The sequence below is a fragment of the Durio zibethinus genome, chromosome 5, assembly GCF_047325235.1.
Source record: "Durio zibethinus cultivar Kanyao isolate XHJ-2024 chromosome 5, ASM4732523v1, whole genome shotgun sequence".
Lineage (NCBI taxonomy): Eukaryota > Viridiplantae > Streptophyta > Magnoliopsida > Malvales > Malvaceae > Durio > Durio zibethinus.
Genome location: NC_143166.1, coordinates 26287892 through 26432070, shown reverse-complemented (window position 1 = coordinate 26432070; position 144179 = coordinate 26287892). Strand labels below are relative to the sequence as shown.

Sequence of the window (144179 nt, the reverse complement as noted above, 5' to 3'; positions counted from 1 at the left end):
CTTTCATAACTTTACATTCCCATTCTTAAATTTTAGATGATGAATATTTAGACAATGATAACAATAATTCTGGGATTTAATTTTGAGAACTCATCCATATTAATATGAGAAGATGATTTGGGCAAAAATAGGCTGTTACCGGAGGTGAAATAGATATACCTTGAAGATGTGTAATCTTTTATACAGATTCATAAGCTTTGTTCAATAGATGATGTTCAAGAAAGGTATTCACAATTAAGATGAAAAATGGCCATCTTTCTTTTACCATTTGAAAAACCATTTATTGCTACCCTTTTGAGCCTGTTATGATTTTTTTTTCTGAAGAACCCTAACCAAGGATCACCCTCTACACTGGGGGGTAATTTTTGAAAAAAAAAAATTTCACAAAAGGTCTCAAAAATGGAAAAAAGAAAAGAAAAAGAAAAATAAATGTCACACATGATTTGGGGTAAAGTAATGAGAATCCTTTGTGTGAGGAAAGAAAAATGATGTGGGGGCAAAATGCCAAGCTGCATCAAATGATCCTTCGATCTTGAACCTTTTTAATATATGTTTTGAGCCTATTATATCCATTTCTTTTATGACCCCTCACCTTGACCTACATTACAACCTTGAAAAGTCCATTTGGATCAAGTGTGAATACTCAACTTGAATGATCATATGTTGAGCGAAGGTATGCTCATGATGAAGTAATGGAAACATGCTACATTACTCTAAAGTTTGATGTATGAAGGATATCAACAATAGATGAAAAAAAAAAGAAAGAAAGAAAGAAAAAAAAAAGAAAGAAAGAAGAAAAAATGAAAAAAGAGATTCAAATTGAAAACCTGAAAGGTTGATTTTGATATCCAGGTCAAATGGCTCACATGAATGAAAGATCAAAGACATCTGAAGATCCCTCAAAGACTGGGGCAAAATTCGCCAAGCTCAAGATGACTTCAACAGTAAAAAGAATGAGTTTTTGAAAAAGAATCCTAGATTAATGTTGAGAATTGTCTGAATATTCATCGTTTGGACATACCATCTATCCCAATTACATATATCCAATTTATTTCCTTTCCCATTTGTTTTATACCAAAATAGATCTTCATTGATAATTCACCTTGTGTTCTCTTATTATTTCACCCCTAAAATGAATTGAGAAAATGCTTGATTGCATTGTATTTGTCAAGAATTGAAATGATAATGAATGAATGAATATGTGCTTAAAAGAGTCTTACATCCATTTAAAAAGAAATATAAAATGATGGTGGAGACAAAATGAAGAAATGGTAGAGACTTAAAAGAGATGATTTGGAAGGATATATGATGTGACCAAATAGAGAATATGATGGGGCAAATTTTGAAAAGTGATATAACCAAGTGATGAGTATAAGGATGAATTGGTCAGTTATTATCTAGATAACGTCTAACAGCTATCATAACGTCTAGATCCGGGGATCTATCGCTAGACATTGACTTTTAGGGAGTCGCCACCAATCTTTTTTATCTAGGTGCGATTGGCCACCTAAAGAATCTATCCTTTCAGGGAACACCTAAGTTTAAAGGTCCCTAAAAGAATAGGTTCAGGTTTGCTAACCAGAACTGGGTTCGGGAGTTCGGTTACGTGTGAGGAAGGTTATAGCACCTTCACAACGCCCATCAAAAGATGGTACCAGCTTAAATTTGTGTTATCCAATGAGCCTTAAAATTTTACCGAGTAATTAATTATTGGAAAATTTTCTCAATTGACTCTAATACTTTTAGCAAAAAATTGAGAAAATTTCCTCACCTCAAGAGTATGCAAGAAAAACTACTATTTCACTTGCAGAGGCTCCGTCGTCGGATTAATTAAAAAAAAACCAAAATCAAAATCAAAATAGAAAGGAAGGAAAGAATGATTGTTCTTGTGTAGGAAAAATTGATACTTTCAACTTTTCCCCAAAAATATTTTTTGGAAGTTTTGATTTTTAAGAAAAATTGATACTTTCAACTTTTCCTCAAAAATCCTTTTTTTGAAAATTTATTTCTAAGGAAAATTGATACTTTCAACTTTTCCCCAAAAATATTTTTTGGAAATTTATTTCTAAGGAAAATTGATACTTTCAACTTTTCCTCAAAAATTCTTTTTTTGAAAATTTATTTTTAAGGAAAATTGATACTTTCAACTTTTCCCTAAAAATATTTTTTTTGGAAATTTTGATTTTCAAGGAAAATTGATACTTTCAACTTTTCCCCAAAAATATTTTTTTGGAAATTTGTTTCTAAGGAAAATTGATACTTTCAACTTTTCCTCAAAAATCCCTTTTTTGAAAATTTATTTTTAAGGAAAATTGATACTTTCAACTTTTCCCCAAAAATATTTTTTTGGAAATTTATTTCTAAGGAAAATTGATACTATCAACTTTTCCTCAAAAATATTTTTTTTGATTTAAAGAATACAAAACAAAATAAAAGTAAAAGTAAATAAAGGAGAAAAAAAATAAAGAAAAGTAAAACAAAAATAAAAATAAGATAAAGATAAAAAATATTAAATAAATCTAATCTAATAAATAAAAAAATAGAAAAAACAAATAAACAAATAAATGAAAAAAAAAACCTAGAGCGGCTCGGATCGCGGCTCGACTCGGCTCGGCTCAAGAAAGAGAAAACGGCTCGAGGGGCGGCTTGGGAAGCTCGGCTCGACTCGGCTTGGCTTGTAGGGGGGCAGGCACGCGCGGGTCAGAAGCGGGTCGACGCTCGGGTCGGGTTGGGTTTTTTTTAAAACGTACGGATCCTCTGATTAACTTAAAGCCAAAACGACGTCATTTTGGGAGGGTATAAAAGGCAGTCCCCTTCGTTTTTCGACAGAACACCCCTCCCCTCTCTCTCTTCTCTCTAGGGGCTGAAGAACTCCGGTGGAGATTTCGTCGGATTTTGGAAATTGTCGCTGAAATCTAGAAAATTTCACCGAAAGTTTGTCGGAAGTTGCCGAAAGATCACCAGTTTCTGGGATGCTTCACCGAAAACTGGGCAGGTCGCCGAAAACTTCAAATTTGGCCGGAATTCTTGCCAAAAAATTTAACCCTTGCCAAAAAATTCGTCGGAATCTGGAAATTTCCCAGAAATTTCCAAAAAATTTTTTCACCAAAAACTTCTAAAAATTTTTTCTCACTCCCAGAACACTCATAAACTTTTCTTAGCTTCCTATACGCCTCCTTTTCTCTCGAATTAGTAGCTTTGCTTACTATTTTCCCTGTGTTCTTCATCTGTTCCAAAGGGTCCCTTTTATAGGGATTGATCAGGAGTTCCTGATCAATCCCAATTCCTCCTTGGACGAAAATTCAATCTTTGAATCCAACTGGACTCTTCTGATTAAATTCCCATTCCCAGTGGGATTCTTCAACTTCAATCTCAGCCATCCAAAAATCAAAATAAAAAAAACTAGATAATTAGAAAAGATAAATAAAAAATTATTATAAGATAAATAAAAAAGAAATAACAGATATATAATTAGATAAATAAAAATACAAAAATAAATAAAATATAAAAATAATAATAATAATATAATAATAAATATATAACTATATAAATATATACATATAAATCTATTCTAAATAATAAAAAATAAATAAATACAGATATACATATATTAATACATAATAATAATAATAAATACATAAAATACAAAAGACTCCTGACAAGATATATGTCAAAAAACATAAGTCAGGATTTCGTAAAAGTCTGGCTCAACTCATGGGGATAGACAAGAAAGTTGTGGATTCTCATACAAAGAAAAAACAGGAACAGGTTTGCCTACCTTGGAAGTTCTTTCATAAGTTTCTGATGCAACATGCCAATGAAGAACGGGGGTTAGATATATTTGCCTTGGCTATATACGGACTGGTGATCTTCCCAAAAGTTTTGGGACATATTGAGATAGCGGTGGTTGATTTCTTTGAAAGTGTGATCAATGGCTGTAATCTTTCAACGGTAATATTAGCAGAGACTATCAGATCTTTGAGTTATTGTCGTCGAAATGGAGGGCGCTTCATAGGATGCTTACAACTATTGTACGTGTGGATGAAAAGCCATTTTGAACAAAGAAATGAGGCTTTCTCGAAGATTTATATCCGTAATTGCTTTTCGATAAAAGAGTTTTGCGAAAGTGGGTGGTCAAAGCAGAAGTCTAAACAAGAATGGATAACTTTCTTGCAAAAGTTGGAAGGTGCCAGGGTGAGATGGTTAGCCCCATGGATGAATCGAGAGCCTATGTTATACCAATGTGGAGATAGTACAGTGGTTCCACTTCTGGGTTTATGGGGAGTGACGAATTATGCACCGCTCTTAGTGAGGAGACAATTGGGGGGAGAACAGTTTATTCCTATGACTTATGGGCTTCATCAGTTAGATTTCTCTTACAGTGAGCTTAAAGCATTTCAGAGGATGAATGGGATGATCAAGGCATGGAAAAATCCCCAAAGAGTGAGTCCTGGACCATTCACTGAAAAAGTCACTCCAGGCTACTTGGTTTGGAGAACAAAGAGAAGACAAGAAATGATATTCACTTATGAAGTCTCTCAACCACCGACAGAAGAAAAGCTTGAAGAGATACCATCAGAGTTAGAGCTGGTAACCAAAGAATTTGAATTTGAAAAGATCAAGTTAAAGAAAGAGATTCAAGAACTTCAAGAAGAAAAAGCCCAGTGGAAGGGTAGAGCTGAAAATTATGAAGTTAAAGTTCATAAGATTGCTAGAGAACGAGATACAGCTACTGAAGATCTAGCAAGGTTACACCAGGAGCATAAGAGGCTATGTGTGAGAGAAATGGCCAAAGAGATAACCATTGTCGAGCTGACTGAGGAAAACACAAGACTGAAGCAAGAGTATGCCGAATTGGAAGAAGAAAGTACTGAAGCACAGGCAGAAATTAACATGCTAAACAATTATTTGAGTGGGCTAAGTCAAAGGTTGGATGAACAAGGAGACCACATTGCTGCATTGGTTAGAGAACATAGAGAATTATCATACCAAGTTTGGTGTGGTAAAAGAGAGAACCTAGAGAGGCAGAAATACATTGAGCACTTAACAACCCAAATTCATAAAGGGGTGCGTAAGGCAAGAGAGATGGTGGAAGAGGCAGAGGCATTAAGACAAGTGGTGGCCCCAGTAGGAGAACATGGATAGCGTCTCTTGAACTTCATAGAAGAAGCCAAGGCCTAGTATGAACAGATCAAACAATTTTATGGCTATAATGCTAGGATGATAAACTCAATGTAGACCAAAGTTTTTTGGAATAAATGAAATTTTTTAGTTGAATACCGTTTTGAGGCAAATGTTCTTTGCATACATGCATTTTTCATTCATTACATTCTCATTCATTGCATTCTCATTCATTACACTTACAAAATAACCATGTGATGATCATGCCAATTTACTGATTCTAAGATATGGTACTCAAGGTTCCAGGATAGCTCCGTCTAGCGAAAACCCTGCCCATCGATTCAACACAAGATTCAGAGTAAGGCAAATGGAGCAGAAAAATTTCCAAAGATTTGAAAAGATAGAGAAAGCCCAGGAGAAGATTGAGGGTGAGCTAAGCAAGATTCTGAAAGCTCTTAATAACATGAATAAAGGAAAAGCAGTTGAAGGAAGTACAAGCCAGCAAATTCCCCCATTACAAGAAATAGCTGACCCCTTGTACCCTCTAGGTTTTGGCCCACCTCAAGCTCAGTCTGCCCAAGAAGTCCCACCACAACACTTCGTATATCCAACATATCCTGGAATGCCATCAGTGTTCAACCCAGGGTAGTATAACAGCTATATAAATCCTGTCTTCACTGAAAAGGTAGTAGAACTAATTCCTGATCTAGATGATTTAAAAGAAAAGGAAAAGGAAAAGATAAGGGTGGAAGCTGAGAAAAGTTCAAAGATTAGCATGCTAGAGCAAAGGTTAAGGGCTGTGGAAGGATTTAGCTTCTATGGGTCAATTGATGCTGCTGGACTCTGCCTAGTTCCTGATGTGGTTATCCCCCATAAGTTCAAAGTACCAAAATTTAAAAAATATGATGGTACAAAGTGCCCCAAAACCCACATCACCATGTATTGCAGGAAAATGGCAGCTCATGCACAGGATGAGAAACTCTTGATGCATGTTTTCCAAGACAGTCTTACTGGCTCTGTGGCCAGATGGTATGTTCAGCTGGACAGGACTCGCATTCGCTCTTGGAGCGATATGGCACATGACTTTATCAGTCAATACCGACATATCATCGATTTGGCCCCAGATCGTTTGTCTTTGCAAAATCTGGAAAAAAAGGCAAACGAATCTTTTAAAGAGTATGCCCAGAGGTAGAGAGATATTGCTTCTCAGGTACAGCCTCCTCTGATCGAGAAAGAAACTACAGTGCTATTTGTTAGCACTTTAAAACCTCCCTATTATGAAAAGATAATAGGGAATGCAACAAAGAATTTTACCGATATGGTAATTTTAGGAGAAATCATTGAGAGCGCCATCAAGAATGGCAAGCTAGAAGGGAATGAAGCATCTAGCAAAAGAATCCCGAAGAAAAAAGAAACTGAAGCTCAGGCTATGAGCTTTGATAGACAGCAACTTAGGGGTTATTCGCCCTACCCCCCACCAGAATATCTGCCCTATCACCCCACTGTAAATAACACTTCTTTTCACCCATACCAACCATCATACCTCCAAACCTATCAAACCTCTCATAGACCCCAAAACACCATGTACAGTTCTAACATTCAACCTACCCCAAGACCACAAATTCACCCAACTAACCCTGCTGGTGGCTCGCGGGAGCAACGAACCACTCGTGAAAGACTTGTTTTTGACCCTATTCTCATGACCTATACGAAATTATATAAGGAGCTCTACAACAGTCACTTGATTGCTCTAAGTAAATTGAAACCCCTCAAGCCACCTTACCCCAAGTGGTATGATCCCACCGCCCACTGTGACTACCATTATGGGATTGCTGGTCACTCCACCGAAAATTGCACTACCCTGAAATACAAAGTGCAACGGTTGATCAAGGATGGGATGATCTGCTTTGACACTGAAGGGATGACTGCACCAAATGTTAGTGGCAATCCTTTGCCAAATCATAATGTGAATGCTATAGGTGAAGAACAGGAGCGCTATGTGAAGAAGGAAATAGTAGATATTAAGACACCTCTCGATCAATTGTTTGATGTCTTATGAAAAGCAGACATGATACAACTGGTAAGTCCACACAGCTATCATGAAGCATATATAGCTGGTACTAGTTGTAAGTATCATAGTGGGGCAAGAGGCCACTCCATTGAGACCTGTAAGCAGTTTCACCGAGAGGTGCAAAAACTCCTGGATTCACATCAGATGGAGGTCTACGAAGAAAAAGAAGGCTTGAAGAATGCTGAGGTGTATATGACTGATAGGCTTGAAAAGTTGTTTCCCAAACCAGTGACAATTCGGTGTGGAAACAAACCGAAATCAGTCATAGACAAGCTCTTCCCTAGGCCGATAACTTTTAAAGTCCCGACCCCTTTTCCATACAAAGATGATAAAGTTGTGCCCTAGAGATATGGATGTGACACTGTAGTGCAGGGGTAAAAAGAAGAGGTCTCCAAAGCCGATGCTTCTAATATTACTGGTGTAGGAGGCATTACTCGAAGTGGGAGATGTTACACCCCAAAAATGCTAGAGAAGGTTAGAAGAAAAAAGGCTAAAGAAGGAGAAAGATGAAATAATCCAGAGATAGAGCCTGAAGAAGATCAGCCAAAGCTAGTATCAGAAAAGGAGGTTTGTGAATTCCTGAAGCTGGTAAAACATAACGAATATTCAGTTGTGGAACAGTTGAATAAAATGCCAGCTCGAATCTCATTGTTATCACTGTTGCTGAACTTAGAGCCACATCGAAATGCCTTGCTAAAAGTGTTGAATCAGGCATACGTGGCACATAACATGTCTGTCGAATATGTGAATCACCTGTCTGGAAACTTAGTCATGCCAAATCATATTTCATTTAGTGATGATGAGATTTCTTTAGAGGGAAAGAGAAATGCTAAGGCTCTGCATATCACAGTCAAGTGCAAGAGCCATATCATAGCTAAAGTCCTTATCGATAATGGTTCTGCCATCAATGTCATGCATATGTCAACTTTGGCAAGGCTACCCATCGATTATTCTCATATGCGGGATAGTCAAATGATTGTAAGAGCCTTTGACGGGACCAGAAAAGAAGTCCTGGGAGATATTGAGATGCCCTTACAAATTAGGCCATGCACCTTCAATGTAAAATTTCAAGTGATGGACATCTCTCCGTCCTACAGCTGTTTATTAGAAAGACCATGGATTCACATGGCAGGAGCTGTGCCCTCTGCTTTACATTAAAAGATCAAGTTCAATGTAGAAAGTCAATTAGTAGTAGTAGTTGGAAAAGAAGACATGCTGGTGACTCAACCATTGAACACTCCATATGTAGAGGCTGCTGAAGAAGTATTGGAATGCTCCTATCGGTCTTTTGAATTGGTCAATACTGTAGGAGAAAGATTTCAAAGTCAACCTTTTTCAAAGATAGTGGTGAGCCAAATCATCAAAAAAGACTGGTATCCAGGACTTGGGCTAGGCAAAAATTTACAAGGAATTAAAGAACCTCCGACAATAATAGACAATAGCGACAGGGTGGGCCTAGGCTATGAGATGGCAGAGTGGGAAGTCAAAAGGAGGCCATCAAGAAAGACACCAAGATTGATGTTTATCCCACATTTATATGAAACCTTCAGACCTGAAGGATTCATGAACCTAGAGGCAAGGAAAAGTGTGAAAGATGATTTTGCCCAGTTAGCCATTAATGCTGTTGAAGATGAAGTGAGGGTTAATCAAGAGGAGTGGGTTCGCCTTTGTCCACCAGATTATGAGCTGAACAATTAGAGTGCCATCAAAATGCCTTTGACTTTTGATTTTGACACAATGTAATTGTAACATCTCAATAGCTTTTGCCCAAGGCTATGGGGTGATCTTTTTTTGTTTGGGCCATTCATCATTTATTATTTTTAATAAAAATAGAAAGGATGCATTTTCATTCATTTATTCTTATGCCTTCATTATTTCCATCTTTCCAAGCACATCTTGCCAACCTATCCCATTTCATTCAATTTCAGGTCTTTAAATGAATATGGAGATAATCATGATAACAATCAAGAGGTTAGCTTTGAGAATTCGATTAATACTGATGAACTTGACAATGAAGAGAATTCTGAAGAATATGTTATGCCTCCAGACCTAATGAGGATGATTAAGCAAGAAAATAAGCCAATTGAGCCTCATCAAGAGGTAGTGGACTTAGTGAATCTAAGAGATGAAGAAAATAAGAAAGAGGTCAGAATAGGTACTTCACTTTCGTCGAGAGATAGGCGACGATTGGCAGACCTACTTCGAGAATTTGTAGATATATTCGCTTGATCTTACCAGGATATGCCAGGGTTGAGTACAGAGATAGTGGAGCACTTTGAAAATTTATTTTTAAGAAAAATTGATACTTTCAACTTTTCCCCAAAAATATTTTTTTGGAAATTTATTTCTAAGGAAAATTGATACTTTCAACTTTTCCTCAAAAAAGTTGAAAGTATCAATTTTCCTTGAAAATCAAAATTTCCAAAAAAAAGATTTTTGAGGAAAAGTTGAAAGTATCAATTTTCCTTAAAAATCAAAATTTCCAAAAAATATTTTTGGGAAAAAGTTGAAAGTATCAATTTTCCCTAAACAAGAACAATCATTCTTTCCTTCCTTTCTATTTTGATTTTGATTTTGGTTTTTCTTTAATTAATCCGACGACGGAGCCTCTGCAAGTGAAACAGTAGTTTTTCTTGCATACTCTTGAGGTGAGGGAATTTTCTCAATTTTTTGCTAAAAGTATTAGAGTCAATTGAGAATAATTTTCAATAATTAATTACTTAATAAAATTTTAAGGCTTTTGGATAACACAAATTTAAGCTAGTACCATCTTTTGATGGGCGTTGTGAGGGTGCTATAACCTTCCTCACACGTAACCGAACTTCCGAACTCTGTTCTGGTTAGCAGACCTGAACCTATTCTTTTAGAGACCCTTAAACTTAGGTGTCCCTTGAAAGGACAGATTCTTTAGGTGGCCATTCGCACCTAGATAAAAAAGATTGGTGGCGACTCCCTAAAAGTCAATGTCTAGCGATAGATCCCTGGATCTAGATGTTATGACAACTTGGCGACTCCACTGGGGACCTTGAGAGTCAGGCCAGCAAATAATTTATGTTATCCAAAAGCCTAATAAAATTGAACCCTTCTGTATATATGTGTTATTATTCATTCATGTTTATTTGCTTTGTTAATTATGTCATTCATGTGCATGTGCATAACATGAGCTCTACACCCGAGCTCCGTCCCTTTATGGGGGAGTAAAGTACTTATTGCTTTTGTGAGGTCTAATGCCTCCGCAGTGGCTAGCGAAATACTCCCACTCAAATTGAATCTTTTCTGCCTGTAGCCTGTAATGGGTGAGGATTAGGGTGCCTTACTAGTCTGTGATGGACAGGGATGTAAGGAGCAATTTGAGGACCTTTAGACTCTGACCTTAAAACTGCATGTAGTGAACTTTAAGAGTGCCTACACCTAGGATAGAGCTCTTTCTACCCAATGATAGATATACCCTAAAATTAGGACACAAAAATGGTGTTTATCTAATCATTTTGATTGCTTAACTTTGTGTATTATTTTTATCATATGTAACATTATGCATCAGCATCACTTACGTTTCATCCATGAAACTAACTATGTTGTTTGTCTGATTGTATGCATCTGTATTATTTTCATGATCATGTTTTAACACAATCATTTGTATTCATTTCATACTGGATTTCATTCAGAAAAATGTACATTTCATTTGTGTATCAAAGCATCATACATAAGGCACAACATAACATTTCTAATCATAAGTACGGTACTCAAGGTCCCAAGATAGCTCCATCTAGCGAAAACCCTGCCCATCGATTCCACACCAGATTCAGAGCAAGGCAAATGGAGCAAGAAAATTCCCAAAGATTTGAAAAGATAGAAAAAGCCCAGGAGAAGATTGAAAGTGAGCTAAGCAAGATTCTGGAAGCTCTTAATAACATGAATAAAGGAAAAAGAGTTGAAGAAAGTACAAGCCAGCAAGAAGTGGCTGACCTTTTGTACCCTCCAGGTTTTGGCCCACCTCAAGCCCAGTTTGCCCAAGAAGTCCCGTCACAACACTTCGCATATCCAACATATCCTGAAATGTCATCAGCTTTCAACCCAGGGCAGTATAATAGCTATATAAATCTTATCTTCACTGAAAAGGCAGCAGAACCAATTCCTGATCTAGATGATTTAAAAGAGAAGGAGAAAGAAAAGATAAGGGTGGAAGCTAAGGAAAGCTCCAAAATTAGCATGCTAGAGCAGAAGCTACAAGCTGTGGAAGGATTTAGCTTTTATGGGCCAGTTGATGCTGTTGGGCTCTGTCTAGTTCCTGATGTGGTTATCCCTTATAAGTTTAAAGTACTGAAATTTGAAAAATATGATGGTACAAAGTGCCCCAAAACCCACATCACCATGTATTGCAGAAAGATGGTAGCCCATGCACTTGATGAAAAACTCTTGATGCATGTCTTTCAGGATAGCCTTACTGGTTCTGCTGTCAGGTGGTATGTTCAATTGGATAGGACCCACATTCGCTCTTAGAGCGATATGGCTCATGACTTCATCAGTCAATATCGACACATTATCGATTTGACTCCTGATCATTTATCTTTACAGAATCTAGAGAAAAAGGCAAATGAGTCTTTTAAAGAATACGCCCAGAGATAGAGAGATATAGCTTCATAGGTACAACCTTCACTGACAGAAAAAGAGACAACAGTGCTGTTTGTCAGTACTTTGAAACCTCCCTATTATGAAAAAATGATAGGGAATGCAACAAAGAATTTTACTGATATGGTGATTTCTGGAGAAATTATTGAAAGTGCTATAAAAAATGGTAAGTTGAAAGGAGGAGAAACCAAGAAGGCATCAGAAAAGAAGGAAGCTCAAGCTCAAGCTGTGAGCTTTGATAGACAACAATTCAGGGGTTATCAACCCTATCCATCCCAAGGTTACTCTCTATACTATCCTGCTGTGAATAATGCCTCATCCTACCCATACCAGTTAGCTCCACAATCCCCTTATTTTAGCCCTCAAGATCTTACATATAGCCTTAACATTCAAGCTCCTGCAAGAACCCAAATTCGTCCTACTAACCCAACAAGTGGCTCACGAGAACAACGGACTACTCGAGAAAAACCTGTATTTGATCCAATTCCTATGACTTATACAGAGTTATATCGAGAACTCTATAATAGCCATTTGATTGCCCCTAGCCATGTGGAGCCGCTTAAATCACCCTACCCAAAGTGGTATGATCCTACAGCCCACTGCGACTATCACTATGGAATTACTGGCCATTCTACTGAAAATTGCACTGCTTTAAAGTATAAGGTGCAACGGTTGATCAATGATGGAATGGTAAGTTTTGATCAAGGAAAAGTAACAACATCTAATGTTAGCGCTCTGAGTGAAAGTCAAGAACAGAAAGAGGCTGGAGGGTCACAATGAATGGAGGGGTAAGATGTCAATAGAGATTCTTCACCTGATCGTATAGGGGGACAATTTTAAAAAAATAGAGATAAGGCTGGTTAAAGGTTTCTTCTGTCATTTTAGGATTTTTTTTCAAATAATGTTAGATTTCTTTTTGCAATATGACTTCACTTGTTATCATTTTAATAAAGGTAAGTCAATGCATTTCATTACATTTTTCTCTTTCACTTGACCATTATCCCATGCTCCGTTACCTTTCATAACTTTACATTCCCATTTTTAAATTTTAGATGATGAATATTTAGACAATGATAACAATAATTCTGGGATTTAATTTTGAAAACTCATCCATATTAATATGAGAAGATGATTTGAGCAAAAATAGGCTGTTACCGAAGGTGAAATAGATATACCTTGAAGATGTGTAATCTTTTATACAGATTCATAAGCTTTGTTCAATAGATGATGTTCAAGAAAGGTATTCACAATTAAGATGAAAAATGGCCATCTTTCTTTTACCATTTGAAAAACCATTTATTGCTACCCTTTTGAGCCTGTTATGATTTCTTTCTCTGAAGAACCCTAACCAAGGATCACCCTCTACACTGGGGGGCAATTTTTGAAAAAAAAAAATTTCACAAAAGGTCTCAAAAATGGAAAAAAGAAAAGAAAAAGAAAAATAAATGCCACACATGATTTGGGGCAAAGTAATGAGAATCCTTTGTGTGAGGAAAGAAAAATGATGTGGGGGCAAAATGCCAAGCTGCATCAAATGATCCTTCGGTCTTGAACCTTTTTAATATATGTTTTGAGCCTATTATATCCATTTCTTTTATGACCCCTCACCTTGACCTACATTACAACCTTGAAAAGTCTATTTGGATCAAGTGTGAATACTCAACTTGAATGATCATATGTTGAGCGAAGGTATGCTCATGATGAAGCAATGGAAACATGCTACATTACTCTAAAGTTTGATGTATGAAGGATGTCAACAATAGATGAAAAAAAAAACAAAGAAAAAAAAAAGAAAAAAAAGAAAGAAAGAAGAAAAAATGAAAAAATGAAAAAAGAGATTCAAATTGAAAACCTGAAAGGTTGATTTTGATATCCAGGTCAAATGGCTCACATGAATGAAAGATCAAAGACATCTAAAGATCCCTCAAAGACTGGGGCAAAATTCGCCAAGCTCAAGATGACTTCAACAGTAAAAAGAATGAGTTTTTGAAAAAGAATCCTAGATTAATGTTGAGAATTGTCTGAATATTCATCGTTTGGACATACCATCTATCCCAATGACATATATCCAATTTATTTCCTTTTCCATTTGTTTTATACCAAAGTAGATCTTCATTGATTATTCACCTTGTGTTCTCTTATTATTTCACCCCTAAAATGAATTGAGAAAATGCTTGATTGCATTGTATTTGTCAAGAATTGAAATGATAATGAATGAATGAATATGTGCTTAAAAGAGTCTTACATCCATTTAAAAAGAAATATAAGATGATGGTGGAGACAAAATGAAGAAATGGTAGAGACTTAAAAGAGATGATTTGGAAGGATATATGATGTGACCAAATAGAGAATATGATGGGGCAAATTTTGAAAAGTGATATAACCAAGTGATGAGTACAAGGATGAATTGGTCAGTTATGATTGAATGGTGAGGACAATCAGTGGATAAAGTTTGTTTTGGAATGGTTAATGTTGAGACAATGACCCAGTGATGATGGATGAAACTTGTTTTAAAATTTGTTAGTGCTGAGAAATTCATTGAATGATGGTCAAGTGATGATCGATTGATGAAGCTTATTCCAAGGTATTATGAAACTGAACAAGGAAGAATGTTAGTGGAAGAGACAATTGAGAGCTACACTAGTTCGATCTTAGAAGAGTAGTGTAATTGGATCTCTGAAGAATCAAAGGGCTTGATGCCTAAGAAAAGAGCTTGAGAAACTTGAGTACCATACATTGAACAGGAATTAATTGGCCAACATTTGCATAGCATGCATTGAAATTCATATGCATTTGCATAGCATACACTACTTTCAGGAAAGTATAGTGTATAAATTCAAAAAGCAAGGGTGTTCCAACATCCCACATGAAGAAGATAGATATGAAGATATTTTGCATAATTGAGAAAGAAAAAGCTTGTCAGGTAAGTTCCTAATCTTTGAAATAGGATGTCTTCTGGTATCAGGGTTGATTTATAAGACCTTTGGGCATAATCCCCTGAAATTCCTTCAAACACAACTTTCAACTCCTTTGGACATGATTGTCAAGGAGCAATTTACTTTTCCAAAGTCGTGGTGCCTCTGTTTAGAGGAGTAATTTACATTTTCAAAGTCGTGGTGCCTCTGTTTAAAGGAGCAATTTACTTTTCCAAAAGTCGTGGTACCTCTGTTTAGAGGAGCAATTTATTTTTCAAAGTCGTCGTGCCTCTGTTTAGAGGAGCAATTTACTTTTCCAAAGTCGTGGTACCTCTGTTTAGAGGACCAATTTACTTTCAAAGTCGTGGTGCCTCTGTTTAGAGGAGCAATTTACTTTTCAAAGTCGTGGTGCCTCTGTTTAGAGGAGCAATTTATGTTTCTCAAAGTTGTTGAGCCTCTGTTTAGAGGAGCTTTGGTTAAGAAAAAACAAAAAAACAAAAAAAATCAAAAAATAAAAAAAATAAAAAAAAAACAAAAAAAATGATGTTGAGTTGAGTCTGGATTGGGTGTCTACGTCTTTGCGCAATTTCTATTTCATAGAAAATGTGCAAAGAGGGGTAGTTGTAGACACCCAATTGGGTCCAGGCCCAAATCAATTGGGCTTGGCCCAAATGGGTAAGGCCCAATTCAATCCTGTATTATTTTTTTTTCTTTTCTTTTATATTTTATGTATTTATTATTATTATTATGTATTAATATATGTATATCTATATTTATTTATTTATTTTTTATTATTTAGAATAGATTTATATGTATATTATTTATATAGTTATATATTTATTATTATTATATTATTATTTTTATATTTTATTTATTTTTGTATTTTTATTTATCTAATTATATATCTGTTATTTCTTTTTTATTTATCTTATAATAATTTTTTATTTATCTTTTCTAATTATCTAGTTTTTTTATTTTGATTTTTGAAGGGCTGAGATTGAAGTTGAAGAATCCCATCGGGAATGGGAATTCAATCAGAAGAGTCCAGTTGGATTCAAAGATTGAATTCCTGTCCAAGGAAGAATTGGGATTGATCAGGAACTCCTGATCAATCCCTATAAAAGGGACCTTTTCGAACAGATGAAGAACACAGGGAAAACAGTAAGCAAAGCTACTGATTCGAGAGAAAATGAGGCGTATAGGAAGCTAAGAAAAGTTTAGGAGTGTTCTGGGAGTGAGAAAAAATTTTTAGAAGTTTTTGGCGAAAAAAATTTTTTGGAAATTTCTGGGAAATTTCCAGATTCCGGTGAATTTTCCGGCCAGGGTTAAATTTTCTGGCAAGAATTTTGACCAAATTTGAAGTTTCCGACGACCTGCCCAATTTTCGGTGAAGAATCCGAGAAATCGGTCATCTTTCGACAACTTTCGATGAACTTCTGACGAAATTTTCCAGATTTCGACGACAATTTCTAGAATCCGACGGAATCTCCACCGGAGTTCTTCAGCCCCTAGAGAGAAGGGAGAGAAAAAGAGAAGAAGAGAGAGAGAGGGGAGGGGTGTTCTACCGAAAAACGAAGGGGACTGCCTTTTATACCATCCCAAAACGACGTCGTTTTGGCTTTAAGTTAATCAGAGGATCCGCTCGTTTTGCCAAAAATCCAACCCGACCCGAGCGGTGACCCGCTTCTGACCCGCACGTGCCTGCCCCCCTCCGAGCCAAGCCGAGCCGAGCCGAGCTTCCTAAGCCACCCTTCGAGTCGTTTTCTCTTCCTTGAGCCGAGCCGCGATCCGAGCCACTCCAGGTTTTTTTTTTTTCATTTATTTGTTTATTTGTTTTTTTTATTTTTTTATTTATTAGATTATATTTATTTAATATTTTTTATCTTTATCCTATTTTTATTTTTGTTTTACTTTTTTTTATTTTTTTTTCTTCTTTATTTACTTTTACTTTTATTTTGTTTTGTATTTTTTAAATCAAAAAAAATATTTTTGAGGAAAAGTTGAAAGTATCAATTTTCCTTAGAAATAAATTTCCAAAAAAATATTTTTGGGGAAAAGTTGAAAGTATCAATTTTCCTTAAAAATAAATTTTCAAAAAAGGGATTTTTGAGGAAAAGTTGAAAGTATCAATTTTCCTTAGAAATAAATTTTCAAAAAAATATTTTTGGGGAAAAATTGAAAGTATCAATTTTCTTTGAAAATCAAAATTTTCAAAAAAAATATTTTTAGGGAAAAGTTGAAAGTATCAATTTTCCTTAAAAATAAATTTTCAAAAAAAAGATTTTTGAAGAAAAGTTGAAAGTATCAATTTTCCTTAAAAATCGAAATTTCCAAAAAATATTTTTGGGGAAAAGTTGAAAGTATCAATTTTCCCTACACAAGAACAATCATTCTTTCCTTCCTTTCTATTTTAATTTTGATTTTGGTTTTTCTTTAATTAATCCGACGACGGAGCCTCTGCAAGTGAAATAGTAGTTTTTCTTGCATACTCTTGAGGTGAGGAAATTTTCTCAATTTTTTGCTAAAAGTATTAGAGTAAATTGTGAAAAATTTCCAATAATTAATTACTCGGTAAAATTTTAAGGCTCATTGGATAACACAAATTTAAGCTGGTACCATCTTTTGATGGGCGTTGTGAGGGTGCTATAACCTTCTTCACACGTAACCGAACTCCCGAACCCCGTTCTGGTTAGCAAACCTGAACCTATTCTTTTAAGGACCCTTAAACTTAGGTGTTTCCTGAAAGGATAGATTCCTTAGGTGGCCAATCGCACCTAGATAAAAATAATTGGTGGCGACTCCCTAAAAGTCAATGTCTAGCGATAGATCCCCGGATCTAGATAACGTCTAACAGCTGTCATAACGTCTAGATCCGAGGATCTATCGCTAGACATTGACTTTTAGGGAGTCGCCACCAATCTTTTTTATCTAGGTGCGATTGGCCACCTAAGGAATCTGTCCTTTCAGGGAACACCTAAGTTTAAGGGTCCCTAAAAGAATAGGTTCAGGTCTGTTAACCAGAACGGGGTTCGGGAGTTCGGTTACGTGTGAAGAAGGTTATAACACCCTCACAACGCCCATCAAAAGATGGTACCAACTTAAATTTGTGTTATCCAATGAGCCTTAAAATTTTACCGAGTAATTAATTATTGAAAATTTTTCTCAATTGACTCTAATATTTTTAGCAGAAAATTGAGAAAATTTCCTCACCTCAAGAGTATGCAAGAAAAACTACTATTTCACTTGCAGAGGCTCCGTCGTCGGATTAATTAAAGAAAAACCAAAATCAAAATTAAAATAGAAAGGAAGGAAAGAATGATTGTTCTTGTGTAGGAAAAATTGATACTTTCAACTTTTCCTCAAAAATCCTTTCTTTGAAAATTTATTTCTAAGGAAAATTGATACTTTCAACTTTTCCTCAAAAATCTTTTTTTTGAAAATTTATTTTTAAGGAAAATTGATACTTTCAACTTTTCCCTAAAAATATTTTTTTTGGAAATTTTGATTTTCAAGGAAAATTGATACTTTCAACTTTTCCCCAAAAATATTTTTTTGAAAATTTATTTCTAAGGAAAATTGATACTTTCAACTTTTCCTCAAAAATCCCTTTTTTGAAAATTTATTTTTAAAGAAAATTGATACTTTCAACTTTTCCCCAAAAATATTTTTTTGGAAATTTATTTCTAAGGAAAATTGATACTTTCAACTTTTCCTCAAAAATATTTTTTTTGATTTAAAGAATACAAAACAAAATAAAAGTAAAAGTAAATAAAGAGGAAAAAAAATAAAGAAAAGTAAAACAAAAATAAAAATAAGATAAAGATAAAAAATATTAAATAAATATAATATAATAATAAAAAAATAAAAAAACAAATAAATGAAAAAAAAAAACATGGAGTGGCTCGGATCGCGGCTCGGCTCGGCTCGGCTTGGCTCGGAGGGGGGCAAGCACGAGCGGGTCAGAAGCGGGTCGACGCTCGGGTTGGGTTGGGTTTTCGGCAAAACGCGCGGATCCTCTGATTAACTTAAAGCCAAAACGACGTCGTTTTGAGAGGGTATAAAAGGCATCCCTTCGTTTTTCGGTAGAACACCCCTCCCCTCTCTCTCTCTTCTTATCTTTTTCTCTCCCTTCTCTCTAGGGGCTGAAGAACTCCGGTGGAGATTCCGTCGGATTTTGAAAATTGTCACCGGAATCTGGAAAATTTTGCCGGAAGTTCATCGGAAGTTATCGAAAGATCACCGGTTTCTGGGATTCTTCACCGAAAACTGGGCAGGTCACCGGAAACTTCAAATTTGGTCAGAATTCTTGTCGAGAAATTCGTCGAAATCTGGAAATTTCTTAAAAATTTCCAGAAAATTTTTTTCGCCAAAAACTTCTAAAAATTTTTTCTCACTCCCAGAACACTCCTAAACTTTTCTTAGCTTCCTATACGCCTCCTTTTCTCTCGAATCAGTAGCTTTGCTTACTGTTTTCCCTGTGTTCTTCATCTGTTCCAAAGGGTCCCTTTTATAGGGATTGATCAGGAGTTCCTGATCAATCCCAATTCCTCATTGGACGGGAATTCAATCTTTGAATCCAACTGGACTCTTCTGATTGAATTCCCATTCCCAGTGGGATTCTTCAACTTCAATCTCAGCCCTCCAAAAATCAAAATAAAAAAACTAGATAATTAGAAAAGATAAATAAAAAATTATTATAAGATAAATAAAAAAGAAATAACAGATATATAATTAGATAAATAAAAATACAAAAATAAATAAAATATAAAAATAATAATAATAATATAATAATAAATATATAACTATATAAATAATATACATATAAATCTATTCTAAATAATAAAAAATAAATAAATACAGATATACATATATTAATACATAATAATAATAATAAATACATAAAATACAAAAGAAAAGAAAAAAAGAAAAAAAATAATACAGGATTGAATTGGGCCTTACCCATTGACTTTAAAGGAGTCGCCAAGCTGTCATAACGTCTAGATTCGGGGATCTATCGCTAGACATTGACTTTAAGGGAGTCGCCACCAATCTTTTTTATCTAGGTGCGATTGGTCACCAATGAAATTTGTCCTTTTATGGAACACTTAAGTTTAAGGGTCCCTAGAAGAATAGGTTCAGGTCTACAAACCAGAACAAGGTTCGGGAGTTCGGTTACGTGTGAGGAAGGTTATAGCACCCTCACAACGCCCATCAAAAGATGGTACCAGCTTAAATTTGTGTTATCCAAAAGCCTTAAAATTTTACCAAGTAATTAATTATTGAAAATTATTCTCAATTAACTCTAATACTTTTAGCAAAAAATTGAAAAAATTCCCTCACCTCAGGAGTATGCAGGAAAACTACTGTTTCACTTGCAGAGGCTCCGTCGTCGGATTAATTAAAGAAAAATCAAAATCAAAATCAAAATAGAAAGGAAGGAAACGATGATTGTTCTTGTGTAGGGAAAATTGATACTTTCAACTTTTCCTCAAAAATCTTTTTTTTTGAAAATTTATTTTTAAGGAAAATTGATACTTTCAACTTTTTTCCAAAAATATTTTTTGGAAATTTATTTCTAAGGAAAATTGATACTTTCAACTTTTCCCCAAAAATATTTTTTGAAAATTTATTTTTAAGGAAAATTGATATTTTCAACTTTTCCCTAAAAATATTTTTTTTTGGAATTTTTTATTTTTATTTAAAGAAAATAGAATAATAAAAAAAAGTGAAAAAAAAAAACCTGGAGCGGCTCGGCTATCGGCTCGGCTCGGCTCAAGGAAGAAAAACGGCTCGGGAGAGCGGCTTGGCAGCTCGGCCCGGCTCGGCTCGGCTTGGAGGAGGGTAGACACGCGCGGGTCAGAATCGGGTCGACGCTCGGGTCGGGTCAGATTTCGACAAAACACGCGGATCCTCTGATTAACTTTAAGCCACGACGTCGTTTTGGGAGGGTATAAAAGGTAGTTCCCTTCGTTTTTTGACAAACCGCTCCTCCTCTCTCTCTCTCTTCTTCTTTTTTTCTCTGCCTTCTCTCTAAAAGCTGAAGAACACCGATGCCGGATTCTGGAAAATGTCACCGAAATCAGTAAATTTCGTCGGATGTTCACCAGAAATTGGTCGAAAAGTTGGTCAGTTTCTGGATTCCTTGCCGAAAACTGGGTATCTCGCCGAAAACTTCAAATTTGCCAAAAATTTGGCCTGAAAATTCAACTCTCACCAGAATTTTCGCCGGAATCTGGAAATTTCCCCAGAAATTTCCCGAAAAATTTTTCGCCAAAAATTTTAAAAAAATTTTTCTCACTCCCAGAACATTCCTAAACTTTTCTTAGCTTCCTATACGCCTCATTTTCTCTCAAATCAGTAGCTTTGCTTACTATTTTCTGTGTGTGTTTGCATATGTTCCAGGAGGTGCCTTTTATAGGGGTTGATCAGGAGTTCCTGATCAATCCCAATTCCTCCTTGGACGGGGATTCAATCTTTGAATCCAATTGGACTCTTCTGATTGAGTTCCCCTCCACAGTGAGATTCTTCATCTTTTAATCCCAGCCATCCAAAATTAAAATCAAAATAAAAAAAATACTAGATAATTAGAAAAGATAAATCAAAAGATATTATAGTATAAAAAAAATTAAAAAATAATATCTAAAAATCGAGAAAAAATCAGAACAGATAATTAAAAAAATAATAACAAATAAAATAAGATAAACCCAAAAATATATTACAAAACAAAAACAAAAACAAAAAATAAAAAATAAAAAATAATAATAATAATATAATAATAATAAATATATAACTATATACATATAAATCTAATCTAATAATAAAAATAAATAAATATATATTAATAAATAATAATAATAAATAATAAAATACATAAAATACATAAAATACAAAAGAAACAGAAAAAAAATATATAAGATAAAAATTGAATTGGGTCTTACCCATTTGGGCCAGGCCCAATTGATCTGGGCCTGGACCCAATTGGGTGTCTACAGCTGCCCCTCTTTGCACATTTTCTGTGAAACAAAAATTGCGCAAAGACGTAGACACCCAATCAAGACTCAACTCAACGTTGTCACTTTTTTTTTTTTTTTTTATTTTTTTTGTTTTTTATTTTTTTGACCAAAGCTCCTCTAAACAGAGGCTCAACGACTTTGAAAAATAAATTGCTCCTCTAAACAGAGGCACCACGACTTTGGGAAGTAAATTGCTCCTCTAAACAGAGGCACCACGACTTTTGAAAAGTAAATTGCTCCTCTAAACAGAGGCAACGAAACTTTGAAAGTAAATTGCTCCTCTAAACAGAGGCACCACGACTTTGGAAAAGTAAATTGCTCCTCTAAACAGAGGCAACGGAACTTTGAAAGTAAATTGCTCCTCTAAACAGAGGCACCACCACTTTGGAAAGTAAATTGCTCCTCTAAACAGAGGCACCACGACTTTTGAAAATAAATTGCTCCTTGACAATCATGTCCAAAGGAGTTGAGAATTGTGTTTGAAGGAATTTCAGGAGATTATGCCTAAAGGTCTTATAAATCAACCCTGATACCAAAAGACATCCTATTTCAAGGATTAAGAACTTACCTGACAAGCTTTTTCTTTTTCAATTCTGTAAAATATCTTCATATCTGTCTTCTCTATGTGGGATGTTGGAACACCCTTACTTCTTGGATTTATACACTATACTTTTATGAAAGTAGTGTATGCTATGCAATGTGCATGAATTTCAATGCATGCTATGCAAATGTTGGGCAGTTAATTCCTATTCACTATATGGTACTCAAGTTTCTCAAGCTCTTTTTCCTTTCTTGGGTGTCAAGCCCTTTGATTCCTCAAGGATCCAATGGCACTGTTCTTCTAAGATCGAACCAGTGTAGCTCTTAATTATTTCTTCCATTCATATCCTTCATGTAACAAAAATCTCTTCCCAAATTCAATGTCCTAATCAGGAGCTGAACATCTCGATTCTGCCTTTATCACTCTTGATTTATTCAATGTAATGTAAAAATCTTTTTATGTTGTTATTCATTCATCAATCATTATTTCAAACTCAAAAAAGTGAGAATGCATTTGCACATTCCTTCCATGATGGGGTATTAAGAAGAAAAGGATATGAATGGTAGGGAAATAGTCATCAAAAAAAGGAGCAAAGAATGAAATAAAATGTTTCTTTATTAGCAAATGTCGGCAAACTTTGGCCAAGAAAGAATTACAAGGATAGGTATGGGGACAAAGCCCAAAATGAACAATAAGATAATCATGATAACACATCTCAAAGTTTTTTTTTGAAAACTCAACCCTCTGATGTATTTAACAACTTGGAACTCTTCTAAATTTGCTAACCTCCATATCAGCAGACTTTCAGATTCGATGCTGTATTCTCCTTATCTAAGCCGCCTTTTTAGGTTTTCAACTTAGACAAACCCCCTATGACTCAAACCGCCTTTTTGGGGTTTTCGCCTTGAGTCCTCCTTTTTCACTTTTTCTTTTTTTTCATCATTTTTCATTTTTTCATTTTTTCATTTTTCATTTTTTCATTTTTTCATTTTTTATTTTTTTAAGCATAGTATTTCTTCACAGCATCAGAGTTTACAGGATGGGGTAAATCATTTCCATCCATCTCAGTCAATATCAACGCTCCACCCGAAAAGGCCCGTTTCACCACATACGGCCCTTTCTAATTCGGAGTCCATTTTCTTCTACTATCGTGTTGGATTGGGAGAATTCTTTTCAAGACCAACTCTCCTTCCCGAAAATAATGGGGTCGACTCTTCTTATCATGAGCCCTCATCATTCTCCTTTGATATAGCTGACCATGGCACAGTGCAGTCAATCTCTTCTCTTCTATGAAATTTAACTGCTCATAACGTTCTCGAATCCATTCAGCTTCTTCCAACTCGACTTCTTTTAAGACTCTCAAAGAGGGGATTTCTACTTCCACTGGTAGTACAGCCTTCATCCCATAAACCAACGAAAATGGGGTTACCTCAGTAGAGGTGCGAACTGACGTTCGATATGCATGCAATGCGAATGGCAACTTCTCATGCCAATCTTTGTAAGTCTCTGTCATTTTTTCCAAAATCCTCTTAATGTTCTTATTGGCTGCCTCAACTGCCCCATTCATTTTCGGACGGTATGATGCCGAGTTATAATGCTTGATCTTATATTTAGCACATATTTCTTGCATCATCTTGCTATTTAGATTCTTGGCATTGTCTGAAATGATTTTCTCTGGAAGTTCATATCTACAAATGATCTCTTTTTTTATGAATTTGTAAACCACGGAGTGTGTCACATTTGCATATGAAGCTGCTTCTACCCATTTTATGAAGTAATCTATCATCACAAAAATGAATCTGTGCCTGTTAGAAGCCTTTGGGGTGATTGGACCAATGACATCTATGCCCCACATTGAAAATGGCCATGGTGGTGCCATAACATGTAAAGCAGATGATGGAGCATGAATCTTATCAGCATATATCTGGCATTTATGGCATTTATGGCATTTACGAGCATAATCAATGCAATCATTCTCCATCGTCAACCAGTAATATCCCGCTCTCATGATCTGTCTTGCCATCATATGTCACTAGTATGTGCCCCACATATTCCATCATGCACCTCTTTAATGATTTATTTCGCTTCAGTCTCATTTACACACCTCAATAGTACTTGATCCTTGCTTCTTTTGTAAAGGATATCTCCATCCAGGAAAAAGTTCATAGCCAATCTTCGGATGACTCTTTTATCATTTTCTGTTGCATGAACTGGATACTGCTGATCTTTGACATACTGTAAGATGTCATAATACCAAGGTTTTCCATCTTCTTCCCCTTCTACATTAGAACAATATGCTGGTATATCCTTAACATCTAACTTGATGGGCTGAATGTCGGTGTCATCATTAATTCGAATCATTGCAGCCAGAGTAGCCAATGCATCAGCAATCATATTTTTTTCTCGAGATAAGTGATCGAACTAGACATCTTCAAATTGTTTCATCAACTCTAGAATATACTTATGATATGGAATAAGTTTTGAGTCTCTCGTCTCTCATTCTCCTTTCAATTGATATATGACTAAAGCTGAATCTCCAAATACTTTTAATACTTTCACTCTTCTATCTATAGCAGCTTGCAGGCCCATGACACATGCCTCATACTCAGCGATGTTATTTGTGTAATTAAAATTTAACCTCGCTGTTACAGGGTAGTATTGTTCTTCTGGAGAAATCAAAATTGTCCCAATTCCATGCCCCAAGGCATTGGCAGCTCCATCAAAGTACATTCTCCAACATTTTTCTCCATGCTCCCTTTCTTCCAGTTGGGAAATAGTCATCAAGTCTTCATCAAGAAATTCTAGCTTCATCGACTCATACTCTTCAGCAGCACGATCTGCAAGAAATTCTGCTATAGCGTCTCCTTTTATTGCTTTTTGGCTCACATATACAATATCGTATTCCGAGAGCATTACTTGCCATCTAGCAATTCTTTCAGACAAAGAAGGCTTCTCGAAGATATACTTAATGGGATCTAGTTTCGCTATGAGCCACGTAGTATGGTAGAGCATGTACTGTCTGAGTCTTTTGGTAGTCCACGCTAATGCACAACACATTTTCTCCAATGAAGAATACTTGGATTCATACTCCGTGAACTTTTTACTCAGATAGTAAATAGCTCTCTCCTTTCGACTAGCCTCGTCTTGCTACCCCAGCACACATCCCATCGAATTTTCACATACAGTTAAGTATAAGATTAAAGGTTTCCCTGGAACAGGTGGCACCAATACTAGAGGGTTTGATAAATATTGCTTAATTTTATTAAACGCCTCTTGACATTCTTCATTCCATTTTCCAGGATTATCTTTACGGAGAAGCTTAAAGATGGGATCACATTTGTAAGTAAGCTGAGAGATGAACCGAGAAATATAGTTCAATCTCCCCAGAAAACCTCGAACTTCTTTTGGTGTGTTGGGAGGTGACAAATTCTAGATGGCCCATATCTTATTGGGATTGACTTCAATTCCTTTTTCATTGACTATGAAGCCTAGCAACTTCCCTGACTTTACCCCAAAGGTGCACTTGGCTGGGTTTAATTTTAGCTGAAATTTTCTCAACCTTTCAAATAATTTTTTGAGGCTGGTGACATGATCTTCATCCCCACAAGACTTTGCAATCATATCATCTACATACACTTCAATCTCTTTGTGCATCATGTCATAAAAGAGTGTTACCATGGCCCTTTGATATGTTGCCCCAGCATTTTTTAACCCAAAAGGCATGACTTTGTAGCAGAAAGTTCCCCACATGGTCACGAAAGTAGTCTTTTCCATATCATCTGCAGCCATCTTTATCTGATTATACCCCGAGAAACCATCCATAAAGGAGAAAATCGAATGCTTAGCCGTGTTATCTACTAGTGTGTCAATATGAGGCAAAGGAAAGTTATCCTTTGGGCTAGCCTTATTCAAGTCCCGATAGTCCACACATATTCATACTTTTCCATCTTTTTTAGGAACTGGGACTACATTGGCTACCCATTCTGGATACTTAGCCACTTGTAAAAAACCTGCATCGAATTGTTTTTTCACCTCTTCTTTAATCTTTAGTAGCATTTCGGGCTTCATCCGTCTCAGTTTCTGCTGAACTGGCTTACATTCTGGCTTTGAGGGCAATCTGTGCTCCACTATCTCTGTGCTCAACCCTGGCATATCCTGGTAAGACCAAGCGAATATATATACAAATTCTCGAAGTAGGTCTGCCAATCGTCGCCTATCTCTCGATGAAAGTGAAGTACCTATTCTGACCTCTTTCTTATTTTTTTCGTCTCCCAGATTCACTAAGTCCACTACCTCTTGATGAGGCTCAATTGGCTTATTTTCTTGCTCAATCATCCTTATTAGGTCAGGAGGCATAACATATTCTTCAGAATTCTCTTCATTGTCAAGTTCATCAGTATTAATCGAATTCTCAAAGCTAACCTCTTGATTGTTATCATGATTATCTCCATATTTATTTAAAGACCTGAAATTGAATGAAATGGGATAGGTTGGCAAGATGTGCTTGGAAAGATGGAAATAATGAAGGCATAAGAAGAAATGAATGAAAATGCATCCTTTCTATTTTTATTAAAAATAATAAATGATGAATGGCCCAAACAAAAAAAGATCACCCCATAGCCTTGGGCAAAAGCTATTGAGATGTTACAATTACATTGTGTCAAAATCAAAAGTCAAAGGCATTTTGATGGCACTCCAATTGTTCAGCTCATAATCTGATGGACAAAGGCGAACCCACTCCTCTTGATTAACCCTCACTTCATCTTCAACAGCATTAATGGCTAACTGGGCAAAATCATCTTCCACACTTTTCCTTGCCTCTGGGTTCATGAATCCTCCAGGTCTGAAGGTTTCATATAAATGTGGGATAAACATCAGTCTTGGTGTCTTTCTTGATGGCCTCCTTTTGACTTCCCACTCTGCCATCTCATAGCCTAGGCCCACCCTGTCGCTATTGTCCGTTATTGTCGGAGGTTCTTTAATTCCTTGTAAATTTTTGCCTAGCCCAAGTCCTGGATACCAGCCTTTGCTGATGATTTGGCTCACCACTATCTTTGAAAAAGGCCGACTTTGAAATCCTTCACCTACAGTATTGACTAATTTAAAAGACCAATAGGAGCATTCCAATGCTTCTTCGACAGCCTTTACATATGGAGTGTTCAATGGTTGATTCACCAGCATGTCTTCCTCTCCAACTACTACTACCAATTGACCTTCTACATTGAACTTGATCTTTTGATGTAAAGTAGAGGGTACAGCTCCTGCCATGTGAATCCATGGTATTCCTAATAAACAGTTGTAGGACAGAGAGATGTCCATCACTTGAAATTTTACATTGAAGGTGTATGGCCCAATTTGTAAGGGCATATCAATATCTCTCAGGACTTCTTTTCAGGTCTCGTCAAAGGCTCTCACAATCATTTGACTATCTCGCATATGAGAATAATCGATGGGTAGCCTTGCCAAAGTTGACATATGCATGACATTGATGGCAGAACCATTATCGATAAGGACTTTAGCTATGATATGGCTCTTGCACTTGACTGTGATATGCAGAGCCTTAGCATTTCTCTTTCCCTCTAAAAAAATCCCATCATCACTGAATGAAATGTGATTTGGCATGACTAAGTTTCCAGCCAGGTGATTCACATATTCGACAGACACGTTATGTGCCACGTATGCTTGATTCAACACTTTCAGAAGGTATTTCGGTGTGGCTCTGAGTTCAGCAACAGTGATAATAATGAGATTCAAGCTGGCATTTTATTAAACTGTTCCACAACTGAATATTCGCTATGTTTTACCAGCTTCAGGAATTCACAAACCTCCCTTTCTGATACTGGCTTTGGTTGATCTTCTTCAGGCTCTATCTCTAGATTATTTCATCTTTCTCCTTCTTTAGCCTTCTTCCTTCTAGCCTTCTCTAGCATTTCTGGGGTGTAACATCTCCCACTTCGAGTAATGCCTCCTGCACCAGTAATATTAGAAGCATCGGCTTTGAAGACCTCTTCTTTTTGCCCCTGCACTACAGTGTCACATCCATATCTCCAGGGCACAACTTTATCATCTTTGTATGGAAAAGGGGTCGGGACTTTAAAAGTTACCGGTCTAGGGAAGAGCTTGTCTATGATTGATTTCAGTTTGTTTCCACACCGAATTGTCACTGGTTTGGGAAATAACTTTTCAGGCCTATCAGTCATGTACACCTCAGCATTCTTCAAGCCTTTTTTTTCTTCGTAGACCTCCATCTGATGTGAATCCAAGAGTTTTTGCACCTCTCGATGAAACTACTTACAGTTCTCAATGGAGTGGCCTCTTGCCCCACTATGATACTTACAACTAGTACCAGCTATATATGCTTCATGATAGCTGTGTGGACTTCCTAGTTGTATCATGTCTGCTTTTCGTAAGACATCAAAAAATTGATCGAGAGGTGTCTTAATATCTACCATTTTCTTCTTCACATGGCACTCCTGTTCTTCACCTATAGCATTCACATTATGATTTGGCAAAGGATTACCACTAACATTTGGTGCAGTCATCCCTCCAGTGTCAAAGCAGATCATCCCATCCTTGATCAATCGTTGTACTTTGTATTTCAGGGTAGTGTAATTTTCGGTGGAGTGACCAGCAATCCCATAATGGTAGTCACAGTGGGCGGTGGGATCATACCACTTGGGGTAAGGTGGCTTGAGGGGTTCCAATTTACTTGGAGCAATCAAGTGACTGTTGTAGAGCTCCTTATATAATTTCGTATAGGTCATGGAAATAGGGTCAAAAACAGGTCTTTCACGAGTGGTTCGTTGCTCCCGCGAGCCACCAGCAGGGTTAGTTGGGCGAATTTGTGGTCTTGGGGTAGGTTGAATGTTAGAACTGTACATGGTGTTTTGGGGTCTATGAGAGGTTTGATAGTTTGGGGGTATGGTGGTTGGTATAGGTGAAAAGAAGTGTTATTTACAGTGAGGTGATAGGGCAGATATTCTGGTGGGGGGTAGGGCGAATAACCCCTAAGTTGCTGTCTATCAAAGCTCACAGCCTGAGCTTCAGTTTCTTTTTTCTTCGGGATTCTTTTGCTAGATGCTTCATTCCCTTCTAGCTTACCATTCTTGATGGCGCTCTCAATGATTTCTTTCGAAATTACCATATTGGTAAAATTCTTTATTGCATTCCCTATCATCTTTTCATAATATGGAGGTTTTAAAGTGCTAACAAATAACACTCTAATTTTTTTCTCGGTCAGAAGAGGCTGTACCTGAGAAGCAATATCTCTCCACCTCTGGGCATACTCTTTAAAAGATTCGTTTGCCTTTTTCTCCAGATTCTGCAAAGACAAACGATCTGGGGCCAAATCGATGATATGTCGGTATTGACTGATAAAGTCATGTGCCATATCGCTCCAAGAGCGAATGTGAGTCCTGTCCAGCTGAACATACCATCTGGCCGTAGAGCCAGTAAGACTGTCTTGGAAAACATGCATCGAGAGTTTCTCATCCTGTGCATGAGCTGCCATCTTCCTGCAATACATGGTGATGTGGGTTTTGGGGCACTTTGTACCATCATATTTTTCAAATTTTGTACTTTGAACTTATGGGGGATAACCATATCAGGAACTAAGCAGAGCCCAGCAGCATCAACTGACCCATAGAAGCTAAATCCTTCCACAACCCTTAGCCTTTGCTCTAGCATGCTAATCTTGGAACTTTCCTCAGCTTCCACCCTTATCTTTTCCTTTTTCTTTTCTTTTAAATCATCTAGATCAGGAATTGGTTCTACTGCCTTTTTAGTGAAGACAGGATTTATATAACTGTTATACTGCCCTGGGTTGAACGCTGATGGCATTCCAGGATATGTTGGATATGCGAAGTGTTGTGGTGGGACTTCTTGAGCAGACTGAGCTTAAGGTGGGCCAAAACTCGGAGGGTACAGGGGGTCAACTATTTCTTATAATGGGGGAATTTGCTGGCTTGTACTTCCTTCAACTGTTTTTCCTTTATTCATGTTATTAAGAGCTTTCAGAATCTTGCTTAGCTCACCCTCAATCTTCTCCTGGGCTTTCTCTATCTTTTCAAATCTTTGGGAATTTTCCTACTCCATTTGCCTTACTCTGAATCTTGTGTTGAATCGATGGGCAGGGTTTTCGCTAGACGGAGCTATCCTGGAACCTTGAGTACCATATCTTAGAATCAGTAAATTGGCATGATCATCACATGGTTATTTTGTAAGTGTAATGAATGAGAATGCAATGAATGAGAATGTAATGAATGAGAAATGCATGTATGCAAAGAACATTTGCCTCAAAACGGTATTCAACTAAAAAATTTCATTTATTCCAAAAAACTTTGGTTTACATTGACTTTATCATCCTAGCATTATAGCCATAAAATTGTTTCATCTGTTCATACTGGGCCTTGGCTTCTTCTATGAAGTTCAAGAGACGCTGTCCATGTTTTCCTACTGGGCCACCACTTGTTTTAATGCCTCTGCCTCTTCCACCATCTCTTTTGCCTTATGCACCCCTTTATGAATTTGGGTTGTTAAGTGCTCAATGTATTTCTGCCTCCCTAGGTTCTCTCTTTTACCACACCAGACTTGGTGTGATAATTCTCTATGTTCTCTAACCAATGCAGCAATGTGGTCTCATTGTTCATCCAACCTTTGACTTAGCCCACTCAAATAATTGTTTAGCATGTTAATTTCTGCCTGTGCTTCAGTACTTTCTTCTTCAAACTCGGCATACTCTTGTTTCAATCTTGTGTTTTCCTCAGTCAGCTCGACAATGGTTATCTCTTTGGGCCTTTCTCTCACACATAGCCTTTTATGCTCCTGGTGTAACCTTGCTAGATTTTCAGTAGCTGTATCTCGTTCTCTAGCAATCTTATGAACTTTAACTTCATAATTTTCAGCTCTACCTTTCCACTGGGCTTTTTCTTCTTGAAGTTCTTGAATCTCTTTCTTTAACTTGATCTTTTCAAACTCAAATTCTTTTGTTACCAGCTCTAACTCTGATGGTATCTCTTCAAGCTTTTCTTCTGTCGGTGGTTGAGAGACTTCATAAGTGAATAGCATTTCTTGTCTTCTCTTTGTTCTCCAAACCAAGTAACCTGGAGTGACTTTTTCAGTGAATGGTCCAGGACTCACTCTTTGGGGATTTTTCCATGCCTTGATCATCCCATTCATCCTCTGAAATGCTTTAGGCTCACTGTAAGAGAAATCTAACTGATGAAGCCCATAAGTCATAGGAATAAACTGTTCTCCCCCCAATTGTCTCCTCACTAAAAGCGGTGCATAATTCGTCACTCCCCATAAACCCAGAAGTGGAACCACTGTACTATCTCCACATTGGTATAACATAGGCTCTCGATTCATCCATGGGGCTAACCATCTCACCCTGGCACCTTCCAAATTTTGCAAGAAAGTTATCCATTCTTGTTTAGACTTCTGCTTTGACCACCCACTTTCGCAGAACTCTTTGATCGGAAAGCGATTACGGATATAAATCTTCGAGAAAGCCTCATTTCCTTGTTCAAAATGGCTTTTCATCCACACGTACAATAGCTGTATGCATCCTATGAAGCGTCCTCCATTTCGACGACAATAACTCAAAGATCTGATAGTCTCTACTAATATTACCGTTGAAGGATTACAGCCATTGATCACACTTTCAAAGAAATTAACCACCGCTATCTCAATATGTCCCAAAACTTTTGGGAAGATCACCAGTCCGTATATAGCCAAGGCAAATATATCTAACCCTCGTTCTTCATTGACGTGTTGCATCAGAAACTCATGAAAGAACTTTCGAGGTAGGCAAACCTGTTCTTGTTTCTTCTTTGTATGAGAATCCATAACTTTCTTGTCTATCCCCATGAGTTGAGCCAGACTTTTACGAAATTCTGACTTATGTTTTTTGACATATATCTTGTCAGGAGTCTTCAGATGCAAACCCAATAAGATCGAATATTATTCTATGGTGGGAGTCATATCAGCTTCATTAAAGATGAAACACCTGTATACAAGATCCCAGAACTGTGTTACAGCTCTAATTAGTTGATCATCAACAGCCACTGCTAGAAGGTGTGCTATATGCCCATGCTTCTGACAAAACTACCCTTGTCTTGACGGACTCATCTTCTTCCAGATGTTAACCAAATCTTCTAAATTGTTCTATTTGAAGAGGACAGATGTTTCTTGAGATAGAGTAGACTCATACCCAATTGGCAAGCAATCTCTCATCTTCAATTGAGTCTTTTCTGACAGGGCCCTTACTTCATTAGGCGTCCCACAAGGTGCTAATACTGATGAAGAACACACTAGGCGTTCATTGGTGTCCATGAAAAAAATTTGTTGAAGACCGTTTTTCAAGCAAATGTTCTTTTATGCAACTTTATGATATGCGTATGAACCAATGCAAAAGCAATAAGAAAAAGGTTAGTATACCCAGAAAAAGAACAAATAACTAAGTAATTTTACACATCACACATCACACAAAGTAAAAGGGATGAATCCTATGCTTTTGGTCAATTCTAAAAGGGAAAAGTGATGGCTCTAACTATAGGTTAGGCATTCTTAAGGTTCACTATATGTGGTTTTAGGGTCAAAGTCTAAAGGTCTTCAAATTGTTCCTTACATCCTTGTCCGTCATAGACTAGTAAGGCACCCTAATCCTCACCCATTACAGGCTACAAGCGGAAAAGGCTCAATTTGAGTGGGAGTATTTCGCTAGCCACTGCGGAGGCATTAGACCTCACGAAAGCAATAGGTACTTTACTCCCTTCTAGAGGGACGGAGCTCGGGTGTAGAGCTCATGTTATGCACATGCATATGAATGACATAATTAACAAAGTAAATAAACATGAATAAACAATAATACATATATATACAAAAAGGTTCAATTTTATTAGGCTTTTGGATAACACAAATTATTTGCGGGCCTGACTCTCAAAGTCCCCGGCGGAGTCGTCAAGTTGTCATAACGTCTAGATCCGGGGATCTATCACTAGACATTAGCTTTTAGGGAGTCGCCACCAATCTTTTTTTATCTAGGTGCGATTGGCCACCTAAAGAATCTGTCCTTTCAGGGGACACCTAAGTTTAAGGGTCCCTAAAAGAATAGGTTCAGGTCTACTAACTAGAACAAAGTTCGGGAGTTCGATTACGTGTGAGGAAGGTTATAGCACCCTCACAACGCCCATCAAAAGATGGTACCAACTTAAATTTGTGTTATCCAAAAGCCTTAAAATTTTACCAAGTAATTAATTATTGAAAATTATTCTCAATTGACTCTAATACTTTTAGCAAAAAATTGAGAAAATTCCCTCACCTCAAGAGTATGTAAGAAAAACTACTGTTTCACTTGCAGAGGCTCCGTCGTCGGATTATTTAAAGACAAATCAAAATCAAAATCAAAATAGAAATCAGAATAGAAAGGAAGGAAAGAATGATCGTTTTTGTGTAGGGAAAATTGATACTTTCAACTTTTCCCCAAAAATATTTTTTTTTGGAAATTTATTTTAAGGAAAATTGATACTTTCAACTTTTCCCTAAAAATAGTTTTTGAAAATTTATTCTTAAGGAAAATTGATACTTTCAACTTTTCCTCAAAAATATATATTTTTTTTTGAAAATTTATTTCTAAGGAAAATTGATACTTTCAACTTTTCCCCAAAAATATTTTTTTGGAAAATTTATTTCGAAGGAAAATTGATACTTTCAACTTTTCCCTAAAAATATTTTTTTTGAAAATTTTGATTTTTATTTAAAGAAAATAGAATAATAAAATAAAAAAATAAAAGTGAAAATAAATAAAAATAAATAAAATAAAATAAAAATAAAATAAAGATAAAAAAATATTAAATAAACCTAATCTAATAAATAAATAAATAAATAAACCAAAAAAAAATATTTTTGAGGAAAAGTTGAAAGTATCAATTTTCCTTAAGAATAAATTTTAGCTAAAATTTTCTCAACCTTTCAAATAATTTTCTGAGGCTGGTGACATGATCTTCATCCCCACAAGACTTTGCAATCATATCATCTACATACACTTCAATCTCTTTGTGCATCATGTCATGGAAGAGTGTTACCATGGCCCTTTGATATGTTACCCCAGCATTTTTTAACCCAAAAGGCATGACTTTGTAGCAGAAAGTTTCCCACATGGTCATGAAAGTAGTCTTTTCCATATCATCTGCAGCCATCTTTATCTGATTATACCCCGAGAAACCATCCATAAAGGAGAAAATCGAATGCTTAGCCGTGTTATCTACTAGTGTGTCGATATGAGGCAAAGGAAAGTTGTCCTTTGGGCTAGCCTTATTCAAGTCCCTATAGTCCACACACATTCATACTTTTCCATCTTTTTTAGGAACTGGGACTACATTGGCTACCCATTCTGGATACTTAGCCACTTGTAGAAAACCTGTATCAAATTATTTTTTCACCTCCTTTTTAATCTTTAGTAGCATTTCGGGCTTCATCCGTCTCAGTTTCTACTGAACTGGCTTACATTCTGGCTTTAAGGGCAATCTGTGCTCCACTATCTCTGTGCTCAACCCTGGCATATCCTGGTAAGACCAAGCGAATATATCTACAAATTCTCGAAGTAAGTCTGCCAATCGTCGCCTATCTCCCGATGAAAGTGAAGTACCTATTCTGACCTCTTTCTTATTTTCTTCGTCTCCCAGATTCACTAAGTCCACTACCTCTTGATGAGGCTCAATTGGCTTATTTTCTTGATCAATCATCCTCATTAGGTTCGGAGGCATAACATATTCTTCAAAATTCTCTTCATTGTCAAGTTCATCAGTATTAATCAAATTCTCAAAGCTAACCTCTTTATTGTTATCATGATTATCTCCATATTCATTTAAAGACCTGAAATTGAATGAAATGGGATAGGTTGGCAAGATGTGCTTGGAAAGATGGAAATAATGAAGGCATAAGAAGAAATGAATGAAAATGCATCCTTTCTATTTTTATTAAAAATAATAAATGATGAATGGCCCAAACAAAAAAAGATCACCCCATAGCCTTGGGCAAAAGCTATTGAGATGTTACAATTACATTGTGTCAAAATCAAAAGTCAAAGGCATTTTGATGGCACTCCAATTGTTCAGCTCATAATCTGATGGACAAAGGCGAACCCACTCCTCTTGATTAACCCTCACTTCATCTTCAACAGCATTAATGGCTAACTGGCAAAATCATTTTCCACACTTTTCCTTGCCTCTGGGTTCATGAATCCTCCAGGTCTGAAGGTTTCATATAAATGTGGGATAAACATTAGTCTTGGTGTCTTTCTTGATGGCCTCCTTTTGACTTCCCACTCTACCATCTCATAGCCTAGGCCCACCATGTCGCTATTGTCCGTTATTGTCGGAGGTTCTTTAATTCCTTGTAAATTTTTGCCTAGCCCAAGTCCTGGATACCAGCCTTTGCTGATGATTTGGCTCACCACTATCTTTAAAAAAGATCGACTTTGAAATCCTTCACCTACAGTATTAACTAATTCAAAAGATCGATAGGAGCATTCCAATGCTTCTTCGGTAGCCTCTACATATGGAGTGTTCAATGGTTGAGTCACCATCATGTCTTCCTCTCCAACTACTACTACCAATTGACCTTCTACATTGAACTTGATCTTTTGATGTAAAGTAGAGGGCACAGCTCCTGCCATGTGAATCCATGGTCTTCCTAATAAACAGCTGTAGGACGGAGAGATGTCCATCACTTGAAATTTTACATTGAAGGTGCATGGCCCAATTTGTAAGGGCATCTCAATATCTCCTAGGACTTCTTTTCTGGTCCCGTCAAAGGCTCTCACAATCATTTGACTATCTCACATATGAGAATAATCGATGGGTAGCCTTGCCAAAGTTGACATAGGTATGACATTGATGGCAGAACCATTATCGATAAGGACTTTAGCTATGATATGGCTCTTGCACTTGACTGTGATATGCAGAGCCTTAGCATTTCTCTTTCCCTCCAAAGAAATCTCATCATCACTGAATGAAATGTGATTTGGCATGACTAAGTTTCCAGCCAGGTGATTCACATATTCGACAGACACGTTATGTGCCACGTATGCCTGATTCAACACTTTCAGCAAGGCATTTCGGTGTGGCTCTGAGTTCAGCAACAGTGATAACAATGAGATTCGAGCTGGCATTTTATTCAACAGTTTCATAATTGAATATTCGCTATGTTTTACCAGCTTCAGGAATTCACAAACCTCCCTTTCTAATACTGGCTTTGGCTGATCTTTTTCAGGCTCTATCTCTAGATTATTTCATCTTTTTCCTTCTTTAGCCTTCTCCCTTCTAGCCTTCTCTAGCATTTTTGGGGTGTAACATCTCTCACTTCGAGTAATGCCTCTTACACCAGTAATATTAGAAGCATCAGCTTTGGAGACCTCTTCTTTTTGCCCCTGCACTACAGTGTCACATCCATATCTCCAGGGTACAGCTTTATCATCTTTGTATGGAAAAAGGGTCAGGACTTTAAAAGTTACCGGCCTAGGGAGGAGCTTGTCTATGACTGATTTCAGTTTGTTTCCACGTCGAATTGTCACTGGTTTAGGAAACAGCTTTTTAGGCCTATCAGTCATGCACACCTCAGCTTTTTTCAAGCTTTCTTTTTCTTTATAGACCTCCATCTGATGTGAATTCAAGAGTTTTTGCACCTCTCGATGAAACTGTTTACAAGTCTCAATGGAATGGCCTCTTGCCCCACTATGATACTTACAACTAGTACCAGCTATATATGCTTCATGATAGCTGTGTAGACTTACCAGTTGTATCATGTCTACTTTTCGTAAGACATTAAACAATTAATCGAGAGGTGTCTTAATATCTACCTCTTCCTTCTTCATATGGTGCTCATGCTCTTAACCTATAGCATTCACATTATGATTTGGCAAAAGATTGCCACTAACATTTGGTGCAGTCATCCCTTCAATGTCAAAGCAGATCATCCCATCCTTGATCAACCGTTGCACTTTGTATTTCAGGGTAGTGCAATTTTTGATGGAGTGACCAGCAATCCCATAATGGTAGTCATAGTGGGTGGTGGGATCATACCACTTGGGGTAAGGTGGCTTGAGGGGTTCCAATTTACTTAGAGCAATCAAATGATTATTGTAGAGCTCCTTGTATAATTTCGTATAGGTCATGAGAATAGGGTTAAAAACAGGTCTTTCACGAGTGGTTCGTTGCTCCCGCGAGCCACCAGCAGGGTTAGTTGGGCGAATTTGTGGTCTTGGGGTAGGTTGAATGTTAGAACTGTACATGGTGTTTTGGGGTCTATGAGAGGTTTGATAGGTTTGGGAGTATGGTGGTTGGTATGGGTGAAAAGAAGTGTTATTTACAGTGGGGTGTTAGGGCAGATATTCTGGTGGGGGGTAGGGCGAATAACTCCTAAGTTGCTGTCTATCAAAGCTCATAGCCTGAGTTTTAGTTTCTTTTTTCTTTGGGATTCTTTTGCTAGATGCTTCATTCTCTTCTAGCTTGCCATTCTTGATGGCGCTCTCAATGATTTCTTCCGAAATTACCATATCGGTAAAATTCTTTATTGCATTCCATATCATCTTTTCATAATATGGAGGTTTTAAAGTGCTAACAAATAACACTGTAGTTTTTTTCTCGGTCAGAGGAGGCTATATCTGAGAAGCAATATCTCTCCACCTCTGGGCATACTCTTTAAAAGATTCGTTTGCCTTTTTCTTCAGATTCTGCAAAGACAAACGATCTGGGGCCAAATCGATGATATGTCTGTATTGACTGATAAAGTTGTGTGCCATATCCCTCCAAGAGCGAATGCAAGTCTTGTCCAGCTGAACATACCATCTGGCCGCAGAGCCAGTAAGACTGTCTTGGAAAACATGCATCGAGAGTTTCTCATCCTGTGCATGAGCTGCCATCTTCCTGCAATACATGGTGATGTAGGTTTTGGGGTACTTTGTACCATCATATTTTTTAAATTTTGGTACTTTAAACTTATGGGGGATAACCACATCAGGAACTAGGCAGAGCCCAGCAGTATCAACTGACCCATAAAAGCTAAATCCTTCCACAGCCCTTAGCCTTTGCTCTAGCATGCTAATCTTGGAACTTTCCTCAGCTTCCACCCTTATCTTTTCCTTTTCCTTTTCTTTTAAATCATCTAGATCAAGAATTGGTTCTACTGCCTTTTCAGTGAAGACAGGATTTATATAGCTGCTATACTACCCTGGGTTGAACGCTGATGGCATTTCAGGATATGTTGGATATACGAAGTGTTGTGGTGGGACTTCTTGAGCAGACTGAGCTTGAGGTGGGCCAAAACCTAGAGGGTATAAGGGGTCAGCTATTTCTTGTAATGGGGTAATTTGCTGGCTTGTACTTCCTTCAACTGCTTTTCCTTTATTCATGTTATTAAGAGCTTTCAGAATCTTGCTTAGCTCACCCTCAATCTTCTCCTGGGCTTTCTCTATCTTTTCAAATCTTTAAGAATTTTCCTGCTCCATTTGCCTTACTCTGAATCTTGTGTTGAATCGATGGGCAGGGTTTTCTCTAGACGGAGCTATCCTGGAACCTTGAGTACCATATCTTAGAATCAGTAAATTGGCATGATCATCACATGGTTATTTTGTAAGTGTAATGAATGAGAATGTAATGAATGAGAAATGCATGTATGCAAAGAACATTTGCCTCAAAACGGTATTCAACTAAAAAATTTCATTTATTCCAAAAAACTTTGGTCTACATTGAGTTTATCATCCGAGCATTATAGCCATAAAATTGTTTCATCTGTTCATACTGGGCCTTGGCTTCTTCTATGAAGTTCAAGAGACGCTGTCCATGTTCTCCTACTGGGGCCACCACTTATCTTAATGCCTCTGCCTCTTTCACCATCTCTCTTGCCTTACGCACCCTTTTATGAATTTGGGTTGTTAAGTGCTCAATGTATTTCTGCCTCCCTAGGTTCTCTCTTTTACCACACCAGACTTGGTATGATAATTCTCTATGTTCTCTAACCAATGCAGCAATGTGGTCTCCTTGTTCATCCAACCTTTGACTTAGCCCACTCAAATAATTGTTTAGCATGTTAATTTTTGCCTGTGCTTCAGTACTTTCTTCTTCAAACTCGGCATACTCTTGTTTCAATCTTGTGTTTTCCTCAGTCAGCTCGACAATGGTTATCTCTTTGGCCCTTTCTCTCACACATAGCCTTTTATGCTCCTGGTGTAACCTTGCTAGATCTTCAGTAGCTGTATCTCGTTCTCTAGCAATCTTGTGAACTTTAACTTCATAATTTTTAGCTCTACCTTTCCACTGGGCTTTTTCTTCTTGAAGTTCTTGAATCTCTTTCTTTAACTTGATCTTTTCAAACTCAAATTCTTTTGTTACCAGCTCTAACTCTGATGGTATCTCTTCAAGCTTTTCTTCTGTCGGTGGTTGAGAGACTTCATAAGTGAATACCATTTCTTGTCTTCTCTTTGTTCTCCAAACCAAGTAGCCTGGAGTGACTTTTTCAGTGAATGGTCCAGGACTCACTCTTTGGGGATTTTTCCATGCCTTGATCATCCCATTCATCCTCTGAAATGCTTTAGGCTCACTGTAAGAGAAATTTAACTGATGAAGCCCATAAGTCATAGGAATAAACTGTTTTCCCCCCAATTGTCTCCTCACTAAGAGCGGTGTATAATTCGTCACTCCTCATAAACCCAAAAGTGGAACTACTGTACTATCTCCATATTGGTATAACATAGGCTCTCGATTCATCCATGAGGCTAACCATCTCACCCTGGCACCTTTCAACTTTTGTAAGAAAGTTATCCATTCTTGTTTAGACTTCTGCTTTGACCACCCACTTTCGTAAAACTCTTTGATCGAAAAGCGATTACGGATATAAATCCTCGAGAAAGCCCCATTTTCTTGTTCAAAATGGCTTGTCATCCACACGTACAATAGCTGTATGCATCCTATGAAGCGCCCTCCATTTCGACGACAATAACTCAAAGATCTGATAGTCTCTGCTAATATTACCGTTGAAGGATTACAGCCATTGATCACACTTTCAAAAAAATCAACCACCGCTATCTCAATATGTCCCAAAACTTTTGGGAAGATCACCAGTCCGTATATAGCCAAGGCAAATATATCTAACCCTCGTTCTTCATTGACGTGTTGCATCAAAAACTCATGAAAGAACTTCCAAGGTAGGCAAACCTGTTCTTGTTTCTTCTTTGTATGAGAATCCACAACTTCCTTGTCTATTCTCATACAAAAAATAAGATATATGTCAAAAAAATTTGTTGAAGACCGTTTTTTAAGCAAATGTTCTTTTATGCAACTTTATGATATGCATATGAACCAATGGAAAAGAAATAAGAAAAAGGTTAGTATACCTAGAAAAAGAACAAATAACTAAGTAATTTTACACATCACACATCACACAAAGTAAAAGGGATGAATCCTATGCTTTTGGTCAATTCTAAAAGGGAAGAGTGATGGCTCTATCTATAGGTTAGGCATTCTTAAGGTTCACTATATGTGGTTTTACGGTCAAAGTCTAAAGGTCTTCAAATTGTTCCTTACATCCTTGTCCATCACAAACTAGTAAGGCACCCTAATCCTCACCCATTACAGGCTACAAGCGGAAAAGGTTCAATTTGAGTGGGAGTATTTCGCTAGCCACTGCGGAGGCATTAGACCTCACGAAAGCAATAGGTACTTTACTCCCTCCTAGAGGGACGGAGCTCGGGTGTAGAGCTCATGTTATGCACATGCATATGAATGACATAATTAACAAAGTAAATAAACATGAATAAACAATAATACATATATATACAAAAAGGTTCAATTTTATTAGGCTTTTGGATAACACAAATTATTTGCTGGCCTGACTCTCAAAGTCCCCAGCGGAGTGGGCAAGCTGTCATAACGTCTAGATCCGGGGATCTATCGCTAGACATTAGCTTTTAGGGAGTCACCACCAATCTTTTTTTATTTAGGTGCGATTGGCCACCTAAAGAATCTGTCCTTTCAGGGGACACCTAAGTTTAAGGGTCCCTAAAAGAATAAGTTCATGTCTGCTAACCAGAACAGAGTTCGGGAGTTCGGTTACATGTGAGGAAGGTTATAGCACCCTCACAACGCCTATCAAAAGATGGTACCAGCTTAAATTTGTGTTATCCAAAAGCCTTAAAATTTTACCAAGTAATTAATTATTAAAAATTATTCTCAATTGACTCTAATACTTTTAGCAAAAATTTGAGAAAATTTCCTCACCTCAAGAGTATGCAAGAAAAATTACTGTTTCACTTGCAGAGGCTCCGTCGTCGGATTGTTTAAAGACAAATCAAAATCAAAATCAAAATCAAAATAGAAATCAGAATAGAAAGGAAGGAAAGAATGATCGTTTTTGTGTAGGGAAAATTGATACTTTCAACTTTTCCCCAAAAATATTTTTTTTTGGAAATTTATTTTAAGGAAAATTGATACTTTCAACTTTCCCTAAAAATATTTTTTGGAAATTTATTCTTAAGGAAAATTGATACTTTCAACTTTTTCCTAAAAATATTTTTTTTGAAAATTTTGATTTTTATTTAAAGAAAATAGAATAATAAAATAAAAAAATGAAAGTGAAAATAAAAAAAAATAAAAAAACAAAATAAAAATAAAATAAAGATAAAAAGAATATTAAATAAACCTAATCTAATAAATAAAGAAATAAATAAACCAAAAAAAAAAAACCTGAAGCGGCTCGGCTATCGGCTCGGCTCGGCTCAAGGAAGAAAAACGGCTCGGAAGAGCGGCTTGGCAGCTCGGCTCGGCTCGGCTCGGCTTGGAGGAGGGTAGACACGCGCAGGTCAGAATCGGGTCGACGTTCGGGTCGGGTCGGGTTTCGGCAAAACGCGAGGATCCTCTGATTAACTTAAAGCCAAAACGACGTCGTTTTGGGATGGTATAAAAGGCAGTTCCCTTCGTTTTTCGATAGACCACTCCTCCTCTCTCTCTCTCTTCTTTTTTTTTCTCTGCCTTCTCTCTAAAAGCTGAAGAACATCGGTGCCGGATTCTAGAAAATGTCGCTGAAATCTAAAAATTTCGCCGGATGTTCGTCGGAAGTTGGCCGAAAAGTTGGTCGGTTTCTGGATTCCTTGTCGAAAACTGGGTACCTCGTCGGAAACTTCAAATTTGCTGGAAATTTGGCCGGAAAATTCAACTCTGGCTAAAATTTTCGCCGGAATCTGGAAATTTCCCAGAAATTTCCAGAAAAATTTTTCGCCAAAAATTTCTAAAAAATTTTTCTCATTCCGAGAACACTCCTAAACTTTTCTTAGCTTCCTATACGCCTCCTTTTCTCTCAAATCAGTAGCTTTGCTTACTATTTTTTGTGTGTGTTTGCATCTGTTCTAGGAGGTGCCTTTTATAGGGGTTGATCAGGAGTTCCTGATCAATCCCAATTCCTCCTTGGACGGGGATTCAATCTTTGAATCCAATTGGACTCTTCTGATTGAGTTCCCCTCCACAGTGGGATTCTTCATCTTTTAATCCCAGTCATCCAAAATTAAAATCAAAATAAAAAAAATACTAGATAATTAGAAAAGATAAATCAAAAGATATTATAGTATAAAAAAATTAAAAAATAATATCTAAAAATCGAGAAAAAATCAAAACAGATAATTAAAAAAATAATAACAAATAAAATAAGATAAACCTAAAAATATATTACAAAACAAAAACAAAAAAATAAAAAATAATAATAATAATAATAATATAATAATAATAAATATATAACTATATACATATAAATCTAATCTAATAATAAAAAAAATAAATATATATTAATAAATAATAATAATAATAAATAATAAAATACATAAAATACAAAAGAAACAGAAAAAAAAATATACAGGATAAAAATTGAATTGGGTCTTACTCATTTGGGCCAGGCCCAATTGATCTGGGCCTGGACCCAATTGGGTGTCTACAAGTTTAATTGAATTAAATTTATTTACAAAAGAACGACTATTTTTCTTCTAGTTTCAGGCTTAGGTAATAACAAAAAAACCAAGTTCGAAACTGAAAAATGATATGTCTAACAAGAAGTTTTTGGAAATACTGTTGTTGTGGGCTAGATTCATATAAGAGTGTCTTGATTTAAGCCAGGTTAAAACTAAAGAGATCTGTAATAAAAACTTGTCAGATTCTTATTTTAGCAATGATTATGCATTTAATGGGGTTTTTTTGAGGAAAGATCTCAATGTTTATTCTTTATTTTTCAAACCTTCATTTATTGAAATACTATATGGTAAAGGATACATGTGATTGAAGTGTGTTATATTTATATAAGAATTGAACAAATGAGCAAATAAAATACTTTTTCTTACGTTGTTGGGTTTCTAGAATGTCCAAGTCTACATAAAATTTGGTTGCAGAACAACAGGTGTATGTTTCAATTGTAATAATAATTTTGTTTATTGTCATAAAAAAGTGAGTAAGGTAGAATTATTCAAGTTAAAATAGATTTAAAATTTAAAAAAGAAGTTTCTTAAAGCCTGTCTTTATTGCATTTAATAGTTTCTTTTGCAACTATAAAAATTGTGTTTTCAATGTCCTGAAATAGTTGTTTTTCATTGATTTGTAGAAGTTTGTCTCCCTAGATGGTTACTTTCAAAATTTTCCACTACCTAGTAAAATCAAAATAAATGCAAATTACATAAAATGAAAGATAGAAAAAAAAGTTGGTATACAATTGTCAATTTAAAGAATTTGGTAACATAAGTTTTTGGATGATGAGGTATCGGTTGTTAACTAATCGTTTGTATGATTGCATTTCAATAGCCTGAACGGGATCTATTGATCTCTATAGACCAATGGCATCTTTGAAGAGTTGGTTTGATAGGCATTGAAGTTAGTAAAGATGAAAAATAAACAGGGATATAATCGACATAATAGGCAAGTATTGAAAGAAAGTAGAGATTAAATAACCTATCATATAATTGTCTTCTTTTATCCTTTTATCAAGTGCATCATATGACTTAAAGGTGATAAAATGTTGAGGATACACAATTGAGTCATCAATTATTTACTTGGTTTGTGTATTTTTTATGAATGTGATTGTGTTTTGTCTAGGCACAGAATTAAATGATGATTTCAGTATGCTTATCAAGAATCTTGAGATTCTATATATATCACCTTTTTTTAGCATCAATTTTAAATTTTTTGCTTTGAAACTTTTGATCATAATATGCATGGCATTATTTTGAAAAAAATTTAGAATATTCATAAAAGGCTATTAGTAAGCTTTTTTAGTTATTTAAGCTTTATTTGTACTTTAGCATTCATAAAGTCATTACTTGATTTGTTTTAGGATTTATTGAACTTAAATATGTGTTGCTCTGATTTTTATGATCAAGTTATAACTAATTCATGATAGTTGTGATAAAAAGCATTGAGTCATGGTTGGTCAACTATAACAAAAAAATAATTTGTCCAAAAAAATAATATAAGGTCTAGTATATGATAGGAAAATTAAAGAAAAAAAATAAAAAACAACTTTGTAAACATATAAAGGTAAGTACAAATTATAACTAGTTAAAATACATGGAAAAAAAGAAAAAAAGAAGAATAATCATATTGGAAGGACACTAAAGCTAATATATTTATAAGGATAGTAAGCATTTTTTTCCTTGCTAGACATTTATAATATTACTTGCAAGATTCAGAAATCAGTTTCAAACACATGAAAGAATAAAGAAGAGTAATCATAATAGTAAACTCATAAAAGCTAATATATTTAGAAAGATAGTTGCTTTAAAATACATATTACTTGCACAATCAAAATTTTCAAACCACAATGTGATGTCACTTTTAAGAGAGCAACATATAAATGGCCATGTATAATACAAGTTTGGGCAAGTATAAACCAACAATGTCTAGTGTTTACCTTTGACTTTTGTTTATTGTCATAGCATAATATAATTTGATAGGAAATTATTTTCTATTAAAGATAAAAGGTAGTTTTTTATCTTTAACTATCATAACAATTCTAGGTATAAAGACCTTTTCACCAGTATGAGCACTAGTTATGATTCTAGCTTCTATAACATTGCTAACTAATTAGGTGACCAAGAGTTTTGTTCCATTACATAAACTAGAAGTTTGGTTTAAGTTTCTAAGAAGTGTTATAACACAATCAATTTTCAAGTTAAGTTCATGATTTGAGATGCCTAAAAATTTAAAAGAGCTGAAGAATTTAGAAAGGTATAACAAATCTATGCCTGACAAAGAATTTGTGCTTTTGAGATTATGTCATAACTATAATAACACTTACTAAATCCTAGAACTAAGTCAAGCATAGAATCAACCATGTCATTGTATGGTATAACAACTATTTTTTGGCTCAAATAAAATGAATTAACAAAATTAGATTGAAAATCATTATAAATAGCTGTTGATATAGCACTTATAGGATTACCTATACACTACCAAAAATTTTGGTTTTACTAATAGAATTTTTCATCGGTAATAGCAATAGCAACGAAAAAATTTCATTGGTGGTAGCTAAGTTGGTAATGCTATTTTGTCGATAATAGTTGAAATCCATTGATAATTACCAATGGATTAATTACCTACAAAATTTTTTATCAGCAAATCCATCGTAACAAGCATGAAAATGGTAACAAAAAGGTTTTTTTTCCATCAGTAATCTATCAGTAATAATCAAAATTCCATCAATAATAATGAAATTTCGTCGATAAATTTCATCGATAAAAGTATAAATTCATCAATAATATAAATAAAAAATTTATAATTATTCAAAAACCTATAATTATTCCAAAACCTATAAATTACAATTTAAACATGTGTCATTATTTAAATATTCCATTATTATTAATTAAAATATCAAATTCAGATAACATCCATCAAATATCTATAACATTCATAAAACATAATAAAATATACATCCATAAAACAAAATGGATCAATTGGGACCATGCCTAAGTCTTATATATTAAGAGATTTACAAGCTTCATTTCCCTAGAATCACTTTATCATGGTAAAAAAAGGAAGGGTGAATTTTAAATTAGCCTATAGCTCTAAACTAGAACAACTAGTGGATTCATTTTTAACATACTCTCGCAAGGTCCCCAATAAGAGCAAAGGCATTTTGTCGAACATCATAAACATCATCCATGCAACATTGCAGAAGAAGGTCCCTTAAATTACTCTGTGCATCCTGCATATAAGGTCCAAGTGACCAAAAGAAACATACCAATTCACATTGTAATATAAGATGTTTAACTAATTATAAATTTCATAGTTAATGGCAATATCCAGTTTGCAACACCAATCATATTGACAAGTCATCAAAACCTAGGTATGGTCACGATTAATCTTTTAAAAATCAAATGACTATGAAATTCCCCTCAATGTCTTTAAAAATGAGATAAATGAAATAAATGAAATTGCTCATAATGACAGTAAGTATAATGAAAAATGATACAAAACTTTAAACTAAAATCAGTCTAAATGCAGCCTGTAAAAAACTTTAAACTTGCCATAACAATACTCTACCTGCACCTAGTCTCCAGCTTTTGCAACAATTCTTATAATGAAAATGGCATCCTTCCCAAATCTAAGCTCTTGTAGCACAATAAGAAGATAAAAATACTTCAGTATAATATTTTGGGTAAACTCCACATACTACTCTTATGGTATTCAACTTTCCCACTTACACCCCTTTATGGTATTCTACTAGGTGCAGACAATATTAGGCAAATCTATACCAAACCAACAAACTTGTTTTGAAGGTTGGAATGTTACAATATCATTTATAGTAGGATTTCTGAAGAAGTATGAGGTTTGGACAAGTTGCAAAGCAATAGTTAGTTACATTTACAGTTAGTTATACCAAATCATGAACATTTTTTTCTATAAGTACCAAATTATAAACAGTGATATAGTTCAAGAGCTAAATTACATAATATTATTATATTAACCCTATAGAAAAAAGAGATTACTCATCTTGGTTGAATTCACTTCAGTAACATATTTCCTACAAGCTTAAATGGGTAATTAACTCCATATACTATAATGGACTTGAACATGCTACATGAAACAGCTACATTTCCTTATTAAACATGCTACATGCAAAAAGTTGCTTATGGAATAAACTTGTCTTTTGGTTTACATTAGCACTTTCAATCATTCATATGATTGACCCTTTTTGAGATGCAAAGAACAAGAAAGACATCTTTTAATCACATACAACTAAAAACTTTTTTATTTTGAATCATATAATAGATAAAGAAAAGCTTACTTTGGCAGTGCAATTAGTTAGAAACCATGCTTTCAGTCTCTTTCATGAAACCATATCATATCAAATCTTTGTTAGATTGCAAACCTTTCTTAATAGCTCTTCTCTCTTGAATTGCTTTTTGCTACCTTTGCACTAAATCCGTATGAGTTGCACTAAATCTGTATGAGTTATAAAATATTGAAGGGAAGCACTGAGATACCATCCATGAAAAAAGATTAAATAACACAAAAAGATTATGTGCAATTGCCATTGCAAAAAAAAAAAAACACATACCCTCTGAAATCTTCTATAGATGAAAAATCATGCTTCTTCATAAAATCTTTGAGCTCTACATAAAGTTTATTCATAAGGCCATAGCCATGCATCATAACACCTGTACAGACCTATAAGCATAGGTGATTATGCAAGCTTAAAACATATATAGAAATTGATTAAGAAATTCACTAATTCATAAAATAAAAATGCAAAACAAAATATAAGCTCAAATATGGCTGACAACTAAGTAACCTTTTCTCTAAGCAAATCATATTCATGCATAATTTAAGAATAATTGTTAAACTATCACTACAATAGGCAGGTTAAAGGCTAAATATATATATATATAGTGAGATTTCAAGAGTACTTTTATGCCACTACATAGCATTCCACCAAACTCATGTCTTCAACAATTTTAAGCTAGTTACAACTGATGGAAGGGGCAAGTTGACCGGTCGGCTAATGCACTTGGAAGGTGAAAAGGAGCAGCAATGATGTCGACAGTAGGGAGAAATGAGGGAAGAGGGGGAAAGGGGAATTAGGGATTTGGGGTAAAAAATTTGGGGGAAAAAAAGTTGCCTAACTGGAGGGGTTTCAAATTTTTTTTGTTTTAGTGATAGATTTATGGACAAAAATTTTGTAAAAAATGCGATAAGTTTTTTTCAAATTCTTTTATTGATGGATTTAGTGACAGAATTTCCATTGATAATTAAATTTTTTTTTAAAAAATTGTTGATAAATTTTTTCATCAATAATTCCATCGGTAACTTTTACCTATGAATTTATTGACAAAAAGTTTTATCGATAAAATTCATGATAATTCATGCCAAACTATCACTTACGAATTATTAATAGATTTAATTCTATCGATAAAATGTTTTTTTTCAAATTCCATTGATATTCTATTGGTAATTAGTGACAAAAAATTTCATTAGCAACAACTAATTTTTTGGTAGTGATAGCAGGAATTAGTAAGTCATTAAGTATTTAATTCATGATACTTCATTTTCATCTCCATATGAAGCAATTTCAATCTTACCATCACTAATGTCTAACAACCATTTTGTAAAAACTTAAAGTTCAACTCTAGATTCTTCATTAAGATCATTTCTAAGCAACCTCATATTTCTTTCGAGGCTAAAAATTTTGCAATACTGCCACAAAAATGTAGAAACTTAATTTTATCCTGGATAATTTAGCTTTTAATATGGGATTGGTTTTTGTAATTAGGCCTGATCTTTATTTTTCAAGCCTAATATACAGCTCACTTTTAAGTGCTCTGCATAAAGCCCAAAATAGCCTAATAGAGGGCCTGATAAAAGGTTTTTTCAAAGCCTATTAAAGGCTAACTGTTGGCCCATTAAAGGAAAATCCAAATAATTAAAATATATAGCATAATATATATATAAATCATTAAATTAATTATTAATATAAAAAATGTATAAAAATAATATAAAGCTTGGCCCAAAACAAATTATGAAAACCCAAGTGAAGCAACTACAAAAAGCCCAAAGCATAACCAAAATAAAAAATAACATAAAAGCCCAAGTAGGACCATTTTTCTCGTAAAAATGAAAAACTGTCTAGCCAAATTATGTATGAGCTTGCATGAGATTTAAAGCCCTTTACATGAGCTATACGTGTGGAAAAAAACCTAGCCAAAGTGAGAAACTATTGAGCAAAAAAGGCAAGGGAGAGGGCTGCCTAAACAGGCAAAGAAAAAACTGCATGCACATTGAAGACATAGAGAGAAGTTGAACTTATAAGGAAGCAACAGTAGGCATAAAAGGCAAAAAAAACTACTTAAAACAAACTGGCAAAGAACCAAAACAAAAATGGGAAGTAAAAAGAGGAGGAAAAAGGCATATGAGCAAAAAAAACAGGGTGGCAATTGTAGAAAATCAGCAAAAAAAAGATAGAAGAAAAATAAAAAAAATAAGCAAAAAAAAAAAGAAAGAAGGAACTGAGAAAAGGAAATAAGAAGAAAGGGCGTGAGAAGCATCAAAAGAGCAAGTAGAAAATAAGAAAGATAGGTAATAGGAAACTGAAGGAGAAAAAAAAACCTTGCAGCATGTGATAAAGAAGAAAACACCAAAAAATAGAAAAGAAAAGGCATTCAGGTAGTAGCAAACCTTAAAAGTCATTCTTAATGCTAAATGTGGTAAATGCTGAACAAATATATACCAAACCTTTTTGAAAGATCTAAAATATCAAAATCCCAAACATTTGAGAAGGGTTCTTTTCGAAAACCTCAACCTTTCCCTATTTGTAAATAACTTTTCAAAATCTCGAGCCCTTACAACTAACCTTGACATATAGCAAAGTGTCACATTTAAAGGTTAAAGAAAGTATTTAACATGTTTGATTTTCAAAGAGTTCATGTTTTTGGAAAAACTTATGTTTCATTTATGAGCCTGTATGACAAAAATATGCTTATTTTATCCCCTTCAGGTGGAGAAATCCTTTTGGATGAATAGAAACCTTCGTATACTAAATTGTTCAATCCATTTGGAAAATAAAATTTTACCTTCTTCATTTCTGGTAGGGATCATCAATTCCCAAAAAGATTTAAGTCCAATTTTTCTAGCATTAATGAAATTTTAAGTCTAGTTTAGCTAGTGTCCAATGAAAATTTAAGCCTAAATTAGCTAATACCCAATGAAATTTAAACCCAGTTTAGTTGACACCCAATGAAAATTAAACCCAGTTTAGCTGGCACCTAATGAAAATTTAAATCCAATTTAGTTGGCACCCAATGAAGTTTTAAGCCTAATTTAGCTAGCATTCAATAAAGATTTAAGCTAATTTACTTGACTTCTATGAAAATTTAAGCCCAATTTAGTTGGCGTGTAAGCCTATGATTAGCTAGCACGTAAGCTCAAATTTAACCAGAATGAAAGTCTAGATTAGTTAGCATATAAACTCATATTAGCATTTTTTATTTTTTAACTTACGGTGTTATCCTAATCATTTTTTATTTTCTAACTTACGGTGTTGTCTCAGTCATTCGTTATTTTTAACTTGTGGTGTTGTCTTGGTTATCCTTTATTTTTTAGTTATGATGTTATCACAGTCATTCTTTTATTTTTTGACTTGCGATGTTATCTCAGTCATTCTTTATTTTTGACTTGTAGTGTTGTCTTAGTCGTTTTTTATTTTTGACTTATGATGTTATCCGGGTCATCTTTTATTTTTGACTTGTGATGTTATCTTGGTCATTCTTTATTTTTCTATGGTGTTGTCTCGATCATTTTTTATTTTTGACTTATGATGTTGTTTCAGTCGCTCTTTATTTTTGACTTGCAGTGTTATCTCAATTGTTTTTTATTTTTTGATTTACAGTGTTGTCCTAGTTATTTTATATTTTTGACATATGACGTTGTCCCAGTTATTCTTTATTTTTTGACTCGCGGTATTGTCCCAGTCATTCTTTATTACTTGACTTACAGTGTTGTCCTAGTTATTCTTTATTTATAATTTACGGTGTTATCTTGATCGTTCTTTATTTTTTGACTTATGGTGTTGTCCTGATCATTCTTTATTTTTTAACTTATGATGTTGTCCTGATCATTTTTTATTTTTGACTTGCAGTGTTATTTCAGTCATTTTTTATTTTTTGATTTACGTTGTTATCTCGATCGTTCTTTATTTTTTGACTTGTGGTATTGTTTTAATCATTTTTAATTACTTGACTTGCAGTATCGTTCCAACCATTCTTTATTTTTGACTTGTGGTATTGTCCTAATCATTTTTTTTTACTTACAATTTTATCTCAATTATTCTATATTTTTTGACTTACGGTGTTATCTGAATCGTTATTTATGTTTTACCTAACGATATTATCCTAATTGTTCTTTATCACTGATGTATGGTTCAATCTCGAACCTTAAAAACTCAAAAAAAAAAAAAAACAAAAACAAAAATAAAAAGGCAAAACAAAAAAAACTAAAAAGCAAAGAAAAAAGGGTTTTATAATGTAGTATTTGAAAAAAATTATATTTATATCTTTACATTATTTTTTATCATCAAAAATATTTAAAGAGAGGTAGCTGTAAATACTTAATTTTATCTGAGATATTTTATCTTTAAATCGGGCTTGATTTGTAATTGGATTTTGACTATAATTTTTGGAGTCCGTTATATGGTTTATTTTTAAATGTTCGAGAATGAAGCCTAATGCGAGCCTCTTAAAGAGGTCTATTGCATGGGCCTTAGTGAAAGACCATTGAAGGCCCGTTATTGGTTATTAAATGAAAATCAAATAAAAACAAACCAAAAAATATAAAAATATAAAAATAATGTTATAGTGAATATAATTATAATAATAATAATAATAATAATAATAATAATAATAGTAATAATAATAATAATAATAATATAAGAAAAGGTTGGCCCAAAATAAATAAAAGTTCAAATAAATAAAGCAAACAAAATTAGCCCACTAAAAACAAAGCCAAGTTTGACTACTAAGTTAGGGCCGAATAAACTATGGCCCGTAAGCTTCTTTGTAAAGCTTAAATTATGGCCCAAAAGTGAGGCCATTTTTGGTCTAATATAACCTGAAACTATACACTCGAGGATGGTGGCATGAAAATCAGGTGATAAAAAGGGGAGCCATAGAGGACGTGCGAAAACTGCTACCAACTGAAGCGGTTTACAAGCCGTGCATGGGACATGAGGAAGAGAGGTGGCAAAATAAAATTTCTGTATAGGACGTGTGTGGAGGCGACAACTGGGCTGCCAAAAATAAACTAGAAAAGAGGAGGTGAAGCAAAAAAAGAGCGAGTGGCGTTCAAAAGCAGAAAAAGAGAGGCTGCTGAAACGGAGGGGTGTGAGAAAAGACAGAAACTGGGAGAAAAGCGAGGCAAGCAGGAACCCAAAATAAGACAGAAGAAGACCTAAAAAGGAAGAGAAGTGAAAACGGAAAGGGAGCTTCGAGAAACTGGAAAGAAGTAGTGGCGAACCAGTGAAGACCCGAATAAAGAAAACCAGGAAAAATGTGAAGCAGAAGGTGGCAGGCTGGACGGCTACAGAAAAAAACAGACGGGGTTCAAGAGCAAGGAAGGAAAAGAGGAAAACAAAAAAAGAAGCAATGACAGAGGCGTGAAGCTACTGGCAGCAAAAAAAAAAAAAAGAAAAGAAACAGGAACCAAAAACACAGAAGAAAACGAGGCTGGGAATGAAAATGGTAAACCAGAAAGAAGAGCGGTGAATGTGAAATGCAAACAGAAGAGGATGAGAATAAACAAATAGGCAGCAAAGAAAAACCTGGGAGATACCAGCTGCGAAAATAAAAAATAAAACAGAAGAGAAGCCCGTAGCAAAAGAATAACCAGCCGCAAAGAATAGCAGATGAAAAAGAAAGCTTTGGAAAAAAAAAAAAGAGAGAAAAGTTTCAAACTCTTTCTCTTGGCTTCCATGAGCAAAGATTCAAATAGCTGTTTAAAAGAGGAATAGCGGCCACAAAATAGCAGTAGCGTCACCACCCGTCACTGCTATTGGACAAAACACGGTTGTGAAATTCATTTGTGACAAAAACGGAGTGTAACTGTTGCAAATAACGGTTTAACGGAGAATAACGACAATAACGGACTGTTATTGCCGCTATTCCATTTTCCTACACAGATCTAATATACGGATCTAATAGTTTGAAAAAAAAACAAAATTTTAAGTTTCAACCATTCAGCATTTCGACACTCAAATTCAAATCAGCATCAAGTTTTCAATCAACATTCAAGATCAAATAAGGTAAGAAAAGAAAGTTAAATTACTTTTTTTTTGTAAATTTTTTGTAAAATGATCTGTTGTGAGAGTTTGAGACTTGAGAGAGACGAACGAGGTGTACTGGGTAAGTTATAATGATAAAAAGATGCGAGAGAAAATGAGAGATAAAAAAAAAAAAAGAAAAAAGAAGAAATTTCTGAAAAACAAAGCTTTGGACGTGCGAAGAAGATGAACAGAAGCTGGTTCTAGATGGTTCTACCGTCCTGCTACAATTAAACATTTGAGGGGCATTAAGGCAAGCACGTGAGGAGGGATTGGGTGGGATGGGGAAGGATTGGGTGGGGTGGGGTGGGGAAGGGATTTGGTGTGGTGAGGTGTTGGGGGCTGGGAGTTGAGTTTTTTATTTAATTTTGTAATTATTTTTTGAAATTTTTTTAGATAAAATTTAATTAGAGGTTTTAAAAATTTATAATTAAAAAAATAAGAGATTAATAATTTAATATAATATATATAGAGATTTTAGATAAAAAATTTTGATAAATTTTTTTGTATAAGTTAGATGAAAAATAATTAAAATTAAATATTATATTTTGATTGTGTTATATATTAATTTATAATTTTGTATCATAATTTTAATATTTTTTTTGTTGTTTTGATTTTTTATTATTGTCAATTTTTTGATATTAGATTAATTCTTGTTATATTTGTGTAATTATTGAAGATTGTATTTATTATATAATTATTGAAAGTTATTTGTGACAAAAAAATTTATATCAATTAGTGTATCAAAAAAATTAAGTTATTTAATAAATTTAGCATTTTATGATCTATTACTCTTACTAAGATTAAAAACTAAAAACTAAAAAATATAGGTTTGAAAATTTTATTAAAATATAAGTTTGAAAATTTTTAATTTTTGAAATTTTTTTAGATAAAATCTAATTAGAGAGATTGAAGGTTTATAATTAAAAAAATTAAGGGATTAATAATTTAATATAATATATATATATACAGAGATTTTAGATGAAAATTTTTGATAAATTTTTTTGTATAAGTTAGACAAAAATTAATTAAAATTAAATATTATATTTTGATTGTGTTATATATTAATTAATAATTTTTATATGAAATTTAATAAAAAGTTTTGTGAATAAACCAAATATGAATGCTTTTTATAATCTAAATAAAATTATGAATAATTTTTTTAAAAAATAAAAAATAGTGTCATAAATTATTTTTAAAATCATTGAATAAGAGTTTTTATAATTATAATTATTACATTTTATATAAATTGTGTAAAAAAAAATTCACGACCGCGATGACCGCAGTGACTGCAATGATTTTCGTTATATCCGAAAACACGATAAACGCGACGTGACCGAAAACGTGACCGCGATTGCTATTTAAATCCCTGTCCATAAGGTACAAAATGATAAATGGTCTGTGAAAAAGGGGTTTTAAAATATATATCTATTTTCCTTGCTTCTAGTTTTTGTGTAAGGTTTGTTTACATAAGTTTAAAGCTTTATCATCTCCATGTTTTTGCTCAGTTCTTCTGCATGTGGTTTGTTAAAGCCTAAAGCTTCAACCTTTCATGATTTTTGGTTTTTGTCCTTGTATGGAATGTATATGCGGGAAAGCTTCACCATCTTTGGAGTCTTTTGTTTGTTCTAGCTTGAATATATGTACATGGTTTCTTTACATGAAGATTGCATATAGATGGGAAAAAGTTTTTACATGTTTATTGTTGTTTACATGGAGATTGATTATGGGGAACAGTAGATCTTTTTTTTTCTTTTTTTCATGGCATTAATCTATTGCATCGGCTTGATTAAAATTTTAAATAATAATAATAATATAATAATAATAAATATACATATAGAATAATATAAAATAGTAATAAGCAATGATCACAATAATAATAGTGTAGATAATAATAAAAACATAAAAAGGTATAAATATAATTAAATGTTTAAAAAAATTAAAAAATTAAAATTAGAAAATGAAAATTTCAAATCCCTGCCTAGAAAGGAATTAAAAATCATATTTTAATAATAATAATTTCACCTAGTGTTGGGGAATTATAAAATAATAAATAAAATAATAAAAGATTAATAAATAATAGTAATAAAACTTTTAATAAAAGGGATAATATATAAAGAATATAAAAATAATTTCTAGAAAACATTATAAAAGGTGAGCTTACTTTAAAAGTCTGCTTAGATGTTAGAAATTTTTAGAAAAGCTTATAAACTTGTAAAATGAAACCTTAAAATTAAAACTCGAAACCTTAAGCCTTAGGTAAGTCATAAACCTTAGGTAAACCCTAAAACCCTAAGTAAGATCCTAATATGAAACCTAAAACTAAACTCTAGGTAAAATCTAAGATCCTAAAATTAAAACTCTAAATTCGACCTTAAATGAAACCCTAGGTGAAAATTGAACCTTAGATGAAATCCTAAAACCTAAGTAAAACCCTAAATTAAACTTTGCAACCCCAATCTCATCTAAAATTCCAAAATTTTTAAGGATTTATATGAAAACTTTTTCATGAAATAATATATTTCCCGAATGCTGTCTAAATAATGAGGGATTTAGGAAATTTTATTTCATTAAGAATTTTCATATATTTTCATAACTTAAAATAAAAATTTTAAAGAATAAAGAACAAATAAACAATAAAACTCGATTTTAAATATAAATATTTGCACTCAAACTCTGTCTAGAGGTTGAAAAGACTAAATGGTCACTTTATATTTGAAAACTCGATTCTTAAATTCGTATTTTATCATCATCTGCATATATTTCATTGTTAGAATAATGTGAACATTCATAATTCATATATATGTTTATTGATATTTAATATTAATTATATTATTTTTCATTTTTTTATTGCATAACAAGTTTTCTTAAAAATTTTTAGTTTTGAACAAATAAAATTAAAATAACATTTCATGAAATATAATTGTTGGTATTTTGCTTAGATGTTGAAGAGTCATCAATAATTATCATTTACAAAAAGTGTCATTTTATTATTTTTAAAGGAATGTTATGATAAATTTTAAATGAAAAAACAATTTTTGAATTCTGCCTTTATGTCAGAGAATTAAATGTATTTCTTTAATTTGAAGATTTTCATAATATTTCTAAATAATTTTTTTTAAAACCTAATTTTATTTCTTAAAAACGAAGGGAGTTATAATTAAATTTCATATAAAAAATTATTTTTATCCAGAATTACAAATAGCGCATAATTAATTGATACTAATTTTGTGGGCATTGTGAGGATGCTAATTCTTCCCTACATGTAACTAACTTTCGAACCTAATATTGTTTTCGTAAACCAAAACTATCTTTCTAAAAAACTCCAAACCTATTTTATTAAAAAGATAATTTTTTTAGTGGACAATCACACTCTAAAAAATATTGGTGGCAACTCTCTGTGTTTTCATGATTTTTAAATTTTTACATCTAGTAATCAAATCTCCGGACTTATACGTTATGACAACTCATTAGCCCATTCACCTGATATTTTGGTTTTTTCATCTCCCTTGTCGTCGCTGACTAGGAACCACTTAACGCCGTCGCACATAGTTTCTACCAGTTATGTGCGAATTTTATCTTTTTTATACAATGTTTATTCATCTATCTATGTCAATTTTTTCTTTCCTTACTATATATATTTATATTGTTATTTTTATAAGCATTTACCACTGTCACCAATGTCGCACACTCTTACTGCATTGCATGCATGGTATTTTCTTTGTTGTTTTAGTCAGAGTACTGTAGTTTGCCAAATGGTTTTATGGAAAATAGTTTTTATGTTCTTCCTCATTTGTTTTTCATAGAACTCTTATGATATAATAAAACACAGTATAGCTTGCACCCTGTATAATATTATTGGTTATGTTATGTTTTATGTATATTGGTCTATTTACTGTAATGGATATTGGTTGATTTTACTATGTGAGATATATAGAGAGACAGTTTGGTGTATTTCATATAATTTTGATCAAAATTGTAGGTATTATGGCATCCAAAGAACATATGTCTCCTACTAAACATAAAGAAGACATACCCATCGTGAGAAAAAGAAAATAAAAAAGACGTGGTAAACAAATTAAAGCAACTAGGATGAAAATTCACGTCGAGTTCAATTAAGATGGGGTAGCCTATGTTAATTGGAGATGCAAAAACGGCTAGCCACATTGGAGCTATCGTCCAGCATATTATATTTATTACCTACTTTAATTGGTGGATGGTTCCTGATGATAAAAATGATAATTTATGAGATTTGGTTATGGTATGTTTATTCAACAATATCCAAATTTTTGTTAATTGTTAATTGAATTGAATTAATGTGTTGAATTTAATGTATTCAATTTTTTAAGAACTATTTGACATCCTAATTGAATATAAAAAGTTTGTGTTACATTCAGCTGGAAAAACATTCAAAGACTTTAAGAATACATTGACAATCCAATATATTTTACTATTCACTAATAATTTTGAATTGTTGGTTGATCTTCCAACAACATATGCAGATGTTTTTAGTTATAAAGAGTGGTCGCAGTTTGTTTGAAATCATCTGTTAGATAAATTATCAGTATATATACCCAATTTGTTAATTGTTTATAATATTTTCTTTAATGTATTTGATATCTTAGTATGTGATTTATCTTATTATTATTTTTTTTTAGAAAATCAAAGAACAACAAAAGAACATTTAGGCTAAACAATTATATCACTATCGGACATCGAGAAAGGGTTATACAAATGTCAAGCATGATTCTGTAAGTATTCAAACATTGGTTTTATACTCGTATATGAATATTTATGAGCATGTAAACATAGATTGAGGAACTTATAATGGTTATTTTTTCAAGAATTATCTAGCTATGAAACTAAAGTTTCAAAAAAAGATATGTGAAAAAAAAAACATATGCGCAAAGATAGATCATTTACAGATGAATCAATTGAAGAAATTGCTAAAAAGAATGTAAGTTTATTTCGTTATTTTATCACGTATGATGAATGTGCTTGTATGCATGACTATATATTGTATATGGTTTTTTACGCACCATCATTTTGTGTTTCAGGATAAATTTGCTATGAGATATGAATCTGATGACCTACAAACTGATTATGGTGAAAATTTATTGTCCTTAGCATTAGGGTCCAAAGACAGACATGGTCGAGTTTAATGGATTGGTATATTTGTATCTCCTTCATAGTTCTTCAAGAATCAACCCAAACCCCTCAATGAAAAATGCAAAATATAAAGCAATCATTCAGTAGCAACAACAAAGATTTGATAAGCAAGAGCAATAACTAAATAATTCACAGCAATGATTCGTAACTTTGGAGGCAATGTTACTAGCAATGCAACCTAAAATGCCTCGAGAACAGTCTTTTACCAACATCCAACAGGAAAATAAATTCACGAATCAGCCTTTGTAGCAAACCCAAACTCCACTAATCATCATTATTTTAATTTTGTTTATTCATAGAATATTTATTTTTATTTTATATTTTTTGAATTGGTTTTAATATTTATATTTCATACTCTTTTGTAACAGGATCTTCAAATTCAAACGATGAGCTCTGTAGAGTCTGCCATTAATATGTTATCTAATTATGCACTTAATCATTTGTTAAGAGGAACTATCATTGTCATTGACAGAGAGTATGGATTATTTTATCATCCATCGATGTCTTACATTGGGGGATAAAGATTGAGAAATTTTGTACCACGGATGAGATATCAGCTTCTGATATTGTAGCATATATGTGGTTAGCTTATCAATTAATTTAAATATATTCTGTCAATATCAATTATTCTTTATTAGGTAGTATTATTAAATGATATTATTGATTGTTATCATGCAACCTCCTATATATAGAGATAAAAGAGAGACAATTAACCTATAGATTCATATTCGTTGACCCAAATTTGATTAGTCATGACAATGGCACTATCACTAATCATTCTCGTTATGTAGGTCAATACATACAAAAAACCATCCAATTATTTTCTAGTGCCTTATAACTCTACGTAAGTTCTATTTGTAGTAATAATTGTATCATTTATGACATTTAATATCATGCTTATTATTTTTATATCATTCTTATTATTTTGCAAGTGTCATTGGTAGTTTATTGTAATTGATACTAATACGTGGACTCCTTACTTATTTAACTTTGCTCAACTAATGGTGATACCCAAAACCTATATTGCCAATTTAATAAAGAGGAATTACATTTTATTAATAAGTGATAATTAGATTAAACTGTGTTTTTGTGTAATTACTTTTATTTTTTTTACTATTTTTTTTATGTTCAATTTAAGGAAATGACTGTAGTTGATAAGAATAGAAAGTTCAATTTGGTGTCATTACTAGTAAGAGTAAAATATATTCTTTTATGCTAAATTTGTTTAGATAAATGTTTACCAACCTGCTCAATTTTATTTTAGGTTTCTCATCAATCAAGAGTTACCGAATGTGGATATTATGTCTTTCATTTTATAAGAGAGATTGTCTTATATGATCTTATGAGCACATTATTCAAGGTTAGTATTAATACCATATAATTATAATATCTTTCAGTTAAACTTATCTAATTTTATGCAAGTTAAATAACATTGACTTCTTATTTTTTAGTTTATAGTAGGCGAACAAATGAAGCTTTACATAAGAAAAAATTGATGAAGTCTGCAAAAAATGGTGTGATTATGTATTGACATTCGCTAAATCTTAATGTTGGACAACCAAATGTGTTGTAAATATATTAAAAAATTGATCTAATTTTTTGGTATAGGCATTATGATTGGATATTTGTTAATTTTTATTGGTTTCTTGGTTTATTTTTATTGGTTTATATTTGTCTTATATCATTCATATTATACAAGTGGAATGTGATCACTTTAGTGCAATTTGTTCATCCTAATGCTAAATTTAAATTTAAATAATTTCACAACAGATTCATTAACCACTAAACATTCTTCTATCAATACAAATATGAAATTTATAAATCTAAATTGTGTCATCATTCACACAATTACGATTTTGTTCTTTAATTACAATATGAAATTAGTCATTACAGATATTTATTTCATTCACAAGTATGATATCCATTATAAATAAATGAATGTATAATATGCCACACAATTTGCATATCTACAACATTCCCCTTCCTACCTTAATTAAATATATATGTTTAAAAAATATTGTATGAATCTATGTACAAAATGTAATATGGTCCACGTATGTTCAAGAGGAGAAAGTTAAATTATGGACAGTATACATTATATTTGTTTAACTATTTCCTAGTGTAATTACTTATAACTATAGATGGCAGAGTAAAGAACATTTAACTTTGTGATTTTCTTTCAACATATACTCACCAACAGCGATCATTTTATCAGGCGTGAATTCGTTGAGTTGTATTATTTCATTGAAAAGTGACATTCTATCTTTATTCTCAACTTTTGTTTGGACATAAGCTAAAATACCCTCCATCACATTCACAGTCCTATCCTATGAAGCACCAAGTTTGCCAATGTAATCAACCAAATCAACGATTGGTCCTTTTTCGCTACAAAAACACTTCTTGCCTAACAACATCCTAACGCTGCTCAGAGTAGTGGAACTAATTTCTTTTTCTTTCTCTCTTTTTTTTTGTATTTTTTTCAATATGGATATCAAACTCTGGAGAGAAGTAAGTATCCTTAATAACATTTAATGATCAATTGTATTGGTTGCTATTTCGGCTCTTTGACTGGTTGCTCTATCATATCTGTAAATCATTTTAAAATCATCAAAGAAAGGGAAGTATTTGTTTCTTAACCCTTTAGTATGTGGATGTGCCTGCCAAAAGTTCAAGCAAATATGAATTAAATAAAAAGAATAGGAAAAAAATAAGTAAGGTAAGACATAATGTAATCTTAAAAAAATTATCTGAACCCACTCATCAAAAACTTTTTTCTTAATTGTGATACATTTTTTTTTATCATTCCACCAAAATCCACCAGAATTTTTCATATTACAAATTACGTGATATTATCTCTTGAGTAGCCTAACCCTGAATCAATGTGGGGGTGGTTTTAAGTTGTGAAGTAGGCATGAGTTACTCCAGCATTCATTCAAGATAACGTAGTTATCCGAAGTGAAATGTTCTATTATTCGCTCTACATCTAAGATCTTCTACCAAAGAATGTAAGTATTAAACCAAATAAGAATCCTCTTATCGAGTCCATAAATGGTTACCTACCTTGAATTTTTTATTTTTCTTTTGGGTAAGTCTCGTACAGATTGTAATGAATTGACACGTAATGAAAACATATTCAATTTCTAATCACATGGTTAGACATTATGCAACAAGATCAATATAGTAAATCAAAAACCATAAAGGGAATGAATTAAACAAATACACATGGAAAGAAAACAAAAAAGTGTGTACTCAAGACTGTAAAATACATTGGACACTCAAGAATTAAAAAAAATCATGTAAACATATATTCAACAGGGATGTAAAGTAAATTCTACACTCAACCATATGGTACATAAATCAAATAAATTGAGCAAATGTTGTAACATACAAAATATTTCTATAATGTCCTTATCCTTTGGATTGCAACCAATGGGTGAGCATCTTATTAGCCAAATTATCTTAAACTAAGTCCAAGAATTAGATGGCTCAATATGCATAATTAAATCTTGATGTTCATATTCATTTGATTGACTAATACTTCCTTCAGCAACATCACTTTCAACGGGGTCAAAAATCATCTCAGACCTAATAAAATTATAGAGAAGGCAATAAGTAGAAATGATTCTATACTATGTTTTTATTGAATAAAATGAATTTTTTTTTAAAATTGCCTAACTAGCTTTCAATATACCAAAACATTTCTCTATACAATTTTTTACTTAAAAACATTTCATATTGAAGTATTCTTGTGAGGTTGTTCATTGGAGTCCTGCCCTCCAATAATTAAGATGTCATTGTTGACCTCTATAAGGTGCCAAAAAACCTATCCTATTTGTGTATCTGACATTACATAAATAGTAATTACTAGTTACAGTGGAACAACATTAATAATATGGAAAAAAGGTGTTTTGTTATAAGCATAACATGACCATAATAAAAATAACACTTTGTGAGATCTTCAACCATTCCTACATGCAATAGCATCCCTTAACACCTTGTCATCTACTACAAAACCTTCCAATTTCAGTAGAATATATATGAATTGCATATTTGGAGTGTAAACACTAAAAACATTGATAGCAATTTCAATTTTCTAAAACGTATATCTAGGCTTGTCAACTGCGTCTACATTGACTTTAATGCATGTCCCATCTAAGGCACTCAAATAAACCTTGAACCATTTTCATTTATTATCTATTAAATTTTATGGTATCCTTTCAGTTTTTTTAAACAACAGTGTATGTAGTCTTAAAATAGAATTCAACACAAAATGAAATTGTCTACTAATCGTTTCTCCAAATCGGGTCACTTCACGCTTCATAACCTTATTTTTTGTATAATGGGCAATGATGTGGAGGAAACTAATAACTAGTTCTTCTATTGACATCTATCTAAATGACTATAATCTCCCTTCTATTTTAAGCAAGTGACATAATTTTATAAAAACTCTCTTGTCCATTTTAGTATTATTTGTATACTATCTATCGCTCTCAAAGATCATTACATTTAAGTTTAACTCTCAATATATAGCCTATTATAAGATTTTTCACTATAAGATAGTCTATGTGATTTTCTAACATTCATATGTAATAAAGTTACAACAACAAGATATAACACATACAATAAAGCCTCAATTTGGTTCAAATACATCGTAATCATTGTAACCAATTGCATCTTTGTTTTTAATGATAAACCAATCATAAATGTTTATAAGATAGAATCTCATTAAAGTTGAAAACATAAATGAAAAGCAAATCTTGGCATATGCTACATGGAATCTATCAAACATCATCAGAGAAAATTATAAATCAACAACAAAACATCTCTAGATAAAGGAGCTAAAACAAATAAACCACAAAACAAGTTTGATATATTGGAAACAAAAATCCAAATCCAAACAACATTTAAAAATATATAAAAAAAATATTGGAATGCAATAAATAATGCAGATTAGATAAATAGGTATCAGAAAGTATACACATTATATTTTTGTAAAAAATGAAGATAAACTTAACAAGATGAAGATTAAATGATGAATGTTGAAACTGAAGTTGGTTCAAAGAGAAAAATATTTACTCTGAGTTGAGATATGTTGAGATAAAAATAGAAATGTATTGGTTATTGAAACATGATGAAGACATCAAATAAGGCATTTCATAAACAGAAATACCTTATTTGATGTATAAAATATAGGTTCTTTTACTTTACGATTAGACATTACAATGATCATATTGTTAGAACATAATATTAGAAAAGGGAAAACAAAATTCTAATATTTGACAATTAAGGCATTTGTAGGAAAAAATGCCTTAATTGATGGACACTTCAATCTTTATTAGACTGTGATTAAAAATCATTCATGTCATAACATGTTCTTCAAGAGCAAAAAAATTTTTAATAAATTATCAATTAAATCGTTTCTTCATTGAAATGCCTTAATTGATGCTTTTGTCAATTAAGGCATTTCTTCCTTGAAATGCCTTAATGGAAGAAACTTAATTGCAACATAAAATAAAAAAATTATATTGTTTATAAAAAAAACCTATAACTAAGTTTTAGTCACTTCTTAACTTGCTTTTCAAAATAGTAACGACTATGTAATAAATTTTTTATTTAGGTCAAATTTGAAAATAAGGTAACTTTCCCCTCAAAATCTTAGAATACTATAAGGAGAAGTGGGTTTTTAATTTTGGGGCTTTGGGTAATGTTGGGAATATAACATTTTTCCTTGTAATTGGATTACTCTGAACTAAATGTGAGAATCAACTACCCACCATCAAGATTTTGTGGGAAGATTTGTGGATTCTTCCAGACCAAATGCACTTTTAATGGCACAATCCAAATCTCATGACTTTCAAAAACCATAATTTAATATATGTCAAATTATGCTAGAGGTCTTTATGCATTTGAAAATTTTAAAATTTAGTCCATATACTATAATTCATACAAATTTTTCCCGTACTATTTTAATTTCATAATCTTATTTTAATTATTAACTTTATTAATTTTTTTACTGTTAAAAATGCTGACTTGACCATTGATTTGATGACATGGGCATTGATTTGATGACATGGGCATTGATTTTATGGACGTGCCATTGAATTTGTTAATGTGTTATTAACTTACTAACATGGCAATTGAAATACATGAAATTAGTTATTAAATTATGCAAATGATCTTTATACTTATACGAAATTTGAAATGTAGTTCTTGTATTCGTACAAAATTTGAATTTAGCTTTGTACTCGTATGAAATTTGAAATTTAGCCCATCTAATACAAAAAATATTTTGAAATTTTTAGAAATTTTTTAGTTTGTTAAAAATATTAAATTTTAAATACTATTACAATATTCTATCACAATACTCTATCATAATATTGAAAAATCTATCACAATAATATATCACAATTTTCATATAGTGTCACTAAATTTATCTCAATTTTTTGTCACCCATATGAAAAACTATTACAAATTTCATCAATATTTATTGTTGCATTCCATCATAAATATAAAATCTATTACTAATTTTATCAGACTTTTTTGTCATAGTTGTAGTATATTATGGTTAGGCGAAAAAAAATCTTATACAAATTTATTAAAAATCTCTCACAAATTTGTTAATATATGATAAAAATTTGTCATTATCTAATTTTAATGAAATTATTATTTTTTATTAATTTATTAAATGAATTAGAATTGTAATTCCATCTCATAAGGATAAAATTATCTATCAAATAGTGTTTCTATTCCTTTAAATTAAATAATATTTTAATGATTTTATAATCAAATTTGGGTTCAAGATTCTAAATACATTAAAGTAATTTAATAAACTCAATGTTTTAGAATTAACTTTATTATTAAAGTAGTTTTAGAATTAACTTTATTATTTAATTTAACATAATTATTTATATAAGTTCTTTTTGCGAAGATCTAAGAAAGTTGAAAGTTCTCATTATAATACATGATCTTAATGTTTCGGTTTATCAAATAAATCATTTCCTCATTTCATTTTATTAACATTTAAAGTTCATTTTTCAAATGGATACGAGCTTGTCTCTCATAAAAATCTTAGTTTGAATTTTTTTTATTTTATTTGGTTGGATGGAATGATAATTTCATTCTTGGTTTATTTTGGATTCATTACAAATGCAACATTATTTAATAGTTTGGTTCATTATAAATTTTGTTATATGATATATTTAAACTAATTAAAATAATATTAGCTTTGATATATTAATTTAAATTATTAATATTATAATTGATTAATATCAATGATAATAATAATATTATTAATATGATATTATTAATAATTAATTATATAAAATTAAAAGTAATATATTTCTAAAAATATTTTTATAATAGAGAAACTTAAATATTTTTAAAATTTAATATTTGAAAATATTAAAAAATTCTAATTTTTTTTTTTATATTAGAAGAACTAAATTTAAAATTTTGTGTAAGTATAAAGATTAAATTTCAAATCTTATGTAAATACAAGGATTATTTATATAATTTAACAACTGATTTCATTTATTCAAGTTGTATGTCAGCAAGTCAACGTCACATTAACAAAGTCAATGCCCACATAATCAAGTTAATGATCACGTCAGTTTTTTTAATGATAAAAAATTAACATAATTAATGATTGACTTAAATTATCAAATTAAAACAATACAATGACTAAATTTGTATGAATTATAGTATAGAGAATAAATTTTAAATTTTCACAAAACATAGAAACCTTTGACATAATTTGACCTTTTACATGTATATAAATATGTTTAGTTGAAAGATAGAGTTGATAATTTGTATATTTTTATCATATAAAATATTGATAATTTGTATATTTATATCATGTTTTATACGAAAAATCGTATATTATAATATGTATTAATACGAAAATATAAAATATATATTTTTTAGTTTTATTAAACTCATTTATGATTTTTGTTAAAATTTTAAATTGTATCATTTTTTGTATTTTATTATCATCTCCGTGTTATATTACTATAATATATTTTAGATTATTAGATCCATTGAAAGATATTCATTTATGTGTGCACTCTATGTATGTGCATATAATCAAGGACCTTGAATGGTTGATCGGCTACACAAGTGGGCGGGCATAAGACCAATGCATAGATATAACGAGAGAGAGAGCTTAAGACTACAATATTTGGGCCCAATACATAAAAATGGACAAAGAAAAAAATAATTAACAAGCCCAATCAAAATTTTCAGCCCTTGAGGTAGAAAAATCTACCCATTTAATATTCATCCCCAAAATGGTTATCGATGAAAATTTAATAAGTCTAACATTTACCATTTAAATCTAAAATCTAAAATAAAATGAACGTTTTGTACAAGCATAGATGGTGTTGACATGTGGTCAACGGATAAGGGTGAAATTTTAAGATTTTTGTGGTATGACTCGGACATTTTCAAAGCAATCTTGTGTAACTTTTTGGTTGTTTTGTTGGGAGCTAGCCATGGGTTGCGCTGGGAAATAGAGGCTCGGCTAAGGGCTGAAAATAGGGTGTTAATTGGAGGGTGAAGCAAAAAGTAGATGTAGGGTATGATTTTTCTTTTAACAGAGAGGAATTGAGGCTTATGCTATTGTATTAGCTTTTGGTTTATATGAACCATAAAAATGTTTTTATGATCATATTTATATTCTAAATTACTAATTACACATTTCATGTTATATGTAGTTTACCATACATGAATACATCGAATCAATAAAAAAAAAAACTGCAATAAAATAAGGATATCATATTATTATTATTATTATTATTATTATTATTATTATGTTTGCATTTTTTTCTCAAATGAAAAACTGACCGAATTCAACCGTAAAGTATAAGTTATATTTCAAGAAGGAAAGTTTTGTCCCATCACAAAAAAAGTAAGAAATAAACCAGCCATTTAACGAAATAAACCTTAAGGTCAAGGTTTTATATAGTATTAACCAGACTAGTAGCATATGGCCCCTGCTCTGCGTAGGATCAATTTGCATACATTAATAAATAATATATAGAAATATAGAATTAAGGTTCATAATATAGTTAATTATCATCTATACTTGACATTTATAAAAAAATTATGATCAACATTTTCATTTAGTTAATTTAAATTACGTTTGATATTCACCATTTATATTGAGAATTATGAAAAAAAAAAAAAACATAAATCCTTTTTCCGCATGATATTTCCCTTTGAAATTGTAAGTGAAAAAGAAGAATTGTATTTTTTTCTAAAAAAGGAGACTTGATTCATATATCTTTTATATTTTATCAGATTTGATATATATAAAATTTATTTCATATATTATCAGTAAAATTTTTAGAGTCTGCCAAAATAATTATTACATATCATTTTAAAATATATTAAAATAGAAAAAACTAATACAATAAAAATACATATAATAATTTTAAAACTATTTGTAAAATTTAAAAATTTTATAAATGGTGTATAAATAGTATGTTTTTATATATAAAGAACCTTGGTCAACGCAGTGAGAAAGAATACTAATGCCAATTTTTAGATGTGGTTTAATTGCATAAGCTAGTTAATTTCATAAAAGGAGAATAATGTCTACTTTGATATGAAAAAATTATTTAAAACAAATGAATTTTAACGAATCTTCTGTAACCAATTTAAAAGTAAAGGACCTGGATCTACTGTTTATTTACTGTTCATATATCAATTTTTTTGCTGCCTGTTGGAACCCCAGGTGATTACACTTGATTTATTTATTTTTTTACAAAAAAAAAAAGATTGCAATATAAAAATAAAAAATATTAAATTTATTAAATAATATTTCTTAAAAATAATTATATTAACCAATTACGATTAAAATCCAACTTTTTTTTCATTGCATAAAAGATGAGAATTGGAACTTTTATTTTACAAGTATTCCTAAATTTCTTAACCACTAAACAAAATTATTTTGGGTAATTTGGGATAAAACAGTACAAAAAAGAATAAAAAAAATTATGGAGAGAGAAAAAGATTAGAGAGAGGGGAAAGAGAAGAAAATTCGAGACAATTTAATATTTTTTAATTTTTAATTTATCCTTAAATCTTTTTTATCTAATTATATATATAATTAAATAACTTCTCTCAAACTCATTATTTCAAAATGCTAGTTCCAATGATAATTTATTATTATTATTTTTTTATTTTGCGGAAGAGCATGACTTTTGTGAGTTAACAAAGTAAAGGCATACAGAAGACCAGAAAAGTTTTAAAAAAAAAAAATATGTTTTTGGTTTTTTAGAGAAATAAAAAGAATTGAAGACTGATTCGTAATTAAGCAGCTTTTGCACAGTATTTATGTGAAAAAATTTCATTTTATGTTATTTTTTTTAATTTGAAAAAGTTTTAAAATAATTATTATTATTATACTATTATTACCATCCATTTTCTGAATAAAATTTATTGTTATTTTTTATCTTATTATTTAATTTAAAAGTATTTTTATAAATAATTTTTTTTTAAAAACCCCACGTAAAGTGGGCATCATATATATATTCTAGTATAAAGCAAAAACCAAAACCATTGAACGGTGAGTGTTTTGGGTGGTTTACGTAGTGTCTACTTTTTCTAAAGTGACGATTGACTCCAAACAGTGCATACTTTATCCAATTCCATATAATCTCCTTTTCCAAATGTGTGTGAAATCAAAGAGAGACTTGAAGCAATATTGAAGAAATAAACTCCCATCTTTAGAATTTCTGTATATATTTGATTGTACTATTGACTGACTACAAGAAATTTCATTGAAGCTATGAAAAGGTTCTTCCACACGGACTGAAGGGTATGGTATGGTGGAATAGCACCACTCACTTTTAATAGAAAAAACTTTTGACTACTTTGCTAATTGTTTCTTTACCAACACAAAACCTATAATGGTTTAAAACAACATTAGGGTGCACCAAAATGGATCTACTAGTATCTACTTTCATTATTATCGATAAAAATTTAATCAATAATATATATTTTAAAAATAATACGAAAAAAAATATGACTTAAATTGTGAATAAAAATTGAGACAACTTTTATTTATATATATATATAGCTAAATATTTAATTTTGTTATTATATTTTAATTTAAGTTGAATTTTTACTGTACTTTTTATTTCATTAATTTTGAACAAAAAGTAATAGATTTGGAATATTTTCCAAAATATTTTATTAATTCAAATAGCAAAATTGTCACTGTATTTTTAATTTTATTGATTTTTTATATAAAAATAATATACTGAAATATTTCAAGGAATTATATATAAATACAAATGGTTAATTTTAAGTCTCATGTACGTGAATACGAATTTATTTTACTTTTTCTCTAAAACTAGCCTGACCAATGTCTTTTTGAGTCTTCTTTGAATGTATTTTATTTCTATGAAAAACAGAGTATTTTGAATAAGTCTTTTATAATTGATAAACTGCGGCTTTTTAAAGACCTTTTGGTTCATTTTGTAGTTTTTAAATTTTATGAATAAGTGGAAATATTATTTTATTAATTTATGGCAATACTATTTTGACATATGATCTAAATTAAGAAGAATTTGTATAAATTAATTATTTAAATATTCTCTTAACATTTTAGATTATCTTTCAAGTGTGCGATTAAATCTTTCGGTGATATGTAAAGTTAATTTAAAAAATGAACAAAATTACATGAAAGAGTCTAACAAAAATAAAGTATAAAAGAAATTTGACCTTAATCCTAATGCAAAAATAAAACATTTGAGTAAATAAATTTGAAACATAATAAAGAAATGGACATAGTAGACAATTACAAAATAATAATAATAATAATAATGTTTGCACTAATTTTACATTGGATAATGTCATTATTTCATTAAATCTCATTATTAAATCATCAACCAAAACTTAGGAAGTTAATATGCGTGTATTAGTATGATCTTAAAATGTGATTTTTTAGTCCCCATTAAAAAAAAATTCCATTTCAATATATATATATATATATATATATATATATCAGTGTAAACTTTTTGGTTTTATATTTTTTTAGTTATTAATTTCAATAAATTCAAGGGATGAGAATTTAATAAATGAGATTAAATCATTTTTTTATTTGTTTCTATCATTTCTTGAATTTATTTAAATTAATAATTAAAAAATTATGTAAAATTAAAAAGTTTTATACTAATATAAGTTTATCCCTTATATATGTATTGTATGAGAGATCAAGTTACATAAATATAAAACTTATTATTTTTACATTCTTTTATAGCTTTTTGTACTAATAATACTTTAAGAAATCAATATTTAGATTTAACAATAGCTTCATGATTTATCATGCACATATATCTCAAGTTAATTTGATATCTATATTATATCGATGTAAAATACCTTAATATTTTATTTTATAGAATAGATTAAAAATTTTAAATTATCAAAAATAAATATATATTTTTAATTAATTTAAATTTTGATATGCATGATTTATATGAATAGAACATAACATTTTATCGTTGGATTAATAACATATAAGAAGAATAAGGTAGTATAAAAGCTGAAAGTATATCATTTATAATTATTATAATATAATTAATTAATTATAATTTAACATTATATAAGGTATATCAAAACATTATATGAAGTTCATATTTTTAAGTAGTAAATGTTTACATAATCATTTGTTGTAGTTAATTAATTATAAAATTATAAAATAGAGAATTAAAAGTGAAATGTTCCTAAAAAAACACCAATAGATGGAAAAAGCTCTACGCCATGTTGTCTTTTTTTTTTTTTTTGTTAATTTGGGTTTTCAGTTAAGATTGCAAGTGAGTATGATATTATTTAATGACTGCTTAAAGGATCATATTTTAGGGTTATCTTATATAATCTAATAAATTTGCATTTAATTAGTCTTGACTTAAGCTTTCAATATTACAAGTCTCCGCATCCATCATAACAATTGACATAAAAAAAAAAAAAAAAAAAACGTTCCCAATTCCCATGCCCATTTCCAAGAAATGATGAAAAAGTCATTAACAGCATTAAAATAAGAGAGAGAGAGAGAGAGAGAGAGAGAGAGAGAGAAAGATAAAGTCGGAAACCTGCTGGTTCAATGGAATTGCCTACGAACTTCCAAGGAGCTTGCCAGCCCGACTTTGTGTTTTTTCTGTTCATACTATGACTGAAGAAAGCACTACTATGAAACCTTAGAACTTGGAAGTTGAAAGTCAACACTGAATGGAAGGAGAGTCAGGGCCAACTCCGTAGTGTATTAATTGGTGGAGCCGTAATTCATACAGTGTTTTCCAAGGTCAAACCTCTACGGTAAAAGTAGCAAAGATCTTGGTCTTCAAGTCCCGTTGACACGTATCCCTGCTTCCGGGGCCCCAGTTGAGCAAGGAAAACGATTCTGGTGGTCCTCCTGCTCCTGGATTCTCTGGTTATTAAGCCCTGAATAAATAAACATACTGCTCTGTAACACTAATATTACAAAATCAACCATCCCAAAAACAAAAAAAAAAAAAAAAACTTGAGCGATTGAATCAAAGTCCGTTGCTCATTTATTATGAAATATTTGTATTTAAAAGAGCATATCAATTCAAACTCAAATATAAATAATTAAGTTTAAGTTTAATTGAAATTTTTTTTTTATTTTATCACCAATTTAACTGAGCAAACTTAAATTGTTAAACTTTTTTTTTTTTTTCAGTTGAATACAAATTAAAAAAATAAAATTCATCGAGTTAAGTTTTGAATTTCCAATTAAGAGCCAAGTTGATCCTTTATACTATTTTGCATTGGGCAGGCTCCATCGATTACAAGCTAACCTTGATACAATGTCAACATTAGGTCAAAGCCAACAGGGATAAATTTTGCTTCATTAGCAACGTCTATTCAGTTTTTTTTTTTTTTTTTGCAGGCCAAAACATGGTAGCCCCAATTTACCCATATTTCTTTTACCCAAAAAAATTTCCCATTTTTTCCAACTATTTTCCTAACGTGACAAGCTGAAAAAAATTAATCATTGATTATATACATGCATCTTCAAATCATTTATAACATAATTCTCTACATTAGCAATTCACACACATTAACTTTCTCTCACTATTTTTTCAATCCATCACTCATTTTTGTGAAATTATAAAATTAACTTAAACTATAATTTAGTATATATCTCGAAGTAACAATTAGATTATTCAAGTCAAGTTTGGATTGGATGATTTGGATGGGATTATTTTGTGTCAAAAAATTTAAATTATTTCAAATTTAAATTTTTAAATTTGAATCATCGTATTTGTATAATTTTGAATATAAATTATTGTTTTAAAATCAACCAATTGAGTTTTAAATTATTTTAGATTAACCTTTCAAATTGTTTAAATTTAAATAATTTTGAATTAAACTTATTATATTCTAATCATTTTAAGTTTATTTTTGGAGTCAAAGCAATTTTGTTAGCTTGAGTTCTAATATAAAAAAACCTCATAAAATGAAAACTTAATAAAAATAAAAAAGATATAAAAAAAAGGTTTGGCCTTTTTGCGAAGTTTCAAAAATTAAAAGTTCACGCACAAGAAAGGGGATGGATGTGGCAAAAGCGAAGACTTAGAAGTTAAGATCAAATAAAGAAATAAGCGGCTTCCTGAAACGGAAGGCAGGCAAAAGTAACGAGATAGGCACGTGTAAGTACTATTTTAAAGAGCAATAATTCCAAATTGTCGGCTGGGCTGGGATGGGCCTACCCCAGTGCTGATGCTGATGTAACTAAAGTGACGACGCCTACGTGTTCTCATTTTTGATACCTTTCCCTTCCATCATCCACCGTAATCCCCTTTTTACTCGCTCATCGAAGTTTCGGCGTTTGGCACTTTTTTTGCCATATCTTTTGTTTAGCCACCGTTGTTTGTGTGTGTATATAAACCAACGTTAGACAGCTTAGTCATCTACTCCAATGGAACTTCAAATGGAATGCTTGGTTCTTAATTTGGGTGTGAATAAGGGAATGGAGAGGTCTCGTTGTTCTTCAGCTAAGGTTGAGAGGAAGATCATTGAGAAGAACAGGAGAATTCATATGAAGATTTTGTACTCCAGGCTCAATTCTCTGCTCCCCCATCACAATTCCAAGGTTTGTTTTTTCTGTCTTTATAAGATTAATGCCGGAGATCTGAATTTTGTCAGAATTATTGATCTTGAGTTTTCATTTCAACGTGGATACTGACTGCAGGAGCCATTGTCACTACCTGATCAAATAGATGAAGCCGTGAACTACATAAAGAGCGTGCAAACAAGGTTGAAGGAATCCAGGGAGAAGAAGGAAAGCCTAATGGGAAGAAAGAGATCTTATAGATGCACCGATAGTACTGCAGCTGAAACCACGGTGAACTTGAAATCTCCTGAAATTAGGATTAACGAAAAGGGTTCTGCTATGGAGGTGGTTTTGACTACTGGGCAAGACAGTCAGTTCATGTTTTATGAGATGATTCGCATACTTAATGAACAAGAGGCAGAAGTACTCAACGCCACTTTCTCGGTCGTGGGGAATACAGTTTTCCACATTGTTCATGCTGAGGTAATTAACCACCACTTCTCTCCAATTTCGATATCGATGTTTCTTCTTCTTGTTCACCCGAAGAGGAAATTAGAAGCTGTGCAATCTAATTAATAGAACTTTCAATTTCTTTGGTCCCAGATTGGAGCCTTTGGTGCAGCAAAAATATTAAAGGAGAAACTGAACAAGTTTGTGCATGGATCCAGCAACGAAGAAGAATTGCCAAAAGAGTTATGGGACTACGAAATCCATCCTGAAGAGTGGGATTTCCCAATCATGTAATTCACGTGCATGACTTGACATACCCTTTCTCGATCATGCACAATTAGGCAATCTATAAAACCACAACCTTAATTAAAATAAGAGAGCAAACTTCAAGAGCTGTAGCAGTGAATTTCGACAACTGTACAGCTAGCTAGCTAGGCTGCCTTCTGGTGCATCAAAATTTTCTTCCTGTCTCAGGGTAATATAAATCATGAACCTTACAACGGATGCAATGATATTCCCTTTGTTTCCTTCATCACTTTGTCAGCCATTTGTCCATTAATGGAGCTCATAACTAATTAATTAAGTGGACTTCAAACTTTTCGAAGTGTTTCTAGAGAGTAAGAGCAAAGATTGTAGAAGTTTTTATCTTTTATCTTTTTTAATTTCATTTTTTTGGTATATGAACAATTAAGGTTAATGTGTCTAATTGTTACAAGTTTCAAAATTTTTAAATTTCAAAAAAGAAAAAAAAAGATAATTTTAATAACAAGTTTTGTGAAATGGTTGGAATATAATAATTAATCTTAAGTTTCTTTTGATTAGAAAAATTCCTAAATTTGATCTAAGCAGGATTTTGCAATTTAGATCTTACTGCGATGTGCTTAATACAATGTTTTGAATGAGAAGAAAATAGATTTTGACATTGATTTCTCTTGAAACTGATCAGTCTCTATAGATACGAAGATATCGTAATTGCAGAATGTTGCATAGAAGATGCCATGCATGCCCATATATGGATCAGATGATACAGTAGCATAAATAAAGAAGGTAAAAAATTAAGAAGAAATGAAAGCTAGATCCAAAAGTACATTCAGGGAGATCACTCAAGCCGTTCATGGTTCATGCTGCATGCGTGGTAAAAGAATTACAACTCTTGCAATATCACTTTTTCTCATATTGCATCCTCTAATTCATTCCATTTGTTTAACATTTTGAAGGTTGTAGCTTAATTACTCTAATATATATGAGATTAACAGTTCTGTTTTAACATATATTTTCTTATGATATCAGAATCAATTATCACATATTGTATAAGAATTAAATAAAAAAAAAAAGTCTTACCCTGAAAAACAAGTAAGTGAATAATTATAGAGTTGAAGGTAATTAGGAAATATAAAAATGACCTTTCTTTGACTTTTCAAAAGAAATGTTAAACTTGGGACAATAAAAACGTATGCAAACAAAACAATATTCATGAAAAAAAGGTAACATAAAACCACAAATATACTGTTACACTTGATCCTATAATCTTACAGTTTAAAGATTTCTTTTTTTTCTTTTTTTTTGTCATTTAAACAATATCTCATTAGTAATTTTTCTTATTCTTAATCACGTAAAAATTAAAATCTTGGGAGAGTACTGAAATTGTCACAATGTTACTACTGCTCTGCACAAAGCACTTTTGTCAAACAAAAATTAAATCACTCTCTTATGCATTTGATATTATAGTTCTTCCACCTGAACCCTGCCTTCCTAATTCAGTTTTAGTTCTCAATAGAAATCTTGAAGACAATAGAATTGAATTGTTATGTATCGGCACAAGAGAGTGGAGTTTATGTATCTAGAAGACAAGAGCTGATGGAACCATCCCCTGGAAAAGAGTTTCATGTTCTGTTACCAACTCCGTAAATTCTTATGTTTGTGCTTAAAGATTGAATCATGCCTCATAAGTTTGCCAACAATTATGCACAATTTAGGATAGATTGCAAGGTTTAGCTGAAACTTGAACGGCAAAATGGTCACTCTGGCATCTGATCTCTTAATTCTTCTTCACTTGATAATATTAAAGGAAAAAAACTAAACTCTCAGAAAGTCTATCTTCTATCAGTAATTTTTTGTATGATAGCTTTGACATTGTCTCCCAAGGAAAGATGAAAACGTGACAAGGCAACAATTTAGTATAGATAGAAGACCGAGAGAAAAGAAAGAAGTTGTTTACTGATGTATTAGCAGGAAAGATGAAAGACAGGATTAAAAAAAAAAAATACTGAATTGCATTCCACCCATTCTTTCCGTCTCTAAACAAGCCACCTGAAAAAAATAATTGATATCTCGAGAATCTTGGGTTCGGATTTAAATTAATATATAAAAGACGTCTCTAATATTCTTTATTATTATTATTATTTTGCTCTACTTCTGCGACGCAAAAAGAAAAAAAAATTTAAAAAAATTGCTGAGCTTCTTGCGATTCGAAGATGACCTTGTAAAAGATATATAAACAATGGGGTTAGGAACTTTTAGTAGGTTTTCTAAGTAGAAAATGAGTTTATTCTCGAGCAGTGAATTCATATTGTTAAAAAGGAAAAAATTTTAATTTTTTTGTGTGAGTTTTCATTTTTGGTGTAGAGAGAGACCAGAAAAAACAGGGACAGTAAAGAGATAAAAAAAAAAAATCAAAATGAAGTGTTAAGAAATATTTTTTTTGAAATTATATTCATAATCAAATATTATATCAATCGAATAAATCATGAAATACTTTATGTAGAGAAATAAGATTAAAAATACTTTTATCCGAATATAAAAATTTTATTTTATCTTAATACAAGAAAAGAAGAAACTCATTTTTCATGGATTTGGACGCCTTCAACTGGATCAAGTGTCTTGGTATGTCTTCACCTGACATCTTGCGTTGCGAGAAAGAACGTCTTTAAAATTGTTAAGAAAAAAATTTTGGTTCTTGATATATCATTTATGATAGTTAAAGATTTTAAAAACGACAATACATTTTCACCAAAACAACCAAATGCAAATAAAAAAAGAATCACTTCATAGTTATTGCTTGAGCATTGAGGCATTAATATTATTAACGAATGTTTTGCACGGACTATTAAGTGATGTCAATGAATGTAGATAATAATGTCCTCGCCTACCTCTGTTAATTATTGTTGCAACAATGGCTCTTAAGTAGAAGAGGTATTTATGAGTCTAGCTTGACTGGATTGGGTTTTTTGAGTTTTTTTTTTTTTTTTTTTTTTTAAGTTCAAGCTATATCCAATCTGCAGATTTAACTATTATTCTATTATTAGAATAATAAAATGTTTTATTATTTTGAATATAATTTGTAATTATAAAATAATTTAATCGGATTGAATTTGAATTTAAAAAATTATGCTCCAATTCAAGTCAAATTGAATCTGGACAAGTAAGTCAGTCTTTCTACTCTAGGATTCGAGAATCAAGGGACTAGTTGTGCAATTAATATGTACCTGTAGAATCCTAGCAAAATTCATTGTATGAAGTAAGGAAAATTAAAAAAAAGAAAAAGTAAATAATTAAGCATAAAAACTAATTAAAACTCAGCAACTGTATGGATCATGATGCATTAATTTTATTCGTTTGAATTCTGTTTCTGAATTGATAAATGGCGATCCAAGAAGAAGAATAACATAAGTTTTACGGACAAAAAAAGAAGTTAATTTGTCAAATGAAATTCAGTTCCCCCTCACAGATTTTGTATACCCTTTTCCAAGACGATCATGATGGCACATTTTATATGTATAGTTAAGCAATTTGATGGGCAGCCTTGATCATCATCCCAAAAGCATTCTCGATACATGACTTCAACTTTTGAGGATCTATGTAGTCTTTCTCTGTTCCCACAGCAACCCTCAGCTTTCCCATGTAACTAAACAATGTTATGGTGAGACTCTACAAAATGCAAACCAATCCATTATCCCCAAATTATATATACAAGTTTAGTTGGGCTTGGTTTTCTCCACGTGGAGATGGCTTAAAACCAAAACCTATTTATTAAAAATTTTTTAGTCTTTTCATACTTGGTTATAGGGTTTTAAATTCTTATATGATTTAAAAAGAACTATAGACATCAAATTTTATTTGAAACATTTTTTAACATAATTGACCCAGGGTTTATTTGTGAACATGGGCCGAAACCATTTAGTAAGATCATTTACAAACCATAAAAAAGCCCACAAATTAACCTATTTAGAAAATCAAAGTTAACTTGGGTCAAATTCGATCAATATAAGTCAAAATTGCATAAAAATCGGTTAAAATAGATAAAGCCCAAATTAATTCTCAAAATTCACGGTCTAATTAAAATCAACGTGATTTAAAATTAAATTTAAAGATTTTTTAAAACATTAAAAATTTTTATTGCACTGGAAGAAGTACATACCAAAATATCCCTATAAAAGATGTTTTCGTAATTTGACCTTGTCAAACTCATATTTTCATGAAACTTTTTAGATCTTAATTTTATAATATTTTATGATTTTTGATGCATTTGAAATCATAGCAATACCTCGAAAAGTGTGAAATTATTAAAATATCCTTATAAGGGTATTTTTGTAATTAGACCTTTAAAAGCTTGGATTTTCATGAAATTTTTCATATCTCAATTTTATAATATTTTAATATATTTTGGTGTTGTAAAATCTCAAAAATGAGCATAAAAACATTGATTTCTAAGAAAATAGCTTGAATATAAAAAACTTTGCACTAGGGATAAAATGATCTTTTCATATGTTTAGAAGGCATAAAAATCTAACATATATAGTGAATAATATGAACCATTAGATCTTTTATTAATATTGATCCAATGGCCAAAGGTGGTTTCCTGAAAGGAATAAAAAAAACAAACTTTGACCATTGGATGAAATCTCATCCAAGGGTCCATATTCACTAAGAATGAGATCTTTTTCTTTTGGGGAATTTACCAAATAAAAAAAAATAAACTGGGTATGAAAAATCAAAAAGGAGGATTGGGGGAAAGAATAGCAAAACACATAAAAAAAGAAGAAGAAAAAGGCTGTTAAAAAATAAAGAAAGTCGAACAAAAAAGAAAAGGGTGAAAAGTTTTGTAGGAAAAATGTCTGTCGATTGCCAAAGAAGAGGGGGGAGGGATTCTCTGGAAAAAAAAAAAAAGGAAGGCTTCTAGTGGAGTAAGAAAAAAAGAGAGTAATTTTATGAGCTAAAAAAAAAAAAGAGAGCAAGAGAAAGGATAAGAGAAAACCTAAAGGCAACAACCAAATGATAGGCTAGTTTTTTTCAAAAATAATTTAAAAGAAACAAGCAGAAAAAAATACGTGAAAGAGAGAAACGAGAGGGCTAGAGAAGAAGGAAGCAATATGTTAAAAAAAAAAAAGAAGAAAAGGTTGAAAGGAAGCAAAAACTCGTAAAAAAAAAGTTGAAGAAGGCTGAAAGAAAGGAAAGCCTAACATAAAAAAGTGAAAAAAGAAAGCTGCAATAGGAAAAAAAGGAAAAAGAGGAAAAAGTAAGAAACGAAAAAAAGTAGAGGTAATAACCAGTCTAGTTTTTAATAAAGATACCTGAGAAAACAAAACAAAAGGAAAGGGAAGCATAAATTTGAAAACAGAAACTGGGAACAGCAAAAAAGCAAAAAAAAAAAATTAAAAGAGAACAAAAAGAATCACAGCAGCAACCAAAAAAAAATTTGGGCGTGAAGAATCAAGAAAGATGAGAAGAAAGAACCAAAAAGCATGCATTAGAAGTACACACACCAAAAGCGCCATAAACAATTACGAATGAAAAAGAGTAAAACAACCAAAGAAAGAGGTGCCAGCAGCTAAAGTTGAAAGAAAACTAGAACAAAAAATGCTGAACAGAATAAAAAAAGAGGAGAAGAAAAGAAAAGCAAGTGGAACCAAAAACACTAGGCACGCAGTGGAAGAAGAAATGTGCAAAATTGGGTGGTCACTAAAAAGGATGAAGCAGAAAACGTGAAAGAAAAGGCAAAAGAATATAACAAAAAAAATAGCAGACTGTTGAAAAGGAAAAAAAAGAAGGAAAATGAAAGAAGACATTAGCAAAAACAGGTTTGGAAATTTGGAGCCTCTTTGAGCATATATGCTATTTTATTGTTCATATATGGCTGTTATAAATACTTAGAGTTTTTGTTTTCCTATCTTTCTTTTGTTTTTGCATTGAGTTTACATGTAAAAATGTAAAACCTTGTCCTTTTTCTCATTTATTGATTTTTTTTTTTGTATAGGGGTGCAAGAGATATGGTTTATTTTGCATGTAGATTGCATCAAAGTTTTCATCATTACTCCTAATGTTATGTTTTCTTTATATATGAAGTCAATTTCTTGTTGCTTTCACCTCTACTGAAATCACCCTTTTGAGTTTTCAATTTAAATCTTCTTTTTTTCTTTTTTTTTCCTCTTTTTTTTTATACTTTTGTTTGTTTTGTTTTGTTTTTCATTTTTTCATTTTTTTGCGCACCTCTTTCTCATCTTTTCTTTTTATTTCTTTTTTTCATTGATCCATAAATGATATTTCGATCAAAATCCTAAACAATCCAATGGCAAATCATGCCTTGGTTTAATTCATTATTTTTTAATTTGAGTATTCATATCTGATCAAAATGGACTTTTAAGGGATTTAATGTAGACTAGGGTGAGGGGTTATGAAAGAAGTGGATGAAATGGGCCAAAATTGTATTTGAAGGGTACTCAAACCAATGATCATTTTTTCATATAGAGCACCTTGATATTTTGCTCCATCATTTTTTTCTCTTTTTTTATCATTTTTCAAGAAAAATTTGAACATAATAAGGCTTTACCTCTGAAATCACTAAGGATAAACAAGCTTATCAAACTTTGCCCTCAGTGTGAGGGTGATCCTTGATTAAGGTTTTTTAAAAAAAATTTAAACAAGCTCAAATAGAGTAGTAAAGGATAATTTTTTTTTTTTTTTAAGAATAGAAGAAAGATGGCCATTTCTCATCTCGAACATGAATGCTCTCAATGAAGAATATTTATTGATCAAGAGTAGATTTGTAAATGACCAATTGTAAAGATCATATGTTACATCATTTTTTAAATTCTTCACCACATTTATCTTCTTTCTTTTTAGTAGTCTCAATGAATCAATAGTTTCAACTTATCAATTGGATCATCATGAATGATGTTTTTAAAATCAAATCCTAAATTATTGTCATAACTGTTTGAAAACTCACAATTCAGAATCAAAGAATGGATATAGTGTAAGGATGTGAGAAGGTAAACGTATGTAACGGTGATTCACATAAAAGAGGAATATGACATGAAAATGCATTAAATCTATCACTTTTATGAAAATAATGAAAAATAAAAGGAAATCCATGTACATAAAAGAGATCCATATTCTCAAGAAATTCTAAGATGATAAGTAATTTCAATTAGCCTTTTCAAAATCATGGCCTTGGGTGATTGGATAAAAAGTTTTTATTAACATTCAATTTTCCTGATTTGTCGAAGCTAATCGAGCTTGCTTGGATCAAACTTTGTATCTTATGCTTGAAAGTAGGGCATGGTTCTATAAAGTAACCCATATTCCTATTATGGTAGTCACATGTGACATTAACATTGTACCATTTGGGATAGAGTGGTTTCAAGGGTTTCAAAAAGATTAGGGATACTAGGTCATTCTTGACCAATTCTAAAAATAGCTTAGTATAGGTTATGGGAATATGATCAACATATGCTTTCTCTTGGTTGTCCCTAGATCTTTCCAAACTACTAGCTTGATTGTAATGCCTTGAAACTGGTGTACTAACAAAACTAGGCTCATATGCGGGTGATTGAAAAACTTATTGATAGGGACTTAGAGTGATGTTATTCAAGATTAGGCAATGAGGCTGGTAAGAGAGTTGTGCAATATTATTGGTTGCTAAGTAGTAACTAGGATGAACATATGGTGGATATTGAGTATAACTTCTGAATTGTTGCCCCTCAAAACTTATGTCTTGGGCTTCATCTTCTTCTTTCTTAGCCATCCCACATTTCTTAACACTATTGGCCTTTTTTTCCTCAAGTTTGTCACTCATGATGGCATTTCAATAATCTCCTTTGAGATCACCATGTCAGCAAAGTTTTTATTGTATTTTCTATCATCTTTTTATAATAAGATGCTTTTAAGGTGCTAATGAACAATACGGTTATTTCTTTCTTAGTCAAAGGAGGTTGAACTTGAGTAACTATATCATTTTATTATTGGCTATATTCTTTGAATGACTCTATTGTCTTTTTATCTATGCTTTGTAAATAAAGGCTATCAGAGGCCAAGTTTATGATATGGTAGTATTAATTAATAAATGAGCAGACCAAGTCTTTCTATGTTTAAATATAGGTCTTATCCAACTAGACATACCATCTTGCAGTAGACCCAGTGGGGTTATCTTAGAACACGTGCATAAGTAGCTTTTCATCACTAGCGTAGGCAATCATTTTTCGATAATACATAGTGACATGTGTTATCAAGCACTTAGTACCATTACACTTTTCAAACTCAGGGACCTTGAATCATTTAGGACTAAGCAGAGGCTAACTGCATCCATGAAGCCACAAAAGTTTATTACTTTGATGGCTCGTAGTCTTTCCTTCAACAAGTTTATCTCATGTTTAGACCTTGAGTCCTCTAAACTATCAACCACCTTTAATGTCAACTTTTCGTTCTTCTTGAGGTCATTTGAGGTGGGGATTAGGACTAACTTTGTTATCTTTTCAGTAAAGACAGGATTAGCAAAACTTTGAAATTGCCTTTAAATTAGGGTAGATGGCATTCCTATGTAAGTTTACCCTATAGGGAATGTGAACTGCTATGGTGATGTGCCTTAAATGGAATGGGCATGATATGTGTTATAGTCAGAGGGATACAATAGGTTAATAACATTTTATAACATATGGTTTTTATGTCTAGCCTCTTCCTTTACAATCATCCCTTTGTTTAGCTTGCATGGCTTTTCTAAAATTTTGCTCAACTCCCTTTTAAGCTTTTCTTAGGCTTTCTCCAACTTCTCAATGTAGTTTGCATTGTCTTGTTCTATTCTTCTTGCTTGAGCTTGAGTATTGTACTTGTGGTAAGTTAGTCGAACTATGTTTGAACCTTAATTTTTTACAATTAGGGTGCAAATTTAGATTGATGTTTATATGACCATCAGATTATGCATGAGATTGAATGTAGAGATGCATGAATGCAACAAGAAGGATTTAATGATGTAAATGCATGCATATACAATAAAATAAAATAGGTTAGTAAATGTAATATATACAAAGAACAATATAATATATACAAAAGGATAACGTAAAGGGTTAGTATGCAAAAAAAATATATAAATTTATAAGTAAAATAAATGTCCCGTCATATATCATATTGAGGATTTTCTAACACAAGGGAAGGCATGGATCTAACTTAAGTTTGGACCCTAAAGGTTTACTTGTATGCTAGGTTCAAAAGTTTGATAGTCTAAGGGTTCCCAAATTGTTTCTTACATCATTGTCCATTATAGACTAGTAAGGCATCCCAATCCTTTCCTATTATAGGTTACAAGAGGAAATGGTTAGATTTGAATGAAAGTTTTTCATTAGCCCATACGAAAATATGAATCTCACAAAAGTATAAGTGCTTTACTCCCTCATAGGGGACAAAATTCGGGTGTAGAGCTCACGTTATGCGTGTGCAAATGAATGATAAATATATGAAAATGAATAAATAAATAAATAAAATATAAACAACGAAAGAAAAAAAAATCTCAAATTTATTAGGTTAGGCTTGGATAATAAGAAATCATTTATTGGTTTGACTCTCAATTTTCCCAATGGAGTCACGAAACTGTTATAACATATAAATCTATGGACCTACTGCTAGATATAAATTAAAAGAGTAGCCACCAATCTTTTTTGTTAAGGTGTGATTGGTCACCTAATAGAATTTGTCATATTTAAAGAGAAGTCCCAAGATTAACTTAGGTATTTTTAAACAGTAGATTCTAGTCTACTAAACTAAATTTTAGGTTCGAGATTATGGTTACGTGTAATGAAAGTTATAGCATCTTCACAGCGCCCATTCAAATGATGATATAAGTTTGATTTTAGATTATCCAAGTATTAATTTATTTATAATTTATCAAAATATTTAATAGTAAAAATTGGTCTTAAAATTACTCAAATTGTTTGGTAGTAATTTAAGGTAATTCTCTTACTTCAGAGTATTCATAGAGACTAGTATCCTACTTTAAAAAGGTTCCGTCGTTGGATTTATTAATATATTTTATTGAATAAATAATTACTAAAATCTTCTAATAGTTTGATAAAATTTACTTTAATGCAAATCTTTCAATAGTTTGATAGGATTTTATTGGGAAATTTATTTTAAGAAAATTTATTAAACCTTTCAATAGTTTGTTAAGATTTAATTTCATATGCAAATCATCCAATAATTTAGTAGGATTGAAAAATATTTTTTTTGAAAATATTTTTTTTTAAATAATTTGAAAGAAAAAATTTAATTAAATATACAAAAATTACCCTACAAAAATTATCTTGCAAATAATATAAATATCATACAATAATATTATAATTATGCAATAATATAATATATTAATCATACAAATAATATAAATAATCATGCAATAATGCGAATAATGAATCATGCAAATAAATATTACATGAAAATAAATTAAAGATATAAAAATCATGCCAACAAATAATAATAATAAAAAATAAAATAAATTGATAAATAAATAATAAAAATATGTAAAAATTAAATAAAAGATAAAATTAAATAAAAGATAAAATAAATCTAACCAGGTCGGGTCATTATGGATCTCATCAAGATCTAAGTCAATGAATCTTCTTCTTTCTTAGCACCAAAATGACACCGTTTCAGCATCCAATAGAAACCTTAAAAATCTGCCATTTCTCTCATTCTTTGCTTTTCTCTCAACAGACTTTGTCCTCTTTTTCTCTGGAAATTCAATAAAAAAAAAAATGATTGCCTAGCAAACCTAGAATTTTGTTGAAAACCACTACACAAAGATGAGAACTGATATCGCCCTTTGCTGTTACCAAACTACTGCGCATCACCACTGTTTCCAGTCACCAATCGGCCTTGCACCTCTGCGAGTTGCTGCCAGTGCCAGAAGCTTCTTTCAAATCTTTCAACCCCATTTTTTATCGATTGAAACCCCATTACAAAAATTCCAAAATAAGAACCGAAATGTTTCACTACCCAAACCGTGGCTGCCAAAAATTGTTTTATTTTTGCTAAGTTTCTGTTGTGAATTGAGTTGTATTTTTGGGTTTGGGTTTGTGAAGTTTTTGTTTGTGGTTGGGGTTCAGTTTCTGGAATTATGTTTTTGTAAATTGCTTTTGAAAACTGGGATGATTGGTTGTTGAAAATTGCTTGCCTTTATTCTTGATTGCTTGATGTTGTAAATCATGGGTATGGGTTTGGATCGACTGGGTATGGTTTTTTTTTTTTTTTTTTTGGCTTTGCTAGGTTGGTGTGTGCTTGATTCTGTTTTTGATTGTGATCTTTGCTTCTAATTTTGGGTACTACTTTTGAGTTGTTACTTGCTCAATGGTTATTGAAACTGTACATGCTGACTTCAGGTTTGAAAATTACTTTTCAGTGCTTGCTGGTTCTTCCTCTAGCTTTCATGACTAAGATTGCTATTGAATATCGACTACTTGTATTATGTCTCTGCAAATTGCCTATTGCTGAATTACTTTTGAATTCGTTTATCTAAGTTGGCTGTTGGAAGCAGTATGTGAGGCCAACTATTGAAAAAAAATTTCCTCCCCCTTTTTGTCTGTTTAATGGTTGGTTCTTTATAAGGATTTAATCCCCTTTAAATAAGGCAAATCAATCGATTAATTTGTGTTGAATGTGATTCGATTTGATTTGATTTTAAAATAAATTGATTTTGAAATTAAATCCTTAAAAATCTCTCAAAATCATTTTCATCAGATTTCATTAAAAATTACTTCATTTTTTTGAGTAAAATTAAATAAAAAAAGTAAAATTAAACAAAAATTGAAGCTAAGAATATAAATTTTTAATTGGGCTCTATGCCTATTTAAAAAAAAAAAAAAAGGATAAAATGAGGTGTCTACACTTTTGATAAAATCTTTCGAGTCACGGATATCGTTCATTCCTATAGCTGTCTTTTAAAAAGATCATGGATTCACATGACAGGAGTTGTTCTTTCCATTTTGCATCAAAATGTGAAATTCATTATTGATAAAAAGATGGTCATTATTGCAGGTGAAGAAGATTTGTTGGTGGTTAAATTATCAATTGCATTATATGTTGAAGTAGCTGAGGAAGTCCCAAAATGTTCATTTAGATCTTTTGAATTCGGTAATGCAATTTATGTAGTTGAAGGATCAAAGGTGCCTATTTCATGTTGACCCAGAGCTCTAAGATGGCATTTAATGAAGTGGCAGGAAAAAAGTAACAATTGTGGGTTGACTTGCAAGGGATAAAACGACTATAGATGATACCTAATAAAGATGATCGGTTTGGTTTAAGAAACAGGCCTACTCAAAAACGAAAAATGAAGTTCATATAAGAGAAAAGAGGTTGGTTCATTTTCTAGGGCAAGAAGTAGAAATTGAAGGCTTGTCTTTTCCTCCTCTTTATGAAACTTTCATATCAGCCTGTTATATCTATCTAGATCCAATAAGAAACATAAAGAATAGGCTTATACCATCATTAGAAGATATATTTGTTGAATTTTCAATACAGATGGTGAGTGAAGGAGAGGTGAAAGAAGATACAAAAAGTCCATAGGTGTATCTTACTCCTTCTGGTGTAGAGCTAAAGAATTGTCATGTTAAAGAGCTATCTGTTATTTTTAAATTTTTTTCAAAGTGATGTGTTGAACCTAATCTAAATGCTTTGGTTAAAAGCATTAAGTGTCTTGTATGTGTGTTTGTTTCCTTATTTTCAATTGAATAAATGACAAGCATAATGCATTTATGACATTTCTTTTGCCTCGATCATTTCAATTCCTTGCATTATTATACATCATTTTATGTTTTGTCCATTTCACTCATTTTCAGGTACTCAAATAATGAATGTAAAAATCATCATGATAATTTTTTAGGATTTGATTTTGAAAATTCTATTTGTATTAGTGAACTTGATGATGAAGAGAATATGGAAGATCATGCAATATCCCTAGAACTATTGAGATTAATGGAACAAGAAGAGAAACAAATTATGCTTCATCAAGAAGCCACTGAAGTTGTGAATTTAAAAGATGAAGAAACTAAAAAAGAGGTGAAGATTGGTACTTCAATGCCATCATTAATAAAGCAAGAGTTGATAAAGCTACTACATGAATATGTGAATATATTTGCTTGGTTGTACCAAGATATGCTAGGGCTAGATACTAAAATTATAGTATATAAGCTACCTGAAGCCTAAGTGCAAACCAATCAAACAGATGTTAAAGAGGATGAAACCAGAAATGTTATTAAAGATAAAAGAATAAGTGAAAAAGTAATTTGATAAGAGATTCTTAGAAGTGGCTAAATATCCTGAATGGGAGACAAATATAGTTCTAGTATCTAAGAAAGATGGCAAAGTGAGGATGTATGTTGATTATCAGGATCTAAATAGAACAAGTCCAAAAAACAACTTCTTATTGCCTCATATTGACACCTCATTGGACAATACCGCTAGGCATTCTCTATTTTCATTCATGGATGGGTTTTTGGTTTACAATCAAATCAAGATGGCATAAGAAGATATGGCGAAGACTATTTTTGTGACATTATGGGAAACATTTTGTTATAAAGTTATGCCTTTCGGTTTGAAAAATGCTGTGGCAACTTATCAAAGCTATGGTAACTCTATTCCATGACATGATGCATAAAAAAATAAAGATGTATGTGGATGACATAATTGCCAAATCCCATGGAAAAGAAAATCATGTGGCTAATCTTAAAAAGTTATTTGAGAGATTAAGGAAGTTTTAGCTAAAGCTCAATCTGGTTAAATGCACTTTTGGTACAACCTTAGGAAAATTACTAAGATTTATCATCAGTAAAAGAAGAATTGAGGTGAATCCAAATAAGATACATGCTATATAAGAGCTACCATCTCCGTTCAGGCAAAAAGAAGTAAAGGGATTTCTAGGGAGGTAAATTATATTGCTCATTTCATTTATCAACTTACAGCCAAATATAACATTATATTCAAGATTCTTCAAAAACACGAGTTAAGAGAATGGGATGAAGATTGTCAAATGATGTTTGAAAAAGTTAAAGAGTACTTATCAAACCCATCGGTATTAATGTCGCTTGTCCCTAAAAGACTTCTTATCTTGTATTTGATAGTGCATGAAAAATCAATTGGATGCGTTTTGGGGTAACATGATGAAACAGGAAGGAAAGAACAAGGCATTTATTATCTGAGCAAAAAGTTCATCGACTATAAGTCAAAGTATTCACCATTAGAAAAGATGTGTTATGCATTAGCTTAGATAGCTCGTTAGCTTAAACAGTACATGTTGTATCATACCACTTAGCTCATTGCGAAGTGGGATCCAATCAAGTACATATTTGAAAAGCCTTCATTATAAGAAAGAATAACATGATGGCAAGTGCTACTTTTTAAATATGACATTATATATGTGTCTCAAAAGGTAATTAAAGGAAATGCTATTATCAAATATCTCGTAGAACGTGCTCAGAAAGATTATGTGCCTATAACATTCGATTTTTTGGATAAAAACTTAATGTTTGTATTGCACATAGATAAATAAAAAGCCTAATAAAAATGCATGGAAGATGTATTTTGATTATGCATCAAATGCTTTGGGGCATGGTATAGGAGTAGTTGATATCTTTAAAAAAAGATTACTACCCAATCACTACAAAACTAAGTTTTAATTGTACAAATAATGTGGCAAAATACAAAGCATGTGTCATGGGTCTTCAAGCTACTCTTGAAAGGAAGGCTTATACATTGAAAGTTTATGAAGACTCTGCCTTGGTTGTATATCAGTTGCAAGGAGAATAAGAAATCAGAGGTTCAAAGTTGATTTTATACCAAAAGTACGTATTAGAATTGATTAAAAAAATTGAGAATATTTGGTTTCATCATTTACCTTGAGAAGAGAATCGGATGGCTAATGCTATGGTTACATTGGTAGCAATTTCAAGCTAAATGAAAATGCTTAAGTCAAACCCATCAAGTTGAGCTTGAGAGAGAAACCAACCCACTGTTCAAATGTTGAGGAAGAAGTAGATGGAAAATTATGGTATTTTGACATATTACAACATGTCAAGAATCAACAATACCCAAAGCATATATTAGAGAATGATAAGAGAACTTTGAGAAGACTGGTGATGGGTTTTTTTCTAGATGAGAAAATTTTATATAAAAGAAGTTGAAACCAAATACTATTAAGATGTGTAAATTCTACTGAAGCCAAAAAGTTACTTGGAGATATCCATGGAGGTGTTTGTGGAACTCATACAAATGGCCATATGATAACTAAACAGAATATAAGAGCATGATACTATTGGTTGATGATGGAAAAGGATTGCATCGACTTTGCTAAGAAATGCCATAAATGTCAAATTTATTCACACAAGATGCAAGTTCTTCTAACATCCTTACATGTTATATCAACAAATTGGCCTTTTTTTATGTGATATGACAAGGCCTATTACACTAAAAGCTTCAAATGGACACCGATTTATTTTGGTAGTAATTGACTACTTAACAAAGTGGGTAGAGGCAGCTTCATATGTTAATGTGACAAGAATGGCGGTTTACAAGTTCATAAAAAAAGAGATCATGTGCTGATATAGACTTTTAGAAAGGATCATTTTAGATAATATTCTTAATTTGAATAATAAAATGATAAATGAGGTTTGTGCTCAATTTAAAATCAAATATCACAAATCGATGCCTTATTGTCCAAATATGAATGGGGTAGTTAAATCGGCCAATAAGAATATAAAAAGAATTATTGAAAAGATGACAGATGTATACAAAGATTGGGTAAAAAAGCTGTCATTTGCAATACATGCTTATTGAACTTGGATTCGTACATCTACAAGAGCTACACCATTTTCATTGGTTTATGAGATAGAGGTAGTGTTGCCCATTGAAGTTCAAATTCTTTCCTTACATTTTCTCATGGAAGTTGAGTTGGAAGAAGTTGAGTGGGTTTGTGTTCGTTATAAATAGTTGAATCTCATTGAAGAAAATAGACTAATTGTACTTTATTATGATCAACTGTATTAAAGAAGAATGATGCGAGCTCATGACAAGAAAGTTCATCTTTGATAATTTTGAAAAGGAAAATTAGTTTTGAAAAAAATTCTTTCTAACCAATAAGAACCTACACCCAGTGGTAAAGAAATCGTTCTCTGGTAAGGCACTAATATTAGCAAGAATGGATGGATGATGACTTGTCAAACCTAGTTAATGTCAATGCAGTAAAAAAGTACTATGACTAAAAAAAAGAAATGAAACGAAAAGAGGCCAAAAAGCAACACAAATTAAAGAGATATCTAAGTTGAAAACTTAAAAGGACGACTTACGTAAAGAAGCATGGAATAGAGTGGGTCAATTCTTAATAAGTGCCAATAGATCTCATTAGTTTTGGAAAGGCTAAGTTTGTTGCATTTTCCAAATGTCAAGGGGTATCAATAAAGAGTTTTCAATAAAGAATCCATGACAAATTAGTTTATGATGATTTAAATATTCATTATATGATTACTTCTTTTCTTTATGTAGATACCGAATTTTGTTTGGGTCTACCAAATGAGATCCCATTTTTTAAATTTTGTTTATTAATATTAAAATTAAAAATGAAAAAAAAGATGGGACAGGGATAGGCATGGTGCCGTGCACGTCACTAGCCTATCCACCTAACACTGCTAACACCATGCCTCTATCAGGCCCTAAGCCAGTCCTCGGCCATACCCATGGAACCCATACCCAGAACCTCTGCACCTCACTTGCCCCAACTACCCAACCTACTCCACTGGCACCCATACCTTGACTACCTATCACCTCCCTTTACCTTGCCACACCCTCCACCACCTACTACCCCTCAAGTTGGCCTTATAAATCCAACCTCTGAATCAGTGACTAGAGGGAGGCATACCTTTGCCCAACACTTTGCCCAACCACTTCTAAGTCCCACATGCCTGCATCTTCACCTAGATTCAATACCTAGCCATTATCTTTCTGGTGACCACAAACTCATCTAGCCTCGTGTGTTCCCAAACCTAACTCCACACATGCCTCCAAACCCTCTAATCCAGGCACTAACCAAACAAAAAAAAACCACCAAAAAACCAATTCCTAAAAACAAAAAAAGCCATAAAAAAAAACACATAAAAATAAAAAATAGAAGCACAATCCTTCTTATAGGGAGGAACCATTAGCGTCGAGCTACCTGCAAAAACAAAAAAATATATATCAGTTTTGTTTTTTTTTTAGAAAAGGGAACACCAAAACTTTAAATCCTAATCTACGCTTATCGGGGTTGTTTCTCCTAAAAAGAAGGGGAGATTTGAGCTTAGAAGATCGAAAGGAGTTTTCAAACAAAGTTTGACATTTTTTGATCACCAGTGACCTTCAACTGCAACCATAAGGTGAACGGTGACGAACCTAGGAGGAGGTAGAGAGAGGGTCTGAGAGAAAGAGAAATAGAGAGAGAAAAAGAAAAGAAAAATGAAATAAAATTTTTTTAGCTTTTATATTAAAAAAAATCAAAATGACATTGTTTCAATAAGGATCAAAATGACGTCATTTTGACCATCGAAGATCTACACGTCCATTTGCTGACCTAACTCGGGTCCATGCAACTGACTCAACGACTCGACTCTCAGCTGCTTGGATCGATTTAGTTGGACTAGTGATGAAACATTGGTCCGCTAAAACCCCAAACCATTGAATCGGTCTGACTAAACTAAAGTTAATTGAACTGCTGATTGGTCCGATTCAGGTAAAATTTTTTTTTTTTTTATTTTTGATTTATTTATTTATATATATTATTTTTAATTATTATTAATAGTTAAGCATGTTTAATTTTCTTGTTAGAATAAATGTTTAATGCTTTTTTTAATATTAATGATATTAGTAAATAACAATAAATCTAAGTCTTGATCTTTTTAAATTTCATTAAAAAAACTAAAATAAACCTTATAAAATTGTAAAAATAATAATAATTAAATGATAATAACAATAAGAAGAATGAAAAAATGATTTCAAAATTTTTTATTTTTATTCTTTTCTTTTTTCTTTAAATAATAATAAAAATAATAAAACAAAATAAATAAATAAAAGAGAAAAATAACCAAAAAATGCTAAAAAAATCTAAAAAAGTGATAATAAGAATAAAGTGATAAAAAATTTTTCCTTGCCTAGATGATGGAAGGAATTTTTTTAAAAAATAATTATGTTTAGATGTTAGGGAATAATAAAAAATATAAATAAATAATAAAACAATAATAAAAATAAACAAATATTAATAATAAAATTTTTTTATAATAAAAAAAACATGAAAAATTAATTTTCAAAAATTATAAAAACCAAATTTGCTTTGAAAATCTGCTTAAACGTTGGAGATTTTTAGAGATGTTTGCATTTTTTTCAAACCCTAAAACTAAAATTCTAAACCTTTTAAATCATAAAATTGAAACCCTAAAACCCCAAACCCTATAATCGAAACCCTAAACCCTCCAAACCCTAAAACTAAACCATTTGAACCCTAAAATCAAAACCCTAAAACCCTTTAAACTCTAAAATTGAAATCTTAAACCCTCTAAACCCTAAAACTAAACCCTTAAAACCCTAAAATTTGAAACTCTAAAATCTTTAAAACCTTTGAAACCCTAAAATTCTAAACCCTAAACTTCCAAATCTTAGACCCTCGAAACCCCAAAATCTTTCAAACCCTAAAATCCAAGCCTTAAAACTCTGTAAACCCTAAAACCCTTAAAACTGAAAACTCAAAGCTCTAAATTCAAAACCCTAAACCTAAAAACCATAAAAATTTAAAACCTTAAAATTTCAAAACTCCAAATTCCAAATTCCAAAACTCTATTCTTAAAAACCCAAAACCTAAAACCTAAATTTGGCATGCAACCCTGAATCATCACCTAAAAGTCATCAAACTTTAAAATCTCGACCTATACCTATATTCAAGACCATTCTAAAATCCTAAGGATGCATGTGAAAATCTCACTTGAAATAATTTATTCTCATATGTCGCCTAGATGATAGGGTATTTAAGAAACTTTATTTCATTAAGTTTTTCATGTGAGCCCTTCATTCACTTTAACAATGGGATTAAAACTATTAAATAAAAATATAATAATAAAATAAGATCTTAAATATAAATATTTGCACCTAACCTCTACTTAGATGTTGGAGAGTCAAGGTGGTCTTATTATATTTAAGAATCTAATTTCAAATTTGCATCTCATCATCATACACAACACCTATTAGCTTACATGCGTTTATTGTTTGCACTCATTTTGCATATTTGTGCCTTTAATTTTTGTTTGCTACTTGATAGTTCCATCATTTACTTTCTCACACAAAACATTAAAAAAACGTAATTTAAAAATGTGGAATAAAACAAACATAACATCCCAAGGTGAATAATTCTTGGTACTCTACCTAGATGTTGGAGAGTTATCAACAATTATCTTTCTCAAATAATGTTGTTTTCATTTTCAAGGGGTGTCGTGGTAAATATCATTTAAAAGCATTATCTTTAAAGTTCTACCTAAATGTTGGAGAATTTTAAGATAATGCTTTAACTTAAAGATTTCTTTGATACTCCTAAATAAAGAGTTTTGATAAAATTAATTTTTTTAAATAATCAAAAGGAATTATTATTAAATTTCAAATCAAAACCATTTCATCCAATACCAAAAATAAAGCATGATTAATTGGTACCAATTTATGAGCATTATGGGGAGTTAAACCTTTTCTATATGTAACCGACTCTCAAACCCAACTTGATTTTTATAGACTAAAATTTATCTTTTTGATAAACTTTAAACAACCCGTTTTTATAGTTTTATTAAAAAGATAAACTTTTAGGTGGCCAATCATACCCTAAAAAATATTAGTGATAACTCTTCCTATTTTTTTTTTATTTTAAAAATCTTAAATGTCGGGTGGTCCCAACTTTGCAACTCTAATGGGGACTTTTGATAGTCAGGCCAAACATTTTAATTATGCGCTATTAATAGTTGTTGGATTTAATTGGTTTTATTTGATATTTAAGTTAATTTCTTTTATTTTATTTTAAAAAAATAAATATACAAGTTAATCAATAAAATTAATTGCATATTAGTTATTACTTTATTTTGATTTTGTGCTTATGATTTATTTATGTTATTTTGATTAATACATCACTTTACACACACTCTGTATATTCACTCGCATGCATGAGCTCTAGACCAGGACTATTTTCCTTTTAAGAAGAAGTAAAGTAGTTACACTATTGTGAGGTGATAACCTTCACATTTGCTAGTGAAATACTTCCACTCAAATTGAATGCTTTTCGTTAGTAGCTTGTAATGGATAAGGATTAGAGAGCCTTACTAGTCTATGATAGATGATGATGTAAGGAATAGTCTAAAAATTTTTAGACGTATAAATTCTAGCCTGGTATATTGTGAGCCATAGAAAGCTTGCCTAGGATAGAAACATGCTGACCTTTTTTATAGAAATAACCCAAATATGTATTAAAATTTGAAAAAAAAAACAAATGGATAATAAAAGAAAAGCATTTTCTTGAAAAGTACAAATTTTCTCTTAACATGTAGTTCATTCACTTTCTAGTCATCCAAATTTTGCATTTTCAAAAATGTTTTAAAATAAAATGAAGAAATTTTTTTAGCAATATCTAACAAAAAAATTTGAAAAAAATGGTTTTTCTTAAATTCTTCATTTATTGGCCGAATAAAAATTAATGAAAAAAGAAAATTCTTCAAATCCTACTTATTTTGTGATAAAAAATGTGCGTTCTTGAATTTTTTCTTTTCCTAAAAAAAGGAGAAAAAAAGAAACTTTAAATTTGAATGTTGTTTCATCTTTCACATTGTTATTTGGTCTTTTACATACATTTTTATCATGTTTTAAAAAAAATGAGGTAGTATGTATGCCTCATCCTATGCATCTTAATAGATACGATATGCATCACATTTCAGGCATAATAATAAAATGATATATACATTCCATGCATATTTTAATACGTATTTACGCACTACATTTCATTACATATTTTAAGGTAGTATCAGTTTCATTAGGTCAACATAACACAACCATTGCATTCCATGTAGACATATCTCATGCACTTGATCGGTTCATACATTCCATACAAGTATGTTGCATTAGTCATAGGAATATATCTCATCACTCATGTAAGTATGTCACTGGATTTTATGCATAAATATTCATGAATGGTAAGGTTTATAGAACCTATATTGCATTTCATGTCCTACCATCTCTGCAACATAATATTACATTCCTTCCATACAAATTTATGGATGAAAATTTTGTTAATTGGGGCCTAAACATGTAAAAATCCATTTGACTTAGGCATATTTACATTCATGACATTTTTTTACATCCTTATCATATTCATGTATTCATAAACATGATTTTGTGTGTCATATAAGTTAAAAATTATTTTTGTGGCATTCATTTAATAAAAGTAATAATATAAAATTTTTTAGCCTAAGTCATGGAATAAATTGTATGTCTTGGTGAAAATTAGAATGGTAAAAATGATAGATCAATTGGAAGCAAGGATTAGTGCTTTGGAGTTAAATCAAGCTCGAGCTTTAGGAGATAAAACAATAGATCGCTCAATTGATAGAAATGGTTGAAGGTAGGGGTATGGCTAAATTTGTTGCTACTTAAGGATCATTGTCACTTTCGATTCCATCAAATCAAAATCAACTTGCTTCTATTGGTTCCAATATTTTTCTTGAGCATACTAAGGCATTGGGTGATTTAAACAGTGGCCAAAGTTTGGGTAAGCTCAAAAGAGGAATGGATGAATTGGCCACACAAATGATTGAAATCAAAAGTTCAATTTCGAAGATAGAGTCATCTGGCTTCAAACAACCTTTACCAACTATCTCAAGTCCAAACCTACACCTAAATTCTTCTCATGACTATTTTCGATTCTCTTTCCAAGCACCTAGGATTAGGGCCTCAAATTTCATGCAACCTTTGGGAATTACACACTTGAATTCATTTCCACCACCTCACATTTCACAACCACTTGTTCAACATGCTATCCTATCACCACCCTCTGAACCCAATTCTTGACTTAGAGTTTCTCAAATCACTTTAAAACCAATTATACCACCAGTTTTTCAACAAAACAAACCAACTATGGAACGAAAAAACTCTCGTAACACTAAAAAAAAAACCTTATTAATCCAATACCCATGTCCTACTCAGAGTTATACCCATTACTCCTAAAAAACTACCTCATTGCCCCTGTCCCTACTGAACCTCATAAACCATCATTTCCCAAATGGTATAAGCCTGATACTCGATGTGAATACCATCTTAGCATCACAGGCCATTATCTGAAAGACTGCACGACTTTGAAACATAGGGTACAAAGATTGATGAAAGTCGGATATTTAGGTTTTGACACCAAAATGAAGCCAGTTATTTATAGGAATCCTTCATTAATCCATATTAAGATAGCAAGTAGTGTTGTAGGCGATAGTCAAATTAGCCAAGGGGATGAACAAAAGGAAGAAGCCTTAAGCCAAAAGGTTATTCTTACTAACAGTCATAATCCACTTATTTTGGATTTCTTAGGTGAGGTAAGAGAGAGTAAGAGCTAGTCTAGCACTTTTTGGCACTTCTTTTAGGATTGTTCTTGATGTATAAATTTGAAACTTTGAGAATAAAGGAAAACTTTTGAATTTGCTATGAATAGACGTCTTTGTTTACATTTTTTTTTATTTATAATAGTGTGCCTAAAAGAGTCTGTGAGAAAGAATGATGGCTACAAATACGTTTTCACTAAATTTTTGAGGTGAAAAAAATGTCTTTAAATAACCTAACTTGAATATATGAGAGAATTTGAGCATATCCTTAAGGAGCAATGTTTGTGTATATACTTTTGTTAAACCTTTAAAACAAAAAGATACTTTTGAAAGTTTTAATAATAGAATTCATGTCATACATTTTTAACTTTTGGTAATTAAGAAAAGGTTCGAAGATAGCGCATCCTAAGAAACAAGATCAGTTAAATTTGCACACTTACAACACTTGAGATTTATCATAATCATGAAAAATAAAATACTCAGATGGATAGAATGGAATGGACCCAATAAGAGATCAGGAAAATAGTTACAAGAATACAACAGAATATAGATAGACAATTGGTAGAATTAAAATAGATATTAACTGGTTGGACAAAAGAAAAAGAAATCATGGGGCTAGGGAGAAAATAGTTATTAAAGCAACATTATGTCCACCTGGGTTCACACGTCCATATATTTAAGACCTTCATATATCACAAGCACCTTCAGCAACTCATCAACCTTATATGGATACTTCTGCCAAGTTACCTTTAGTTCAAATAAATGCCAACTCCAAGCCTACTCTTTACGACTCCATTGATGTGCCTAATTTAGATGATCCAAAAAAATGAAAGCAACCAAAAACAGTGTCAAATCCATTAAAAGATACAATGATAAAAGATAAATATGATTTGTTAGAAGAGAGACTAAAGGTAATTGAAGGCCATGATATATATGGGAGTATTGATGCTAATGACCTTACTTTAGTGCTTGATCTGGTTATTTCGTCAAAGTTTAAAGCTTCAAATTTCAAGCAATATGGTAGAATAAAATGTCTTTTAACACACATCACCATGTACTATCAAAAGATAATAGGCCACACTCATGATGATAAGTTATTAATCCATTGCTTTCAAGATAGTCTTACCAAGTCTACAACAAAGTGGTATACTCGGTTAGACAAAAGTATGATTTGCTCTTGGAATGATTTGTCTACGACCTTCGTAACATAATACAAGTATGTTGAAAACATGGCACCAGATAGGTTGTCCTTGTAGAATATAAAAAAAAGTGCAATTGACATTTTCAAAGAATATGCACATGATGGAACGACATGACAGCCCAAGTACAACCACCTCTATTACAGAAAGAAATCTTTATTCTACTTGTCAATTCCCTAAATACTCCCTATGACGAAAGAATAATTAGGAATATCTCCAAAGACTTTGCTAACATGGTGATTGCTAGGGAAATGATAGAAAATATAGTCAAGAATGGTAAGATTAAGTTGAATGATGCAACTGATATTGAAAAAGGAAATATCATAGAAAAAATGAAAGGAATGTGCAAGCAATCACACCTGAAGGACATTTACCCAAGAACTTTGTCATATGTAGTTTTTATCCTTTTCATCAATCCCACTTCTTGGTCATAAGTAGTATCTCTTAAAACCCTTATCTTTGCCAACTAAGCTAGTATCTAAGTTTTCTAGCAAATCCCCATCCCTAAATGACCATTCACTATCTTGTCCTTACATTTGAGCCTACTACCCAACTAACGAAAAATTAAAAAAGAAAAAGAAATGACCAAGAGAAACTTTCAATCCCTATTTCTTACCTTTTAACTTTGCTAATAGAAGGCCGATACCTCACTCCTGTGTCTCTGAAAATAACACCTAATCTATCAACAAGGAATTATGATCTTAATGGCAAGTGTGATATCATATGAGGACAATTGGCCATTCAACTAAAAAATGCAGATAGCTAAAAAAAAAGATTGAGGATCTTATCAAAAATGATATTCTGACTCCAAAACTAATGGAATAATAGAAGTCAATTTTATCTAGTTGCAAAATGTTAAAAGTTGAAATGTGAAAAAAGGTTCCGAGTGTTTAAATATCCAAATAGGATGGTTTTCTTTTGAACTTTTAACTTTTTGTGCATGACATGTGCATGGTGTCCTAAGAGTATTTTAAATTAATTTTGGAAGAAATTAATGCTTTTTTATTTTTCTATGAAATTTTATCTTTATGCATTTATTTGAATAACAGTCCCCTACAATTAATTTTTTAAATCATAAAATGAAAATCACTTTGCCAAAAAAGGGAGAAAAACAAAGAAAAAAAAAAGATTAGCAATAAAGTCCTATATAAATGATTTTCGGGATCCTCAAACTTTTTTTGGAAAAAAATAATAAGCCTTTTCAAAAGGAAATATACGTTTTCTAAATGGTAAGAATCTCAAAGTAATTGGTGATTACTATTAAAGAATAAACTCATTCAATACCTTTACACTTTTCCTTGACCACTTCTATATTTTAACCTTTTTGAATAATTTCACTCACTAGTCATAATCTTTCAAAGAGGTATGAATTTAAACTTACGAACCTTGTCATCATTTGATATATTGAGACCATAGCCTTTTTTTGGGCAATGAACAAAAAAGGCTAGTTTTAAAAATTTATTTTGAAAAACAAGATATTCTTTTAAGTTTCTAATTGGTAATTCAATGTGTGTCAAATTTTGCCAATATGAGAGAACCATCCAAATTCTTTCGATGACCACAGACACCATAAATGCCTGAACATTTTCTCAAGTAGCTCTTGTTTCATGTCTTAAGGCATATTGACTAAAAGAAACAAAATTCCTTCTTGTCTAAGATAATTTGTTTCATGTAATAATACTTTTTGCCCTCATTTTACCAAAATGTTAAACAGTCTGGAACCAAAATGAGCTTTTTTATGAACTATGTGATCAAATTGAGATATCTCATATAACTTAATTTTCATTGTCATAAGAACCTTAGGTAGGAAAACATGATGGATATCAGTTAGGCAAAAACGATTGATGGTAATAACACAAAAATAAAGAAAAAATAAAAAAGAAGCATGTTATCTTTTTTTTCAAATAACTTGCTTATCTAACTAAGTGATCGTGTTTGAAATAATAAATGGTCATTTTTCTCTATCTTTTGTATAAAGAAAAATTATCCACTTAATACCCATTTGAGCCTATTAAATTTTTTTGTTCCAAAATAAAACCCAACCAAGGATTGTCTTTTACACTAGAGGGCAAAATAAGAACATCTTCAAGAGATCAATTTCAAGGAAAGTGTTTGATATTAAGAGCATTTAACATGCACTTGGAAATGAGAGCCCAGGGTAAAAAGTGAAAGAGGTTTCAGTTAGAATCTTAAAAATTCAAGAAAGAAGAATGCTAAAGTCAAAATAAGATGTTTTCATAAAAAAAAATTGAAGAAAAGAAAAACAATAAGAAAAAAGAGCAAAAAAAAGAAAGACATGTACTTCAAAGACGATAATTTAAAGCAAAAAAAAAAGTGAATGAAGCTTCAGTTAGAATCCAAAAAAATAGAGCAAAGAAAAGGAAGTCATGTTCCTTGGATAAGAATTTTGGGGTAAGAAGTGAATAAAGTTTCAGTCAAAATCGTAAGTAAAACTTTAAGAAAAAAAGAATGATGAAGTTGAAGTTAGATGTTTAAAAAAAAAGAAAAAATAAAAAAAAAAAGCAAAGAAAGACAAACATGCTCCTTTGAGACGAGAGCTTGGGGCAAAAAGTGAATGAAGTAATAGTTAGAATCCCAAAGAAAAAGGAATAAAGTTTGAGAAAGAAGAATGCTAAAGTTGATATTAGATGTTCTAAGAAAAAGATAGAGTAAAGAAAGAAAGACACATAGCTTTTCGTTCAAAGAATGCTCTGTAAGATCCTTGGCATCTTTGGCCTAATTATCTTGAATAATATATTTTTTGAGCCTATTTATCCATTCTTTCATAACCCTAAACCTTGGCCTACATTACATATCTTGAAAAGTCTATTTTTATCAAATGTGGACACTTAAGTCTAATAGCTATGTCTCTGAAAATTTGTATATACCTGTTATATTGGCAAGATTCTATCAAAGTTCTTCATTGTTAGAAAATATAGCTCTAAAGTGAAAATCCGAAAAGGGCAGTTTAGAGATAGAACCATTCTCAAGGCCAAAAAAAAAATTTTAGAGTTCCAAGGTTTTATCTAGAATAAAAAATCACTATGCAAAACCTTTTAAAGACTTTGCATTCACCAAAGAATGAAAATAAAAATAAGCTTTTTTTCCTTCTTAGATCTTTTACGAAAAATAATGGTTAGTTTTGACGCACATTGAAATATCATGTTTTTAATAAAAGAAAAGTACTTTAGAAAAATTATCTCATTTATGAGGTCAAGAGTAATCTTTGTAACTCTCGTCAAGCCTTCCTTGAAATATGACCACCAGTGAAAAAAGTTAAATTGTCAATCACCTCATCCATAAGTGTTTCAAATAGTAATCATCAATTTTCAAGAGATTCGAAAATCATGAGTTTTCAATTTTTCTCATTGATTGTGAAGATACTTTTTATGTAGGGGCAATTTTGCAAACACTTTTGAGAACTTCATAGATTATTTTAACATTTTGTTTAGATATTAAGATCATTATAGTGAAGAGTGAACATTGAAAATTTGAATAAAGATCCTTCGAAAAATAAAAAAATAAAAAAGTCTTTACATTTGCATCACTTGTAAAAGATATTTGGCCTACATACCTTAAAAAAAATCACATTTGCATAAATTGCATGTGCATCATCAAAAAAACATTTAACTTGCATGTTGCACAAACAAAAAGATTTGCATCATTTAGAAAAGACATTTAATCTACGTGCTGCAAAAACAAAAAAGAAAGACATTCGCATTGGCATCACTAGCATTTGTACTTGCATGTGCGTTATGAGAAAGACATTCACATTTGTATTTACATAATGAAAAAGACATTTGCATTTGCATGTGCATAATGGAAAAGACATTTGCATTTGCATCATGGCATTTGCATCCTAAAAAAAGTATTTATAGGGTAATTTACATGAAAGGAACATTGGTATTTGTATTGTGAAAAACTCACCTATATTTGCATCAGGCATTCACATTCTTGCATTCACATTGACATTTGCATTCGCATCATTTGATGGAAATAGACATTTGTATCATGATTGTATTTGTCAACTTTATAAATATTAGAAAAAGAAAAAGAAAAAAAAGCAACAAAAAAGAAGGAAGTCTATCATGAAAAGATGAGAAAAAAAATAGTTTGACATGAGACCAAAATATCAAAAAAAGGTTTAAAAAGTTGAAAGAAAAATTATCTATAAAAAGTGAAATGATTGTTGGAAAATGAGAAGAAGAGATATGATACAAGATAATACTTAAGTCTAGTTAAGCTGGCACTAAACATATTTCTAAGACCTTCGGACATAATTTTTAAGATTTTTGGTCAAAACATTTTAAATTTTTAAAAGTTTCAATGCCTCTAATGTATGGGGAGCATTCAAAGATTTTGAAATCATTAAGACCTCTTGGCATAATCTTTAAGACCTCCAGACATAATCTTTAAAACCTCTTAGAAAATTTTTTTAAATTTTCAAAGTTTTAATGCCTCTAATATATGAGGAGCATTCAAAGATTTTGAGATTTGTAAGACCTTCGAGCATAACCTCTAAGATCTTCAGACAAAACATTTTAAATTTTTAAAGTTTCAATACCTCTAATGTATAAGGAACATTCAAAGATTTCAAGATTCGTAAGACCTCTAGGCATGATCTCTTGTTTTATTTCCAAAAGTTATTGAGTTTTTGTTTAAAAGAGTCTTTAAATTTGTTTCCAAATTATCAAGTTTTTTAGTTAAAAAAAACAAAAAAAAAAACTTTTGAAAAATCCTTGATTTGTTTTCGGACAAAATTGTTGTCTTTGTCTTTGCCCTATTCTTGATTCTTAGCAATGCACAAAGAAGGGTAATTATAGACACTAAATTTTATTTGCGCCTATCGGATAAGATCTTTTTTTTTTATTTTGTCTATTAATATTAAAATTAAAAATTAAAAAAAAGATGGGATAGGGTATGCATGGTGTTGTGCATGGCACCAGCCTATCCATCTGCCCCTATCGACACCATGCCCCCATTAGGCCTTAAGCCAATCCCCTACCATACCCATGGAACCCACATCCAGAACCCTTGTACCTTACCTACCCCAACTACCCAACCCACTCCATTGGCTCCCATACCTTGACTGCCTATCACCTCCCATTACCTTGCCACACTAGCCACCTTTTACTACCCCTAAGTCGGCCCTATAAATCCAACCCACGAACCGGTGACCAAAGGATGCATGCCTTCACCCAACACTTTGCCCAGCCACCTTCAAGTCTTACGTGCCCATATCCTAACTCAAACTCAGTACTTGGCCTTTTATCTTCTAGGTGACCACAAACCCATCTAGCCCTGTGCATTGCCAAACCCAACTCTATGCATGCCCCCAAACCCTCTAGCCCAGGCACTGATCAAACAGAAAAAAAATCACCAGAAAACCAATAAAAAAACCATAATAAAAAAGAACACAAAAAAATATAAAATATAAAAAATAAAAACGCAATCCTCACCGTAGGGAGAAACCATCGGTGTCGAGCTACTTGTAAAAATAAAAAATGTATATTAGTTTTGTTTTGTTTTTTTTTGGAAATGGAACATTATAACTTTAAACCTTGATCTATGCCTATTAGAGTTGTTTCTCACAAAAAGAAATGTGGATTTGAGAGCTTAGAAGATCGAAAGGAGTTTTTAGGCAATGTTTGGTATTTTTCGATCACCAACGACCACCAACAGTGTTCGTAGCGACGAAAGGTGATTAGCCTAGGGGGAGGTAGAGAGAGAGGGTTTATGAGAGAGATAGAGAGAAGTAGAAAAAGAGAAAGAAAATAAAAATGAAATAAAATTTTTTTGGCTTTTATAGTTAAAAAAACCAAAAGATGCCATTTCAATAAGGACCAAAACAACGTCGTTTTGACCATAAAAAATCTGTGCTTCCATTCACCGACTTGATCCAAGCTCTGTATAACAGACCCGACGACCCGGCTCCTTTTTACCTAGATCGATGTTGAATTATTGGTCTATTGAACCCCTAGACAGTTGAACCAATCCGATAGAATCAAGGTTGATTGGATCGTTGATCGGATTTGTTTAAGTAATTTTTTTTTCATTTTTGATTCATTGATTTTTTATATATATTAATTTTAATTGTTATTATTAGTTAAGCATGTTTAATTTTCTTGTTAGAATAAATGTTTAGTGTTTTTTACTATTAATGATATTAGTAAATAACAATAAATCTAAATCTTGATCTTTTTAAATTTCATTAAAAAAAAACCTAAAATAAACCTTATAAAACTATAAAATAATAATTAGATGATAATAACAATAATAAAAATGAAAAAATGATTTCAAAATAGAATAATAACCAAAAAATGCTACAAAAAATCTTTGAAAAAAGATAATAAGAATAAAATGATAAATTTTTTTTCCTGTCTAGATGATGGAGGAAATTTTATTTTAAAAATAATTTCACCTAAATGTTGGAGAATTTTAAAAAATATAAATAAATAATAAAACAATAATAAAAATAAACAGATATTATTAATAATAATTTTTCATAATAAAAAAATACATGAAAAATTAATTTTCAAAAATTATGAAAATTAATTTTTGATAATAATAATAATAATAATAATAATAATAATAATAATTATTATTATTATTATTATTAGTATTATTATTATTATTATTATTATTATTATTAACTTGCTTCGAAAATCTGTTTAGATATTGGAGATTTTTAGAGATGTTTGTATTTTCTTCAAACCCTAAAACTAAAACCCTTATTATTATTATTATTATTATTATTATTAGTATTATTATTATTATTATTATTATTATTTTTAACTTGCTTCGAAAATCTGTTTAGATATTGGAGATTTTTAGAGATGTTTGTATTTTCTTCAAACCCTAAAACTAAAACCCTAAACCCTTTGAGCCATAAAATCGAAACTCTAAAACTTTAAACCCAAAAATTAAAATCCTAAACCCTTCAAACCCTAAAACTAAACCCTTTAAACTCTAAAATCAGAATCCTAAACACTCAAAACTCTAAAACTAAGCCTTTTAAACCCTAAAATTTGAAACCCTAAAATTTCTAAACCTTTGACACCCTAAGATTTCTAAACCTTCAACCTCCAATTCTTAGACCTTCAAAACCTTAAAATCTTCCAAACCCTAAAATTCAAGCCCTAAAACCCTCTAAACCCTAAAAGCAAACCTTAAAACTAAAAACCCTAAATTCAAAACCCTAAACTCAAAAACCATAAAATTTCAAAACTCTAAAATCCAAAACCCAAAACTCTAATTTTTAAAACTCCAAACCTAAAACGTTAAATTTGGCATGCAACCCAAAATCATCACCCAAAAGTTATCAAACTTTAAAATCTAGACCTATACCTATATTCTAGACCATTATAAAATCCTAAGGATGCATGTGAAAATCTTATTTGAAATAATTTGTTCCCAAATGCTACCTAGACGATTGGGTGTTTAAGAAACTTTATTTCATTAAGTTTTTCATGCGAGCCCTTAATTTGCTTTAACAATGGGATTAAAACTATTAAATAATAAAATATAATAATAAAATGGGATCTTAAATATAAATAATCACACCTAAGCTCCTCTTAGATGTTGGAGAGTCAAGGTGGTCTCATTATATTTAAGAATCCAATTTTAAATTTGCATCTTATCATCGTACACAACACCTCTTGGCTGACATGCATTTATTGTTTGCACTCATTTTGCATATTTATGCCTTTAATCTTTGTTTCCTACTTGATGGTTCCATCATTTACTTTTTCACACAAAATGTTAAAAAAAAAACGTAATTTTAAAATGTAGGAAAAAACAAAAAATAACATTTCAAAAGGAATAATTCATGGTACTTTGCCTAGATGTTGGAGAGTTATTAATAATTATCTTTCCTAAATAATTTTTCATTTTCAAATGATGTTGTTGTAAAAATCAGTTAAAAACGTTATCTTTAAAGTTTTATCTAGATATTTGAGAATTTTAAGATAATTCTTTAAATTAAAGATTTTTTTGATACTCCTAAATAAAGAATTTTGATAAAATCAATTTTTTTAAATAATCAAAGAGAGTTATTATTAAATTTCAAATCAAAACCATTTCATCCAACATCTAAAATAATGCATGATTAATTGGTACCAATTTATGGCCATTATAGAGTGTTAATATTTTCTCGTACGTAACTGACTCCCAGATCCAAACTGATTTTCATATATTGAAATTTATCTTTTGGATAAAATTTAAACCCACTTTTATAGTTTTATTAAAAAGATCACACTTTTAAAAAGATTGGTGGTGACTCCTCCCATTTTTCTAGATTTTAAAAATCTTAAATGTTTAGTGATCTCAAAACCATTATGATGCTTTGTTATATCTTTTTGGATAATGTTTCAAACACTTTTCGTTTTTATTGAAATAAAATACCCATTTGTTTATCCTTTCTTTGTCCTTCTCATTAAAAAGAGAAATGTGTAACGTGTTATATTGTCATGAATTCAAAAGATGATGAGTGAGTGACAATGATCATGAAATACACATACATTATTTTGAAAAAAATTTTAAATGATAAGCAAAATAGTAAGGAATATAGATTAATCAGAAAATAGGCCTATAAGTCATAAAAGTGGTAAATATTGAATATGAGAAATGATGGAGAGAAACCTTAATATCCAAACTTAATCAGCTATTGGAATACATAGGATTAAAAAAAAAAAGAAATAGTTAATGAGAAATTTCAATGATTAAAAGAAAATGTCATAAAATGGAAAATAAAGAAGATAATTTTTTCATTTGCATCATGATTATCATTCATCGTATGACATTGCAAAAGCGAGCAAACAAAAGTCATTCATGAATGCATATGACATAATAGATATATGGGTCTAGGATAATCTAAGGCCAATAAAAGAAAAGGTCAAAATTTGAAAAGATGTAAGCCAATTTGTTTAGAGGAATCATTCAAATTTCATGGCCTTTGTTTAGATAAATCATTCAAGCTTCATGACCTCTGCTTAAAGGACTCTTTCAAATACCATTACCTCTTAGATTTTTAATTTAAAGTTTCATTACCTTTGGTTAGAGGAGCTATTTAAAATTTCATTGCCTCTAGTTAAATGAGCTCTTTTCAAAGTTTTGGAGCTTTTGGTTAGATGAGCTTTTTTATTTTAGACCTTTGTTTAGAGGATTCCTTCAAAATTAGGCATGATTTGTAAGACTAAAGGGCACAATATATAAGACCTATAAAATTTTAAATTTCAAGTTTCATAACTTCTAATTAGAGTAACTTTCTTTAAAATGTCATAGTGTTTAGTTAAAAGAGCTTTCTTTAAAGTCTCATAGCCTTTGGCCAGAGAAGCTAGTTAAAGTCTCATAACTTTTGGTTAAAGAAGTCTTTTTAAATTTTTAAAAATTGTTGACCCTTTGCTTAGAAGATCCTTTCAAATTTTTTTAAAAGTTATCGAGCTTCTACTTAAATGAGCCTTTTAAAATTTTAAGAGTTATCGAGCCTCTACTTAAAAAGCCTTTTAAATTTTCAAAAGTTGTTGAGCTTTTACTTAGAGGAGCCTTTCAAATTTTCAAAAAAATTACCGAGCCTCTGTTTAGAGGAGTAAAAAAAAAAAGTCGTGTTTAATGTTTTGTCTTTTGTATGTGCTTGCTAGAATAAAATTATTGTCTTTTTGTATTTACCTTATTTTTTATTCTCAAAAGTAGGTAAAGAAGAACAACTGTAGACACTTATTTTGTCCAAAACATCAAACATTATGTCAAAATAAATCTGTATCGATTCTTGGTTCCACTTGAATTCAGTCGAATACTTTAACTGAATTTAGCTAATTATTTTGTATTGGATCATTTATTATTATTATTATTATTATTGACTTCTCTTCAATTTTCTTCATCTTTTCCCCTAAAGTCCTTAGTGCATTAAATGCACCAAATTTCATCCTCTTTTGCTTAACTTTGAAGTAAAAATTTTTAAACCCCAGTCACCTGAACCTGCCTAACTTGCCAACATGAAATTCGATGACCAAAAGTCATTGGACAAATCTTCAAATTTTTCCACAAAAGAATCTTAGAAAATTTGGGATTTTGATCTCCTAATTAGCTTTATAAATAAAGCTAATTCCTGTAAGAAAAAGGAAGGAACCCAGGAAAGAACACTACAAAAAAAAAAAAAAACACAAATAAAGAGCAATTTTTTTTTGGGGTTCCTAGGTTACAGTTAAAAAAATACACAGGCATTATAAAAATAAACAAAAAAACACCACGGTCCTTTCATAGGAGGAACCACTAGTAAAGAAAAAAAAACTTGTGTTTGCAAATAAAAAAAAATTTAATCGAAACTAGAAACTTTGTTCTAGAAGGTTTGGAATTTAAAAAAAAAAAACTAGTTTCAAAAAAGTGTTTGGGAGACAAAATGGATCATTTTGGCTTTTTTTTTTAATTTATGAAAATTTTTTAGGTCATTAAAATATAAGAAAACTTTGAATTTTTTGGCAACCATTGAACTTTTCAACGACTGAAATCAAGGGATATCGCTAAAAGCTGGAAAACCTTGAAACTTTTTGACACTGTTGAAAATTTCAGCCATCAATGCACGACGACAACTGTTTGAAATCTGGGTTTCATGGCGGCAAGTGAAGGGAAGGATTTTTTTAGTGTGAGATCCTTTGATTTTAGAAAGAAAGTAGAGGAAAAAAAAAACTAAAAAAAGGCCTATTTATAGGCCACCAAAATGATGCCATTTTGGGATCTTGACCCATGACAACCTACGCAGGATTCGTGGCTTGACTCACTTACAACTCAACCCATTTGGTAAGCTTTCCCTTTTCTTTTTATTTTTCTTTTTTGTTTTGATTTTTAATTTTATTTATTTTGTGTTTTTTTTGGTTGGTTTTTTATGATATTATTGTTATTATTATTATTTTTTATGTTATTATTAATATTCATTCTTTTAGAAATAAATAAAAAATAAAAATAGAATTAAAATAAAATATAGATTTGGTAAAATAAAAAATATGCATAAATCTTTAAATAACTATTTAAGGAAAATTGAAATTTTGTTGCTATAATAAAAACTAATGAATTGTTTAAATTAATCTTTTAAATGTAATTTTCAAAGAAAATTAAAAAAGTTTAGTTTTCTTTAACTATTGTAAATAAAAAATATTTTTATATTTCGTCGATAAGCTGAGACAATCTAAAAATTATTTTGTACTAAAAGAAAATTTTGTTTCAATAAAAAAAACAATGAATAATAAAAATAAATAAAAATAAAAGTGTTTGTTTAAATAAATCTCTTAATTATTACCAAAAAAAATTTATGGATTTCACCAAAGAATTGAAATAACCAAAAAAGTTATTTTCACTAAATAGATAATTATTTGAATAATAATAAATAATAAAAGTATTTATTTAAATGAATCTCTTAATAAAAAAATATTTTTTAATTTTACCAAAGAGTGGGATAATACAAGAAGTTATTTTTACTAAATAAAAATTTATTTAAATAATAAGAAGAAAGATGAAAATAATCAATAGAAATTAATAACAAAAAACAAAAAAATCACAATAAAAATTAATTAAATGTTTAATTAAATCTTTTAAGAAAGGATTTTAAGAAAAATTAGGAGAATTTCATTTTTCTTTATTATTATCAATAAAAAGTGATTTTATTTAGGATCTTGTTAGCAAGTTAAGATAATCCTAAAATCTGTTTAAAATTTTTAAGGTTTCGTCGAAGAATCGAAATAATTTTAAAATCAGTTTAATAAAATTTTGAGATTTCATCAAAGATTTGAGATAATCATAAAATTAGTTTTAATAAATAAAATATCTTATGATGAAATTTTAGAAATTTTATGAATGATCAATTTTTCAAATTCTTTTAATAAAAAATATTTTTTATAAATTTCGCTAAAGTGTTGGAGAATTTATATAATGTAAAAAATAATAATAATTTCTCAAAATATAAATATTTTGGATAAAGAAAATTTTAAAGGAGTTAACTTTAAATATTTTGACAAACCATATCATTAAAATTAAAAGATAACATATGTTTAATTGGTACCATTCTTTGAACAGGTGACATGAAGGTGTTAATATCTTCCTCACTTGTAATCGTACTATCAAACTCAACCCTAATTTTATAGACCAAAACATATTTTAGTAAATTATAATTAATTTTAAGATTTTTATAAAAAGATGATATTTTTAGGTGGCCAATCACACGCTACAAAAAACATTGGCGGCAATTCCAAAAGTTTTCGTTAAGTTTAGCGATCGAGCCCCCTGAATGAAAAAATTGTTATGACACAGGGTATTAGACATCAAAAGTCACCTCATAACACTCCTTAGTTGAATGGGTTAGCTGAGACGATAAATAAGACATTAATGGAAAAAGTGAGATGTTTGTTTTCATAAGCTCAATTATCAAAATCCTTTTGGGATAAGGCTTTGAGTACAATTGTACTTGCTTTGATTCTCTCACCATGTGTTCCTCTAGATTTTGATGTTCTAGATAAAGTTTGGTCAGGCAAGGATGAGTCTTATGATCACTTACGCACTTTTGGATTCAAGGATTTTATGCATATTCCTAAAGATAAATTATCCAAGCTTGATGTCAAGACTAGACAGTATGTGTTTCTTAATTATGGCCAAAATGAGTTTAGCTAAAAGTTTTATGATCTAGTGTAGAAAAAATTTGTGAAAAGCAGGGATGTTGTTTTTGTTAAAGACCAAACCATATAAGATACTCTGAAGACTGATACACCAATTCCACTAAACAGTGATAGTTTGATTGACTTGGATCTAGTTCTTTTAACACATATGCCTACAAAGGTTAAAGATGTTGAGGATAACCAATATAATACGGGTGATGTTGATAGTAGTCCTATACAGGTTGAGGTGGGTGATGATACTCATGAACAGTTACTAGTATCAGAGGTTCAACAAGAGGTTTTACCAAAAGTTTCACTCAGGAGATCTACTAGAAATCGACAGCCTTTCATATGGTATTCTGTTGATGAGAATGTGTTACTAACTAACGAGGGAGAATCTGAATGTTATACGGAGGTTATGGAAGATGAATACAAGAAAGAGTGAGTTGATGTCATGGAGGATAAGATGAAGTCTTTGTATGAGAATAATACTTTTAAGCTGATAAAACTACCAAAGGAAAAGCTTAAAGTTTGTCATTCCATCACCGGAATGGCAAGTCCCTCAACATAATAAAAAATATGGAGATTTGTTACGCTTGGTTTCTTCCATGTGGAGGTGGCCTAAAACCAAAACCCATTCATCAAGGACTTTTTAGTCATTTCATACTTGGTTATAGGGTTTTAAACCCTTATATGGCTAAAAAAGAAACAAGAATGGTGTGGTGGCAATAGAGAAAAAAGGGAGAAAAAAAGGGGTTTTGTATAGTTTCGGTCAAATCTTTTGATTAAGGTCAATTCATTATCTAATTAAGCTGAAATTTTATCAATGTGTTTATGACTCAATGTTCTTCAGTCTAAATAGTGAAGATCGAGTTTCAAGTTTTTGACCTACTGATTTCATGGGTATTTGTTAATTCCTAAATTTGCTAAAACTTCTCCAATTTTTTTTGCAAGATTGTTTCTTTACCACGATTATTTAATCTTGAGATATTGTGGTTGTATACCTCTAGTTTTCACTAAAGAGAACTTTGTATTCCCAATATTTTGACAATGGAGATTATTTGTTGCTACCTGTAGTTTTCACTTATTGTTTTGGAGGGTTTTCCAAGTAAATTACTTGTGTTCTTGTGCTTGTGATTTGATGATTTATTTGTTAACTCTATTTGTTTGATTCCTACTAAATTCACATAAAAGAGGGATAATTTAATTTTTTTGCTACATAACATATTCGGTTTGAATATTGTTTGAGATTATTTTATCCCACTAAATTTAAGCAAAATCAGTAGGAAGAAATCTTCACAAAACCTGAGGCACACCACCCCCCATAAGATATAAGCTTTTTAACTGGATGATCAGCCAATATCATTCATTCCACTGGTCTGATCACATTCGAGATTGCCATGCTGCAGTTCTTTAATGTGCTGTGGATGTATTTTGCCGTTGCCTTTTATACAAATATTATCAATTAATTAGCAAAATTCATGGATGTGTAAATGTATAGTGTAGAAAAAACATACCTCAGGGCCTGTATATTTCCTCAAACCCTCGAGAAGCTAACCAGTTAAGAATACAGCTCGAGAGTTTCTCTTTCTCTGGATAACTTTCTGTGCTTTCCAAACAAATTCAAGCGGATTGTAAGATTCTACACTGGCTAATTCAGGTAAAGAAACATGCAAGAATCCAAATTTGTTTCCCCATGGTGACTCTGCATCCGCTTTGACCATCGCCTTCACTGACTTGTACCCTCCAATGATCCTAGTATTGAGCAGCACTAGTGCTGTAGAATTTTCATTACTCAACTTATTCCTTCTCGTTCCTTAAATGTATAATCGAGTCCCAAAGAAAATTATTCCCGTAATTATATCATTTATTGTGTGTTAGTGACCAAAAAAAGAAAAAAAGTAAGTCCAAACAGAAATTATGAACAAAACCTTACTGAAATTTTAGCTTGCTTGAAGCTATTGATGATGGGATAAGATATGCATATTGGCATTAGATTTTAAAGCTTGGAATTGTGGAATAAAAGAATGATCCATGCAAAAAAGTCGTGAGATAAGAGTTTATAATTCGACCACCATCTAATATCTAATAAGACTAAAAAAAGGAAATGCACTCGTGTTGGTTACATTCTCCTATTTAATACTTACTATTGAATCCGAGTGATATAGATAAAGAGAATGGTCGTAACCAAACATAAAAAATTTACCACACCAGTCAAATAATTTTTACGTATTGGAATTTTTGAAGATCTTGATGAATATAAAATTAGTATAATCATATATACTTGACCTGTTTAGTCGGATCTTGTAGAATTTTTATTGACAGTATAATTTTCTTTTTTGTTAAAATACTAAAAAATTTCATGCACTTTCTGAAATTTATCAAATAAGTTTTTATTATTTTACTGTATTTAATTAATTGAGCTCTTAAAATATTATTTTTGTTTAATTAAGCTTTTATTTTACATGAAAACCATTAAAATTTATTAAATAAATAAGGATTTAATTAAAAAAAAGTTTATTACTTTAAGGATTTAGTTAGATAAAAATAATAATTTAAGGGCCTAATAAAAAGGTAATTTAAAATTTTAATTGAGTATAATTGAAGAATAAGAACTTATCTACAAATTTTGAAAAAGAGCAAAAGGATTTTTTTTAATATTTTAATAGTTTTCCCTTGAGTTGACAAAAGTACAAATATGAAATGGTGACTTAAAAATCAGGAAAATAATATAATATCAAATATTGCATCAACTACCAGATTTTTTTTTTTCAAAAAGAAAAGGTGGAGTAAATTTATTTTTTACAAAAAAAAAATTACAATTTAAAAATAAAAAAAAATTGTAAATATTAAAATTTGAATTCTATGAATGTCATATCTTAAGAATTACTATATAAAATAATTGATCTAATTTTGGATTCAAGTAGATTCTTAAACGTATTTGTTATCCCTATTATTCATTATCTAATACAGTTGAGATATACTAATAAATGGCTAAATGTTAATAATGCTGAGAATATAAAAATATCTTAATCAGTTGTTACATTCTTTTTAATTAAATACATAATAGTGAGGTGGATTTTCCAATACGATGAAACAATTTATGACTTCTTTAATGTGCATGTGAGTTAAAAGCAAGTAGTAAACATACCACTCCAAGCTTGGTCTTGATTTGTTCGATGTGATCGAGAGAAAAAGTCATTGTTGAAATTACAAATGGCTTGAACTCAACCCAAGGATCCCCAGATCTTATCAAAGTTCTATCATCTTCAAGATAACTGCTTTTCAAAAGGCTCCACCCAAAATCTGATAGTGTTGAAAGCCGAGTATAAAACATTAGGCATTTCCCTGAAAATGCTGTTGCTCTTCTGGGAACGATGATCTGGGGCAAAACTAAGTGAAGGAAATGTCAATGGAACAGGAGGTTTATCAGCTCTTTGTAGACAAGAAAGAAGAGCACCCATAAGAGAATAACCGTCACCAAGCGCATGATGAAGCTTGAATATCAGATTACCAGCTGCATTGCTAATGGGGTACTTGATATGAATATTCCATGGTGGCCGGGAAAAAAATTTTGAGTTTATATAAATTGCCTAAAGCCAAAACAATGCTGTTTGGAGAAGGGTCAAGACAACGTCTTTTAACCCTGCAGGATTCGCGTGCCGCCCATAACCCAACGTGAGATCTGCGCAACGACCAGCACCCAATCTATCTTTCTTATCAGCCCTTAGCTGGTTTGATTGAATTGCTGATCAGTCTAGATCAGACTAAATTGATGTTGATCAGACAATTGATTGATCCGGTTCAAGTAAAAAAAAATTTTTGAATTATTTTTGAATTATTTTTTATTTTAAATTTTTATCATTAATATTTATGTATGTTAAAATGTTTAAATTTATTAGAATAAATTTTTGTTGTTTTTATAATAATAATTAACGAAAAAACAAAAAATAAATAATCAAATATATAGTTAAAAATTTTTATAATTTTATTAAATTTTGGAATAAGCCTTATAAAATAATGACAAAAAATAATAATTAATAATTAATGATTATGATACCAAAAAAAAAAATTGGTTCCTAACCTTTGATAAATTTCTAAAATTAAAAATAAAAAGTAAGAAAAATTAGTGTAAATAATAAAAAAAATTAGCAAAAATGTAAGAAAAAGAAATTTTATCTGATAATGAGATTCAAAGGTACTTTGAGTAGTGATACTTTTCAATTTTTTAGGTGAAAATATTTTTTTAAAATATTATCAACATATTAAAGTATTTATAAAAAGTTTTTAATATAATAAAAACTTTTCTTTTTTTGGCTATAAAGTAGTAAAAAAATTAATTAATTTGTTAAGAATAAAATGATAGAAAATAAGAAAAAAAAATTTATTCGATGATAAAATTATAAAAGTATTCTGAATAGTGATGCTTTGCAAAATCCCTAGAAGGGAAGCTTTTTAAAAATATTGTCAGTGTATTGAAATATTTATAAAAAATTTTCAATATAATAAAAGTTCCTATTTTTAAAAAAATTTAAATAAATAAATAAATAAAATTTTTAAAAAAGAAAATAAAATTTGTGCATCAACATATTAGCATTTTGCATTGTATGCATGACTTAATTTTTTACTAAAAGTAAATCCAAGTCTCCGAAAATGAGATTTTAAGGTATTTTGAAAAACGGTACCTAAAAAATTTTTATGTGAGAAAGAATTCTTCTAATACTATTAACGTATTAAAATATTTTAAGAATTATTTTAATAAAAAAGATTTAATTTATTTTTTTCGAATAAAAATGGAACAATAAATAATAAAAGATATTAAAAAAAACTAAAATTTCAATAAACAAAGAAAGTCAAGAAAATTATTTTTCAAACATCGAAATTAAGATTATTTTTGTCAAAATCAATAGATAATACGTAATTAATTGGTATCATTTTAAACAAGTACTATGAGGGTGCTAATCTTTCTCTACGTGTAATCGACTTCTGAATCTAAACTATTTCATAGATCATAAAATTATCTTTATAATAAATTTTAATTAATTTTAAAATTTTATTAAAATAATATGTTTTAATGTATGATTAATCTCACTTAATAAAAAAAATATTGATGATGACTTCGTTATTTTTTTTTTATTTTCAAATTTTTTGAACGTTTATAAAACCGTTACGACAACCACTATAAAATTAATAAATTAACATCATTCAACAATATGATGACATAAAATAGAATCTTAATATCACTCATTTAAAACATTCATAATACATTAATCTAAATCCTTTGTATCAACTACAAGTTTGATTCTGATATGAAATATTGAAATATTTAGTTCAAAAATTATATTTGCTTGCGATGATGTCTAATTTAAAATTTAATTTAAATAAATTAATACATACAATTATGAAAATACGACGCTAAATAATATCACTTGTCTTTTCAGGAATTTGGTGTCAAGTGTGACGGCACAATATCCACATTGAAAAGATCTTTCTCGCTATTTTCGATCAATGACGTGTGGGCTCCTTCTTGTGCCTCCAAATCCTTTCTCGTACAGCAAAAATCAAATGTCCAAAACTTAGATTTCTAATTAGGCATTGTCAAAAGTGAATAGGTTTTAACTCTTTCAAATTAGAGCTTGGTAAAACCTTTTTTTTTTTTTTTCACATTTGTTATTTTGATTTCTTTTGAATATTTTTTTATTTTATTTTTGAAAGATTGTTTTCTTCTTTCTTGATTTTCCTTTCTAATATAAAAGCCAAACTCCAAAAGAAAGTTTTTTTAATATAAAAATCAAACTTAAAAAAAGAAGTCTAGACCTAATGCATCAAAAGGACATATAAAGCAACATAAATTTCAAAATCAAAAACCTTTATTTGCCTTATCTATTCCCTTTTTAAATATTGTCTTATCTTTTACACTCTTTGTTTCAAAATTAATAAAAGAAATATGTTTTATAAAACATATATTCTTAACAAGAACATGATGAAAATGAGTGTACACAGTATCACAATTCATCAATTATAATAAATTATGTTTACTATATTTCACTAAAATGATATTAGGATACGATGGGATGGATTCCCCTCACACTGCCAAATGAGGCTTAAATTAGTGACAAAAATGGTTAGGGTTTTAACTTAAAAAATTAATTTTTTTAAAAAATATCATTCCTTGATAATTTATTGAAAAAGTATAAACTTATGCAATAAAAATACGTCAAATATAAATTCAGATATATATATATATATATATTTGATGAGGGTTTTTCTAATAGTTCCAATCCATAATTTAGATGCCGCACAATATAGCTAACTAGATTTGTTGAAATCTCAGTCCAAGCCTTTCTTCTGAAATTAGCTACGATGAAGATTCTAACGATAGACTTCAGTATAGGCTACTAGAACTAGTTAATATAGTTATTTTAGGCCAAATTGCAAGGAGCAGGAAACGGACATCCTCCAACGAACGGTAAGCTCAGCGCAAAACAAGTTAAATCACACAAAGCATAGCTGAAGACCAAATACCCCATAATTTGTCACCAAAAACCAAAACTATCACCCATTTCTTTGCCTTACTTTCCCCCTCCCCTTTTTTCTGATGAATATTCGGCTTTCTTTTGCTCTCCTCATTATCTTTTTGGCCTTATCGGCGGAGTTGTCATCCTCCTATGGTAACATGCATTGGAGTCGAACCTCGTTCTCCAGCACGGTCCGCGATGGAACTCTGGGTGCAATGCAAACATGTCATGGCCTCTTCGGTGAATGCATAGGCAATGATGAAGAAACGGTGATGGAATCGGATATAAGCCGTAGGGCATTAGCTGGACGGAAAAGGTACATTAGCTACGGTGCCTTAAAGCGCGATCGCGTTCCATGCAATCGTCGGGGCCATTCCTACTATAACTGTGGTGCTCCAGGGCGGGCTAATCCTTACAATAGAGGGTGCAGTGTGATCACACATTGCTATCGATACACTGGTTAAGTGAAGCAATTCTATTTCCATTAAATTTCCCATACATTTGTTCTTCATCATCACTTTTGTAGGCCAAGATTTTCTTCTTTTAATTAATTCTGGTTTTTTTTCTTTTTGCTGTTAATTTATGTTATGATCATATATATATATTAACCAAAGTAAAAAAAGTGGCAGGGATGTTTAATTTCGAGGGGATAATTATTTATTTTTAATATTTAATTTTATTTTTGTTGAATATTGTTAGTGCCGAGTCATTCTAGAGGGCAGAACCCCAAAATCATAGGAAAGAGAAAGAAAGTGGCTAAGAGCAAAGGTTGGGGGTAGTTTCAACATTTGTACTCAAATACTCAAGATAGAAATTAGATAAGATAAAGAATAGAAAGGAGATAGCAAGAGAGTAGAGAGAGCAAGATGGGATACCTACAAAATTGGGCCCGAGGTCATCCTTAGTGCTAGAGATGACTCGGTAGATCTTAACTAAGCTAGATGATGACCATTCACTCATGGCGTAACAAGTCAACGTTCAAAGGAGATATAGCCTGTAGACTAATAAGGTAGCTAAGCTGACGTGAGCCCATGAATTCAGGTCAGCTTAACACATCAGTTTGAACAAAAACTTCAAAATATCCCTAACTGTTTGCCAACTTTCTCTAATAGGGAAAAATGCTCATCATGCCCTTAAGACTTAAAAATACCCCTAACAAATATAAATTAATTTAACATGTAATCAACATAATTCCCAAGTCCCAACTTTATATTAAACGTGTTATGCATATGCTTATAATCACTTTGTCTTCCTGTTCCTAGTAGATATCAAATAATTGCCCTCATAATTTTTTATAATTTAATTTAATTTGTCAAGTAATTTTAATTGTAACTTCAGATGCTTTTCGTTCTTCCAAAGTTTATGAATTTAGAAATTTGTTTATGATTGCATTAAAATAGTGGATTGTATACAAATTAGTTGATTGAGGGTGAATTTGATGAAATTTTTTGTCTGCAGTGCTTAAGATTCAAAAAAAAATTAAGAAATTGATTCAAGATTGTAATGTTTGAATCAATTGTTTTTATTTGTTTTGGTCTAGATTCAAATATTTTACACTTTAATTTAGTTCAATTTGGGTTTCAGACAAAAAAAATCTAAATATTTGAAACGATATCAAATTATATATTTTTTAAATTTATATACACTAAAAATAATTATTTTATATATTTAAATACATTAAAAATAATATTAAATAATAACAAAATTTTAAAAATTTTGATAAACTGAATCAATAGACTTTGATTCAAATTAGTCTCAAAGGAAATTAAGTTTAAATTTAAATCAATTTTTAAAATTTTATAATATTATACATTAATCAAAATAGACAAATCAAATCAAATCGTTATTTTTTTTGGATGATGATATAGTATACAAATGCAATTTTTATCATTTTCAAGGGAGATACATGATAATTTAGAGTTAATAGTATTTCAATTTATATGTTGCCTATATGTTTCTAAAAATTATTTTATTTTAATATATGTTTCTAAAAGTTAAAAACAGAAGTTAATGAAACAATTTTTTGGTACTTGATAAGGATGTCACGAGAGCAGGTTTGGAGTATATCTGATAATTTGTGTATTTATATCATATAAAATATTAAAATTTATATATTCGTATCGTATTTTGTACAAAAATTATGTGTTACAATTTATATTGATATGAAAAGATAAAATACATATTTTTTTTGTTTTATTAAACTGATATATAATTATTACTAAAATTTTAAACTATGTTACCTTCATGTCTTTTTTTTATATGAATTTGTGTTATGTCATTGTATCGTATTTTAAATTATCAAATCTAAATTTTAGAGTAAGTAGTGGTACAGTGCATTCTCTTTCTTTGTTTTTAATTATCTTCATCATTCCTCTCTTCAAAGAAGAATTTATATTTATCTTCATCTCTATGGAAAATTAATGGTACGAAAAATCCCTTTACTACTTGCTTTTATTAAAAAAAATAAAAATAAAAATATTTAATATTTTTAAATGAGGAGAGATCAATTTGTATAGTGTAACTCTTCTTTAGTTTTACATTTTTTTTAGTTATTGATTTTAATCAATTCAAGAGATGAGATTAAATTTTTTTAATTTTAATTTATCTCTTGCATCTTTTGGATATATTAAAATTAAAAGTTAGAAAAATATATGAAACTTTTTTAGTTTTACACTATTTAAATTGATCCATCTTCTTTTTTAATTATTTACATATAAATTTAGAGTTCATTTCTATATAGAACTAATAAATATTTTTAACTTCACAAATAAAATTAATAAGTTGTCACATATCTTATTTTTAATTATTTTATTACATACAAAAGATATGTGTTATCCAAACACCACTATTAATGGAGGTTATAATTTTTTATATATATTTAAACAATAATAATTTTAAAATAAGTAAAAGATTACAAATAATACAACATAAAAAATAAATTTATATTTATATTATAAAGTTTTACCAAATAAAAATTATAAAAAATTTAAATGAAAACATAATTCAAATGAAATTCTTCATTTAGATTTTTGAAAAATTCATTTTGGGTTGCGGTCAAAAACACTTATTTTGGGAATTCATTGATGCCACGTGGTAGTTTATAATTGCTCAAGGATGTGGTTCACCTTAGTTGTTAGTCACCTTGGCAATGCTCTTTAACTAAAAAACTCTTTTTAGGCTTCTAAAGTTAGGCGTGGTTGAACGCCTATATTTGTTGAGAGGGAACTTCTAAAAGCACTCTTTTTCTCTTACTTCTAAATTTTTTTATTATAAAAATGTTCTTAAATAAAATGATTTAATTAATATTTGATAATTTATCCTTTAATCTCACTTATTTTTAGTTTTTAAAAATGCATATTCGGAAGGTTTATAATCTTTTCAAAAATACGTATTTAAAAGTCTTTGAACCTTTTGGATATGAATTTTTGAAAATTTTTTTAAATTTTTTGAAAATGAAAATATGAAAGGCCTAGTAAACTTCAATTTTGAAACCCTAAACCTTATAACTACACCCTAATTAATTTTGTTATATGCGAAATTATTAAAATATTGAATTATTTTGAATGAATTAATTAAATGTTTAATATTTTATCACAAACGAGACATTAGACAAATGGGAGGTTAAATTTATATATTGTATAATTAAAACATATGTATTTAATATGTACACGTTATGCAAATATACAAAAAAATGTTCAACATTTCAAAGTCATAAATTTTCTACATATATATATATATATATTATATGTCATACATGCATAAACTTATAACTACTAGTCCTAATCCTTCTTCCTCTTGTTTCTTAAATAAACACGTTGAGGTGAAGATTGGGCTAGCGATGGGGATTGTGCTATCCATAACGGTGTTGTTGTGGGTGGGGTGCAAATAGATGTGAGTGGTGCTGCTGGCAGTAGTGGTGTCGTTGATGCAGGGGGTGAAGAGTGAGTAGGTGTAGGTGGTCTGTACTAATTGCTTTTGGTAATTGGTCAGACTAATAGGTACTAGCCACCCTAAAGGACCTAGATAGTAGGTCACATGTAATAAAGAATGCTCCTTTTCATATAGTCGAGTCTTGATCTAATTCACCAGTGATAATACTTTCAATAAATGACATTGCCGTCGATATACGACCCTACAAATTAAATAAGATAATAACTATCAATAACACATAATTTCTAATAAACTAAACAAAAACAAATATATTGATTGCATACAATTTCACTGGTAGGCTCTTTATCGACCGATTATGACTAAAATCTAGATCTTTAATCTGGCTTTTGAATGTGCGGATGTAAAATTAAAGCATATCAAGTATCATAGTCCAATGAACATTCACATGATGTCCAACATTGTTGCCTTTGATGCTCTTCAGGCAGATCATACATATCCCATCTCTCTAATAATTGGTCTAAAAAAAAGTTGTATACAACCAGATATATGTTGGATGATGAACCCCGATTCGCTTGAGAAAGGGGCTTGAGAGGTTGGAGGAATGGTTTATATAAAATCAAACTATCGTAGAGCATTTTTTGGGTGATACAGCTCAACGATACTCCTACACTTCAAATATCCAGAAAAAACTAATCTTATGTTATAGGTGCTATTATCTTTGTTACATATAAGGTTCCCAACACACCTTGATTGGTCGTAAGTCATGCTGTTACTCCTGCAATCACTATAATTTATCGACATATGCACAGGGCCTGCAATATAGAGCACGAGGTTGAATATCAGAATATTCCAATATAGCTACTGGACCCAGTGAAGGAAAATGCTCGTAAGTCCATGCCTACATCAAATACATAAAGCATCATTTTTCACATGTTCGTTTCAATCAAATAAAAAATGAAATTAGAACAATATCACATAACTATTCTTATATACATACCTAAAAAACATCATATAACCAGCAATTTGATAAACATCAGACCTGCTAGCTACACCAAGTTGCCTATATAGATATGTTAAGTAAGATGTTGCCTAAGCATATTTACCAACCTGGTTGAGATAGATCAAAAGGGATAAATACGCCAATGATATCTTATGTCCACTTTTATCAACAAACAATGTGCACCACAAGAGATGAGGTAACAAAGCCCTGCTTGGATACTCTACACTTTGATTAAAAGCTATTCGATCAAAAGCTATATCTCTCATATCAATAAAATGATCTCGCCACTCTCAACATATGCGAAAGCCATCATATTGTTGGATAAATGATAGGTACAATCGATCAATGACTGCAACATGGACTAAACGAATACACGAATATGTTGCCAGAAGCATCTAGAGGCCACTAGTGTAACTTTGCCTTAAGGTTGATGGATTTTAATATAGCTTACACCTATAACAACAATAACAAATAAAAACTAGTTATTAACTTTATAAATAAGTAATGAGAATAAATCATAAGAGTCATCGCGATTGAATTTATTACTTGCTCATTCCATATACTTACTGCAATATAAGTCCTGAAGCTTTTAAGGATGGAACTATCCATTGACCCTCCAAGAAAAGACTCAACTAGCTCGTGTGTATCTCCACTTCCATCATCATGCTGTTGAAGGGTGGTCTATCCTTAAAAATTGGTGCTACGAGGTCAATTGGCTTATCTACATGTTTTTAGACGCACTGTTTCCTCTCAAAAGTGGTCAAAGGTGTTCGAATGTTTGGTGTAGCTCGTCCCCCACCTCTACTAATGCCACCCCCTCTTGTTCGTGCCATATTTGTTGTTGTAAAGAACAAATGGTCAACACTTTGTTTCTCAAAACAAATGTGCAAATTAATCCAAACGTTTAAAGTGTTTTATACTAATATTGATTTGCACATTCATACTAATATTGAAATCAAAATTTATAGTTTTGGATTTGCATATTCAAAAACTTATAAAAGCTTTCGAATATGCAAATCCTAAAGCTTTTAGAAGTTTCCAAATATGCATGTTCAAAAACTTCTAAAAGCTTTCGGATTTGCATTTTTGGAAGCTATTAGAAATTTTCGAATATCAAAATTCAAAAACTTGAAAAGTCATACAAAAAATAATTTTCCTAGCTCATGCTGTTGTCGAAAAAATGCAGATTACAAACCATAAAACCCAAAAAAATCATTTAAACATTGTAAATAAATGACCTTTATATTGGAATGGATGAGTTGAAATTGTTGATTTTGTCCAAAAAGTTGGCAATTTCAAGCTGGGAATCGGTAGAAGGAGAGGGGAAAGAAAATGGTTTTAGGGTTTCAATGTAAATAAGTGATGAGGATAGTGAAGGAATTGGAATGTTATGCATGTGGGGTGTAAAGAGTAATAATAAGTTTTGAGAGTTTGAATTTTTTATGTTATTAGTAATGACGTGCGTTTAGTAAAAGTTTGGATGCAAATAGAAACATTTTATTTTATTTTATTTCAACGTTGTTAAAATTCAAGATCTCGAAAAAAACGATTTCCCAAAAATTATTATCACCCGCTCAAAAAAAAAAAGTAAAATTCTTCCTGTATTATTACGCACTTAAAAAAAAGGCACAAAAACCCTGCAAAGAAACCCTTCTTCTTCCTCATTTTCATAATGTTAATTATCACAAGAAGAACCTGAACCAACAATGATAAAGCTCCTCACTTTCGCAGCAACTTCAACGCCTTCAACATAATTATTTCCCTTTAACACAAGAATCCCATTTCCAAAACCCTTAATTCTTACAAACCCAAGTCGAAAACAACGGTGATAATCAAGAAAAAGCAGAAGAAATCGATGAGAAGGAGGAAGTAAAAGAATTTGGGCGACCCAAATTGGTTCAGGTTCAATTTGAAAAATCGTTCGTTATGACCATTAGCATTGTTTTATGATGGAGAATTTCCAGTTGTAAAGGTCATTATTTTATAATTTAATTGCTATTCTATTAACATTTTATTTTGAGATTTGTTACAGTAATTTTATTTTGAGACTGTTCCGATAGCTGTTGAGAAAAAAATTGAAAATTAATTCAAAATTATAGTATTTGGTTTGAATTAATTTCCTTTTTATTTGGTTCGAATTAAAATTGTATATTAAATTTATATATTAAATATTAGATTGTATTTTAGATCGAAAAAAAAAAAGAATCGAATAAAATTATATATTTTATTAACTTTTATATATATTTTAAATTTTGTAAAATAATAATTATTTTATACATAAATTTATTTAAATATATTAAAATTCATACCAAATAATATATAAAAAATAAACAAATAAATTTGAAAAATCAATAAACCAAACATAATCGAATTGATATAATTCAATTTGAATCGAATCTGTTTTAAAAAAATAATAATTTAAAACAAATTTTAAAAATTTATAATATTACACATTATTCAAAAAAATTAAACCAAATTTTAGTTAATCCAAACAGTTATCACCCCATTCGTCAATCACCAGCTAACCAACTGATAATAGAGAAGGATCAGCTATGAAAGCTGCAGGAAAAAATAGGAAAATAGTAGAAGATTGTAGAGAAGATAAAGAAGAGATTAGAGAGAGAAAAAAAAGGAGAAAATTTAGTAATTCTGTTGTAATTTCATTTCATGCCCCACACCGTCATTTTTCTCTTGTACTCATTACAACTGTTTAGATAAAATAACGAATTTGATTGACTATTAACAGAAATTATTAACAAACTAATATTAATTAAATGACTTCATTAAATGAACTTAATTCTTCATATTTCCAAGACTATCTCTGTTCCACATAATTCAATCCAATTCAGCTCATGACAATACCCTCTCGTTCAAAACACCCTTGTCCTCAAGAATGAAAGCTTGGAATTAACACCATGGTTGCAAGCATATAACAGAGCACCTGCAAGTATAAGCCTGCCTTCTGCATCTGTGCAATTAATCTCATTTGTCTTTCCATTTGAAGTTGTGACAATATTTTCAGGTCCATACCCTTCCACTTATCATGTTTCAAGATCAGAAGATTCAAGAGAAAATGATAACCTTAGCAGAGTACAAACTGGCTTAGGAGCACCTATGGGACAGAATCTGGCTTCTCACAAACAACACAAAATAGGTCGCTAGCATTCTACCCAACTACCCAATAATTCTCACCAGACTTATTCTCTTTGCTTGCACTGAAAAGAGGAAGCCGATTGACACCATCCCCTTGATACATCTTTGCAATGATTGAATTACACAGCCCTTCCACTTCCTTCAACGTGTACTCAAATTCATCAACTTCCGCCTATTGGTTCCTATCGAGCCATTCAACAGTCTCATCAATGGTCTTATCAATCTTCTGCTTGTCTGTTGGTTCAAGTTTTCCAGTAAGTTTCTCTTCTTTCACAGTGTTCAGAGTGTTCCTCATATCGTGTGTGTAGTTCTCAAGGGAATTTTTTTGGCCTCCACCTAATTTACATCATCATCCCGTCTTGTATCTTTTTGCCTCTTGCACCGTTCTTTTAATTTCTTCCTTGCTCAATCTTCCAACAAATACATCAAGATACCATTTGCATCAATGTCAAAGTAGACTAATATGAAAAACACCTCTTGGTGTAAGTGGAATACCTGTAAGCTCGAATTGGACAAGCAATTTGTTGTCCTTGGCTTTAGCTTTTTTACCTTCATAGTTCTGAATCAACACTCCACGTTGATTATCAAAATAAATTAACAGACTGTTTTGTTATGACCAAGACACCAATGCATGATATAAAAAAAAAAAAAGAAATCTTGGACCTCATTCCCTTAACCTCTCAAAATAGCCGCCTAAACAATAGCTCTATAAGAAACTGCCTCTTAAAAATTTATGCTCTTGCAAAGTTCCTTGTCGTTAAAGATGTCTCGCAATAGTTGCTGAGCTTTATGAATCCTTGTTAATCCACCAACAATAACTATATCATCAACCTAATTCATACCAATCACTAGGCCAAGATATCTCTCGAGTATCATTTGAGTAGCCTGAGGATTGGTTCCTCTGAATGTTAATCCATCATTATTCTGAGTGCACTGATTACAATAACATGGTAATTTTGATCGATCACTCTAACAAGGAAGTATCCTTTTTTAAGAAAGTTACTTTTGCTCAGTTCAATGGTCTGAGTTCCACGAACCAATTCTAGTCCCTGAACAGTGTCATCTTTCGATCCAATAATGATCTTGTATGCCTCATAAGTACTATCTATAAAATTGGTCACACTCAGAGAATTCAACCCAAATGAGGTATTGATGACAACCACTTGTTGCGAGTGCAGGTTGGAATAGACTTCTCCATGAACAGCTTGCCCTCCACTGATACCATTACCATGGTTCTTTTCCATTACTAGAAGCCTAAACGCATAAGGGTCATGAACCACCATGAACTTATTCTCAATGACAATCATCATAAATAAGCATCTTCAAGCTTTCCACTAGCTATTGCCTTATCTGTCTAGTAAAATAAATGGGTTCATCCTGACTCCCAAATGCCTTCCACCAGTGTTTCATAGTTGTATGTAAAAATTCTTTAATAGCAAGATAAGTAGTTACTCCAACAGCATTAGATGTTGAAACATAAACAACATTTGGCATTTGAATAAGCCATAATGAAACCTTTTTCAAAACATAATCATGTAAGGGAATCAAAACGTTCTCTTCTCCACCATTATCATTATGATTCAATTCCTTAAAAAAAAAAAAAAAAAAAAACTCAACAAAATCAGAAAATTCATACGGTTCTCATAATGATTCATCTGAATTTCCTTTTTCTTTTTGGGTTGGTAACTTGTTGGTCATTATGTAATTGGTCTTACTATTGGTAGTGTTTGTGCCAAGCTCCGGTCTAAAGGCATTCCTAGAAAGATAAAAGAGAACAACGGCTAGAAACAAAGCCAGGGAGTGTTCCTTGTGTTTATACTTTGATGTTAAGTCAAAATGAGTGAGGTCAGAAGGAGAGTATAAAAAATTAGAGGTAGATTGAACTTGCTTTAATGATGACTAGACGTTTATATTTATAAATAAGAGATAGAGGATCGTCGGGGGGCTATAACAATGTGGCTGAGCTGACATGGCACTGAATGTGTAAAGTCAGGTTGGCACAAATGTCAAAAGTACCCCTAGTTGTCTGCTGAAGGTTCCTAATGAGGAAAAAAACCATTATACCCTTTTGACCACTAAATGCCCCCAACATTTTGTCCCCCTATCAAATAGTTTGAATATTAGACTATTACGCGTGTGGTCAACACATTTCATGCAAGTCAAATAAGCAAAAGAGGATGACATGAAATTTGAGTCCTTGCAACCGACGTCACCATGGAGGTTAGCTTTGGGAGACAATTAGCCTTAAATCATAGTCCAACCTGGTGAGGGTCCGATCAAGTGCGTATCTCTTGTGTTGAGTGCATAGCTGACTTGAGGATCCCCGAGGTATCAATTGTTTGGGATGATTCGAGATTAGGATGGGAGTTCGCCTGGTCAACGTAGGACTTGTGTTTTATTTCAAGAGTTTGGATTTGAGTCTCTATTTTGAACTCTGACGGTGAACCAAGCATCGATTCTTTAAGTTGGTTTGGGTGGGGAATCTGCCCAACTTGTCATAGGAAGTTGTTTGATCTGGCTAGTCTGACCTGGGGTTCATCCGGTCTAGTTGGTCTGATGGCATTAAATGAGAAAAGAGGTAGTTTAAGTGAAAAAATCTAAAGCAAAAACATGAAAAGATGTTTTTCGGTTGTCATAATGTCTAGGTTGGGAAACCTACCCATTAGACACAAAAATTATGGAGTCACCACCAATCTTTTTTACCTAAGTGTGATTGGCCACCTATGTTAATCTATCCTTTTTAAGGCTATCTTAAGCCTAAGCTGAGGGTCTTTAAAAGGAATAGATTTTGGTTTACATCATCAGAACTAAGGTTCAAGAGTCGGTTACATGTAGGAAAGGTATTAGCACCCTTTTATGCCCAAAATTGGTACCAAGTTAATTATGTGTTACCTTACCTAAATCTTATCAAAAATGGTTTTATCATGCAAATAAATCAATTTCAATCCTTTTATTTATTTACAAAACATGGTGATATAAAAATTTTATCAGAATATCAAGCAATCATGCAATCATGTAATAAATATTAAATCATTCCATGCAAAAATTATCATGCCAATATATTACTATAAATCATACCACATATCATGTAATAATATAATGCCTAAATCATGCTAAAATATTATGCAAAATGTCATGCAAATATATTAATTATCATGCAATAATAACAATCATGTAAATATGTTATACCATGCAAATATAAAAAACCATACAAATATATTAATAACCATTCATGTAAATATATAATCATGAAATCAAATATAATCACACAAATATATTAGTAATTATGTATAATGATGCAATTATGCACACAATAAATAGAGAAACATGCAATTAAATATCATTCAAATATAATATTAATCATGCAATAATATATAATATTATATCATACAATAAATATAAAATTATCCAATAATAATAAGTAACTATGCAAGTAAATATATTAATAATGATACAATCACAAAAATAAATAAATTAATAATCATGCAATTAAATATATAATCATGCAATTAACAATATAATCATGCAAATAAACATGCAATTAAATATATAAACCATTCAAATAAATATACAATTAAATATATAATAATGCAATCACACAAATAAATAAATTAATAATCATGCAATTGAATATATAATCATGCAAGTAATAATATTAATAATCAAGCAAATAAACATGCAATTAAATATATAATCATGTAAAGAAAAATATATAAACCATGCCAATAAATATGCAATTAACTATATAATCATGCAAATAAACATGCAATTAAATATATAATCATGCAAATAATAATATATAAATCATGCAATCATGTAAATAATAATATATAAACCATGCAAAACATGCAATTAAATATATAATCATTCAAATAAACATGCAATTAGATACATAATCATGCAAATAAATATATTAATAATCAAAATTAAATATATTAATAATCATGCAATCAAATTAAATATAATCATACAAATAAATATATTAATAATCATGCAAATATATTAATAAATCACACAAATAAATGTATTAATCATGCAAACAAATATATTAGGCAAATAAATTATCAAGCAAATATAATATTAGTTATGCAAATCCATGCAAAATAAATACCATACAATAAATATAAAAATAAGAGTATGCAATTAAATATTATAAAAGTTATACAAAAATAAGAAAAAAAATAAAAGCAAACATTACTTCAATAAATCACGGGTTCCAACAAATTTTCATCTTTCAAAAATTGATGTTTCATATTGTAAATCTTAACATTCCTTCCAAAAACTCCAATTAGATCTTCTTGCAAATTTTTTTGCTTGATTGCTTCTTCCTTATAGATTCAAAACTTTGCCTAAATTTTCTCTCTTTTTAATGACCTCTATTTGATCTTGAAGTCAATTGCTGTGAGATCCACCTTTTGATCTTAGATTTAAGGATATAGGGATTGAATCCCTTTCGATTTGGAAGAAATTAATTCAACCGAACCTAAGATTTCTCTACTAATTTTATTCTCTTAGTATTCTTCATTTTTTTCAATAGATTGAGCCAAAAATCTTTTCAAAATTATTCAATCATTAAAGATAAAATTTGAGATAAAATCCAAGAGTTGAATTGAATCCAAGATTTTTTGTGCAAAATCCCACATTTTTTTATTTTTAATTTTTACCCTTTTTTAGTTTTTTACTAATTGACTTTGACTCTTTGGACTAAGAAAACAAAAATTAAACCAAAAATTAAACTAAAAAAATAAAATACAAATAAAATTTAAGGCTTAATCTTTAGGCCCAAAATTCACTTTTCTAATTAAAGCCTAATTGCACAATCAAAATTAAAATTTGAAACTCAATGAATTTTGAAAAATCTTCGAACAAAATAAGATGTCTACACTTGTCTATGCTCTAGCACGTGGTGTAGCTTGGGCCATTCATCTAATTCGACGAGTGGCTATATAATAGGCCATTAAGGCCTTCATTTTTTACTTTTCTGCTATCATTGCTCCCAATCCGACCTAATTTTTTTGACTTAAAAAACTTTTCAGCCTTAGAGTTGTTCTTCTTTTCATCCATTGTCTTCGTTTTCTTTAATATATACTTTCCATTATGTTTTCTAGTTTTAGTACTAGGGAGGCTGGGAGTTTCAAGGTAGAACCTAATAAGGTCAACTCGGGTAGAACGACGATGACATGATTTCATCAGTCATTGGAGGTCATGAGTCTCAAAGGATAGCCTACTAGTTTAACCTGATGTCTAAAGAAGAATAACAACGAAATGATGACAATGCTTAGGCAATAGAAGAATGGGTCTTGAGCATAGAAAAGCTATGTACTCAGATAGATTTTAAGCTAGAAAATCCACCTCTTTTTTCCATCTCTTAGGTTAATTCATCTTCTATGGCCAACTTTCTTTCATCTTCAGTTGTTCCCCCTTCTGGGGTCTAATCTCATCAGTTTTTCTCTACTTTTGCTTTCTCACCTATAAATGCTCTTGTTATCACTTTCATTCCGCTTCGGTCAACCTTTGTTGAGATTACATTTTCTTTTGTAAGGTGTCTACCTCGTTTTTCTTCCCCTCAGGTTGTGATGCTCTCAACCACAATTCCATTTCAAAATCCTACTCCTACTTATGAGTCGAAGTATTTTGGAAGTGAAAATTTTAATGATGATGAGAGTTTTGATGAGAAAAAAAAGAAAGAGAGTACCTCAATTGAGAAAACTGACAGCGAGAAGAGAATCCTATAAAGTAAGATGAGTGGTCAAAGTTTTTATATATACTCTTTGTGACCTCGGTATGATCCCCAAGGATGTGATGAGAGAACTAAAGGGTATGACTAATCTTAAAGATTATCCTAACATGTGTTTAGCTCATCACATCCGTGTTTTAGAGATGACCTTTCATTTTTCTAAAGAGGGGTATAGCATATTAATGCTAAACTCCTCAAATTGAGTCACCGACATACTAGAACCACATCAGCTCTATGTATGCTGAAATTCATTCGTGGCCAATCTGAGGTTTTTATTCCATTCTTTATTTGTTTTAATTTTTAATTCTTATAATTTAACTGTCATTCAGCTTACTCCTAACTTTATACAATACATAGTAGGTTTTATCATTCTTTGCCAATACTTAGATATTCTTTCTACTCTCCTTCTATTTAGGAAATTTTTTCCATTAAAAAGCACCCTAGCGATAGGATGTGGCATTACATAATAGCTCGACCTAAGAAAAAATTATTTATTGATTGCCCGAGCTCCATCAAAAATTAAAAACTACTCTTCATTTGCCTTCAAAAGCAAAAATAAATGAAGATGATAAAGCTGAAGTTGAGACCGAGGCTGGGGTCGAGACCTAGGAAATAATAAATAAGCTTGGCACTTTTATAGATGTAACAATAGCCCTCTCCATACTAAATTTATTAGATCATGACAAAATAAAGGAATACACTCATACGGGAGCTCATCATAGATGCTCATAAGCTGACTTTCCCCTAAAACAATAAATAAGACAAACTACTAGGATCGATGTGAGGTAACCTCATAGGATTCTATTTTAACCTAGTTTTTATCTAATTGTTAGCTAGATTTTACAGAGATTTTTACCAATAAAGATTTTAACTTTTCCTTATTCTAGCATGCACTAAGGCCCAAAAAGGCCCAGAAAAAGAAGATCTAGCTTGATGGCCTTTTTCAGGAAGAGAATAAGGTCACCAACTTCATAATGGCCAAACCATCGAGCACTTCAACCTAGCACTCCCTTATCCATAAGAAAGCAAAGTCTATAACTTATCAGGAGCTTTTCTCCATAATACTCCCCCTTACCAAGAAATCGAGTGTTGAGGCCATCTTCTCTACATTTAAAAATCTTAAAGTAAGGTGTTAAGGCTCAGATCAGAGAAAATTTGCAAAAGGCTAGTGTATACTCCCACCAACAACCCCACGGAGAACCTTGATATGGTAAGGAGGTTCTACAAAGTCGCAGTCCCTCCCTTTAGTAAGCACTACTTGACTCTAGTATAGCTTTTTCATTGTTCTTTATTTTTGTTTTTACTTAAGTCTAAGCTCGTCTTATGCAGTCTAATAAAAGCTCTCACCTCAGCCCCTTAACAATACTAATTAGGCCCTCCACCACACCTACCTTACCATGGCTCACCTATTCAAGGCTAAAAAAGACGTGGCTGCCTTGAATGAAAAGCACAAGATGAACTCAGACATTCTAGGCAATGTTAGATTCAACCTCAGTACATCTTATAAAAAAAAAGCTAAGTACAAAAAGAGGAATAACGAGCTGACAACCAAGTTGCAAGCCATCTTGATTGAAAAAGCCTCAACTAATGCTATGAGGGAGTAAGACAAGCTAAAGCTTAATGATGCTTAGGCTGAGATAGCAAGGCTAACATTGGAGTTAAAGGCTAAAGAGAAAGAGAAAGATGAACTGAAAAAAAAATTGTTGAAGACTTTAAGGCCTTCAGTGAATTTTTTTAGCTTCAAGTAGAGTTCTCTAAGGATAATATGCTCGGTGCCTTTGAGTGGCCAAGGATGAAGTGCAATTCAAATTTTTCAAACTTAACTTCCACCTCTCTGATATTGATATCAACAATATCATATTGAGGCCTCTTTTAAATTACCTTGATGAGAAGAAGGAAGAGAAAAAAGATGAAGATAAGGCATTAGATGCTAAGCTTGGAGCAATTTTAGGGATTGAGGCTGAGATGGATGAGGTTGAAAAAACTCAAGCTGAAAGTGTTGCTACTGCTGATGTTGTTGACATAGTTCTTTTTTTTTTAACTTTTTGTAAAATTTTATTTAAAATTATCGATGTACAAAGTTGATTTTTGTTGTGACCTTAAATAAAAATCTATTGTCGATAATTTTTTGTATCGATCATATCATTCAACAGGAAATCAAATATATATTTTGTTCAATTTTTAGTTTAGTTTGGTTCAATTATTATTTTTTCTTTATTTGAACAAGTTTAAGCTCGATTAATCATGGTAACACAAGTTCTATGCATTTAGCTTGGGTCATTCAGAAAAAATCAATCGGTGTTTACTTTAATTGAAATTTATTTGGTTAAGCCCGAATGAGTGGGCTAAAGATTTACCTACTTACTCAAGAATATCTCGAATTAAATTAACTTAAAAATCCATCCAAGTTTCAAGTCAGATTTTGTTAGGTCAGTTAGGGTGTGAGCCTAAAGTAAATATAAGCATCATTGGATGAACATAATTAATTTTGTCTTCATTGATTTTTGGGTTACAAGTGTGAGCTCGGTTTAGTCCGAGCTATTAGTAATAGACTTTTAAGTTATTCATGTTCCACGTCCTTAGGATGATGTTACCATTCATATCCTATAGCTTATAGGTCGCATCACAAGTGACCTCTTTGACTACATATGGCCCTTTCTAAATTGAGGCTAGTTTGTCACCTCAGTCATACACTATTAAAGTTTCAACTTTCCTAAATAGCAGGTCACCTTTCTCGATGTACTTATGTTGGATCCTTTTGTTATAATAGTTGAATACCCTTTATTGATAAATTCTTATCTGTGTTAGGGCTACATCTCTTTATTCTTTAACAAAGTCTAAGTTAGCCATTAAAGCCTCTTCATTTAATTCTTTGACTTTATTTCAACTCTTATGGTTTGCATTCCAAATGCTAGGTGGAACGAGGTTTTGCCTATTTGCACCTTAGTGGTCGTTCTTAAGGCCTATAGTACCCTTGTTAATTCGTTAGCCCACATTTCTTTTGCTTCGTTTAATCTTTTTTTTACATTTCTAATATTATCTTATTCATCATTTTAGCTTGTCTATTAGATTAAAGATAGGCAATCGACATGAATCTTATATCAATGTGAAGGTTGGAACACAATTCCTTGAACATTAGGTTTTCGAATTATTTGCCATTATTTGTTATTATGGATTGAGGTAGGTTGAATCTACAAACTATATTCTTTCATACAAATTTCTCGACTTGGGCCTTTGTCATAATGGCCAAGGTCTCAACTTTGAGCCATTTAGTGAAATAGTCTACTGCTACTAAGACTAATTTTCTCTGACCCTTAGTTGGAGTGAATGGTCTAAGAACATCTATTTCCCACTGCATGAAGAGCCATGGGCTAATGATAGGAGCAAGCTCGGTCAAAGGAAGATGTTGCACGTAAGTGAACCTCTGACATTTATTGCATCTCTTGACTAGTTTAGTCATATCCCTTTTGATGGTGGGTCAATAGTAGCCCTGCCTAAGCATTTTGTAAGCTAATAGCCTAGGTCTGAGATGGTTTTCACATATTCTTTCATGGATTTCTTGAAGGATATAGTCTGTTTCTTCCTCATTAGCACATCTTAGATAAAGCTAAAAAATCTATTGTATAATTTTTCATTAATCATAGTGTATCAAAGAGTCTTTTTCATCAATATTTTAGCTTAGATCCTATCTTTAAGTAGCGTTCCTATGGTCAATTATGTCTTGATCGGGGTCATCCAAGTTTTTTTTTTTATGATTTGTCCTATGAACTCTTTTTTGGTGCTTTTATGTGCCAATTTTTCTACTAGGACTTGATCCAAACTCTCTATTTTATTCTTGAAGCTAACTTATATAAAGAATCTACTAGTAAATTTTTGGATCTTGATTTTTTTTTACCTCGACCTTCTTAAAATTGGCTACTAAGGCTAGTGTTTTATCTAGATATTTTTGAATTCTTTCTTTATGAGCTCTAAACTCTCCATTTCTATAACCAACCACTAATTGAGAGTCACGATACACAGTTATATATTAAACATTCAACTCGGTTGCCAATCTTTAAGTCAACATCAATGTCTCATATTTGGGTTCATTATTAGATACTTTGAATTTAAACCTCAAGACGTATTGATATTGCAGTCCTTTTAGGTTGATTAGAATGAAGCTAGCTCCTTCACTATGGTTTATGGTCGATCCATCAACAAAAAGCTTATAATTTTTTTGGTCAAGGGTTTTTCCATTTTCTTCGAGTTATCTTTCAGGGTGGGTCGAGGCAAGCTATACAATGAAGTCTGCTAACACCTAATATTTCAAAGTCGACAAGTAATATGTGAAAGATGAATTCATTGGGCTCTAGTGCCCATTTGATTAACCTTTTTTACATTTCTAGCTTGTCTCAATGGTTGATCAATCAATATGTGAATCACATAAGCTTGAAAATATGACTTAAGCTTTCTGGCCGAGGTCACAACTACATAAACTAATTTTTATATATTGTTGTAGTTAACTTCTAGCCCTACCAATACCTTTCTCACAAATTAAACTAGTCTTTGCTTCCCATCTTTTACTTAGACTAAAACCAAGCTAATTGCCTAGTCCGTGGTGGCCAAGTACAAGATTTTGTCGAACCTCGACTTAGACAAAATAGGTTGGGAGGATAAGAACTCTTTAAGTTCATCAAAAGCTTTCTTGCATTAAAGGTTCCACTTGAAGTCAAAAATGTCTTTGAAAATTTTGAAGAATAATAAACATTGTTCCACCAACTTGGACATGAATTTACTTAGAATGGTTATTCTTCCATTAGTTTTTATACCTTTTTTTCCAAGGTTGATGCTTTTGTATTTAGAATTGCCTAAACTATTTTTGGGTTCACTTTTATTCCCTTCTTATTAATCATGTAATGAAAAAACTTTTTTAATGTAACCCTAAAAGCACATTTACTTTAGTTAAACCTTATATTATACTTTCTCAAGGTGTTAAAAATCTCTCTAAGGTCTTCTAAGTGCCTGGCTAAGTTTTTGCTTTTGACTATCATGTCGTCCATATATACTTTTATGTTACTATTGATCTATCTTTTGGGCATGCTTTTGTTTAGGTTGATAAAGTCAACACACATCCTCTATTTTTCACTGTGTTTTCTTACCATGATCACATTGGCTAACCATTTAAGGTAATAGACCTCATTGATGAAGCCTACTTGTAATAATCTATCAACTTTTTTCTCAATAGCTCTTTGTATTTTAGGGTAAAAGTTTTCTTCTACTACCAAACTAGTTTTACATCGAGATTAGTGTGCAACCTATGAAAAATTACCTTGATATCAATTCCAAGCATGTCAAATGGTCAGAAGTTAGATTAATTGATCCTTATGTTAAAGTTTAGTTCTAATTTACATATGTTTTTCATAGACATTATCCCAAAATGGTATAGCTATAAGATCATCTATCAGTTCATGTTAATTTTCATCTAAGTCTGATCTTTGATCAATTTTTTCTTTTTATTTAATTAGGTCAAGATTATTTCCTATGAAGTTAGATCCTAACGCGATGATTAGTATATTATTGGTAACTTTTTGAAATATAAGGTTGAATTGCTATGTATTTTCCATTTCAAGCTACATTTTGGCCAACGTACTAGCTCGATCCAAATGACATATAATTGTTTACACCAATTTGAGAGCTCAGTTATCTTTAAAATTACTTTAAAAATTTTAAAAACCGAATAAAAGATGTATTTTCATTTAAGTTTAAAAGCTCGAAGCTGATTAATAGCGTATTTTCATCAAGTTGGTCTTATGTTGTATGTTTTTGCTCATGGTTTTCTATCTCTTTTCTATTTTTTCTATTTGCCCTTCTTCAACGTTCTCAGTCTCGGTCGAACTACTAGTTTACTTTCTAGTCCTTCTTTTTATTATTTTGACATAACACTATCATGCTATGGACTGGTCTCCCCTAACCTCTTCAACCCCTTAAGTGTTGGAAATTTCACTTTTATATGGGGAACTGAGCCTATGAGTCATATAACAAATTGGCTAGGTCAATCTAATATCATATTATAGGTAGATGGGATGTCTATAAACATAAATTCTATGATTGAAGTGACAGTCCTCGATTTATCCCTAAAAAGATTGGTAGTTTGATGGTTTCTTTTACTAATAACTACTCATTTCCAAATCCCACTAGTGTCATAGTGATTAGTTCCAGTTGGTCTTTACTGATTCCTATTTTTTTCATGGTGTCGTAGCCTATGACGTCGATCAAGCTCTCATGATCGAACAAGATTCTCTTAACTATATAATTATATACTACAACTATGATTACTATAGCATCATCATATGGCTGCTGGATTCTTTCCAAATCTTTTAAGTTGAACATGATTAATTCATCTTTTCAATCTTTTTCAATCTTTTTCAATCTTTTTCTTTCTTTACCTAGGTGTCTATAGCCATGATCATACCTAGGTTGAACTTTCTTTTAGTCAAGATTGAACTACCTCCAATAATCACATTAATTACTATTGTGATCGGCCTATTGTTATCAATTTAGCCTTCTTCTAATCTTGGTTCATCTTTTTAGATTTTTTCCCGTCCATTTTCTTCTAGCCTGTGTTCTTTGGGCTTGGATGGGCTCTTTTTAGTCTTGTTTGTAATTTGTTCTAGCTTGGCTTTATCTTTGCTGTGTATAAACCTCATTAGCTGACTTCTCTTAATTAGAGCTTCAATCTTATTTTTCAAGTAGACATGGCTGTCAGTATTATAGCCTATGTCTCTATAAAACTCGTATCTTTTAGTTGGATCTCTCTTTTTGTTCGATCTCAGTGACTTTGTTTATCTGAGCTTGGGATTTCTTTCAATTTGCATCAGAATCCTTTTTAGAAAGGTATTCAGTGTGGTGTAGTTTCTTTCTCTATTGGGACTTCTAGCTTTATGTCATTTCTCTCTAAAAGAAGATAGTAAAAATTCTTACCTTTTATGATTGATGAAAGAAGATAAGCCTTTCTCACCTCAACTGTTGAATAAGAGAGATGAGCTTCTCTCACCTCTATTATTTTTCATTGTAGCTTTAGCGTTTATATATTTTTCAACTATAAGTAGGACATCAGCTAAAGTCTTACGTGGCTCTAGTGATAAGGTCAACTTTAGGTGGTATTCTTTGTCATTAAGTCCACTTGTTAGGGTGACTATAGCAACTATTTGTTTCAAATCTTTTACCCTCAAAGCTTTTATGTTAAAATACGTGACATAGCCTTTTAGGGATTCATTACGACCTTGATGGATCGATATTAAGCTCAAGGTTATTTTTTTCATCCTTTGACTACTTACAAATTAAGATAGAAAAGAATGGTTAAGTTTTTTAAATGTTATGATCGACCTCGATATCAAACTGTTGTACTAAGACAAAGCTATGCCCTTTAGGGTGGTAGTAAGGCCCTTACACATCAAAATTTCTTCTATACCATATATCATCATGTTAGTCTTATAAAGTTTCGAATAATCAAAGGGGTTGGAAGTACCATCATAGGTTTCTAAGGTCGACATTTTGAACCTCTTGAGAGGTGTGGCTCTGTCGATCTCTTCAGTAAAAGGTAAGGTCATAAGAAAGTTAAACTTGTCATCAAATGCCATTGCCTTTGTTTTTAACTCTTTATCTATAGCTTGCATCAAAGCTTCCAGGTTCTTGTTTAGTTTGGGTTTAGGATTTATCTGTTTGGATTTTTAGGTCATGATGTGTGTTAAGTTGTGACTAGGGTAGTGGCAAACTGAGGTGTTGTGCTCTTCTTATTTGAAGGTTGAGAAAGCTTTTATATCTTTGTAACTTGACTGTCTTACTACAGCTCCTTAACTAGAGGTAATTAGATCAGGCACTTTCAAAACTTGTGGTGGGGCTATGATTTGCAGCATCTATTTAAAAGCTTGTATCTACTCAGTCAAAGCCTAAAATTGTTCCATGGTTAGGTTAGTTTGTGTTAAGGGCAAATCGGTCTTAGTGTTGGCTATTATGTGTTTCCATCCTAGCTCGGATAGCCGTCTCTTCTTTTAAAATTCTCTTCATATGTGGCATTGTTTCATACTTAGCTAATAAGTGGGAAAAGGCCCCATACTTGGTGGGCCAAATGTTTGTGCCGAGTTTCGATCTAAAAGTATTCTTGAAAAGATAAAAGAGAATAGTGGTTAGAGGTAAAGGCAGAAAATATTCCTTGCATTGCACTCCAACACACAAGTTAGAATGAGTGAGGTCAAAAAAAGAGAAGTATGAGAAATTAAAAGTAGATTGAACTTGCCTTAATGATGCCTAGACATTTGTATTTATAGATAAAAGATAGGAGACCATCGGGGACAATAATGACATTGTTGAGTTACTGTAGTACTAAGTGTGTCAGGCTGACCTAACATACCAAGATAGCACAAATCTCAGAATTACCCCTAACTGTCTGTTAAAGGCTCTTAATGAAGAAAAAAACCACTATACCCTTTTAACCATCAAATACCTATAACAAGTAATAATAGTGTTATTGGTGGGAAAAGTGTATTTGGATGAAGTGTTATAAGTGAGAAAATGTGTTTTTGGTGTAGATATTAGAAATGGTATTAAAAACATTTTGCATGAAGGCTGGATAGTTGTTTAAATGGTAGGAGTAGTTTTTGGGTTTTTATATGGTATAAAATGTTTTTTAGGCAGATTATAACCTAAAGAGTCTAGTAGTTTAGCAAATTTTAAACCATATGTCAAAGTTTTTGGGAAACAAAATTTTACTATTTTAGAGGCATCCGACTTTATATTACTAATGAAAATGTTGATGCATCTTTATCACTTAGTTGTAGAAGATTAAGGAGACCTTCAAATTCTTCATATTACTCTTCTATCATCCTTGTCTATTTCAAGTTTACCAAGTTAGACATAAAATCATTATACTCATTTGCTATGAAAGATTCAACATTGGCGTGATTCACCACTTTATCCATGAAGTCAATATGCTTATCTTCAACCAAGGATTCTCTAATAGTGACTTGGCTATCAAGCTTTTGAACCACATCTTTAGGTCATCATGCTCATCTTTAACCAAGGATTTTCCAACGACAACTTGGCTAGTTAGCTCTTGAATTATTTGTAATGGCTTAGGTGACTTGGGTTTTTTTGTACATTTACCGAATATATTATCCATTCTTGCAATCAATTGGTCAAATATTTAACGTAGCTCAATTCACCACTGCTCTTCCAACCTAGGTTATTTTCAGCACGTTGTCATACCATCTTCCATACCAAGATCATGTTCTAACACTAATGATATAGACTATTCCAATAGTTGTTGTCAACCACTAATTGATAAAAAAAGGATTTAGTTATAAAAGCTACTAAAAACAAAAAGAAAAAAGTAAAAGATAGTAGAAAAAATAGAGAAGAAAGTAGAGAGAAAGAGAAAGGAGAAAATTTAGAAATTTTGTTGTAATTTCATTTCATGCCCCACATACTATCCTCCAACTTTATACTCATTACAATCATTTCGATAAAATAGCTAACTTGATTGACAATTAAAAAAAACTATTAACTAACTAATATTAATTAAATGACTTCATTAAATGGGCTTTGCTTTTTATATTGCTAAGATTGTTTCGGGTCCACATAACTTAGTCTAATTCAACTTATAACATTAATTATTGAGTTATATATATTTTTGGTGACAGGTTATTACATCTATTAACTATCGGTTACTTACCAATCAAAGAGAAAGAGTCATGTTTCTGTACATGTTATACAAGAACAACCATGGAGGCATTCTTGGTAATGACATGTGAGTACTTTTCTTATACCAATATTCTTTATTATTCTTTATGTTATTATTGAATTCTATATTTTGTTTGTCTTCAAAGAATATTTGTTATTAGTTGTTCATGGCCTGAATGCTTTTTCTTTTTAAATAAGTGGAGTGATTTTCATATGTTATAAGTAGCTCATAACTACTATAATGAAACTTCATATATTCTATGATATTGTTTTATGTTAGTTTTAAATTTTTATCTATGTAGTCTTCTAATAATTATGGCATGCTATGTCAAAAAGATCTCCTTATGCTTATGTCATGAATATGGATAGTAGTAAGAACCAAGAAAAATTACCTTCTTGCCAGAGGAATGTAATAAGTGAAAACTTAGAACACTCAATGACCACCTAAGGGTCCTTCATTTCTAAATGATAGCATGGCTTTTTAATTTTCTCACACAAGGTTTTTTTTTTGTTTTACTTCTTTCCTTTTTATATTTATTTTACTTTTATTTCTTAAAAAATTAAGCGAATTCTTTTAGGTAAGCTTTATATTATGTGTATTTGCTTAAGAACACCTTTTATTTTGGGAAGGAATAATAATTCATTTTTCACCTATTTAAAAAATTAATGTAGGGGACTAGCAAGATAATTGTATTTCTCACTGCTGTATATGGAAAAGATAAGGAATATAATGACCCCAAAATATTGAAAAGAAAACCAAGTTAGACTAAAAGGCCTTGTATTTATTAATAAAATGTCCTACTTCTTTCACCCATAATTGGAGTGTGGGGTGACTTTTAGTATTTTTGTTTTCCATGGTTCAAGCCAATGGAGTTAAGGTTCTAGTTACAAATTTTGACATATTCAAAATTCATGGCACTATTTTGTCATAGATGAAATGGGAGATTATGATCGTTGATGAAACACACCATCTAAAAAATGAAAAATCAAAACTCTATACAGCATATTTAGAAATTTAGACTTCCAAACATATTGGTCTTAAAGAAGCATCATGTAAAACAAAATTATGGTACTCTTCAACCTTTTTTACTAGGCTATTTTGGGATCCTTGGGAATAAGAAAACTAAGTAGATAAGGGAAAAGGCAAGAGAGATAGAAATATGGGCTCCAAGCTTGAGTATACAAGTAAAGATAATAGTAGAAATAGAGTGGGGATAATTATAGAAAAAAATTTGAAGAATGATGTGATTGAGGTTAAAAAAAATAAAGATAAAATTTTACATGTTAAACTTATATTATGAGAGAAAACTGTTAATGTCATTAGTGTTTACATCTACTAATAGGTTTGGATCAAGCAAGTAAGCAAACAATTTTGAAAAGATTTAGACAAGATAGTGCGAACCATACCAAACAGAGAAAAGTTATTTATGGGAAGAGACATGAATGGTCACATAAGCAAGGATTGTAGTGACTTTGAAAGGGTACATAGGGGATATGGCTTTAAAGAAAGGAAAGATACCAAGGATAATATTCTAGAATTTGCTACTGCATTTGATCTAACTATATTAAACACATGTTTTAGGAAAAGAATCACATTTGGTGACTTTTAGGAGTGAGTCAAATGCTAGTCAAATTAATTTCTTTTTTATGAGGAAAAAAGATAGAAATAGCTAAAGATTGAAAGGTTATACTGAGTGAGAGTGTAACAACACAATATAGACTGCTAGTCTTAGATATCTTTCACTTTCGAGGGTCAAAGAGAACATGTCAGAGTCATAAACCACTTATTAAGTGATGGAACTTGAAGGGGCATAAAATGTTAGCTTTTTAAGATAGACTAGTAAAAGAGGTTGATTGGATACTTGATGAGGATGTAAAAATAATATGGGGAAAATTTTTATTGGAATTCAAAAAGTTATTAAAAAGACACTTGTCGAATCTAGGGGTCTTGCACCATTAAGAAAGAAATCTTGATGGTGTAATAAAGATGTGAAAATGACAATTAAAGTTAAATGAGAGTGTTATAAGAATTTAAGGAACAACAACGACAAGGCAAATTATCTTAAATATAAGATAGCAAAAAAAAAAGCCAAAATGGTCATTCAAGATTCAAAAACTAGGATCCATAAGGAATTATATAGAAAACTAGAGACAAAAGATGGAGAAAAAGAGTTATTAAAAATTGCAAAAAAGTGGGATAAGAATATTAGGGATCTTAATAGCGTAAAATGCATCAAAGGCAATAACAAAAGAGTTTTAATGAAGGATAAAATGATTAAGAAGTGATAGAAAGATTGTTTTGATAATCTCTTTAATAACAATTTTGAGTATGATATAAGTGAGCTTAACATACCTTTTAAGGATATAAATTATATGTTTAAATGCAATATTAAAATGTATGAGGTTAAAGAGATTTTGAAAAGGATAAAAGCAAAAAAAAGCTTTTAGACCAAACGAAATCCTGTTTGAAGTTTGTAAGTGCTTGGGTGAAATAGGGATATAATGGTTTACAGATTTTTTCAACAAAATTTGATGTACTTAAAAAATACCTACCTTTGTATAAGAATAAAAAGGATATGCAAAATTGTTCAAACTATCAAGGAATAAAGCTAATAAGTCATACTATGAAATTTTAAGAGAAAGTAATTGAATGTTGGTTGAAACATGAGGTCACTATTTTTTAAAACTAATTTAGGTTTATGCCAAGATACTTCATAATAGAGGCAATTTTGTTAGAAGATTTTTGAGTGAGAAAAAAAGATCTACATATAGATTTATCAACATTGAGAAAGCATACAATAGAGTTCTTCGAGATGTGTTTTGGTGGGCCTTAATGAAAAAAAAAGTTCTTTTAAAGTACATTAACATAGTTAAATATATGTATAAAAGAGTTGTAACGCATGTGAGGATGTTTGGGGGCTTAACTGATAGCTTTCCTATTACCTTAAGATTGCATCAAGGCTCAACACTAAATCTATTTCTTTTTACACTACTTATGGATGAGCTCACTAGACATATCCAAGATAAGGTGCCATAGTGTATGTTATTTGTCAATGATATAGTTTTAGTGGTTGAAACTAGTGATGATCTTAATGAAAAATTAAAATTATAAAGGCATATGTTGGAGTCTCA

The 144179-nt window shown here is 31.4% G+C and overlaps 1 protein-coding gene and 2 pseudogenes across 1 annotated transcript; 2 read left to right on the top strand and 1 right to left on the bottom strand.

Moving 5' to 3' along the window:
- Nucleotides 1-73712: 73712 nt before the first annotated feature.
- On the top strand, nucleotides 73713-75023 carry LOC111283075 (transcription factor bHLH162-like). The gene is made up of 3 exons (XM_022871463.2): nucleotides 73713-73906; nucleotides 74006-74350; nucleotides 74471-75023. Exons 1-3 carry the CDS (start codon nucleotides 73733-73735, stop codon nucleotides 74609-74611), a joined length of 660 nt encoding a protein of 219 aa, XP_022727198.1. The 5' UTR covers nucleotides 73713-73732; the 3' UTR covers nucleotides 74612-75023.
- Nucleotides 75024-75160: 137 nt separating this feature from the next.
- On the bottom strand, nucleotides 75161-117561 carry LOC111281595 (wax ester synthase/diacylglycerol acyltransferase 6-like; annotated as a pseudogene).
- On the top strand, nucleotides 117367-118089 carry LOC111283029 (protein RALF-like 19 pseudogene; annotated as a pseudogene).
- Nucleotides 118090-144179: the final 26090 nt, after the last annotated feature.

What these genes read in the sequence shown, in the direction of transcription:
- LOC111283075 (XM_022871463.2), top strand. Translation starts at nt 73,733, where the DNA reads ATGGAACTTCAAATGGAATGCTTGGTTCTTAATTTGGGTGTGAATAAG. An exon ending in TCCCCCATCACAATTCCAAG is followed by an intron (nt 73,907 to 74,005) that starts GTTTGTTTTTTC and finishes TACTGACTGCAG; the next exon opens with GAGCCATTGTCACTACCTGA. An exon ending in TCCACATTGTTCATGCTGAG is followed by an intron (nt 74,351 to 74,470) that starts GTAATTAACCAC and finishes CTTTGGTCCCAG; the next exon opens with ATTGGAGCCTTTGGTGCAGC.